General features: G+C 40.2%; 2 protein-coding genes across 2 annotated transcripts in view; one reads left to right on the top strand and one right to left on the bottom strand.

The window, feature by feature from the left end:
* LOC126365950 (signal recognition particle subunit SRP72) overlaps positions 1 to 41,112 on the bottom strand; it is a 46,382-nt gene extending 5,270 nt beyond the window's left edge. The window contains exons 1-10 of the mRNA XM_050008734.1: positions 40,720 to 41,112; positions 40,490 to 40,607; positions 23,348 to 23,485; positions 23,103 to 23,220; positions 22,792 to 22,982; positions 19,231 to 19,501; positions 18,658 to 18,861; positions 9,662 to 9,823; positions 9,095 to 9,253; positions 8,469 to 8,626 (exon numbers count right to left, since the gene is read on the bottom strand). Of these exons, the coding sequence (XP_049864691.1) occupies positions 8,469 to 8,626; positions 9,095 to 9,253; positions 9,662 to 9,823; positions 18,658 to 18,861; positions 19,231 to 19,501; positions 22,792 to 22,982; positions 23,103 to 23,220; positions 23,348 to 23,485; positions 40,490 to 40,607; positions 40,720 to 40,822 (1,622 nt within the window). The 5' untranslated portion in view covers positions 40,823 to 41,112. The remainder of the gene's footprint in view (positions 1 to 8,468; positions 8,627 to 9,094; positions 9,254 to 9,661; positions 9,824 to 18,657; positions 18,862 to 19,230; positions 19,502 to 22,791; positions 22,983 to 23,102; positions 23,221 to 23,347; positions 23,486 to 40,489; positions 40,608 to 40,719) is intronic.
* A 45,703-nt stretch (positions 41,113 to 86,815) lies between these two features.
* LOC126365949 (ribonuclease H1-like) lies at positions 86,816 to 141,844 on the top strand. The gene is made up of 4 exons (XM_050008733.1): positions 86,816 to 87,266; positions 87,356 to 87,447; positions 127,738 to 127,907; positions 141,571 to 141,844. Exons 1-4 carry the CDS (start codon positions 87,130 to 87,132, stop codon positions 141,718 to 141,720), a joined length of 549 nt encoding a protein of 182 aa, XP_049864690.1. The 5' UTR covers positions 86,816 to 87,129; the 3' UTR covers positions 141,721 to 141,844.
* Positions 141,845 to 144,179: the final 2,335 nt, after the last annotated feature.

Here is a 144,179-nt window from a genome sequence, read left to right as displayed (position 1 = left end):
ACACACAAAATTTGCAGTCGGATAAAGTAAATAAACCCTGGGAGCAAACATTCCAGTATGGCAACAGAATCCTGCTCTTCAAAAACCAACACATACTTCGTCAAATATTAGGGAGAGAAACTATATATTTCATGTTTGTAACAATTTCTCCTTCCCTTCAATAGTTGTAGGTATTTCCTTTTTATTCTTCCTACTTTCCATAGATTCCACAACAAACTTGCCAATGACTAATATCTACAGATGCAACCATGATTTTTAAGAGTGTTATTTGACCCTGCTCCAGTTGTTCCTAGCAAGTAGACTACACATTCTTTTTCAAATAGTTTTATTCTTTTTTCACTCTGAAGAGCCCCATTAGTTTATACTAATCAGTGTGTATTGAAACCTACTGCTAATGACTGTAGTTAGACTTTAAATTTGAATAATAACCAGCCAACCCCCAACCCCCCCCCCCCCCCCACTAACAAACAAAAACACACACACACACACACACACACACACACACACACACACACACACACACTTATGACCCTTACACAGCAGTAAGATTTCAGAAACCTTATGTTGTGTATTTCAGTTTTAAACACACTGTCTCCTACAAGTCCAACCCTACCTCCACGACATTGGGAGAAGAGCATTCCAGCAACCAGCAGATAAGCTTGGAATACCAGCCTTGCTCATAGAATTTCAAACAAGCTCACATTTGCAGCATTGTCTCCAACACTGACCATAGGCCCCTGATTCTGGGCCAAGTGGAAGGGTTGGAATAGATTTCAAAGTTTCTGTGACAAGTTAGGTTGTGACATTTGTACCACATGACTGAGAACTGCAGGCCCCCCTAAATTATATCAGGATATGTTACACATCAGAGGCGTCTAACCCAGGTAGCTGACCCCACATTAGGGATTTTTTTTTATTTCTAAACTCTTCAGCCACTTCAGACAATGATAGCTGTAGGAGATACCAAACTATTTCCATAGAATCCAAAGAAATGCCACATGAGGTTATTAAAATGCCAGTGACCTACAGCTGAAGTAGTCAACTTTGAAGCACTCCTAAAAACCAGAGCAGCTTACGTACTACTACGTAAAAAAACTTGGCCAAAATCGAAAATTGACACTGGTGAAATTTTTGCTGTAAAGCAAAATATATATGAAAAGAATAAGCTAATAGGAAATGGGTGTGTTTGATTTGGTGCAATAGAGAAATTCAAATCCATTGACATCTAACCCGAAGCCACATGGCAGACTGTTTGGACAATACACAGCATCAAGGATAGGCAAAAACTTAACTGAATCTTTCTGCCAATCACCAGACCAACCCCCAGATGTAACCAAAAACTCAGAGAGAGAGAGAGAGAGAGAGAGAGATACCTGGCTTCAGTATTATCTGTGATTCCCAATTATACTTTCATCTCTGAAGAAGACTTTAATCATCTAACACTCAATTGATGAAACTAGTTTTGTTAGCAGGGAACATGACAAGATACCATGTAAAACAATATTAAATGCTTTCTCTGAGAATTACATAGAACGAAATCAAACAATGGAAACTTGGGGGTAGAAATATCAAACGTGTAGGAAAAAGACAGATTGCTACTTACCATAAAAGAAGACGTGTCAAGTTGCAGACAGGCACGATGTCTTAATTGTGCGTGTCTGCAACTTGACGTGTCTTCTTTATGGTAAGTAGCAATCTGCCTTTTCTTACATTGTTAATTACAAAGAACGGATATCTTTTGTCACATTGGTTTTATGGACATCAGGCCAAGGTCTAAGGCACATTTTTATGCCTGACATTTTGTCTCTTATTGCGGCAGACACCCTCAGACTACATAAAGACATTAACTATCTACATGTTAGTAACATCTGAGGACAGTTCCTGGAGTAGAAGAAAAAACATTAACCACAAAATTATGCCTTAGCTCACAGTTTAATGCCCATACAAGAAATATACCAGTACATCAATACTGGCTGTGAGCCTGCACTGCATAATTACACCAAATAGTATGAAGCCCACTCATGTCAAAAACGTATCTATTCATCATTCACCTTTATGATGACTTGAAGTTACTCAATCACTTTCAATGAGATGCCATTGTTTGTGGAGGAATCACAGCCCATTCTTCCTCAAGAGCAGACACCGAAGAAGGCGGGCAGTGGGATATGGAGCCAAATTATTTTCTTATTCATCCCAATGGTGTTCCATTGCGTTCAGGTGAGGACTCCAGATAGGCCACTGCATTTCTGAAATGATGATGTCCACAAGCCACTGCCTCGCGGGTGCTGTTTTATGGCAGGGTACATTATGATGCCGATACAAACTATCATCATCTCCGAACTGTTCCTCTACTGTAAGCATACACAATGCTGCAAAATGTGCATATACACCTACATATTTAGCATTTTTGTAAGTGAAATAAGAGGACCACACACCGACACTGAGAAACACCCTCATGCTGTAACATCTCCCCCATACTTCAGTGCTGGCATTACATATGATGACAGGTAACTTTCTCCAGGTATCTGCAAACCCACACCCTTCCATGAGATTGCCACAGGATACAGTGTGATTCCTCACTCCGATTCACTCATTTCCTCTTCCACTGCCCAGTGGCATCATGCTATACGCCAATTAACAGTCACTGAACTGTCCTGAGTGACCCATCCTGTTACTACTTTTTTAGTGACAAAACAACACTTCCCACCTTGTTTTATACTGGTTGGTCCGCCTCTTGTGACATCTAATGGTCAGTTTTGCAGTACATAAAAGTGTGTAGATACTTTTGATCACGTAGCGTATTAATTCTAAAGGCAACAAATAGATCTGACCTGTTTGAGGATGTCCATGCTGGAGCTAAGTATGACCATAAGACATCTGTAGCAACGAATATTACCAAAGTAGAAGAAGTAATTAAAACAAGATGAAAGATTTTATATGTTCAGTACACTAGATAAAGAGGTACTACTATCATAGCTCAAGGAGGAACTTCAAACATTGAGCTCTGAACAGTAGCACATAGAGAAACTGTACCTCAATATAACAGTTCATAATAGAAAGGACCCTCCATAATATACAGGCTCTGTAAAGAAACACGGACTACTGCACAACAGATGAAAGACAAAGCATAAGCCTATGAAAGACAAAGCATAAGCCTATGAAAGACAAAGCATAAGCCTATGAAAGACAAAGCATAAGCCTATGAAAGACAAAGCATAAGCCTATGAAAGACAAAGCATAAGCCTATGAAAAACACTTGGCTGTCAAAAGAGCAAGCTTTCAATGACTATTGTAGCAGAATTCAATCACAAGGTAGCATGCTATTTTGGATGTAGAGTCACTGACAGATGCAAAAGTAAATTCAGGAGTGCCCCCGGAGAGGCATACTGGGACCCTTTCTGTTCATAATGTCTTAATCTGGCAGACAACAGCAAAGTCAGATTTTTTTGAACATGAAAAATCTGCACAAATATTCAGTCAGATCTTTATAATATTTCACAGAGGTGCAGAGACTAGCAACTTATTTTAAATGTTCAGCAATTTTAAATTGTGCACTTCACAAAGTGAAGTGAATATTAGCAATATGTTTTAATTGTTGAGAAATGTGGAACTGTACATCTAACAAACCACAGAAGCATAATACCCTATGACCACAATAGCAATAACGCACAATTGGAATTAGTCATCTCATACAAGTGCCTGGGTGTAACACTTTGTAGGTAAAGCAGGTGGCAGACTTCAATTCACTGGTAGGATAATTGGAAAATACAGTGACTCTACAAAGAAGATTGCTTAAAAATTTCTGGTACGAATCCCACAATATTGCTGAACTGTGTTGAATGTATCAATACAGGGCAGCAAAAAATGGTTACAGATTTCTTAGACCCATGGGATGGCATCACAGAAATGCTGAAAAACCTGAACTGGCAAGATTTCCGAAGCTTCAAGAACCAAAAATTACGCAAGAAACCTAGGAACATACCACAGCACTAAAGGTATTGCTCCCATAGTGAGCACAAAGATACGGTAAGACTAATTACAATGTGCACAAATGCATTAAAATAATCATTCCTCCAGCACTCATACACAAATAGAATGGGAAGAAACTGTAATAAGTGGGACTACAGAAACACACTGCTGTGAACTTATAGTGCTTTTGTGAGTGTAGATGTGGATACAGAATGATTCTGAGGGTGAAGTACAGTGGGAAATGTATATACCCTGTGACTGCTACCATAACCTGTGAACACCACACAGGATCCTGAACAAAATGTTATATCAGGAGCTCTGGTTAGGCCTAACAAACCAGCAGAAGAAAACAAAAAAAGTCCCAGAAAGAATGATTATGGAGGAAGCAGACTTGAGTGTGGAACATTGAACCTACAGATTTGACAGGAAAATAAGAAATTGTACATTTGATGGAAAGTAGGAAACTCGGCATATTACGATCAGGAGAGGCAATGTTTAGCAAATAAGAAGAACAGAGTTTAGGAGAGGTTTCCAGTATACTGCAGTCGTAATAAGGAAAATACAATAAACGAATGAGGGTGGTTCTGGGAACTGTACTTAAAGCTGAAGTGACAGAAATATGACAGGATGATGAAAGTTAAAGTATAGGTAAAGATGTAGAGTTTTGAGATGTTGCAGACTGCCAAGCAGGAAAGAAGATGATTGAGAAAAATGCCAATACAGCTAAATTGCCAAAATACGATCATTACAGGTTATCTGAATGCTCATGTCAGCACGGAAAGAAATGGATATAAGGTATTGGAAAAAGAAGGTTGGGGTAGCAGAAAGGAAGAAGGTTATTAGATTGGAGAAACAGGCTGACTATAGGAAATTCTTCATACACTGACGACTGGAAATTCTTCGTAAAAGAAATGAGACAATAGCATGAAGGCTGTTGTGGATTATATCATCTTTTACAGGGAACTGGAAGGGCATGTCACTTAGGTAAAATTTAGCACCCTAACATTCCTTACATAATGACAAAATGACAACCAGTTGCTATTGCCACATCTGAGAACCATGAAGAAATAAGGGGAACACTAAAACAGGAGAGAAAGTAAAAGTGTGGAAACAAAGCAAGGAACAAGACAAAAGCGTCAAAAAGACAAGATACCGTACGGTGAGCCCAGATCAGGGGAAGAGGAATGGCAAAAGTGTAAGACAACACCTGTTGAAACTACAGTATCAGTTTGTAAAAGAGCAAGCAACATATAAAGATTTAAGAATAAACTTGGTGTAATGTGAGAGTTAAAGCAGCTGTACAATGACTTAACAGAAAATTTGGGACGTATTTTTAGACAAGGATACAAGATGCAAGGGATGTATACAATACCAAAAAGAAGTAAGCCAAAAAGATACCTGCAGAGGAGAGGGGAGAAGATGGACTGGCAAACAGACAAAGATGGAGGAAAACAACAAATGCAGTGAGAATGAACAGTATGGGATGATGAAGGGAAAAGGAAAGGTCTAGGTAAAATCCTACTACATTAAATACGAATGGTGAAACTAAATAAGAAAAGACCTGAAAAGAGCTCACAAAGATTAGAGTTTGTCTTATTTCCTCCTGAGGCTGTATGGCTTAATTCTTTTTCCATCTTATATAGGTGGGATACCACAATCCAAAAATGCTTCTTTTAAAAGCTTACAGTTTTGAACATTGCTACTACTCAGCAGCTGTATACTAGTTTCAACATAGGATTAAACAGTTAACTGGTTGCATAAATGGTAGGTACAGTGACCTAGGTTTCGACACCTGCAGGGGTGTCTTCATCAGAATGAAATGTTGAATCCTATAAAACAGTACATAGACAATCAATTATGGCAAGAAACACATTAATCAAGATGACAAGTTTCATGATGCCCAAAGGTTACTTATGTAAAACTGCTGTTAATGCGTCAGGATTGGCCAGGAGGGGAAAACCCGTCGAGGTGAAAAAGCAAACAGTTTTTACTGTACGAACGTTTACTGCCATAAAAAAGGAAGGCAGGCCTGGAGAAGCCACCGAGACTGAATGGGCAGCCACCCAAGAGAGCAGGAGAAGAGAACGTCTCGTCGGGTCAGAAGCTGCCAGCAGAAGAGAGCGAACAGCGTGTCTGCTTCCAACAGCTGGCTGCAGTTCCACCCTCACTTGACCCTCTCCAAGCATCCCTATTGGTCGGCCAGATTGTCAGACACACAGATAGTGTTACTGTGTCAGCAACATGTGAATTTAGCTGCTGATGGTTCAACACATGAGTTTCGGAGTGGTTCTATCTAGTTCTGGGCAACATGACAGATGCTGCAACTAGCCACCAGGCAGAAGGCACCGACGAACATCAAGTGAAAAACAAAAATCAAATTGTTATATTAATAAATCCATTAATTAATGGCCCCCGCTGTACATTACATGATTTCAATGCAATAGTCAGAATTTGGAGCAGCTATGCTCAAGTCAAAAGTAAAACAAAACATTCTAGCCTTTGCCATGTGTGCTGCGCTGGCAAACTATACCACCAGCCTGACGGCCTGGCAATGGATAACCCAATGGCAGGCATCTTGGCTGATATTTTCATTAATTTTCTCGAAGAGAAATTCTTCAATATTTTTCAGTTGCTCATCTTGGTATTTTGTATTATGCTTGGTATGTAGATGACGCTTTGATCGTATACAGTGGTTCTCAGAAAGGAATTTAGCATTTATTTGAAATTTTTACAGTCTTCATTAAAAATAAAAAAATAAAAAACCTTCACTTGTGACTTAGAAAATAATGACTGTCAGCTTAATTACTTCGACCTCAGTATTGCCACTGGCAATGACAGACGTACTTCCGGTATTTTTCAGGAAGGCACTAATACAGATCAAATTGTGTCTGCTAGTTCAGTGCATCCTCATTCCCATAAACCATTTTTCCATTCAGCCATTCATCGTGTAGCCCCTGTACCTTCGTCAGCTGACAAGCTTATTGATGAGATGAACACGATAAAAACTACTGCAGTTAATAATGGCTATGATCCCATGTTAGTTGACGAGATCTTCAAAGTTAAACCGACACTAAGGTGACCACTTTGGGCAGCAGTGCTATTCCTGACAGTAACGAGTACAAAAATGTTTTCTCGATTCCATTTTTAGGCCATATTTTGTATAAAATTTGTCATCTTCTGATTAAAAAATGTGGAATCAATGTTGCCTTTTGTACAAACAATAACTTTCAACAAAATCTCATTCACAATATCAAGTCCACAGCAGCTCCGATACATAATTTAGGATGTATGAAATCACTTGTGATGTGTGTCCCATTTATTAAACAAGACAAACTGGAAGGTCTTTTAGTGTCAGGTACAAACAATATTTGTTGGGAAAAAAAGGGCACTAATGTGCACAATTCCATTTTTGCTGATCATCTGCTAATTTCCGGACACAAACTGAAACACATTGAAGAAATTTCCATTTTATATAGAGAAAGGAAAGGTCATACGCTTTATGTACTCAAGGAGCTGGAGATTTTCAGACATATTTCTAAGAATGATGGCCTCATCCTCAATGAACAGTTACAACTATGTAACAAAAATTTTTTTCAATCCACTGCTCACAAAACTTATTACGCAATTATTTACCACATTTTCCCTGCTTCTGGTTTCAAAACATTTTCTTCTAATCTCAGATATATGCTGCTGAATTTACCTTAATGCAAATATTTTCTGAATTGTACAGCAGTTTGTAACATTTTTTTCTGTCATTCTGTCCTTCATGTAATAGTAATTTCTGCAAAGCCTAACAGACACCTCAGTTATATTTAATCTGCTTGACTACTGTGTATTTTCAAAAAGGCTTTAAGTTCTTTTTATACTTTGTTTTTAAGATTAACTTATTTTCTTCAGTTATTTCTGTCATAATGTTTCAAATGGGCACATGTTACTGTCCGTGCCAGATAGACATCACAACATACTGTTTTCGTGGCAGCAATACATGGCAAAGACTTTAAGGTTGATCTTACTTTTCACTTGAGCATAGCTGCTCCAAATTCTGACTATTGCTTTTTAGCAATGTAGTTTTACGTAAGTAACCTTTGTGCATCATGAAACTTGTCATACGGGTTAATGTGTTTTTTGTCATACTTGATTTCCCATGTATTATTTTACAGGATTCAACATTTCATTCAGACGAAACCCCTAGTACGTGTCAAAACCTATGTTACTGTACCAATGCAATGCAATGCAATACAATACAATACAATACAATACAATACAATTCAATTTTCTTAAAAGCTGAAATGCATCAGTGCTGATTAATATTTAAATCTACACATGTACAAATAACAATTTATGATCAGGTGATCCATCCACAAAGAATGCTGTGGTAGTACCAATGTCAGTTGTCTAAATACAGTACACACATTTTTTAAAAATGTGGAACTCACAAATTACATGCACACAATGAACAAATACATTTTCTCTCATATCATATCAAGGGTCTTCCTTACTCTGGTTTAGGTGAGGGCTCCACCTTTGCTGCTGCTTTCTTTATCACTTTGCTGCCCATCATCCAATTGGAGGTTTCCAAGGCATCTACATCTGCTCTATTAGTGAAGTCCAGAGGTGGTAATTCCTTGCTCAGTGCCTGAGCCTTGGCTGGATCGAACTGAAATCATGTATCCTTTCAATGACAAAGACATTCGCACAACTACTGACGACAAAATGCCTGACTACCGCCACTGAACTCAAATCAGCTGTAAAAATCTGAAGAAAGATCATCATATAACGTGATTGTAGTACTACATTTTAACACCAGGCTGTAAAGGGACAGCCCTACGTCAAATATCTGTTTTATGACATCTTGTTATCATTTAAGAGTGGATTTTGGGAATTATGTAAAACTGGAATCTATTTATTACTCAAGACACTTCACCTATTAATCTCAGATGTGGAAAAATGTGAAATGGCTGACAGATACAATGAGTAACACTAATCAGAAATTATTTTACTTCCTGAAGCATTAGGAAAGACGTGACTAATTGTAACAGATATTCCAAATTTGATGTTAAAAAACAGAAAAGTTTTACTTTCTTAAAGCGCACCCCCCTGCCCCCCCAAACACAAAGTATTTTACCTGTGCATATGCAACAACTAGCTGAGCAAGTGTCTTTTTGTCTCCTGGATTCAGCCTCAGCAACTCCTCCAAGCTCTTGGCAGCAACATTTGGCTCTCCTCCTCGCAAGTGAAACTCTGCAGCTTGTCTCCAAAGGGTACTCAAGTCTCCTGTGCTGACCTGTGCATTTTTTACCCAGTTATCAGTCTAAGAGAAATATCAGTGTCAAAATTTGCAAGAATGGCTTAAGATTGTTTCACATATTTTGCACTCAAGTCAAACAGGTTTAACAATGACCCAGTCATAATTCCTGTCATGTAAAATATTTTTTTAATTCTCATTTTGCAACAGATTAGTTTATGAAGAGAAAATAAATTTTAACATTTATCACATACACCGATCAGGAAAACACCAACACAATGTTACAAATCTATAGCACACACGGAATAGTTTTATACTTCACTAATGATAAAACTGCATGCTCTCCTGTTAATCAGGGGGCGGTAGAAGATAAGGAAATACATTTATTTGGAAAAACAGGGACACATTTCACATTTATAAATTCAATAAAATACTCTCTAGTTTTACCTTATTCTTTCTATACCAGTCCACAGCATCTTTCAATACAACTGATGCTCCTTCACGATTGTTGTCAGCAAGGTACAAGGTAACCAGAGCACTTACAATTCCAGGTTTAAATGTTGCATCACCAAGTGTCTGAAGAATTTTGCAAGCTTCTTTGCGATCACCCTGAAAGCAATATTCAATGTGTAGTTTAATGATGATGTAGGAATGTATCTAAGTAACAAGAAAGCCACTTCATTGCCTAAAGAGATTTTCCCCATATTTCTAATTTGGAATACCATCTCTCTGCACAAATTTTTATTATTTGTGACAAATTTTGCTTTGAAGTGTAAGTGCAGAAGGAGGAGGTACACTTACATGGTCAGGGCTGTGTACAAGCAAATTTTGAGTTGCATCATTACTTATTAGAGACTACTCAGTGTGCAATTATGATTGAATACACAATATAATGATTCATATCATTTCCAATAAAGAAAGATATCACAGTCTTCAAGATTGTCATGTATGATGACTGATTCTTGTTTCATATTCTCAGACACACACTGTATTCACACAGAAGCCTCTCACTCCCCTCCATGTTTACATTACTGTGGCAAAAACAGAAAATCATTTTAACTCTATAATGAAATTTACAAATATCCAGAATGCCCCCCAGAAATGATATGCCACAGTAGGTTCTTAATGTGTGAATTATCTCAATTGAAAAATGTGGAAGAGCATGCTCTTCAAGCTAGTGAATCTTTGAATAGTGTGCAGAGAGCCATCAGGTACAAGACTGTACTTGGAAACATGCAGCAACAATGTCAGTAAATAAAGTTGTGTACGAAACTTCTCAAAATAATAGAAAGTGACTGCTAACTCTGCTGTAGGAAAATTTTTTGTTTCCTGCTTTTTTGCTGACCAATAAAAATCAAGGACAGAGTGAAGATTCTATAAGAGTTGGAATTTTTGAGAATGGAAGGGAATTTTGTGACTCATCATTTAGACATTGTACCAGTAGATACCAATCAATCTTTCAATTTACAGTTTAGTTTACAAATCACAGGTTAGAAGCACTTCGTTCTCCCACTGTCACAGCAAACTGCACTGTTACTGTAACCTCTCAGCATTCCATACCATTCTGGGTTAGTATGCAAAAGCATGAAACATGTGACATTCTCATGGAAAAATACTTCCACCTGGTATTATTGCAGTCCAATATGAATAAAATCTGATAGTGACAATGGAAAATGTTTCAAAATGAGGATTCATCCTGCTATGGCAAATTGTTAGACGAATCACAATGCTGTGAAAAAGTCCTCAGAGTACTAATTTTCACTAGCATTAATAAAAAAAAACTGAATATGCTATGTGAATGAACCAGATCTTTCTTTTTAATTTCCTAGGAAACCCATGTTATGACATCCTGACATCCATGTTGCGTTCACACATAAGCAATGAAAAAGTAACCTTTCAGCACAAGTCACACACGAGGTCAGTCAGCACATCCAAAGTGGACATAATGGTTTAAAAGGCATTATACAATGAAGAGCCACAGAAACTGGTGTATCTACCTAATATCGTATAGGACCCCTGCGGGCCTGCAGAAATCCACAAGACAACATGGCATATATTAAACTAATGGCTGAAATAGTACTGGAGGGAAATGACACCATGAATCCTGCAGGGCCGTCCATAAATCCACAGAGTATGAGGAGGTGGAGATATCTTCTGAAAATCACATTGCAAGGGATCTCAGATATGCTCATGTCTCAGGAGTTTGGTGACCAGCGGAAGTGTTTAAACTCTGAAGAGTGTTCCTGGAGCCACTCTGTAGCACTTCTGGATGTCTAGGAACTGAACTGCCAGAATTGCTCAAGTCCATCGGAATGCACAATGGACATGAATGGAATCACATCAGACAGGATGCTTGCTTACATACGTGTCATCTGTCAGAGTCATATGTAGACATATCAGGGGTCCCATATTACTCCAACTGCACTTGCTTCACACCATTACAGATGTTCCACCAGCTTGAACAGCCCTCTGCTGAAATGCAGCGTTCATAGATTCATGAAGTTGTCTCCATACCCATACATCTGCTCAATGCAATTTGAAACAAGACTCATCTCACCAGGCAACACGTTTCCCGTCATCAACAGTCGAGTTTTGGTGTTTACAGGCCCAGCTGAGATGTAAAGCTTTGTGTCATGCAGTTATCAATGCTCCAAAAGCCCAAAACTATCATATTTCATTGAATGGTTCTCACTCTGACACTTTTTGATGGCCCAGCACTCAAATCTGCAGCAATTTGTGGAAGGGTTGTACTTCTGTCACACTGAACAATTTTGTCGGTTGTAATTGGTCCCGATCTAGCAGGATCTTGTTCTGGCCGCAGCAATGTCGGCGATTTGATGTTTTACCAGATTCACAGTACACTCGTGAAATTCACGAGAATATGGGAAAATCCCCTTCATCGCTACCTTGGAAATGCTGTGTCCCATCACCCGTGCACTGACTATAACACAATGTTCAAACTCACTTAAATCTTGATAACCTGCCATTGTGGAAGCACGAGATGATCGAACTGGACCGGACACTTGTCTTATATAGGCGTTCCCGACTGCAGCATTGTATTCTGCCTGTTTACGTATCTCTGTAGTAGAATAAGCATGCCTATACCGGTTTCTTTGGCACTTCAGTGAAACAACTGAATGCACTGCATTGCAGTATCAGTTGCAAAGCAATTTAGAAAAGATTGCTGTATGGTGTGTCAGGTGGCAGTTGACGCTAAATAACGAAAAGTGTGAGATGATCCACATTAGTTCCAAAAGAAATCCGTTGGAATTCGATTACTCGATAAATAGTACAATTCTCAAGGCTGTCAATTCAACTAAGTACCTGGGTGTTAAAATTACGAACAACTTCAGTTGGAAGGACCACATAGATAATATTGTCGGGAAGGCGAGCCAAAGGTTGCCTTTCATTGGCAGGACACTTAGAAGATGCAACAAGTCCACTAAAGAGACAGCTTACACTACACTCGTTCGTCCTCTGTTAGAATATTGCTGCGCGGTGTGGGATCCTTACCAGGTGAGATTGACGGAGGACATCGAAAGGGTGCAAAAAAGGGCAGCTCGTTTTGTATTATCACGTTATAGGGGAGAGTGTGTGGCAGATATGATACACGAGTTGGGATGGAAGTTATTACAGCATAGACATTTTTCGTCGCGGCGAGACCTTTTTACGAAATTTCAGTCACCAACTTTCTCTTCCGAATGCGAAAATATTTTGTTGAGCCCAACCTACATAGGTAGGAATGATCATCAAAATAAAATAAGAGAAATCAGAGCTCGAACAGAAAGGTTTAGGTGTTCGTTTTTCCCGCTCGCTGTTCGGGAGTGGAATAGTAGAGAGATAGTATGATTGTGGTTCGATGAACCCTCTGCCAAGCACTTAAATGTGAATTGCAGAGTAGTCATGTAGATGTAGATGCATCACCTCCCTTAACATGAGAAATCAATGACTAAACATTTTACAAAATATTAATCTCTCAGTGATTTTTAACAACCATTCAATACATCTACCTCAGGAAGTATGTAATTAAAATTTGCATTAAGCCTTTAACTCATTGATATTTCCAGAAAAAGAATGAATTACTTTGAGAATTCAAGGTTTTTCAGAAAAACTGAACTCCTAAATAAACAGAAGCAATAATTCACAAGATGATAGTTATTTTGCAAGGTTTGAGTATCTAACTCCAAGGCAAATAACCCCCCCCCCCCCCCCCCCCCTTATAAAAAGTGATGTATTAAGTAGTCTGAACACAGAACTCAATTTTACGTAAAAAGTCTTGTATTGTTCAAAACCTTTAACGTGGTAGTTTAAGAGAGGGGGGGTTGAACTAAGACAGCACAATATACTAGTATACTGGTCAAACTTTAACTACCATGTTTATGACACTGGCAACTTCGGCAAACAATCGAGCAAGAAATTCATCTTGGTCCATTGTGGGGTTTGAGTACGATTCTCTCAACGCCAGAATGAATCAGGTCAGCTATCTTAATGATAATGAGACAGCTATGCTTTTGCAGAAGCATGAATCTCAGGTACAGATTGCCAGACTTAAGAGGCACGGTTTGATCCCCCACACAGCTCATCTCACTTCTTGAATGATCATAGTTCTTATTTGTTTATACTCTCCACTAACTCCCACATTATATTGTCTGCCATATAGCTGAAACACTTTCTGGTTTGCATTACTGTCTCTCAATGCCATCACTAGAAATAATACTTTGTCCAAGAATAATTGTGTTCTGCTTCTTGTTGCCAGCAAGTCCATTTTAATTTAATACTGTTTGCCAGTTGATAGTCCCATTGTTATAAGATGTGTTACATAACTGTGCATGTATGAATTTGATCGGTATGAACCTTACCTGCAGCAGTTTAAATGTGTGTTGTAGTACGAAGACACACACAACCTAGCTTTCAGAACTGATAGCGACTTCATTGAGAGATGGGTATATTGAGGATGATTAAAAAAGGACGGTACTCAGACTCAAAGATGATAGTGACCCACCCCACACATTTCACCCTTTTAAGGTAAGTAATGGCCAACAATTCTGTCTCATAATTTATTAATTTTATCAACTGAATTTTCCTCTGATACATGCATGTAGTCATTATAATAATGGAAAATTGTGGGTGGAATAAAAGTAATCTGATGGATTAAGACAGTCACAACATGTGAGGATTGATCGGCAGATAAACAAGAAGTACAACAATTACGAGCTGCTCCTGTTTCTTCTCCTACCATTTCTAATACATTGTTGATTGGTGAAATATAACGTACTGCTAGGAGTATCCTTAAGGACAATGACTTTCTTGTACCCATCAAATAGACTGATGAAAATCAAGTGTCCAACACAATCACAGAATGTGGCAATAGTTCTAATTTAACTCAACAATCAGGCACAGTTCAGTGATCAACTGTGTGCCACTCTCTCTACTTCCACTTCAGGCCATCTTCATCTTCTCACAGCATTACAACCTTGTATGGCTTTAGCCTCATCAACAAGTTTCCTCCATTCTGCTCTCTCCAACACAGTTCTCCACCATTTTTGGACTGAGATTTTATATCTTCTTCCACATCATCTGTCTACCATTTAATGGCCTTCCCCCCTGTCTTCTTCGGGTTGGCCTCCATACAAAAACAGTTTAGTTGTTCTTCCAGTATCCATTCTGAGGAAGTGTCTAAGCCAGGCAATTATTCTTTTAAGTCTTACAATGTCAGCTCCTGGTATGAGGCAGTCCAGCTCAGTATTCATCCTAGATCTCCAGAAACCATTATTATCCTGAACTGTCCCACAGATCTTGCACAGTACTCTCCATTCAAAAATTTCCTGAGCTGCTGCTCATCAACACTCATTAGCATCCATCTTTCACATCCGTAGGTTACAACTGGACTGATCATGACCTCATATAGGCGCAGCTTCAGTTGCCTATTTAATTACCTAGAAGCCAACAATTTCTTAAACATGTGGAAGCATCTATTACCACTTAGGACACATAGGTTCAGTTGACATGGAATTTGTGCTGTTAATATTAGAGCCCAAATAGTCAAGGTTCTGCGCATGTTCAAAATTGAAACTCGCTGCTGAAAATCCATGCAAATAATTCATTTCATTCCTGGTGAAATTATACTTCGTCTGTTTCATTTATAGAAAGGCCTCTAGGTTCTTTGGCTTCTTTCAGCTTGCATATTGTTCTCTAGTGATACCCTCCTACTAATAACTGCTACATCATCAGCATATGCACATATCTGAGTCAACTTTGTGCCTATGTAACAAGATATCTGAAGCTTCCACATGGTTGTGTTAAGAGTCAGCTTGAAATGCATTGTAGAGATTGTGTCCCCTTGTCTGACTCCTTTACTATGGCTAAAACACTTGCTCAGTTCTCCATCCACTCACACTGCAGCCTTGGAACCAGCCAATGTTGCTTGAATAGGTGAGACGTACTTTGATGGTATACCGGTACATAGAGGTTATGAAGCTCAATGTTATACTCATTTGTCTTTCATGCATTTGCCTCAACACAAATATCTGGTCTGCTTATTAGGCCAAAATCCGTACACTGATACACACCCAGAAGCACATGGTGCTAACCTGTTGTAGATAATACTAGAGAAGATCTTATAGGTTACATTCAGCAGGGAAATTTCTCAGTAATTTGAACAGCAGGTCTTATCTCCTTTCTTGTGTATTGGTTGAATTACACTAAGACCCATTCTTCTGGGATTCTTTCCTGATCCCATATCAGCTTAAGTTTGTGGATCTGCTTAAGAAGATCAGTTCCCCCCATTTTTTACAATTTCTGCAGTTACTTCCTGGTGCTTTGTAATTTTTTTTAGACAATACACTACCTTCTGTACTTCCCCTAATGTCGGTTCCTTTATTTCTAGATCTGTGGTATAATGGAGTGGCTGCTCTTTCATTATAGGATTGCCCTCCAAAATTTCCTTGAAGTATTCTTTCCGTCCATCCAGAACATCTTGTTTATCTGTTATTGAATTTCCCCCCTTTGTCCTTAGAAGCTGTTATTTCTGGTCTATCTTGCTTTCATTCCTTTGGTACAGCTCTTCCTCCATCTCCTTTATCTTTCTCTTCATGGCTTCCCTTTTTTTCCTCCTACATACCCTTGCCGCCTCTATTCTCTTTTCGTTATATAATGCCCGACTTTATCTAGTATTCTGCTGCAAGCATTTCAACCTTGCTTCCTTTTTATGTTCCACTGCCTGTCTAGATGCAACATCATACCAGTCTTCATTCCTAAGTCATCGTCTTTCTCCCAGTATTTCATGTGCTGTTGTCCTAAAGGCATCTTTACTAGAGTTCCATTCTCTGTCTATATCATCTCCACAATCTTTCGTTTGTAACTCCTGTCTCAATCTGTTCTAGTACTCCTGAATAGTAGCACTATCTTCCAGTTGTTTTATATTCCATTCCTTTACTCTGGTACTACTTCCTTTTGCAGCCATGGAAAGTTTCTGTCTCATTTTGGCTTCTACTAGGGAATGTTCAGAATCAGAATTAGCTCCTCTGGAAGTGTGCACATTCTCCATATCGGATGCCCAACTTTTGAAATCAATATATGGTTTACTCGGTTTGCTCCATTTGTTCCTGGTATTTTCCATGTCCATTTTTTCCCTTGGAAAACAGGTACTTACTGCCTTCAAATTGTTTGCAGAAGGAAACTGGGCAACCCCCATACCATTATTATTAGTTTCATCATGCAGACTTTCCTTACTAAACACACTTCTAAATGCCTCTTCCTTCCCCAGTTTTGCACTATGGTCACCAAGAACTGGTCTGGAATTATATCTGGGTATTGCATTATAAACCTCCCTTAGTTGATCATAGAAGATGTCCACAGTATCTTCATCTGATTCTTCTGTAGGTGCATATACATTCACAAAGGTCACATTGCCTTTCATATGCAGAGTACATATTCTTTCACTATGTGGGGTGAAAGCAATAACAGACATATGCATATCCTTGGAGACTATAAACCCAACTCCAAACTCCCCTTGTCTTTTGTCTTTTCCTGAATGGTACAGAGAGAATTTCTGCTTATAAACCTCTCCACTTCACTTCCACCTGAATTCCTGCAGTGCAACAACCCCCATTCCATATCTTAGCACCTCTTCTAAAGCACTATTCATCACTTCTGTTTGCAACAGTGTACACATATTCCACGTTCCAAATTTAAGCACTGATAAATCCATATTCCTGTTACCTAGCTCAGTTTGTCTTCGTAACCTTTTCTGTTTAACTGTAACAATTTGTTATTTTCTGCCTTTTCACAAGGCAAGTGGTGACCTGTAGTTCCTTCAGATGTCATACTGTCAAAGGTAGGGGATAAGAGCAGAGAACACTTATCCATGAACAGAATCACATCATGATCAGTCCAGTTATAACACACAAATGTGAAACATGGACACTAACAAGTGCTGATGCAGAGAATTGGAGAGGTGTCAGGTGTAGAGTACAATACAGACAGGCTGCTGTGTAAACAGAGTGAATGAGTGTACATAGGCATGTAATTCACTCTCATAAGCCCTTGAATCATCAGCCACACTGTTTTCTTTATCCTGTTTATCTCTGCTCCAGCTCTACCTCTTTATATGCATGTGAGCTCTCAACTACCACTGCCAGGATGAGGTACTTTGCCTCGCCCATATACCAACCCTCTTCCTCCGTAGTCCCTCAGTCTCCCTGGATCTTGTCATTCTCTATTCTTCATCACAAAGAAGTTCATTAGTCCACCCCAGTGAAGAATATTAATAACTAAGTTCAACTTCTTGTCCAAGTGCCTATCCACTGGTTAATAATTACTTTATATGGTTGCCTTTACTCTTTCTATAATTTAATCATGAAGTTACTGAAGAATGTTCAACTGATAATTTTAACACAATTATTAGCATTATTCAATGTCAATTTATCTGAAAAGTGTATGCTTGTAATGTTAGTTGATGCACAGACTAAACAGTCGCTTCTAATGCCACAGACAAGCTAAAAATCTTTCTTTCATGTGGAAGGAAAATCTATCACAGAAAATAGTGAAATGCTCAATTCACCATTCAGTAGCCAACATGCTTACTGACACAAAGTGACATTTATGCAGAAACAAGGAAACATTAGAAATACTAGACTGCTGAATTAGTCCAATTGTTTTTAAGAGGGGATGAATGAGTTGCTGAAAAATCATACATTTAGCTAGAAATATGCTTGGGAGTGAACTTCGGCATATCACAGTATTGTCTAGATTACAAGAAAAGTGATTTTGATAGACTTATCTTCACACTAAAAACAATAATTAAGAATCTAATATGCAAAAACCAATACTGAGCCATTTTAGGCACCTCACTGATTCCTACAAAATGAATGACAATAAAATAAAACTAGAACGGATGAAGTACTATTTGATTTAGTAAGTGATAAATACATTTTACGACTTACGTCTGTCAGGAGCAACTGTACAGCTGCTAATTTCAGAGCCAGCTTTCTGTCCTTGTGTTTCACAGAGCATTTGTCCAGCACAGTAGCAGCTTCTTTTGTTTTCCCATCTTTCGCCAACTGTACAGCACGAATTAGTGCTGCCTCTACACCCATATCTGGGTAATTCTGTTGTAATCGTTCACATAGTTGCTGACACTGTTCTCCCTAATCGAACAAAGAACATTGGAACATAGTTTTAAACAGTACTTAAAAGTTGCCTGATGCATAGCACAACAAAAATGAAAACTTTTGTAACTACACGTAACCTAGATAAAAGTAGTTTATTATTCTTAAAATAACACTAAAACACTTGTTTAAATGAAACTAACATAGTCTTTCTGATAAATGAAATATCAAACATCTAATGCCATTACAATCTATGTATAAGTCAGCTGAAAACATATCCACCGCCATTTGACACACTATTATTTTTCAGATAATGAAAAAATGAGGCAAAAAGTTAGAGAAGGCCACTATTAAGATTTATAGCACTATAAAACCCATAAAAAAACTTAGAACAAATTTTAGTAATACCTGATTTGTATAAAGTGCCAACAGGCAATGATTGAGAGCTATCTTTTTCCTTTGTCGTGAAGTTAGTTTGTGTTCAAGACCGTCAAGCGTGGCACTTTTTATTTTCTTTTTTGAGTCAAATACATTCTGATCTTTATTCAGAGTAATCAAGTTATTACTTATAATGGCCACTAGGCCAATATCTGCTGGTTTTTGTTTCAGAACTGCTGCATAAATAGCCTGGGCTTCTTTCTCACGACCTTGAATGTGCAAGCAATATGCCAGCTGGACCCTTGAATGAAAGCAAAATGTCTTTAGTGTTAAACAGAATTATAGCTATTAATTAACCTGAACTTTAATGATTTATGAAAGAAGATATTGACAAGTTCTTGACATCTTGTTACTAAAAGTTTACTTACAGAGCAGTGATTTGCAAGCATCACATTAAAACAATTCAGTACTGACAAAGACTAAATACATATGTACTCATAGGGTTGTATTTAGGATCTACAGACCCTTAGGCTGAATCTGGGGTGTGGAAACTACCAGAGGAAATTTTGTGACAACTAACCTGCAAAAACAGTATTTTACAGAAAATTTCCATTTAAAAGGCTATAATGAAGCATTTAAAAGTTCCTTACTTTACTGAGTAAAATTTTAGTTTACAATTTAATGACTTACCAAGACAAAAAATATGAAAGAAATTTAGACCACTGGGATGTTAATTATTAAAATTGCTATGAACAGCTACAGAAAAAGTAGTTGGATTCATGTCCATGTAGCAATAATGAGAACTTCAATTTATAAACAAGATACTGCAACTATAAGGAAACATATTTCTTATGAAAATGCAAAAAACAAACATAAAAACAACAACCAGGCAAATTTTACTTATATTTAATTCAAACACAACTACTTCCCATAAAAACTCATTAATAAATACAATTATCCAAAAATGGTTCTCTCTAACTTCAACAGCTCATGATTCCACATCTGATGACACAGTGAAAAAAAATTACAGCTTCTGGTTTGAATGAAATGAGGTAGCAGGGAAACTGACTGTTTGCAAACTCTACCTAACTTCTAAATGCCCAAATTCCATTAATCATTATTTTAAAAGTTACCAATTTTATGCAATGCAAAGTCACGTGTTTGACTGGGTGTGACTGAGAATTCAGTGCAGAAGAGCATGGGGTTTGAGAAGTGAACGAATTCGGCCCAATAAGACCACTCAAAACAATTATGTCTACATGATCTACAATTATATGAAAGCCTGCACCAAAGTATTTAAACAAAGACATATTTTAAATTTTTGTTGTGTACAGCACCTGGACATGTCCAACACACAAATGTGGCCTTGCATACACAACTTTAAATGTACTGAAATAATGGACTATACTGAACAAAAATAACACAGCTAACATTTCCTCAATACATTTCTGCAATATGAGCAACTTAACTCATGTTCCATTAATTATAGTCAGGTAACAGGAAAATGTTCTTAACCCTCAAGTAGGCAGGCCTGTGCATAAAGTGTGCCAATCGCAAACAACACTATCTTGCACCATTTCACTGTTGTTTTACAATTGCCAACCCATACCTATTTCTTGCAGTGATAAAATGTGTTGCAATACATCCAAGTGAACAGCAGCAACATAAAGTAAACAGCAAGCTAAGTGAGAAAAAATTTACTATCTGTGCAATAAAATGATCCAGATTCCATGCTAGCAGCACAATCCCATAATGAAGCAGCAACCTACAAGATAATTAGTAATCAAATAAGCAGTTTCCAGGTATCCGAGGCAACAGCGCTGTTTAATAGTGCAAGCAGGTCATTACCATGGGATAATAATTGTACTCAGCAACAGAGTTATATAATGAAACTATATTTTATTATTCTTTAAATAAACAGTGAGTTAGATCATATAATGCAAGTCAACATTTAATTAAACTAAGATTAAACTGGTTTTGCTTACACACATTTACCTTGTTAACAGAGCTATTCTTTACACATGTACAGAAAACACTGTGCGCCGCTCATATCATGAAAAACTGTGCTCCCTCTCGAGGCTTAATGGTAAATGGAATAAATTTGCATATTTTGGAGGACCAAAAATTGCTCTGACAACAGCAATGCATATGGATGAAACAAACAAAAAGTATCTACATAACCACAGGTCAAAGTAGTAACAACTATTTTCTAAAATCAAATGTATTCTGTATCTGACTGAACAGTTCACGTGTGTACTGCCAGTTAGTAGGGGCCAAGCAGCAACAGCATTTTAACGATTACACATGTCCACACTGTCAGGTGCACTGACGAACTGTCTCCTGGGTGCAAACAGATGACATATATACTCCCACCGCATGGGCTACTCTGTACATGATCCATAATGCATGTCAGCAGCCAAACAGGCATCAGCAGCTACAGCCAGCAGTGCCACACAGGTTGCACATGCTGTGGCAGAGCAAAAGTATGCACTCTGTCCACCCTGCCTGTCAGCTTGTATTTGCTGAGTGTCTTCTTGATCTGGTCCAGTGCTGGTTCCCAATCCCTGCAGGCCCAGTTGATAGGTTTGTCTCAGTTCCATTTTTTGATGGCCCCTCTAATGCTGTCCTAGTATTCCGACATTTCTGCTAAACCTCTGGTGTGCTCTTATTCCATTGCATGACTCTCAGACAAACAGACTCTACGACCATAAACCTGTTAATAATCTGTACCTATTTTCTTGAGTATTATTACAATTTACAAAATAGCAGTGTTGCTGTGATGCTATGATTAATTTGTTCTATAAATATATGAGGAATGATTTTGTTAGTTTGATAAGAACTTTAGTGTAATAAACGTTGAATGAGGAGTTATAATTCAATGACCAATAATTAGTGTCACCTGGTATTAAGCGCTTTACCAGCTGGACAAGGACAGGAAAATAAAATATCTACAGTCTTGTTCAAGCAACCATTTCAGTGTTTGCCTTAACTGACTATCACCTGGATCAGAACAAGGCAAGTGAGGGTTTTTTTTTTTTTTTTTTTTTTCAGGGCAGCTACTACGGCAGCAACCAATCACAGAATGATTTTGGATATTTCTTCTCTTATCTTTTCTTCAATTTAGTCGCATTACATTGCTACTACAGATGCAAGTTGCCACAAATAGTTGCAGATGAGAACTGCGGTCAGTAACATACCTGTTCAAATTGTTTTATATACATCCTTTTGTTTCTATGTAATGTGCATTTAAGACAACAGACTGTCTGAAGTTTGTAGCACAATTTAGCAGAGCAGTTTTAACACTATTAAAGCCCAGAAAAGTGAACTCTTAACTGTTTGTTAACAGGGAGTGTATAAGTGCATACACTATGGAGGCTCAACTATACTGCAGCAGCACCATGCAAGAGTAAAGAACTGACCCGTCACACATTTATTACATACAATCTGCACTGTTCTCAAGAATGTTAAAGTTCTCCAAGCCTTCGAACAATGCACTACTGATTACAAAAAACAGAGTTTCAAAATAAATACTTCAAATAAAAACCATTGACTTACAAAGCTTCATAACAAAAATCAATTAAAGCTACTTACTTAATAATTCCCAATTCTTCCTCAATATCTTCTTCCGATGCACCATCATCCTCTAGAGATTCCCTACAAAGTTTTTCTGCAATTTTAAGCTTCTTTTCTGCTTCCTGATATTGTCCTCTGCTAATCAGCTGGCAAGCAGCATTATATGACAGCTCATATGTATGCTCACGAAGTTGAGGTACATCTCTTTTCTGTGAATAAAGAAAACAAAAATCTCAATGCAGTCTTATTTTGGTCTCTAAATCTAATTATGTTTTATAAGTCACTGCCATTTAGAAAATAACTTAGACATAAAAGTGGCTTTTACTTACAGGATCTTCCACACACAGGTTAGAAATTACAGCTGATAAGTTAGCTTCTCTTTCATCTTCATAATCATCATTACTATTTTTGATAATATCTCGATAGACATCAAAACATTCTTCATACCTACACAGAACATTAGTGGCTCAGTATAATCCTTAATGAACTTCATGTTTGTGTTAAATACTACTTTTGAAATCATAAGTTACTTTCATTCATTATTAGAAACAAAGTCAAAACCAATTTTACTCACTTTTCAAGCCTATAGAGAATTTGAGCTTTAAGCTCTTTCAATTTAAGTGGGAGATTTGAACACGAATTAACTGTCTTCAGAGCTTCATGTGTCTGGTTTAAGCGATACTGGCAGTAAGCCTTCTCAAAAATTAAGTTCCTGCAAAGAAAAGCAATATGTTTGTTTATATTCTAGAGATGCTCTTCCAGTTTTTGGAACTACTTCGGAATAATTACAGCATAATGAAAGTCTTAAAACATTTACATTTTTACATATAGGATCACCAGTTTCATAGATAACTTCAGTTTGAAGCAGAATCCTTGAACATATTCTCAGTTTGAATATACTAAATTCTTGAGACTGAAAAGCTTATGTCCAAGAACCAGTTTGGTATTAGAAAGCATCCCTCGAATGAAATTCAGCTTGCCCTTTTCTCACATGACATACTGGGAACTATGGATGAAGGGCAACAGGCAGATTCCATATTTCTAGATTTCTGGAAAGCATTTGACATGGTGCTCCACTGCAGGCTGTTAATAAAGGTACGAGCATATGGAATGGATTCAAGACTTCGTAAGTAATAGAGCCCAGTACGTTGTCCTCAATGGTGAGTGTTCATCAGTGACAAGGGTACCATCAGGAGTGCACTGGGGAAGTGTGATAAAATTGCTGTTGTTCTCTTACACACAAATGATCTGGCACGCAGGATGGACAGTAATCTGCAGTTGTTTGTTGATGATGCTGTGGTGTACTGTAAGCTGTCAAATTTGAGTGACTGTAGGAAGATACAAGATGACTTAGACAAATTTCTAGTTGATGTGATGAATGGCACCTAGCTCTAAACTGTGAAAAATGTAAGTTAAAATGAACGAGTAGGAAAAACAGACTAATAATGTTTGTAATGTCCTGCTTGACACAGTCAACTCATTTAAATATCTGGACATAACATAACAAAGCGATAGGAAATGGTATGAGCGTGTGAGAACTGTGGTAGCGAAGGTGAATGGTCAACTTCAGTTTATTGGGGGAGTTTTAGGAAAGATTGGTTCACCTGTAAAGGAGACCACATATAGGATGGTGGAACATATTCTTGAGTACTTCTTGAATGTTTGGGATCCATACCAGGTTGGATTGAAGGAAGCCACTGAAGCAATTAAGAGGCGGACTGCTAGGTTTATTACCGATAGTTTGAAAAACACAAAAGTGTTATGGAGATGCCCTGGAAACTCAAATTGGAATCCTTGGAGGAAAGGTGACATTCTTTTCTAGGAACATTATTGAAAAAATTTAGAGAACTGGCGTTTGAAGCTGACTGCCACACAATTCTTCTGCTGCCAACATACATTGTGTTTAAGGACCACAGAGATAAGTTAGGAGAAATTAGGACTCATAGGGAGGTATATAGCCAGTCATTTTTCCCTCGTGCTGTTTGTGAGTGGAATAGGAAAGGAAATCACTAGTAATGATACAGGGTGCCCTCTGCTACAATGCAATCAATGCCTGGCAAACTTTGGATAATTTTGCCTATGAAAAGTCTTCATAAATGATCAGATGATTAAAGTCAATAGGTTGAAACACAAATATATTTTTCTTAATGGTAGACTGAAACTACCTCAGTGGCCCATAATTTTTGTCCCATTCCATCTCCATCATATGCATATCCTACCCTATTGGAGGTAGAGCCATCTGAACGCAGCCATGTCATATCAGCTCTGCTATAATTTTAGACCAGCCTTTTATGTACGCATGACCACAAACCAGGTGTCAACCCAGATGAATGGCTACCACCACAATGTGGCCAAGACCAGATTTGACCATCCAGTGGCAGAACACATTGCTGAGCACAACATGCTTAACTTCTACAGCCACTTCTCAATCCATGCCTCTGGATTCTAGCCCCTCTAAACCAGCTTCCCTGAATTAGATAACTTTGAATCATCCTTACAACACGTTGTTTAACCCAGCAACCCTCCTAACCTCAGTTTCCAATAGAAAACAGCACCTCAACTCATCTCCATGCCCCCCCTCCCCCTTTCACCCAATTAGTAACCACTCTCAAATTCACTCCATTCCTCATGTACCCCACACAAGTCTTCCTGTCAGTTACAGGGTGAGCTGACTGGTGTCACATTCCTATCTTATTTCCTAGTTACCTATCCCTCCCAAACCTCTGCCATCTCTGCTCAGCAACATGCTCAATGTGATTTATGAGCCAATAGATTGGTCAATGCATTGCCTTTGTAGTACCTTTGTGGTTACCTTTAATCCTTCAATAGCTGAACTAATTTAGTTATGCAACAAAACGTTTATACCAATTTACACACATCAAAATTAGGGCATGGGAAAATTACAAAAACCACAGAAATTAATCAAAGATATAGGTATGGAAGTGGTGTGTCATTGCTGTTATCTATGCTGTTGTCTTCAGAAGATTAGTGTGGTGTAGCTGCCTACCCTAGTCTGTATTGTGTAAGCCTCTTCATTGTTATGTACTTACTGCAACCTATAAAATCGCCCCCTCCCCTTCCACACACACACACACACACACACACACACACACACGCACGCACGCACGCACGCACGCACGCACGCACTTCCATCCATTACCAAACTGACAGTTCCTTGATGCCTCAGATGTGACCTATCAACAGATCCTTTTTTAGTCTGGTTGTGCCAGAACTTTTTTTCCCAACTCAATCCAGTACCTTCCAAATAACAGAGAAATGGAAAGATACGAACTCACCTGGTGCGACAATTGATAAAAAGGTGTTACTGTTAATATTTTTATTTGCAGAGGATCAGATACCAATGACAAAGTGTAGGTGATTTAGAAAGGTCTGCATATAAATTTCAAAACTACCCACAAAGAATAACACAAAAGTTTCAGAAACTAAACCAAAGATAATGGCTGTAAATGAAAAAATCTTTTGACAGTAAAAATTTCAGTCAATAATAAAATAACAGGTGATTTATATATTTATGTAGCCGTACTTCACAATTTGCAATCACAATAATCGTAAAGAAGAATTTAATGTAGTGTAAAAAATTAAGTGGAATATAAAAGTCTTAAGAAAACAAATGAGGAAAGAAATACAAATCAGATTTCATGATGTGATCTCAAAATCAGCACTTCTATATGGGACTGAGTCAGAATAAACAGCACATAGGTAACATGCTTAGGTTCCTTGAGCAATAAAAATATTTACACATTCTGGGTGGGATAGTTTTCTCAGCACACTATTTATAGTAAGTACAAGAGTAGTTTGAAAAGTTCTCGGAACCACCACCAGAGGTCAGCACTAGCACAACGAGGCAAGACTGTGCCTTTAGGATAGCACCCTGCAGCTGCTGTTCAGCAGCTACATTGCAAGTGGAGCTATAGTATAGGCAGAAGTCGTCAGCATACAAGGAAGATGAGACAGACATTCCCACCACCACAGCGAACCCATTAATTGCAATCAAAAAGAGGCAGACACTTAAGACAGATCCTTGCGGTACCCCATTCTCCTGAACTCGGGAGGAACTATGGGAGGCCACAACTTGCACACAGAAGGAACGAAGCGATAGAAAATTTTGTATGAAAATCGGGAGCAGACCAAGGAGATCCCAACCATGTAGTGTAGAGAGGATGTGATGTCGCCATGTCATATCGTATGCCTTCCATATGAAAAAAAAAAAAAAAAAAAAAAAAAAAAAAAAAAAAAAAGCAGTGACCAGATGCTGATGGCGGGCAAAGGCCGTATGGATGGCAGACTCCAGGTACACCAGATTATCGGTGGCAGAGCAGCCGTTACGGAACCCACCTGGAGACGGAGCCAGAAGGCCCCGAGGCTCAAGTAGCCAACTCAACCTCTGGCTCACCATGCGTTTGAGCAACTTGCAAACAACGTTTGTGAAGCTAATGGGGCGGTAGCTGTCCACCTCCAGTGGGTTCTCACCAAGTTTCAACATGGGAATTACGACGCTTTCCTGCCATTGCGACAGGGACTCACCCTCATCCCAGATACGATTGAAAAGGTCTAGGAGGCGTCACTGGCAGTCCACCGAGAGGTGCTTGAGCATCTGACAGTGGATGCGATCTGGCCCGGGAGCCGTATCAGGGCAAGCGGCTAGGGCACTTTGGAATTCCCACTCACTGAACTGAGCATTGTACAACACAAGGTGGCGTGTGTGAAATCAAAGGCTCCGAAGTTCCAACAGCTCTTACAGGGAGCTGACAGCCAGTGGGTAATTCACAGAAACGGAAATCTGAGCAAAATGCTCCGCTAAGCGGTTTGCAATTGTGTCGGAGTCAGTACAGACAGCTCTATTCAGTGAAAGCACAGGTACGCTGACGGGGGTCTGATAGTATAGCCATAGAGTCGCCTAATCTTGGCCCAAACCTGCGATGGAGAGGTATGGAGGCCGATGGTGGAGACATACCTTTCTCAGCACTCCTGTTTGCATTGGCGAATGAGGCAGCAGGCTTGCGCACGGAGCCGTTTAAAGCCGATGAGTTGTTCCAATGAGGGATGCTGCCTGTGACCTTTAATCGCCTCAGCAATCTCTGGCTACCACCAAGGCACAGTCCTCCACTGAGAGGACCCAGAAGTACAGGGAATGGCAGATTTTGCAGCAGTAACGAAGCCAGTGGTGACCGACTAAACCACCGCATCAATGGCGTCATTGGAAAGACGCTAAATAGTGACAGTGGAGGTGAACAAGTCCCAGTCAGCCTTATTCATAGCCCATCTGCAGGAGCGCCCAGGAGTGACGCTATGGCAATGATCGGAAAGTGGTCACTACCGCACAAGTCGTCATGCACACTACATTGAACAGATGGTAATAGGCTAGGGCTGCAGATCGAAAGGTCGATGGCTGAGTATGTGCCATGCACCATACTGAAAAGTGTGAAGGCACCATTATTTAACAGAGAAAGGTCAAGCTGAGCCAATACTTGCTCAACGATGCTGCCTCAGCCTGTTGCCACTGATCCACCCCACCAAGCGTTATGGGCATTGAAGTCGCCCAGTAACAGAAAAGGTGGTGGCAATTGAGCTATCAGCACAGCCAGGACATGCTGCAGGACATCACCATCCGGTGGAAGATAGAGACTGCAGAGAGTTACAGCCTGAGGCATCCATACCCGAACAGCAACAGCCTCTAAAGGTGTTTGTAGAGGAACAGACTCGCTGTAAAGAGTGAAGGACATAGATGCAGATGCCACCAGATACCCTCTCATAAGCTGCCCGGTTCCTATAATAACTCTGGTAGCCACTTTAATTAGCAATCAAAATAAACTGTAGAATTTTCAGCCTTGGGCACATTTTAGTTTATTTGAACTGATAACTATTTTGGCTTTAGGGGATCGCCACATCTTAAAGAAGCAGAGGATATGGAGTCATGAACTCAGTCAATGAGACCTCATTAAATAATTAACAGCTTTTGAATGGGGAACCACTCTGTTGTGCCCCCTTTCCCTCCCCTCCTAACTTCAGTGGACTCATTTTAGATTCAGTCAAATCGTTTTTTTTTCTTCATTTTTTCTGCAACATCAATTGTTTTTTTCTTTTTTAAGTCAATATTCTCAATCTGTGTCACACTTGACAAACTGTTTCCAAATAACATGTTTAACAACTTCTATAAAATCTCTTACTTTTAGGACTTGTTATCTGTTTGAAAATCTGTTGTATCAACAGACAGCGTCAACTTTGCATATGTTGAAGTAACAATAATAAGCCTGGCTATTCTTCCTCAAGGAAAACAATTTTGAAATTGGGATAAATTCTCTTCAAACAAAGCAACACCCATTTACTTCAATTTCTGAAACCCTCGCAAAGGAACATTTCAAATGATTTCCACCACATTAAAAAATGAAATCTTCAGTTATCAACAATGTGTGTGTGGGATTTTAGTTTATTCCATACAGCTCTTTCCACAGTGCCTCCAATGCCATCCACAGCAACTTTGTCATGTGACATGGCAAAGACATTCTATTCATTGGATAGCATTGAAAGTTCTGTGATGCAAGGCATGTTGGTGAGACTGTAGTTATCTTTAAACTGGGCACCAAACTTTTCTGAAAATGTCATTATCATGATTTAGTTAATGCACATGAATGGTGACAGTCATCAAAACAACTATCATGGAGTCACACTACATACTTTCCATGGTTTAGCTTGTCAATGAGAAATGTGAATAACGGGTCTTCATGTGTCTAAGCAAATACTGTGAACAGTTAGCAATCTGAACTGCATTTTGACACATAAGGAGTTAATTTTCACGAAGTCAATTTGCAGCATTTAGCACTTGATTCAACATACAATCATTCAATAGAACAAGGCCGTCTGTCCAAGAGGGCACTAAAATGGGAAGTGATGTAATTAAGACTGCAATATGAAATTCTATGTTCTGAAAATAAGGGAGCACAACACAGTTCCTACGAGAGAGAGAGAGATAAATGAGGCAGAATTAAATAATATACCAAATTGTCCAATAAAAAAAAAAGAAGCCTACAGACCTGACAAGATTCCCATTATATTCTATATTTAATATGTAGAGAAACTGACACTGGTGTCAGTTTACCGTAAGTCACTGGAACAACTGCATGTGCTATGTGACTTAGAAGAGGTACAGGTCATTCATATCGATAAGAACAGCCATTATTTCCAAGCAGTCATGATGATTTTTCATAGGTTTGTGGAAGACTGTGTTTTAAGTTAAGTGCTCCATATAATTACAGTAAATAGTATTGGTAAAAACTACGAAAATGTTCTAAATGTAAGGGAAAAACGTTTCTTGAGATGTTAGATGTTTTGTGTGTGTTGGGAACAGCCAGTACTCAGTGGTATAGATTGTCTTCCTGTTGATGTTCATTTCTTATTAGTTTTGTGTTTCTGTATTTAATCCTCTGGCCATGATGCAGTTGTTAGACACACAGCCTTCAACTGTCTCCTTCATCAGCCACTCCATGCATACTGTTTGAGGTTGTTCTGTCATCAGAACAAGATTAGCAATTCCATGGAGTGTGTACAAAATAAACAGTGAAATGGAGCTCTATTAGTCCACAGGGGAAATGACATAGTATTCTTCCACAGTTTAGCCAATGGCTTTAATTGGTGTTGTAACCAAGTGTATCACTGAAATAGATACAGACTTCAAGAATGTCTATATTACAGATATAAGCAGCTTGCAGCAAAGGTTCCATGCAGTCCACAGACTTCATTTAAATGCGCCAGAAAAGGCGTTACTACGCTACAATAATAATGTGGAAAATAGGATTAGTGGCAAACAAATGCAAATTACAGTGTCTAGTGTCAGTTGTAAACAATAAAATCATCAGTCTGATGCAGATTACAAAGTGGTTTAAACTGCATAGGACAGAGTTTGATGAACCACAATTTTTAACAAGCTCCACAAGTTAACTCACTCACTGATAGCAACCAGAAAATAAAAGCCCCACACAAAGTCACTGAAGATTTTTTAGGGTAAATGTGGTATTACAAATGCTGATGGACGAAGAACTAGTAATCGTTTTAACTGAAGTGTAAATGCCCAGATTTTATTGTATTACACCATGATGTTCAATCACTTAAGAACAGAACTACATCAGAAGCACTACTCCAGTATAAACTGAATATAGACATAATCTGCTTTACTGAACATTGGCTACAGGACAATGAAGTATAATTAGCTTCAATAGCAACATACATATTGGCAAGTTGTTTTAGCAGAGAGTTCTCAAAATATGGTTTTTACTGCTTTCTCAAACACTATATTAACCCAATCGCAAAAGACTAAGAACTTTACTATTAAATCACCGGAACTTAATTTCATGATTATTAAACATATGCACAGCACCCAGTGGCAATCTGCCAGTCCACACAACTCAGCAAGTTTATTTCATTTTAAGGGGCCAGATGAACTTTTTGTTGCCGCAGTTGTCACCCGCTTAAGGGAGTGCGCACCACCAGTATGTCAATTGTGTAAAATTTGTTCTCCGTGTGATCAAATTTTAAATGTGAAATTTAAAACCTTCCCTGCATATACATTGTTCCAGAAATTTTAAGGAACATATTTTAACTGTTTGGGTATTGTATTTTCTGAGAAGAGAACTGGGGAGCAACCCAGCATTTACCTAAATGAGCATGGGAAACTACATAAAAACCACACACGTCATTATTATGCAACACACATTCAATCCTGCTTTGGCTTACAGTCCTGTCTCACAAAGCTGGAGCAATGTACATTACATCATGCAAGTGGGACATTATTTCAAAAGGCAGCAGTGCTACAAATGCATTGATAAATATGACCACAACACAGTCTTCTTTTTCGTTTCCCATTTGTGCCACATCAGTGCAGGGTTGACATGGTTATTAACTGATTTGGCACAGTTAATTTAAAGGTTCCTGTCATCACCCTGTTACCCCCTGGGATGGAATACATGTATCCCAACTGCCTACATATAGCATTACTCAAGTGGAAGTGAGTGAAGGTTTTCTAAATGTTTACAAATGATGTAAACAAGGTAGGACTTTGGTACCAGTATGGTATTAACCTAGTGGGATGTGGTAAACTACCTGAAAGCCACAGCCAGGCTGGCAGGCACAACACTGACCCTCACTGTTAGGCTGCCAGGTGGATTCGATCTGAGACCAGCACACCTCCCTGTCCTGTAAGCGAAGCTTTAACATACACAGCTATGCAGGGTGCAGGGGCTCTTACACACCCTGTGGTTGTGGATTCCAAGCCAACTAAGTTACCTAAACTGCTGACTTTTGCAGGAGGGAGGGAGGGAGGGAGGGAGGGTCTATTGCATTCAATACGATACACAACACTCACTACCAACCAAATTAACAAAATGTACAAATTCCACTACTAATCAATATTCATCACAGACACAAACAACAAATTCACAAGCAGAGTACTGAGCATTTGTTACAGTGTTAAGTTTAAAGAGAACACATAGCAGCAGTTGCATAAAAGTACTTGAAAAAAGAACTTCCTCTGAAAAAAATCAGAATTATTAATTTCTTACTGGCTAGGGAAAATTGGGAAAGCATTTCCATTCATAACAATGTTGACAGCATGTACATAAAGTTTTCAGAATGTCTTCCTTCATTATTTTAATGTAACAATTCTATTCTAAGTAGGAAAACATTAGAACTTGTGGCAACACTGACATGCCATGACATCTCTGGCGTGCAAAAACTCTTTGGGCCAAGGCGACCATTATGTTCTGTCTATGATACTTTCGACGTGTAATGAGGTATATCTGAAGTGTGACAATAAATGTGCTCATTGTTTTAACAAGTGGATTGACAGATTTATAATGATTAGGACCCAAACCACCCACACTGGTGGCCCTGACGACAGTTTGTAATGCTCTTCCCGTATTCTACCCGAGTTCAATAACAATCGCCATGTGGCCTACAAAACGAGGTGTACCACCGTACGATTTCTATGGTCAGAATCTGACCATGCCACCCACCTGCACTACGCATGGACTCTATACATCTAACATTACGAGGCCCCCCCGAACTGCAAGTGGATTGCAGAACCACAACAATCACAGACAATGCATATGTACCGTCCGCCATCTTGCCTCAAGATCATTCTTTTGAACATACAGGACAAAGTGTGAAAAGAGATCCGGACATTCCACCGCTAACGTCACACGCTCACTGCGCAAACCCCCCCCCCCCCCCCTCAGAACTTTGCACCAACTTTCGGAGCAGTGCCACAACACGGCTTCTACATCATCCACACCATGAATTGGTTCCACACCTGGCTACGCATAACCTCAATTTTCTGATCGAACTGAACAGTGTATAGTGAATGTGACCTCTCCTAGTACCTTGACCACTTTTGCTAGACATCAGACAGCAATAACGACCAATGGAAGGGGTGTAACAGGGCCCATGACCTACCCCCCCCACCCCCACCCCCCCCACGGCAGACGCCATATTCACTGCTCCCACACCTGTGGCTCTTGCACACCCTGTGGTCGTGGATTCCAAGCAAACTAAATTACCTAAACTGCTGACTTTTGCAAAAATGCAGCCCAACACATGGATCGCGTTAGTCAACTCTATTTTCGCCGCCACAGGCATTGACCCAGAAGAATCACTCCCCGTGTGTGTGGTGGAACATTTGCATGACCATTTGGATTTGATGAGCGACACTGATCAGCCCGCCACCTTCACCGAAATATACGAACGCAAAGAGACTCATTTGTGAAAGACTTTCTCGAGCTCCAAACGAGATTATTCATCATATCATTCATGAGAAACACCTGCCGACCTCACCTCATCCGGACTATGGCGACGACTCTGCGCCCTCGCACCTGTGGATTTGCTACTCGATACAGAGTTATGGTCGATGTGGCTTGTCAAAATGCCGGAAGCATTACAACTACAGCTCCTGCCACTGACCAACAGCACTTTGGACGAGAAGCTTTGGGTCGCGGATCGAGCTTTCAGGATTATTAACAGGCGAGTGCACAGCCTGAAGAGTGGGGGTAACGATCTCAACAGCACGCCACTGCCCGTTCCCCCTCCAGGATTCAGGTGAGCTCATTTCCTCAGCACTCACACTACGACAGTGGTGACATCTGCCCGGAACCAGATACAGCCTCCACGACATCTGCAATGACAACTGACACCGCACTGCAGCACTCCACAATGGACACAGCCAACACCAGGACTTCTACATCACCCCCGCCTAATGCAGCCTGGCCGCTGTGTTGGTTCCATGCCAACTTTCAGACGTCTCAAAGACCGCACAATCATGGACAATTATCCAGTACTGAACATTCAGAACTTCGCTTCTCAGTTGGCAGGCGCTAAAATTTTCAGTGCGGTAGACTGTGAGAGAGTATCACCAAATACCAATGTACGAACAAGATATCCCTAAAACCGCTATCACCACACCCTTCGGCCTCTTCGAATATGTTTACATGCCTTACGGATTTGAAAACGCCGCCCAAACATGGCAGGGGTTCTTAGACACAGTGTTATGACCCCTACCTTTCTGCTACATGTACCTGGATGACATTTTGATCTTTTCTTCCTCTTGGGAAGAACATGAGCTTCACATCCGGGCACAGTTTGACACTTAACAATCCCACAATGTGATTGTCAACAAAGACAAATGCAAACTGAGACAGGATTCTGTTGTTTTTCTGGGACACATAGTTTCAGCCGATGGTATCCGGTCCACACAAGAGAAAATAGACATTATCAAACAGCTACCGATACCAGAAATGTACCATGGACTCCACCGGTTCTTAGGAATGATCAATTTTTTCCTCCGTCACGTTCCAAGAGCCGCCGAACTACAGGTCCCCTTCACAGACGCACTGCGCGGGCTGCAAACGTCAGAGGTCATGCGCGCGTCTTTCAAAAAACTGAAAACAGCACTCGCGGAAGCCATCACGCTTGCCCATCCACACCTAGACGCAACACTTTCGCTCACCACAAATGCTAGTGAAATATTTATCAGTGCAGTACTTCAACAACATAGAGGAGAGGTGGTGCAACGTCTTAATTTCTTTTCAAAAAAAACTTTCTCCCTCTCAGTGCAAATGGTCCGCTTTCAACAGAGAGCTCTTCGCAGTCTACGAAGCCACTACATATTTCCACAAAGACATCGAGGGACGCTTCCTCACGATCTTCACAGACCACAAACCTCTCGCCCAAGCACTCTCAAACCCTCCAGCCGCCCCACCTCCTAGGAGGTTCCGTTATTTTGACCTTATTTCACAATGCACAACTAATGTACAATACGTTCGAGGATCCGACAACATAGCCGCTGATTATTTCTCCCAGATCTCGGGCATATCTTCCTCAATCGACTTCGACGCTCTTGCTCGAGCGCAAACAAATGACTCCTCCTTGGCAAGCCTTTTATCTGACAATAACCACTCTCTGCACCTGGCGTGTAAGACGGTCCCCGGCACACGCTCGGAGCTATAGTGTGACACTTCCACTGGCATGCCACATCCCCTTGTCCCCTCCTCTTTGCATCGCTCGGTGTTTGACGCACTGCAAAGTCTCACGCATCCGAGCATTCGCACAACTATGCACATCGTCGCCGAGCATTTCGTATGGCCTTCGCTTCACAAAGATTGTTGCGAGTGGTGTCGCACTTATATTTAGTGCCAGTGGTCCGAAGTCTGACGCCACTGCACGCCCCCCCTCAGGCTTCTTCCACTCTCCTTCTGGCAGACTCCACCACATCCACATCGACATTGTCAGACCCCTTCCCCAGGTGGATGGTTACCGATAGGTGCTTGCTTTTATCAAAAGAACAACTAGATGAGTCGAGGCAACCCCTCTAGCCGATATTTTGGCAGAAACAGTCACCAACACTGTCCTCTCCACATGGGTCGCACGTTTCGTCTGCCCCGAAACCATTACTACAGACCAAGGCCGCCAATTCGAGGCGGTCCTCTTCACAAAAATGTGCTAACTCTTCAGCGTCAACCGCATTCGCTCGACAGCCTACCACCCCCAATCAAACGGCTCAGTGGAATGATGGCTCCGCACATTAAAGACAGCGCTAATGTGCCACGAGGAACGGTGGTTACACACTCTCCCGTGGGTACTGCTAGGCCTCTGTTCTGTATATAAAGATGACTTGCAGTGCTCGGTGGCCGAACTGCTCTATGGCGAGCCGCTGACCCTACCAGCCGAGTTTGTCGAGCTTGCACCGCTCCAAGATACCATCGAACACCTCTTGCTAATCGAGAACATACCACAGATGATATGAGCGCAGAGAGCACCCGCTCCGAAAGCACACACTCCACCTAAAACATTTGTGCACCAGCAGTTGGCCGCGTGTGAAGCTGTGATGCTTAGGGACTATACAGTGCACGCCGCCCTGCAACCCCCATACACAAGCCCTTACAGGGTACTTGGGCGCTCGTCGAATACATTCAACATCTGTATCAAAGGCAAACCCTTGACAGTGTCAGTGTCCCGACTCAAGCTGGCGTGGGTCACCGCAGACAACACCTCCAGCGACCCAACACCAACGACCACGTCAGACAACGACCTCCACACCACCGCCGCCTCAAGGGACGACATGCTGGCCACGCCTCCTTCCCCAACACCGGGACCCTCACTGGGCAGAGTCCGGGGTCCACACCCTTCACCCCCACCCTCTCCTGCTACGCCTGTCACACACTTCTCACCCGACATTCAACAACCCACTACTGTCACCATCGAAGTCTCACACTTTTCACCGTCTGACATCTTTATAACTACCACAAATAATTCTCTCTTAGTCATCCATGCCCCCGCCCCCATCCCCTCTGCCGATGATGAAACCTTCCAACTTTCCGTTCTCCACTCCTCACCAATCCCCAATTCCTTAGATCCTTCCCTCATTCAATCTTTCATTGGCGCCATGGGGACACTGTACATGTTGTACCACGTGTCTCCGTCTATTCCCCCACCCCGTCACCTCACAAACCGGTCACCGCATATTCCCATTGGTGTGGCACCGTGATTAAATTTTTCCATCCAAAAGGGCTTGAAACCCGGCCCCACTACACCCAGTTCCCACTCCGGACGAAGATGGCACGACACCTGCACCCTCCCCCCACAACAGCCAGAGCCTCATGCTCCTCCGCACTGCAGAGGGGGCGGGGGGGGGGGGGGGAGGGGGAATGGCTCTGTGGCAACATTGATGTGCCATAACATCTCCGGGCCCAAAAACTCTTTGGACCAAGGTGGCCATTACATTCTGTCTATGTGATACTTTTGATTTGTAATGACGTATATCTGAAATGTGACAATAAATGTGCTCATTACTTTAACAAGAGGATCAACGAGTTGTTATTGATAATGAGAAGGACCCAAACCACCCACAAACCGATGAAAAATAAGCAATGGGTAACTAAAGCCACAAAATTTTCAGTGTGAGAACATTTTCTACATTTTTTTAAATAAAAAATTGAGTTGCACAAGAATTTGCAGAATATTCTAAAGCCTACAAAAGAATCAGTGGTAGAGAAGTCCAGCAAGGCATTGGCTATAAATCAGCCTGTTCCACAATTCACCTGGCTGTGTCAGATATGCATGTGTTTGTACCATCTACCTATCTACTTGTAGTCAGCAAACATTACATTTTTTGAAAGTATTCCCCAATAGTGCCACCTTTTAGCTAGCATTTTTTTCTGCAGTGCTGCTGAGTCAAGTGGGCTGTTACTGCCACTTACCCATAGGTTTTACTGCAACTTTGTTCAATAGTTCCATGTTTTGGAAGGGGGATTTTTACTTTTCTTGAATTGTAATGCATAACCGACTGTTCTCATTCTTACCCTACTTTCAGCTTCGTTACATAACTGATGATGACAGTAGCCGATATACCATAATAAATGGAAATACATTATGTGATGATCTAGATCATATATTCCACAAGAAATCAAAGATTACACTCATTCATTGAATTTATTGCCTTGTATTTAATAGAATATGATGGAGAATCTTGATTAAGGAAGGAAACAATCATTCCTTGCAGAGATGCAATCCTTTAATAGAAACTACATAGATGTCTGGACCAGTACCAAAGTTAAACTCAATTTGTTCAGTAAAGCTGCAAACAAGAAAATGTACATGATGCAATTTGATACACTGACATTTCCGGTTGGTTAATTAGAATAAATGATCCGTGTGCAACAACAAGAAGGATACAATGATAACACTGGTGAAGCTGGCAGGCTGAAGTGGGAATTTGTATGGTCTCACACAAGCTCAAAGATTTTAACAAGCATTTCAGTGCTTTTCTGTTATCAGCAGTATCATGGAAACTTAACATTTTGATGATGATGTAATGAAAATAAGTCAAAGCACATGCGAAGAATTCACTGAAACATTCATTTTTGAAGAATGCAAATGATAAAAAACCACAGACTCAGAAATACAAAAGTTGGAGTTACTGCTCAGAAGCAATTGGAAATATGGTGTATATATGTGGATACCTGACCTTGTCTAAAGTGTAAACTTACTTTCAAAATCACATAACTCTGTAACCTTAAAGGATATATTATGCTGAAATGAATACGCCAATATATTGTTGGTTGTACTGACAATTTCTCTTCTAAATATGAGTAGTGGAAAATTAAAATACCAATCACAGAAAAGGAAGGCTGTGTGGAGGAAACACACAGAATCACTTTATAAAGGAAAGGTACTTAAAGAAGTTATGGAAAGGGGAGAAGTGGATAAAGAAGAGATGGAGCATGCAAGACTGCTAGTAAAATTTCACAGAATAGTAAAAATACTATGCCCAAACCATCACACTCTGAATAGATGATATTCCCTCAGAGTTATTAAGTTGTCTGGGATACCCACCAACAACAAAACTGGCCTACATTTATGAATATGTAGTCCTAGAAAAGACGTTTGTTAATGCTGACTGGCAACACTTTGAAATTATGAAACTGTCAAGGGAAATTTTGGGCAGGAGGGTGCAGCTATATACAACTTATACAGGAACTGGAGTGAACATAGTTGCATCCCATCCCCATGTTTTCAATCTCTACATACAACAACCAGTGAGGGAAACTATGTACAAAACTGGACATAGAATTAAACTACAGAGAACTTTTAGGCTTGCCAATGACACTAATTCTGTCAGACTGCAGAGGATTTAAATCATGTGAATGGAATGGATATTGCCTGGAAAGGAGGTGATAAAATGGAACAATAATATGAAAGTGCTACCAAAGAAGCGTATTTGAATGAAGACAGGTGGTGCTAAGAGAATTATGTTGGGAAATGCGATATGGGAAGTAGTTGATGGTTTTTTTATATTTAGGCACAAGAATACTGATGGCAGAAGTAAAGAGTGTATAAAATCCTGTTTAGAATAGAGGAATGTGTTAACACTGAATATAAAATTAAGTGTTAGAATGTCTTCTCTGAAGGTATTTGTCTGGGTTGTAGCCTTACATACAAGTAAAACATAGGCGACTAGAGGAGACAGAAGAGTTTTAAATATGGTGTTACAGAAGAATATTGAGGATCATATGTGTGGATTAAATAACTAATTAAGAGCTACTGAATCAGATTATGAGAAAGAGGAATTTATGGTACAACATAAGGGAAGGGACTCTTTGGTATGATACATTCTGAGGCATCAAGAAATACTCAGTTTGGTAATTTAGTAAGCAAGCAGTTTTGAGTGAGTGTAGTTGTGTAGAGATGAAGATACTTACACATGACAGATTAGCAGTGAGAGGTCCTGTATACCTGTCTTTAGACTGAAAACACCAAGACCAGTTGTTGAAATCACTCAGTGCTAGTTCAGTTATTTCAGAGTTCAGCAAAACAAAAGGCATCACTTCTATATTTAACACTGAGGCTTTAAATTATTTGTAAAGAAAAATCCTAAGGCTGAGAAACAGATGGACTACGAGAGGCAATTGATTCAATATACTTCAACCCAAGGTCAACTGGTACCCATCTTTCGGAAATCTGAGACCATCATAATTTTTAAGGCTCTTCAATGAACCACTTAGCTTCCACAGGCTCTATATATTACAGTTATTTGCTGATTTGACAAAAACTCACTGAAAAGGCTATATTGCAATACTCAGAACCTAATGGAAGTCCTGCAACTGTTTACTACATTCCCCATAAATAAATCAATACAGTACAAATACTGGGGTCATTGCTACATTCTTTCGCCGAATATAAAAGTTCAAAAAAACTAGCACTAGGAGTTTTCTGCTTATCCGTGACATAAGAATGCAAGCAAGCCTTCTATTTCTAAAGTTAATTGTGAAGTGTGCTGTGACCATACCAAAATAACAGTTTGGTATACACAAGGTTGTACCTTTAACTACATCTTGCATCTCGGTATGTAAATAACAGTAAACATTTAACTGCCAAAACTGGTAAAACTATATGCGAAGGGGGGAAAAAATTGGTCCCATGACATTACTTGATAAGACCATTTTGATAGTTCACTTTTAGGGGGAAACTATTCCGCTGGATCTGTCCCTTTCCTATACCTCCAGTAGACCTGATTAAATTTGTAAATTAATTTCTTCACTCAGAAATACAGGTACACATCGTATATACTTTCAATTTCGTTCCCCTGACACACTGCAATGCTTAACGATAACAAGAACACACTATTAGAATGGTGTCAATTAACTGAATTACTTACGAGGATAGGTTACTTTGGTTAGTGATTGCTTTCAAACCCTCTTGAAACTTGTCAAGTTTAATGAAGCACACGACCTTGCAATGAAAGGCTTTTTCTTCGCCTGGGGCGTGTTGCAAGACTGTGGAAATTAAACAACAAATGTAAGAGACACTGTACAGCGAGTCCATATGGTTATTAAGTAAAAGGTCGGCTCAAAGTAACAAAAGAGGTGGCTAATACAGGTATCTTACTTTTATTAGCAGACTTCAGAGCTCTTTCATATTCTCCATTCTGCGCAAAGCGATTCAACTCAGCATACTGAGTACTTAGATTTACTTCCTTCGCTGATGCCATTTCGGCAATGCCGCTTTCAGAGCAGACACGTACACATCTTTGCTTCTGTCACAGGAAGCAATCCACAGATCAGTGATGCAATATGACAATCCACTTTGTGGGTTCATCTTTACCGATGACTATTTTAAATCACCAATTGTACTGGAAGATAAAGCAGAAAAAGGTTTCGTTGCATGTATTGTTGATCGTCGGTGACAGCAAACTGCGATCCCAAGGAAATATACCTAACACAGATTAGACGTTAGGTGCATCTGAAGATGGGGCTGGTATTCGTGAAATCGATAGCGCAATAAAGAAATGAAAAATCATCCTTGTAGCCAGAGGTTATTTTATTTATTATTTCAAGAATTAAAACTACTGAGATCAGAAGCTCCAGCAAAAAAGAAGAACAAGCAGGGTCTCTAACAGATATATGTATATCGCACAGGAAATACAGTGAAGCTACTGAACAACGGCGAAACACACCGGAAGAAGACACGACTCAAAATGGAACAAGAAATAGAACCTGATATCCAAAACGATAGTTTCACATGGGAAACACAACAACTAGCATGAATGACAAATTTGGATGGTGACACACAGCAATGTCATTCCTAAGTACAGCAACATAGATAGATTCATATCGTTATGTCAATGATCATTATTCGAAATACTAGCACAGAGTACATGAAGAAGAAACATACTTTAGAAGAAAAGAAAGCAACTGTTTCGCATAGGTAACGAGCAATGCAGAGGATTGAGCAGACATGTCGGGAGAACACTGAAGGTTTCTACATAGGCTACAGAAGAGGGCTCCAAAAGCATGACTGTTAACAAAGACTCAGCGGAGCGAGAGATTGACAGAGCACTCAATGCGATGAGCTTAAACAACTCAGATGCAAACAGTGAGATATTTTCGCATTTCTAATATCCGTGTGCAAGTGTTCAAAATCCATGACACAATTAGATCTCGTAAAAAGCATCATCACTCAAACGAAGAAGAAACAAGTAAATAGACATAATAACTATAAAACAACGGAAACTATTTAACTATGTACTGTATCGCGAATGTTCTTTTATGTAATACAGTATCAGTAGCTATGAAGATTAGAGCATCATGTGTCATATTCAAATATACAAAATACCAGCTGAAAAATGCTCCTGTCAGAACACAAAAAAAGTCGAATATCCTTCTCCTTAAGACTCGGAAATCAGGTGCCAAAATCCTGATTCCACCTTCCTCACCAAAAATTTTGGCATATGAATCTCTGCACACTATTTTGAGACAGAACATTCTGAATTCTTTTACTCAGTTTCTCTTTGTAGTGAAACCTTCATTCTCAGCATCTCCCTCTCACTACCGCTTTCTATATATGTTCCTCTCCTACAACCTTCTTTTTCTCCCATCGGCTCTTTCTCCTGTCTGTCTCTCCCCATGTCACTGCCTACATCCCTTTCTCTCTCTCTTCCTTCCCACTTCTCCTTCTTTGACTCTTTCATTGCCTGTCACACTGCCATCTTCTTTGCCCCATTCTTTCTCTCTCCCATTGCAACTATCCTTTTCTTTCTCATTTACAGTCTGCTGTCTTTCTCTTCAGCGAGTGACTGGTGCAGTGGTTGGCACACTAGACTCGTATTTAGGAGGACAACAGTTCAAATGCGCATCTGGCCATCCCGATTAAAATTTTCCACGATTTCCCTAAATCACTTAAGCAAATACCAGGATGGTTCCTTTGAAAGGGCACTGCCGACTTCCTTTCCCATCCTTCCCTAATCTGATAGGACCGATGACCTCGCTGTTTGGTCCCCTCCCCCAAATCAACCAACCTATATCTTCAGCCACCAGACTCTTCAGCACATATGACCTTGGACATGGTTTGTCCAGGGTTTTGGCCCCTAGACTGGGAAACTTAAAAATGTGGCTATAGTGGATGTCGGGAAGTGAGCAAAGTTTATCATGTTAAAGTTCGCTGGTCTGAGAGAACCAAAACTGTCCACTCATCTCCCTTGTTCATTTCCACTGTCTCTTCTCTCTTTTGGTATCAGTGCTACTACCTGCATCTATTTCTCCTTCCCTTTTATTTCCACTGTTTCTCACTGACCATCACTATCTTCTCACTCTTTGGCTCTCACTGCTTTTGTCTTCATGTATCTCTCTTTCACTACCTCTTTCTCTCTCACACTAATAATGTCTCCTCACGCTTCCACTATCATTGTATCACTGCTACTCTCTTTCAGCACAAAAATAAAACGCCAATATGTAAGGATGCCGAAATTTTTGGTGAGGAAGGCGAAGTGAGGACAGAGGCAGCTGGTGCCCCACTTTTCTGCCAGAATCTTTTAAAGACGAGCATATTAGCCTTTTCTGTGTTCCAATAGGAGCATTTTTCTCCTGGTTCCCTGCTTTTCCATGTTATAGCAGGCTGCGTTACTTACACACTGAAGCTCCAAAGAAGCTGGTGTAAGAGGTCCATGATTAAAGAATTTGTTGCCAGCCCACTCGAGCTGATGTAATTTCGATGTATTGCTCACGCGCTGCCTGCGATATGTAAGCTAGAAGAGAATCTGAGACAAAAGAGCAGTATTGAGTGCAGTAAGAACTGTGTGTTAGTAGGAGTAAGTTGTTGGTAGCGAGCAGTCCTGTCTGGTGTATCGTGTTGGCTGGGCCGGTCGTGTGCAGCGATGGCGGAGCCTGAGCGTTGTAGGATAAGGTAAAAGCAGCCTCGCGCAAATGTGGTATTGTTACATCAAGTCCCATGTTCCATTTTTGCTTTGTCTTTGTTTGATTTTGTGCTTAACTTTGAGTTGTGAAAATGCCACGAAAAACTGCTAACAGTACATCGCGAGTCGTAATGGGTGAAAAAGCCGACTTTAATAATTTGACTGATAATACTAGCGACACTCAGTGTCTTGATGATAATCCTCCAGTTACAGACAATCAATGCGTACCGACCACCAGTAATGATTATAATCTAAATGATGAGCAAACAAATTCAATTGTGTCCAATGTAAATTTAACGACAATCGATGACGCGGTACTTTCCGTTACAACAAACACTGTCCAGTTTGAGACGGCTGATTTGCAAAATTTACGTAGCGAAGAGATAATTGTTTCTAACGAAGGTGAACAACATACACAAAGCACGTCAGATTTAGTTGATTCCGCTGTAGTGACCAACAGTGCACATCCGATTAGCGAACCTTTTCGTGAATCAGACAATGACCAAATAGTTACACAAAATGTGACACTTGCAGGTACACCATCACACAGTACAGTGAATAGAGTCGCTAATTTTGGCTGGGATCAAGTTATAGCATTATTACTACAGCTCAACGAAAAATTCGACAACCATTTCAAACAACTTAATGAAAAATACGACAACCATTTCAAACAACTTACTGAATCGTGCAAACAACTTAATGAAAGTTTCAAACAGTCGAATGAAAAACATGTCAACCTTAATGAACAGAACAAACAACTTAGTGAACAGATTACAGCCGTTACCGTGCAACGTCATGCTACTAAAGAACAATTACGTGAGGAAATTAAGGCTTGTGCTAGGAATAGTAGTGAAGAAATTAGATCCGTTGCACAAGAATTAAGTAATACACATGCAGCCACAACTAAATTACTTAGAGATGAAATTAGTGCAATCGCTATACAATGTTCTGAAAACGCAACACAGTTACGCGACGAGTTTAAATTAACGCCAGCAGAACTTTCACGCACTGTGGATGCGAAAGTAGACACGAAATTTGACCAACAGAACAACCAAATTGACGAACGTTTTAAAGTGACAGAAATGAAAAATGTTTCAGCTTCTAACACGACACAGCATACGCCACATTCCGAACATTTGCCACACTCACACAGCCAATATAACTTACATAATATACAGAGAGTACGTGATTTGGATTCCGGGCAGATACAGACAAACGGATTATCATACAATCCTGAACCACTTCACACATTCAGAGAAGATAACGTTGATTATAAACAGTTTTTATCCGTAAAAAAATCTAAGGTATTTAAAAATGACAGAACACAAATACATCCTTTGGACTGGATACGACAATTTGCTTTTGTATTTTCATCAGCTTGGCGTGCAATGCAGAAACTAGAATTGGACTGGATACAACAATTTGCTTTTGAATTTTTACCGCCATTGCCGGTAACACAGAAACTAAAATTTATTCGCAGCGCGTAAGTGACCTCAGGGGATTCATTACACTTTGATGAATATGTGCCGTAGCGTGCACAGGGCCCCAAGCCGTAGTAGTGCTATTTCATCTTTAGTTTTCTGCACTGCTGCCTTCTCTTTAAGTATCCTTTATATCTATCGAAACAGCTCTTCGACTATCGATCTATCTAGAATTAGGAATGAGTAAAGAAAACCTTTTATGGCAAGTTTTACGGAAAGTGACAATTTTTATTAGCCACTCCTGAAATAACAAGAACTACTAGCGTAATTTTAATAAGTGACAAAATTTTTAATCATCAGTATGTACAAAATTTTCAGCAATCGCAGACACATTTTGGCTACAATAGAGGGTTTTCTACGCAACAACATCAAAACCAGCCGGTTAGCATACCTAACCAACAATGCAGTCTGCAAGGTCAACCAAGCTTTAATGTTTCGCCGCCTACACGTATAGCGTCGCCTCCACCAAATAGTAGCGCACAGCAACAAGGAAATCACTACGTACAGAAAACACACCATTTCAACTCATATCGCAATGCGCCGTATAGCAACGATTATTATGACAGACGTAAAAGTAATGAGCACAGTTTTCAGCGTAACAGTCGGTCCTACCAGCAGCAGAATCATCGGCAACAACGGATTCTCATGAATGAACCAGACAGTAGATATCATCCCGAACGTAATACGTCAGGTAGAAATAACAGAACAGTACAAATAGTCGAAATACCACAGCATCCTCTCGCAAATAACAGTACGTCAGAAGGAATTTGACTAGGTACAGTACAGGTTGCATCTTCCAGCGACGTGAGCAATACTTTTGACACACAGAATCTTGTTCGCGAAAATGACGACATCCGAGACACTCTTTTGCATGAAAAACCAGTTATTCAAAAAACCATTTCCCACCCTGTCCTTGAAGTAAAGGTTGGATCATCCACATTTTCAGCAGTAATCGACTCTGGATCACCTATGTCAGTTATAAATGAGGAAACTTTCAACGAATGTAACGAAGAGAATACTTATCCTACGTTACCATTAGGCAAAACTAAAGTGAAAGGAGCAGTATCTGGTAAAGGAGTAGATGTAAAATTACAGACACACTTATCATTTTGTATTGCAGGTCATACGTTCCACTCAAATTTTTGGATTGTTCCCTTATTGACAACAGACGTTATTTTAGGTACGAATTTTTTGGTACAACACGACGCAATTATTGACTTTCAAAATTCCTATTTAATGTTAAAGGATGAAAATGTACAACTGGCATTAGATTTTCAGCACTCTTTATCTGCAGAAGAACAAACAATTAATCGGACAGAGGTCATTTCTGCATCACGTAACATATTCCACATTGGTCACAGATACGTATATTCACAACTACAATACACCAGACGAAGCCGACTATGACGTTATACAAATGATTTCGGATAAGGTTAAACAGAGCAGTGCAAATACAGACGACGAACGTACGCAACTACGCAAAATTCTTTTACAGCAAGCTCCAGTTTTTGACAACGTCCCTGGTACTATGTCCGGTTTCATGTATGAATTTCAAGGTAAACAGCACGAGACGTTTAAAGCCAAACATTATCCCATTCCATATGTTGACAGAGAACAAGTTAAGAAAGAATTGCAAGCTATGCTTGACCAAGGTATTATTGAACCGGCAGTTAGTCCTTACATAAACCCACTCCATATTGTTAAGAAAAAGGATGGATCACTTCGACTCGTACTTGATTCGCGTCGTGTCAATGACATTATTATTAATGAAACAGATCGCCGTTAAACACTAGAAGAACTTCTACAGAAATTTCATGGTACTGCTGTTTATTCCACATTAGATTTGAAATTGGGATTTTGGCAAATTCAGCTCCATCCGAACTGCAGAAAGTACACAGCATTTCTCTGTTTTGGTGACTGTTATCAATTTTGTAAATTACCGTTCGGTTTAACAATTTCTTCAGCAGCGTTTATTCGCGGTTTGAATAATATACTTCCGAGAGAACTTAAAGACAGAATCACAACGTATGTAGACGACATTCTTGTTGCAGAAGCTAACTGGTCTGAACACAATTTGATTCTGGAACAACTGTTGGAAACTTTTCGCGCACGAGGACTGACAGTTAATCTTAGCAAATCACACTTTGGCAAAACTTCTATAAAATTTCTTGGACATGTAATTTCAGCAGAAGGCATAGCGCCTGACTCGGAAAAACTTCAAGCTTTACGTGACATTACTGCTCCAACGACAAAGAAACAATTACGCAGCTTTCTGGGATTAATTAACTTTTTCTGTAAATTTATTCATTACTTTGCTTTAGACACCCCTAGATTATACCAACTGACGGGTAAAAACACTATTTGGTCCTGTGATAGCCAAGTGCAGTCAGAATTTGTCAATCTGAAACAAGCTTTGTTGAATGCACCACTTTTATCAAACCCAGATCTCACTAGAAATTTTTCCATTGCCACCGACAGTTCTAACACAGCTTTAGGCGTGCACATTTTTCAGGAAATTGAAGAAGACGGTAATATAGTAATTAAAAACATCGCCTTTGCAAGTCGCATTCTGTCACCTGCTGAACGCAATTATTCTGTTACAGAATTGAAACATTATGTGTTATATGCGCATTTAACCGATTTAGGCATTTTCTTTATGGAAGACATACTACCGTTTACACAGACCATAGAGCTATCCAGTTTTTACTTTACGCTAAATTTACACATGACAGATTAAGCAGATGGAAACTGTATTTACAGGAATTTAATTTTACAATTGTTCACATTCCCGGTACACAAAATATTGTAGCAGACGCACTATCCCGTTCTCTCTGCAACAGTCAGCAAGACATCGCAACCAACTTCTGCCAAGCAAATTCTAGCGTCATGTCTATTTAACATGTCGCATTTGAAAATTTCATTTCATCGTCATTACGAGACATAGCACAAGAGCAGAGTAAAGACAACGTATGGAAAGAAATTAAACACCTTTGGCAAGATAAGAATAACGTTACCATTAGAAACCATTACACGGTACGCAATAACATTCTGTTCCGCCGCTCTCACCCTGACGGCAACAACTGGTTATTATGTATTCCTGACGAACTTGTTAACAAGTTAATTTGGTATACTCATTTGAGTTACGCACATTACGGAGCCAGAAAATGTTTTCTTATACTGATACAGAACTGTTATTTTCCCAACATGGAGAAACGTATTCGACGAGTTTTAGCGTCATGTAAAATCTGCCAGAAAGCTAAATCAGACACAACGTCACATATTCCTCCGTTACATCCCATTGTACCTGTTAAATTGAGACACATGGCCGCTGTAGACATTTTTGGACCGATTCCCAGAACTAATAGAGGTTTTTGCAACATCTTTGTCACTGTTGAACTCACTTCGAAATTTGATACCTTCACTCCGTCGCGTAAAGCTACTGCTAAATCTATTTCGAATGTATTTGTAAAACATTTTTTATTTCGTGTAGGGCATGTATTGAAAGTAATTTCCGACAATGGACCACAATTTAGATCTGCAATATGGACACGTATGTTACGAGCTAGAAACATTTCTCCGATCTATATATCCAAGTATCACGCTTCTTCGAACCCTTGTGAACGACTGATGAAAGAAATTGGTAAATTATGTAGAATATACAGCCATTAAAGACATATTGTTTGGGATACAAACATACTCTCATTCGAGGATGTAATTAACTCCATACCAAATGAATCTACTATGCTATCTCTGACTGTTATACTGAAAAATGTTGAACCACCTAACAAAATTAAAGAATTAGTATCCTTTCCAACATCTCGTCGACTACGCCACCATGAAATAATTGAGATTGCGCTCAACAACATCAAACGTGCCGCAGAGCGCAGGAGAAGACAGCAAAAACAGGTTTGTACACGCCGTGACTTTCACATTGGACAGAAGATATTAGTACGCACACACTATTTATCCAACAGAGGAAAGAGTAGATGCAGTAAATTTGAACTTCTATACGCAGGTCCATACAGAATTCGGAGCATTCCTCATCCCAATGTGGTACATGTTGAAACTTTGAGAACCAGAAAAAAAAGGCAATCACTATGTCTCCAATAATAAACCCTTTATTGAATGAACATACTTTATGATATATCACATTGTAATGCCTTTACCAGTTATTGATATGAACACTTACTGATGATTATCATGTTTTTTCCTGGCAAGTGCCCAGCAAGATAAGGTTAGCAGGTCGCTTTTCTTGTCGTTATATATCAGACTGCACATTTTCGATTTTGTGTATGTATGATTGTTTTCCTATCGAAAGTAGAATTTTTGTCTGTATGCACTATCAAATGTTGAAGATGTAACGAACACCAGTTGAGTTTGACATTTTTCCTTATGATATCTCAATATCTTGACTATTCTACATTTTTTGCTACTACATTATGATACTGTGTGTACATTTTTTGCACTTGAAAACTGTCTATGTTTTATGCTTAATTATATTACTAGAAACAAGTTTTTATTTAATGGGTATATGAATTAAACCCAAGATATTAATCCATTTTCATCATTTTTCAGAAAGCAATACCGTGTAAAAGAAATGAATTAAACAACCACAGTGGTCTACTATGGAATGGAAATTTTACCATCAGAATGAAGGAAAGAAAATGCAATATCTTGTCATGAAGAGTAAATGGATCAGAATTGACAAGCGTTATCCAGAATATACTGTACACATCGTATGACAGCAGTCTTGACTAAGTATTTTTCTTTCAGAATACAGGGCGATTGATGCAGACTGTCAGACAGAACTACAGATGTTAATTTTAGTTTTGAAATATGCTAGAAGTAAGAAACTCTATACTATATGAAGTAATGAATGATAATGAATAGTTGTATCAAGTAAATGGTAATATGAATATGCATAATGAAATGTACTTTTTGCAGATGGTAATAAATGATGATGAATAGTTGTATGAAGAATATGGTAATATGAATAATGAAGTTTTTCTTTGCAGGTGATTATAGTGATGAGATTATGATAATATGAATAATGAAGTTTTTCTTTGCAGATGATGATAATATTTACTGTTAGTTAAGAAATGCTATGTAGTAATTTAAGTGTTTGTTGCAGTTCCTTTTGACAGTATGTCTTATGTCGCATAGTATAATGACTGAATGTTTTCGAAAAGACAGCTAGAGTACATACATATTAAGTACACTTTTCATTACCTGTTAATTCGAAGTTCACTATTTTTCAGCATAATATGCATTTCTTCTTTCAGCTTAATAATCCATTTTGTATTTTTTTCCAGGAGAAGCTTTTCGTGACATAATATGCTATAAGTAGTTAGTTATAAACCTGTTCTTGTACTTACATTTTTTTACCCATTTGTGTGTATCATTCATGAATGTAATCACATATACTGCACTTATTTCATAACCTTGCTACAGCTGACTCATGACAAATGACGTTAATAATCCTTATTTCCAGCAATAAGTCAAAAGCAAATATTTTCATGCCCCAGCAATTAATTATTGATCCCAGTGCAATGCATTGCTTAAAAAAAATTATTGCAAGTCCCAACTATTACCGGTATACAATTAAATAATGCTACCAGTTTAAGATATATTTTTAGTCCTAAAGATAATGCAAATTTTCTGTGTATTGATTCCATTATGTCTATGTATTATTGGACTACTGACCCCGAGTTATAGTTCCAATGTCTTACATTTTAAATATGTCTTATGTCACTTACATGATATCGTATATACACACCAGTAACTTGATGCTACACTCAATAACTCCTGTTTTAAATGATGACTTGTGCATAACACTGAATAGTGTTTTTTAATACTCAATACTTGCTACATGTTTAGTAACTGGCCAATGAATGCCACTGATTCAATCAGATGAGTTATGAATAGTGTTTTGTAATACTCAATACTTGCTACATGTTTAGTAACTGGCCAATGAATGCCACTGATTCAATCAGATGAGTTATGAATAGTGTTTTGTAATACTCAATACTTACTACATCTTTAGTAACTAGCCAATGAGTGCCAATAATTGTTCATATCGGTTGATACACTAATGTAATTCTATGATGACTAGCATAAGAATTAATGTCCTTCACCTTCTAACCTAATTACCAGCAATTACTGCAATATCCGTTTATCCTGTCCATCCTCATGATCATGGAGCACTATATTGGTTTTTGCACTAATTCTACGTTGCTGTAAGAGTATGGATTCTACAAGAATATGGTGTTGACATATCAAGCTGTCTACCACCTAGAACGATGGAGATGTTATTATGGTCCTACTGTTTGGTGTACCTAATGTACTACCAAAATGATAACACTGAATATTAATACAACATTTCAGTGTCTTGGCTACACTGATAAATACTTCAGGGAAGAGAACTTCAGATTGTCTCACTTGGTGTTGTGCTTCTGTAGAAAGATATGGACTTTCAGTGCAGCTACGTGCAACCTACTGTGCTACAACCATGATGCAATCCTTCCCATTCCTTTCCTAGTCCTTATAAAATGGTAAATACTTATACAGTGCGTCTAAATTCTTGTAAAATGCTAAATTTTTACAGTGCATGTGCACTTTATTTCATTTGTTAATGTATTCAGTTCATGTAAATATGCTAAGGACCTCTACAGTGCGTGTGCACTTTATGTCATTTGTTAATATATTTTGTACTCATTGCGTATATACTTTGTCATTTCTGAATATGTTTTGTACTCAGTGCATGTGCACTCTATTTAATTTCTTTATATGTTCTGCACTTATCAATGATGTATATACTCTGTGAGTGTAGACAAAGTAGGTAAATAGATTATAGAAAAATTTGTTGCTCATGGCAAGTCCAATTGACTCACCACCGCTAACAAATTTTTGCCCCCCCCCCCCCCCCCCCAGTGGAGGGTTATGTAAGAGGTCCATGATTAAAGAACTTGTTGCTAGCCCACTCGAGCTGATGTAATTTCGATGTACTCATGCGCTGCCTGTGATATGTAAGCTAGAAGAGAATCTGAGACAAAAGAGCAGTATTGAGTGCAGTAAGAACTGTGTGGTAGTAGGAGTAAGTTGTTGCTAGCGAGCAGTCCTGTCTGGTGTATCGTGTTGGCTGGGCCGGTCGTGTGCAGCGATGGCGGAGCCTGAGCGTTGTAGGATAAGGCAAAAGCAGCCTCGCGCATATGTAGTATTGTTACATCAAGTCCCATGTAAATGGTTTAAAAAAAAATCTGTTACTAATAATCTTTCTCATAAAAAGTAACTTTTGACATTCATCTCAATTTAAAGAATTCACTAATTTCTCCAATCCTTGGCCATCCCGATTATTGAGAATCAGTTCTTTCCTTTTATGTAAGACAAATCTATTGGCCAGCATTGCACTTAGCTGCGCCAGCAAAATTTCTTATAGGAGCAGATATATACGCGTTATCTGGCGATCTAATTAAGGTAAGATTTTTCAGTATATTCAGAATGAAGTATTAGGGCCATGACGCAGCATTGCTGACGTCCAAAATTTACCAGGTTAAATTGACTGTCAATTATTGAAAGGTTATAAATGACCCACATTTTTTGTTGAGAGATTAGTCACATTTTATTATTGATACGTTACGCAATTTTCCTGTTGGTAGGTTATACTGAGTGTGAACGACATAATTATATTTTTTTACTGTTGAGAGGTTTAGGAATTTTTCTGTTTTGAGGTTACACTAAATGTGAATATTATTCATATTATTTTATTTTGTTGGGAAGTTACACTAGGTATTTTGTGGGGAGGTTACACTGGCATAGGCATGCGTATTCAAATACAGAGACATGAAAACAGGAAGAATACAGCGCTGCGGTCGGCAACGCCTATACAGAGGGGTCCAAAAAAATGTATCCACTGTTTAAAAGTCCATAACTGGCAAACTAATTGACGGAGTTGTCTCATCTTTGGTCGTGTAATAGTTTGTAGTTCCGGCAATCGCCACACAAGCGTTGTATTGCGTTGTTTTGTTTTGTCAGATGACAGTCGCCAGATAGTCAGTGTTTTGTTCTTAGTTGCACCTAGTCAAGGAGGTATATTATATAGGTCGTTGCACCTAGTTACTCGAGTAAACATGGCTGGCGCAAGGCTTTCATTCGATGAAAGGAAGTCAGTTTTGAAGTGGTATTTTAAGTACGAAAACATTAATGAGGTTCAATGGCAATGGCGAAATGAGTATCCAACAGAGCCACCGACACGTTTAACGATTCGTTGCATTCGAGACAAATTTGAAGTCGGTGTTAAAGATGTACACAAACAGCGATCTGAATGACCTGTAACAGTAACAAGTCGAGCTAACTCCCATCGTGTGTTACAACAATTCACTCACTCACCACAGAAGTCTGTGAGACAGTGTGCCCGTAAAACTGGAGTGAGTCGCTCAAGTGTTCGGCGAATTTTGAAGACAGGAAAGTGGACGGTATACATCCAACGATTGCTACATGCAATGAACGAGGACCACCCAGATCGTAGAATGGAGTACTGCCAGTGGTTTACTAACATGGTGTGCAACGATGAAGAGTTTGCAGAGATGATTGCGTGGTCTAATGAGGTACAGTTCAAACTCAATGGTATAGTTTGCATCTACTGGGCCGCCGCAAATCCGAACATCCATGTAGACAAAGCTGTGAATTTGCCAGGAGTAAATGTGTGGTGTGGGTTGTCTTACCGGGCTTGATTGGGACACTCTTCTTTGACGGCACAGTTACCGGTGAGGTGTACCTTCAGAAGCTTCAGATATCCATTTTACCTGGCATCCGAGACTTGTATGGAGACGGAAGAGTTATTTTCAACAAAATGGTGCCCCAGCCCACTACCAAAATCGTGTTAGGGCGTATGTCGACGAAAATCTACCAGGAAGATGGATAGGCCATAGAGGTGCTGTGGAGTATCCACCATGTTCCCCAGACCTAACTCCTCTGGACTTTTACCCATGGGGAAAACTAAAGGACGTCGTTTATCGACAAAAGCCACGCACATTGGAGAATCCATCTATATTCATGTGCAAATATCCAAATGAACACGTTGCAGTCAGTAGTTCGTGCTACAGTTCGGCGGCATCGTTTGTGTGTGGAAGTTAATGGCGACCATTTCGAACACCTTACAGTGATATCTTAAAGTTGCACTTTAAGCTACACTTTCACCAAAAATGAGACAACTCCGTCAATTAGTTTGCAAGTTATGGACTTTTAAACAGTGGATACATTCTTTTGGACCCCTCTGTATAAGACAGTTCTCTGGTGCAGTTGTTAGATCGCTTACTGCTGCTACAGTGACAGGCAGTCAAGATGTGAGTCTGAAGTGGTGTTACAGTCGGCGCACGTGCGATGGGACACAGCGTCTCCGAGGTAGCGATGAAGTGGGGATTTTCCCGTACGACCATTTCACTAGTGTACCTTGAATATCAGGAATCCGGTAAAACATCAAATCTCCGACATCGCTGTGGCTGGAGAAAGACCCGTCAAGAACAGGACCAACGACGACTGAAGAGAATCGTTCGAAGTGTCAGAAGCAGGCCCCTTTTTCCCACTATGCATGTGCCCAGGGTCCCGCATCAAATGATAAACGATATTTATTACCGAAAAACAAATTTATTTCAAAAAAAAAAAATCGAACGATAATGACTAACTACAATACCTACTTGCTTATTAGCTTTGCGCAGTGCACAGTACTGCCCGGAGCAAATAGCTACGTAAAATTAAACGTGACCGACCGACTTAAATAAACCGACTCGACGATCGAGAATTCCTCAGTATTTGTCTGCGGTGTTGTGACGTTTGTTTTCCTTGTAGTTGTTACTGGCTGTGCTCTGAGGTATTCTTTGATTAAATCGTCGTCTGCCTGTTTTGTTTTGTGTTAAGGGGTATTTTCGATATAAAAATAAATACTGAATTATAATATGAAATGCCGAAACGGTCATATCCTAGCGGTTCTGTAAAAAGGAAAAAAGCTGTACATCAGAAGTTACCAAAATTAACAGCATATTTTACTACTACTACTGGACCAACTTCTGTAAGTAGCAATCAAATAATAAATCTTCCACATGTTGAGTCGTGTCGATCACAAGTTGTGGGACTTTCTGATTGCTCATGTTTTACACCAATTTCAAATTTCTACCAACTTAAGAAATAGATTGAATCAGAAAGCGATCGTCCATATGACGAAAGTGCAACAACTTCAGTGACTTCACCAACACTGACAGCTGGGTCAGTTGAACACCAATTTTTTTCAACCCAGGTGAAATATCACACGATTCTGCTGATTATTTCCATGAAAATTTTGCAGAAAGAAATAGCGAAATTTTAATTTGTAAGGGACCTGTATATTTTCAAAATAAAGAATCTGTCTTTTCGAGGCATCCACAGCCTACAAATATGGTAATAAATCAGTAACTAGATATTTCAACAAAGAGTTATGTATTCGCAAATGAAAGAACAATGAATGCGTCGAAAGAAAATAGTTGCTGTACTCGCCTTCCAAAAACTATGTATTTTGTTTTTCATGCTATTTATTTAACCCTTATGACATAAATCTACACTCTCCGATTAGATGTAATGATTGGAAGCACATTAATGACATAATTTTAACACATGAAAATAGCCCAGCACGTAGTCAGTCTATGATGACTTATCTGGCACGAAGTAATGCATTTGGTAGAGTAGACATGGAATTATTATCTCAACATAAAAAAGTGGATTACTAGAGAAATGTACTTACACGGACTGTAGCTGTTGTAAAATTTTTGGCATCCCAGAGGGCTTACATTTCGAGGTGACAATGAAATCCTAGGACCTCCCGACAATGGAAGTTATAGGGCATGTGTGGAATTATTGAGTGAATTCGATCCATTTCTTGTAGATCACTAACAAAAATTTGGCAGTCCTGCAAAAGGTAACACTTCACATCAGCGAATATTTAAAATGAGTTTATTAACATAATGAGAAAACAGGTCATAAAAATTATAAATGCAGTTAAATTAACAAAATATTTTTCCATTAGCGTTGACAGTATGCCTGATCTGCTTCGTGTTGAGCAGCTAACTTTTATAATTCGATATGTAAAAGATCGCGTTTCTGGGTTGAAAGGTTCCTGAAATTTATACTTATTGAAGACCATAAATCTGAGTATTTAGCGGAAACCATCTTCTGTTTTTTGGAGAATCATGATATTCTCATAAAAGATTGCAGAAGACAAAGCTATGTGAACACGTCACATATTTTGGGGAAGTATATTGGTCTACAAGCAAGAATCAGGAGAAATGTAAATTTGCTACCTTTGTACCATGTGTGGGATATTCACTATATGTAATAGGTGTCCAAGTTGCTGGATCTGTATCAGAGGCAACAAAGTTTTTGGAAAGGCTCAGAAAGATCACAATTTTTTGTGGAGCTCTACCAACTGATGGAAGATATTGAAAGAACATTTAGTTTCAGAAAACGTTGTTTAAAGTCTTTCACAAACCAGAGGGTCAGCCCGAGCTGATGCAGTAAGTGCCTTGCATGAAGGTTGCAAACAAATTATAGAAACTTTTATGCCCATCACAGAAGATACAGAACAGGCAAGAGAAACTAGAGACGAAGCCCTTAGTCTGTCCAGAAAAATGGGAAAGCTAGAATTTATTATGCTAACAGAAATTTGGAGCTCTGTATTAGAAAGCATAGACAAAACATGTAATTATCTTCAGAAAAACAATAACACTGCATGTTGCAACTAATTTGTTCACTTCACCCGATGATTTTATTGTTAACCTCAGGGTAAATTCGATGACTTCGAATCATCCACCAAAGAAAGAAACCTGGAATCTGTTTACAAGGACCTATCTCAAAGGACAAAAGGTAGAAGCTCATGCCAGAGTTTTTTGATGGCTCTGAACTGTCAGAAAAAATGAATAGAAAAGAGAAATTCAAAGTCGAAACTTTTCTCTCCATAACTGATAACCTGTTCATTCATCTAAACAGTGATCAAGTTCATATGAGAACATTAGTCGACGTTTTGGTTTATTTTTTTGCTTGAGAACTTTGAATTCCGAAGAGCTGAGGCAAAGTTACAAGGAATTTGCTGAAATTTATTATGAAGATGTTACTGAACAGAGCTGGAAACGAAATGTCTGTATTTAAAAGAATACTTCAAAATTGTTCATAGTAAAAATGGGAGAACTAATTGTAGATAGAAAATATTTCACATTTTGAAAGAAAACAAAATTGAAGACACATTTCCACATTGCAATTAACATAGATTTTTAAGCACTAACCTGTGAACGCTAAAAGAGTTACTTTTGTGAATTATATTATATTATCTATTCATTTAATGTGACTGTAAAGAAATAAAAATATATCTAGAACCTTGCTTACCTTCTTTCTAACAAAATAGTGCATAGTCAATGTCATAGGAGCCCTGTCATCCTAATGTGCCCAAGACAACGAAACATCATCGATATGGGCTTTCGGAGCCGAAGGTCCACTCGTGTACCCTTGATGACCTCACGACACAAAGCTTTACACTCTCGCCTGGGCCATTCAACATCAATATTGAACTGTTGATGACTGGAAACATGTTGCCTGGTCGGACGAGTCTTGTTTCAAATTGTATCGAGCGGATGGATGTTTACTGGAATGGAGAAAACCTCATGAATCCATGGACCCTGCATGTCAGCAGGTGGCTGTTCAAGGCAGTGCAGGCTCTGTAATAGCGTGGCGCATATGCAGTTGGAATGACATGGGACTCCTAATACATCTAAATACAACTCGGACAGGTGACACGTATATAAGCATCCTGTCTGATCGTCTGCACCCATTCTTGTCCATTGTGCATTCCGACACACTTAGGCAATTCCAGCGGGTCAATGCGACACCCCACAAGTCCAGAATTGCTACAGAGTGACTCCAGGAAAACTCTTCTGAGTTTAAACACTTCCGCTGGCTACCGAACTCTCCAGACATGAACATTATTGAGGATATCTGTGATTCCTTGCAACATGCTGTTCGGAAGAGATCTCCACCCCCTAGTACTCTTACGGATTTATGGAGCCCTGCAGGATTCATGGTGTCAATTGCCTCCATGTCACATCATGATGTGGCACTTCTGTGGGCTCGCAGGGGCCCTACTTTATATTAGTCAGGTGTACCAGTTTATTTGGCTCTTCAATGTGTGTCTACTGGCAAGCATCTGAAAGACTCTCAACTATGGTCAGGTCAAACACAGCAGTAAAAGTTAAAAAAGTGTTTTTAATCAGTATGTCCTCCATGTTTGGCTGACGCCTGGGACATTTGGACACTTGTTGGTATGTTGTTGTTGTGGTCTTCAGTCCTGAGACTGGTTTGACGCAGCTCTCCATGCTACTCTATCCTGTGCAAGCTTCTTCATCTCCCAGTACCTACTGCAACCTACATCCTTCTGAATCTGCTTAGTGTATTCATCTCTTGACTTGTTGATATACGAGATAGAAAATTAGAACTACACAGCGAGGCATGGATAGGTCATGTTGGGATTTATAAGGAAAGACAAAAAAGGGATATTACTTCAGAACACATATCAACGTCAAAGACTCCCTGGAGGGAACACCTACTATGAAATGGCAATAGGCCGACCTTGTTGCCAAAAGAAGCGATGACCAATGGACAAAGTTGGTTCTGGAATGGAGTCCAAGAGATAGAGTCAGACCATGGGGAATACCACCAGCCCAACTGGAAAAATGTCTGTGGAATATTGCTGGAGATCACTGGCTAATATTCCCCAAGAACGTTCGTCATGGGAGAAGAGTTACGGACAGCTCAATACTTGGGGAGGCCACATCAGTTAAAGACAGAACCAATACAAGAGAAACCACCCACCACGAAGGAATTATCCGATTGGTGCGGAAATTGCTAGATGTGATATACAGACAAAAAAAAAAGATTACAATTTGAGAAAAATTGGATGGTTTATTCAAGATAAATAACTTCACAAATTGAGCAAGTCAATAACACATTGGTCCCACTCTGGCCCTTATACAAGAAGCTATTCGTCTTGGCATTATGTGATAGAGCTTTTGAATGTCCTCCTGAGGGATATGATGGCACACTCTGTCAAATGGAGTGTTATATCGTCAAAATCACGATCCTGCCCCTAATGCTCCAAACGTTCTCCATTGATGAATGATCTGGCGACCTTGCTGGCCAAGGCAGGGTTTGGCAAGCATGAATACAAGCAGTAGGAACTCTCGCCGTTTGTGGGAAGGCATTTGCTTGCTGAAACGTAAGCCCAGAATAGCTTGCTATGAACGGCAACAAAACAGGCCTTAGAATGTCGTTGATGTACAGGTGTGCTTTAAGGGAGTCGCAGATGACAACCAAAGAGGCCCTGCTGAAAATGAATTGCATCCAAGAGCAGCATCACTCCAGGATGTTAGGTTGCATAGCGGCGGACAGTTTGGTATCGTACTACTGTCTGGGGCGTCTCCAGACACATTTTTACTGGTCATCTGGGCTCAATTCGAAGCAGCGACGCTTGTCACCGAAGACAATCATACTCGAGTCAATGAGATTCCAGGTTGAAGACGTGTCTGCAGACGCCTGAGACACCGGTGGGATATTGTTGTGTACATAGTTCCGTGTAGTCAGCGCGTACACAACTTTTCCACTAGAGCGCGCCCCGCTAAGCACAACAGCGCAGGCACAGCGCTCGTCCATATCCGCACTACAAGATGGCGCTGTCTTAGAGTCGGACCAAATTCTGCTTCCGCCGATGCGCGTATTAATATGTATCGCAGCCAATGAGATTGCTGCTAACGTAGAACTTTTTCTCCTAGCGGATCACACTCGCGCAGTGATACCTGAACGCGTGAGGTATTATAACGAGTGTACAGACCTCTGATTAGTCAGTCTGCATTAGTCTGCATTTGTCTGTACCAGTCTATAGTCAAGTTTCAGTCTACGCCTAATAAGATTATCTTATTCCTGTACATAGCCATGAAGAGAAATGTATAAACACTTTTGTCAAGTATCAGAGATATGTGAGAATAAGATTAATATACCTAGACCAAACGAACTTCAGATTGTCAATTGTAAACAACATCCAGAATCAAGTTAAGTAATTTCTATGCTTTTTATTATTTTAATAAATGTGTGGGAAAATTAATCAAGTTCTGCTTAAAGTTGGTCATCGTCAAACTGCTACTCTAAGCGTGCAAGTGGCATTTCTATCATATGACCTAATGGCAAAAGATAAACAAGCAACGATAAGACCACAAGACATATTGCTCACATTCACCTACTTCGTTAGAGCGACAAGTCCAATAATCTGATGGTGTGTGTACTGAAGGTCTTACAGTACGCACACCATAGATATGAATTTGACCATCGCCCACCGTATAGCCCAACAACTGGGAGTGATGGCCTGGTATGCCACTTCATTTCATAGCAGGATCCCTTTGCTTGTTGTCCGTGACACCCTTACAGCACAGCAATACGTCAATGGTAGTCTGTGTCTCGTTTTGTTGTCCTTCATGGTAAGCCATCCTAGGCTTACATTTCTGCAAAATAACGCCTGCACAGTGAGAGTGTCTACTGCTTGTCTTCATGTTTACCATACTTTACCTTGGCCAACAAAGTCACCAGATCTCTCCAACTAAGAACATTTGGAGAATTTTGGACAGGCGCCACCAACCAGCTCAGGATTTTGATGTTCTAGCGCACCAATTGGATAGAATTTGGCATGCTGTCCCTCAGGAGGACATCCAAAAACTCTATAAATCACTGCCAAGACGAATAACTGCTTGCATAAGGGCGAGATACGGGCTCTCTAACCAAAATTCGTAATGTTCCATCAGTAATTGCAGACTTACGTCTTTTAAGCCCTAGAAAATAATTTTGTTTCATGTTAGGGAGGAAATGGAATTACAGCAGGCAAAGTCTGTTGAGTGTACTGGACCACTGTCACTCTTTTTGGTGATGATTTACCTAATACTTAACACTTTATGGATGAATGTGCTGTATTTTTTAATAAGTCCAGATTTTGACGAAGCTGCTAATTTTCTTAACACTTACACACCAACAACTTTAGCTCTTCATCGTTATAATGTTGCTTCATTGTTACGTCTTATTACACAAATCCATGATGTACAATATCAATAGTTCCAGAAAAAGACAAACAATGTCCTCACCTTAGATGTCACCGACATGCTTTGTTTTGTCTGCTTGTGACTAACCAGTCTTTCAGACATCAAATTGTTGCGTGGTTTCTGATGTGGTTGAAATCACGGCAACTCATCACCTGTGGTAACTCCTGGGGAAGATTCCAGATAGATTTCTGTCATTTCTTCAGACTATGACATATTCCCAGATGATTAAGTAAGCCTTGAGTAAGACAGTGTTTCAGCAAATACTGAACAAATATTTCCTTAAGCACAGTCCCTTCATCTCCATGAATTGTTTAACTGCAGCTGTTTCTCTGCTAGATGTTGTGTCATTATTAAAAAAATTAGATTTGTCAAAAGACAGCCACTAGCATAAGAACCTACATTTAAACTAATCAAATACAAATTCATTTCAGCTGAAAGCAAGGGGAAACTACAGCCATAAATTTTCCAGAGGGCATGCAGCTTACTGTATGTTTAAATGATGATGGCGTTATCTTGGGTAAAATATTCTGGAGGTAAAATAGTCCTCCATTCGGAAATCCGGGCAGGAACTACTCAGGAGGACGTTGTTATCAGGGGAAATAAAACGGATTGGAGCATGGAATGTCAGATCCCTTAATCGGGCAGGTAGGTTAGAAAATTTAAAAATGGAAATGGATAGGTTAAAGTTAGATACAGTGGGAATTACTGAAGTTCGGTGGCAGGAGGAACAAGACTTCTGGTCAGGTGAATACAGGGTTATAAGTACAAAATCAAATAGGGGCAAGGCAGTAGTAGGTTTAATAATGAATAGGAAAATAGGAAACCGGGTAAGCTACTACAAACAGCACAGTGAACGCATTATTGTGGGCAAAATAGATACGAAGCCCACGCCTACCACAGAAGTACACGTTTATAAGCCAACTAGCTCCGCAGATGACGAAGAGATTGATCAAATGTATGATGAGATAAAAGAAATTATTCAGATAGTGAAGGGAGACGAAAATGTAATAGTCATGGGTGACTGGAATTCGATAGTAGGAAAAGGAAGAGAAGGAAACGAAGTAGGTGCGTATGGAATGGGAGTAAGGAATGAAATATGAAGCCGCCTGGTAAAATTTTGCACACAGCTAACACTTGGTTCAAGAATCATGAAAGAAGGTTGTATACAAGGAAAAAACCTGCAGATACTGAAAGGTTTCAGATAGATTATGTAATAGTAAGACAGAGATTCAGGAACCAGGTTTTAAATTGTAAGACATTTCCAGGGCAGATGTGGACTCTGACCACAATCTATTGGTTATGAAATGTAGATTAAAACTGAAGAAACTGCAAAAAGGTGGAAATTTGAGGAGATGGGACCTGGATAAACTGAAAGAACGAGAGGTTGTAGAGAGTTTCAGGGAGAGCATAAGGGAACGATTGACAAGAGTGGGGGAAAGAAATACAGTAGAAGAAGAATGGGTAGCTTTGAGAGATGAAATAGTGAAGGCAGCAGGGGATCAAGTAGGTAAAAAGACGAGGGATAGCAGAAATCCTTGGGTAACAGAAGATATATTGACTTTAATTGATGTAAGGAGAAAATACAAAAATGCAACAAATGAAGCAGGCAACAAGAAATACAAACGTCTCAAAAATGAGATCGACTTGAAGTGCAAAATGGCTAAGCAGGTATGGTTAGAGGACAAATGTAAGGATGTAACGGCGCATATCGCTAGGGGTAAGATACATACTGCCTACAAGAAAATTAAAGAGATCTTTGGAAAAAAAAGAACCACTTGCTCAGATGGAAACCCAGTTCTAAGCAAAGAAGGAAAGGCAGAAAGGTGGAAGAAGTACACTACTGGCCATTAAAATTGCTACACCACGAAGATGGCGTGCTACAGACGCGAAATTTAATCGATAGGAAGAAGATACTGTGATATGCTAATGATTAGCTTTTCAGAGCATTAACACAAAGTTTGCGCCGGTAGCGACACCTACAACTTGCTGACATGAGGAAAGTTTCCAACCGATTTCTCTTACACAAACAGCAGTTGACCGGCGTTGCCTGGTGAAACGTTGTTGTGATGCCTCGTGTAAGGAGGAGAATTGCGTACCATCACGTTTCTGACTCTGATAAAGGTCAGATTGTAGCCTATCGCGATTGCGGTTTATCGTATCGCGACATTGCTGCTCGCGTTGGTCGAGATCCAATGACTGTTAGCAGAATATGGAATCGGTGGGTTCAGGAGGGTAATACGGAACACCGTGCTGGATTCCAACGGCCTCGTATCACTAGCAGTCGAGATGATAGGCACCTTATCAGCATGACTCTAACGGATCGTGCAGCCACGTCTCGATCCCTGAGTCAACAGATGGGGGTGTTTGCAAGACAACAACCATCCGCACGAACAGTTCGACGACATTTACAGCAGTACGGACTATCAGCTCGGAGAACATGGTTGTGGTTACCCTTGACGCTGCATCACAGACAGGAGCGCCTGCGATGGTATACCCAACGACGAACCTGGGTGCACGAATGCCAAAACGTCATTTTTTCGGATGAATACAGGTTGTGTTTACATCGTCATGATGGTCGCATCCGTGTTTTTCGACATCGCGATGAACTCACATTGGAAGCGTGTATTCGTCATAGCCATACTGGCGTATCACCCGGCGTGATGGCATGGGGTGCCATTGGTTACAGATCTCGGTGCCATTGATTGCAGATCTCGGTCACCTCTTGTTTACATTGACGGCTCTTTGAACAGTGGACGTTACATTTCAGATGTGTTACGACCCATGCCTCTACCCTTCATTCTATCTCTGCGAAACCCTACATTTCAGCAGGATAATGCACGACCGCATGTTGCAGGTCCTGTACGGGCCTTTCTGTATACAGAAAATGTTCGACTGCTCCCTGGCCAGCACATTCTCCAGATCTCTCACCAATTGAAAACGTATGGCCATTGGTTTCCGAGCAACTGGCTCGTCAGAATACATCAGTCACTACTCTTGATGAACTGTGGTATCGTGTTCAAGCTGCATAGGCAGCTGTACCTGTACATGCTATCCAGGCTCTGTTTGACTCAATGCCCAGGCGTATCAAGGCCGTTATTGCGGCCAGAGGTGGTTGTTGTGGGTACTGATTTCTCAGGATCTATGCACCCAAATTGCGTGAAAATGTAATCACATGTCAATTCTAGTATAATATATTTGTCCAATGAATACCCATTTATCATCTGCATTTCTTCTTGGTGTAACAATTTTAATGGTCAGTAGTGTATGTAGAGGGTCTATACAAGGGCGATGTTCTTTAGGACAATATTACGGAAAAGGAAGAGAGTGTAGATGAAGATGAAATGGGAGATATGATACTGCGTGAAGAGTTTGACAGAGCACTGAAAGACCTGAGTCGAAACAAGGCCCCGGGAGTAGACAATATTTCATTAGAACTACTGACAGCCTTGGGAGAGCCAGGCCTAACAAAACTCTACCATCTAGTGAGCATGATGTATAAGACAGGCGAAATACCCTCAGACTTCAAATGCCGGCCGCGGTGGTCTCGCGGTTCTAGGCGCGCAGTCCGGAACCGTGCGACTGCTACGGTCGCAGGTTCAAATCCTGCCTCGGGCATGGATGTGTGTGATGTCCTTAGGTTAGTTAGGTTTAAGTAGTTCTAAGTTCTAGGGGACTAATGACCACAGCAGTTGAGTCCCATAGTGCTCAGAGCCATTTGAACCATTTGAACCCTCAGACTTCAATAAGAATATAATAATTCCAATCACAAAGAAACTGGTATTGACAGATGTGAAAATTACCAAACTATCAGTTTAAGAAGCCACGCCTGCAAAATACTAACATGGATTCTTTACAGACGAAAGGAAAAACTGGTGGAAGCCGACCTCTGGAAAGATCAGTTTGGATTCCGTAGAAATGTTGGAACACGTGAGGCAATACTGACCCTAAGACTTATCTTAGATAATAGATTAAGGAAAGGCAAACCTACGTTTCTAGCATTTGTAGACTTAGAGAAAGCTTTTGACAATGTTGACTGGAATACTTTCTTTCAAATTCTGACTGTGGAAGGGGTAAAATACAGGACGCGAAAGACTATTTACAATTTGTACAAAAACAAGATGGCAGTTAAGAGTCGATTTGCATGACAGGGAAGCAGTGGTTGGGAAGGAGTCAGACAGGGTTGTAGCCTATCCCCGATGTTATTCAATCTGTATATTGAGCAAGCAGTAAAGGAAACAAAAGAAAAATTCGGCGTAGGAATTATTATCCATGGAGAAGAAATTAAAACTCTGAAGTTCGCCGATGACATTATAATTCTGTCAGAGACAGCAAAGGACCTGGAAGAGCAGCTGAACGGAATGGAAAGTGTCTTGAAAGGAGGATTTAAGATGAACATCAACAAAAGCAAAACAAGGATAATGGAATGTATTCGAATTAAATCGAGTGGTGCTGCGGAAATTAGATTAGAAAATGAGACACTTAAAGTAGTAAAGGAGCTTTGTTATTTGGGGAGCAAAATAATTGATGATGGTCGAAGTAGAGATTTGTTAACATCGAGTATAGATTTAAGTGTCAAGAAGTCGTTTCTGAAAGTATTTGTATGGAGTGTAGCCATGTATGGAAGTGAAAAGTGGACGATAAATAGTTTAGACAAGAAGAGAATAGAAGCTTTCGAAATGTGGTGCTACAGAAGAATGCTGAAGATTAGATGGGTAGATCACATAACTAAAAAAAATGGTTCAAATGGTTCTGAGCACTATGCGACTTAACTTCTGAGGACATCAGTCGCCTAGAACTTAGAACTAATTAAACCTAACTAACCTAAGGACATTACACACATCCATGCCCAAGGCACGATTCGAACCTGCGACCGGAGCAGTCGCTCGCCTCCAGACTGTAGCGCCTAGAACCGCACGGCCACTCCGGCCAGCTCACATAACTAATGAGGAGGTATTGAATAGAATTGGAGAGAAGAGAAGTTTGTGGTACAACTTGACTTAGAAGAAGGGATCGGTTGGTAGGGCATATTCTGAGGCACCAAGGGATCACCAGTTTAGTAATGGAAGGCAGCATGGAGGGTAAAATGTGTAGAGGGTGACCAAGAGATGAATACACTGAACAGATTAAGAAGGATGTAGGTTGCAGTAAGTACTGGGAGATGAAGAAGCTTGCACAGGATAGAGTAGCATGGAGAGCTGCATCAAACAAGTCTGTGGACTGAAGACCACAACAATACCAACAACCATTGCATCGACCACCAGTTCCCCCCCCCCCCCTCCCCCCCCCCCCCCAAAAAAGAGAGAAATTAAACACCCGCAAATATAAGGTAACCGGAAACTTTAGATAAAAACTCTGTTCACTAGTAAATGTGTTCCTCAAACATTCTATCAGCATTAAAGGATAAATCGTTAAAACTGAAGAAGGCTCCAGGGTCTGATGGAACCCCTATCAGATTTTATCCTGAGTTTGCGGTTAGGTTAGTACCTCTTTTAACTACAGCCTATCGTAGATCTTTGGAACAAAAGCAATGCCCAGTAGTTGGAAGAAAGCACAGGTCATTCCTGTCTACAAGAAGAATAGCGGAAGTCATTTACAAAATTACCGTCCAGTATCCTTGACATCCATTTCTTATAGAATGTTAGAAGATATTCTGAGGTCAAACGTAATAAGGTATCTTGAATACACTCCTGGAAATTGAAATAAGAACACCGTGAATTCATTGTCCCAGGAAGGGGAAACTTTATTGACACATTGCTGGGGTCAGATACATCACATGATCACACTGACAGAACCACAGGCACATAGACACAGGCAACAGAGCATGCACAATGTCGGCACTAGTACAGTGTATATCCACCTTTCGCAGCAATGCAGGCTGCTATTCTCCCATGGAGACGATCGTAGAGATGCTGGATGTAGTCCTGTGGAACGGCTTGCCATGCCATTTCCACCTGGCGCCTCAGTTGGACCAGCATTCGTGCTGGACGTGCAGACCGCGTGAGACGACGCTTCATCCAGTCCCAAACATGCTCAATGGGGGACAGATCCGGGGATCTTGCTGGCCAGGGTAGTTGACTTACACCTTCTAGAGCACGTTGGGTGGCACGGGATACATGCGGACGTGCATTGTCCTGTTAAAACAGCAAGTTCCCTTGCCGGTCTAGGAATGGTAGAACGATGGGTTCGATGACGGTTTGGATGTACCATGAACTATTCAGTGTCCCCTCGACGATCACCAGAGGTGTACGGCCAGTGTAGGAGATCGCTCCCCACACCATGATGCCGGGTGTTGGCCCTGTGTGCCTCGGTCGTATGCAGTCCTGATTGTGGCGCTCACCTGCACGGCGCCAAACACGCATACGACCATCATTGGCACCAAGGCAGAAGCGACTCTCATCGCTGAAGACGACACGTCTCCATTCGTCCCTCCATTCACGCCTGTCGCGACACCACTGGAGGTGGGCTGCACGATGTTGGGGAGTGAGCGGAAGACGGCCTAACGGTGTGCGGGATCGTAGTCCAGCTTCATGGAGACGGTTGCGAATGGTCCTTGCCGATACCCCAGGAGCAACAGTGTCCCTAATTTGCTGGGAAGTGGCGGTGTGGTCCCCTACGGCACTGCGTAGGATCCTACGGTCTTGGCGTGCATCCGTGCGTCGCTGCGGTCCGGTCCCAGGTCGACGGGCACGTGCACCTTCTGCCGACCACTGGCGACAACGTCGATGTACTGTGGAGACCTCACGCCCCACGTGTTGAGCAATTCGGCGGTACGTCCACCCGGCCTCCCGCATGCCCACTATACGCCCTCGCTCAAAGTCCGTCAACTGCACATACGGTTCACGTCCACGCTGTCGCGGCATGCTACCAGTGTTAAAGACTGCGATGGAGCTCCGTATGCCACGGCAAACTGGCTGACACTGACGGCGGCGGTGCACAAATGCTGCGCAGCTAGCGCCATTCGACGGCCAACACCGCGGTTCGTGGTGTGTCCGCTGTGCCGTGCGTGTGATCATTGCTTGTACAGCCCTCTCGCAGTGTCCGGAGCAAGTATGGTGGGTCTGACACACCGGTGTCAATGTGTTCTTTTTTCCATTTCCAGGAGTGTAGTAGTACCTTTTCCATGCCAACCAGTACAGATTCCAGGAATATATGAAATTCAACTCGCACTTTTCTCACATGACACACTGAACTCAGAGATCGAGGCAGTCAGGTGGATGCAGTATTCCTCGGTTTCCTAAAGGCATTTGACTAAGGATCACATCTGCGCTTATTTCCAAAAGTACGTTAGTATGGGGTATCAAGTGATATGTGTGGCTGGACTGAGGCTTTTTTGGTAGAGAGGATGCAGCGTGTTTATCTTGGATGGAGAATCATTGACAGAGGGAAAAGTAAATTCGAGTGTCAACCAAGGAACTGTGTTGGATTCGTTCCGTTCATATTGTATGAGGGTTGACTGAAAAGTAATGCCGCCACTTTCGTAAGTCTTCAACAGTTGGCAGCACTGGTGTGTGGAAGGTACTGGCTTCTTCCGTATCCTCTTCTCTACAGCTCCAGTTGGCGGGAAGCCTTAGCATTGGACGGTTGTGTTGTCACAGGGAAAGAATGGAACCCAGCGGGGACAGTCGGCCAATGCGATTTAAGCAACGTGCAACCATTGAATTCTTGACAGCAGAAGGTGTCACCCCAAAGGAGATTCATCTGAGAATGAAAGCAGTTTATGGTATTAGTGTTGATGTGAGTACTGTGTTTCTTTGGGAAGTAAGTTTAAATATGTTGAGGCGGGAATATCTGTCCTGCGTGACAAACAAAGAGTTGGACGTCCTGTGACACCAACTACTGAATTTCAAGAGCAAAATGTTGACAGATTGATTCAGGACGATCGTCGTATCACTCAGAGAGAAATTGCAAGCACGATCGGCATTTCACAAACGTGTGGGTCACGTTATTGGTTTGCTTGGCTATCGGAATATCTGTGTAAGTTGGGTACCACGGATGCTGACTCCTGAAATGAAAGTGCACAGACTTGAAATTTGCCACGAACTCCTCTCGTGTTACGAGGATGAAGGTGACGCCATTTTCCATTCCATTGTGACAGGAGACGAAACGTGGGTACACCACTATGATCCGGAGACGAAACGTCAGTCTATGGAATATCGACATAAAGACTCGTCCCAGAAAAAGAAATTCAAGACGCACCCATCAGCTGGAAAAATCATGGCCACAGTGGTGTTATCGAAGTTGATTTCCTTGATCGTGGAACAACAATTAATTCAGAGCGTTACATCACAACACTGCGAACTCTGAAACGATGGCTAACAAGATGTCTGAAATGAATAGGGAAATGTTTTCCTGCAGCATCACAATGCCAAACCACACACTTCACGTGCCACCACAGCAGAACTTCAGAGACTGAACCTCACCACTGTAGGACATCCTCCATACAGTCCAGATTTGGCACCATCTGACTTCCATCTGTTCCCAGTAATGAAAGACGATCTGCGGGGACGTCATTATTCTTCTGATGAAGACTCCGAGAGAACTGTGAGACTGTGGTTGCGGAAACAGAGTGACGACTTCTTCCGAGACGGCTTCAGGAAACTTGTTCATCGTTGGCAGAAGTGTATCCAATTGGCTGTTGATTATGTGGAAAAGTGAATTTTGGTAATTAAAGATCACATTCGAAGGATTGTTTCTGCGTATGATTTATTAAAATATTCCCATCCAAGCCCAGTTAACGAAGGTGGAGGAGGCATTACCTTTCATTAAACATTCGTATGTTAATGGCCTTGAAGACAATATTAACAGTAACCTCAGACTCTTTGCAGACGATGCAGTTACCTGTAATGAAGCACTTTTTGAGGAAGATACACATATATTCAGTCAGATCTTGATAAGATTCGAAAGAGATGCATACTTGAGCAATTTGCTGTAAATGTACAGAAATGGAAAACAGTGCACTTCATAATGCGAGAATAACGTAGTGTCTTATGATTATAATATCAAACAGTCACAGTCGGTCAACTCACACTAATACCTGGGTGTAATAATTTGTAGTGATATGAAATGGTACAATCACTTAGTCTCATAGCCGAGGAGTTCTAGGTGCTTCAGTCCGGAACCGCGTGAGTGCTACGGTCGCAGGCTCGAATCCTACCTCGGGCATGGATGTGTGTGATGTTCTTAGGTTAGATAGGTTTAAGTAGTTCTAAGTTCTAGAGGACTGATGACCTCAGATTTTAAGTCCCATAGTGCTCAGAGCCATTTGAACCATTAGTCTTAGTCATAGGTAAAGCAGGCGGCGAACTGCGGTTCATTGGTAGGACGCTACCGAAATGCAACCAGTCTACAAAGGAGACTGCATCCAAAACACTCGTGTGGCTCATCCTGGAACAAGCCTAGCCAAGATTTGCGCTCCCAAAGCAGCCGAATCTCCTTAGCTCTCCGGCTTCCCCCACTATGCCCTATACCGAGAAGGTGTGTAAACGAGACGGCTGTGTATCGAAAGTTGCAAACGCAGGCAAATTAGGACGACGTGTTTGCAGCCCAGCGCAACTACTTCTAAGAGCAGATACTGCATCATACTTTTGTAAGCAGGAGTTTATCACGTGTGCTTATTTTCAACTTTTGTCTTTCTGTCAAAGCAATAACTTTTATTTCTTGATGAAACAAGTGCACTGGAATGTGGCTAATAGGTGAACGGAGATACGAAAACCTTTATAAAGAGACATTTAAGTTGTGATATTTAAACACTTATAAACAGTTCGATTTTAGAATATGTTACACGTCTGGAACTGTGTGGTTCTTGATACAGTCAAACGCATCGAGTTACATAGATTAAAATCTGTGAAACGGAAATGTTGTCTGAACTTTTTTAATTTCATAACAGAAAAAACCCTTCGACATATGAGTTTAACAAAGCACCGAAATAATTTTAGCGGCTTGTGTGTACAATCGATGATATTGCTCTTGGGGTAACATTTCATAAAAGTCTTGTAAATACCTGGATGGGACAAACAGTTCGCTAGGTTATGTGCTTCGCTGTAAGACTGTCAGCACAAGCTGGGGACCGAGCGAAGTGGCGCAGTGGTAGCACACTGGACTCGCATTCGGGAGGACGACGGTTCAATCCCGCGTCCGGCCATCCTGATTTAGGTTTTCCGTGATTTCCCTAAATCACTCCAGGCAAATGCCGGGATGGTTCCTCTGAAAGGGCACGGCCGACTTCCTTCCCCATCCTTCCCTAATCCGATGAGACCGATGACCACGCTGTCTGGTCTCCTTCCTTAAATCAACCAACCAACCACAAGCTGGGAGTAATGAGCTACATTAGTAGCCAAAAGAGGGAATGGTCTGACAAATAAATCGATATCGATCTTCAGTCGTGCAATGTCTTGGACTCTCTTTGGGAACTCATATTGAAATGTTTCAGTTACTGATACATTATACGAGGGTCACTCCAAAAGAAATGCACACTATTTTTGTAAAAATACAGCTTTCATTCTGCATGTGTGAAAGTTTTACAGTGTGTAGATACATCCTTCCTGCTTGTTTTCAAACTTAGTTCAACCTGTACCCGTGAGCGGTGCCGTCACGGCATGTCTTCAAGGTGGTTACTACACTTAACGTTCGTCAGAAGCAATGTGCTGTCATAGAATTCCTGTGCTGTGAAAACGAGACAGTGGGAAGCATCCACAATAGTTTGAATAAGGTGTATGGAGATGTTGCTGTCGATCGCAGTTCAGTTAGTCGGTGGGCAAGCAGGTTACGTGATGAAAGCGGGCACGGCAATATTGAGGATTGTCCTCGCCTCGGCGGGCCTCGTGCTACACACACTCCAGTGCTACACACACTCCAGACAATGTGCAGAGAGTTAAAGAATTGGTGACTGCTGACAGACGCATCACAGTGAACGAATTGTCACAATACGTTGGGATAGGGGAAGGAAGTGTTTGCAGAATACTGAAAGTGGTAGCGCTAAAAATGGTTTGTGCCAGGTGGGTTCCCAGGATGTTGACAGTGGCTCACAAAGAAACAAGAAAAACGGTATGCAGCGAACTTTTAGAACAGTACGAGAATGGTGGGGATGAATTTCTTGGAAGAAGTGTGACAGGTGGTGAAACATGGCTCCTTCATTTTTCACCAGAGACGAAGAGGCAATCAATGGAGTGGCATCATGCAAATTCACCCAAGGAAAAAAAATTCAAAACCACACCTTCTGCTGGAAAAGTTATGGCTACAGTGTTTTTCGATTCCGAAGGACTCTTGCTTGTGGATATCATGCCAAGTGGAAGCAACATAAATTCTGATGCATATGTGACGACACTGAAGAAACTTCAAGCTCGACTGAGTCGTGTTCGACCACATCGGCAAAAGCAGGATGTTTTGCTGTTGCACGACAATGCACGGCCACACGTCAGTCAAAAAACCATGGAAGCGACCACAAAACTCAGATGGACAACACTTAAACACTCGCCTTACAGTCCTGACGTGGCTCCATGTGACCATCATCTCTTTGAGAAACTGAAAGACTCTCTTCGTGGAACAAGGTTTGAAGATGATGACTCCCTTGTGTACACTGCCAAATAGTGGCTCCAACAGGTTGGTCCAGAATTTTACCGTTCGGGTGTACAGGCGCTGGTTCCAAGATGGCGTAAGGCAGTTGAGAGGGATAGAAATTATGTGGAGAAATGAAAATATTGTTCCTAAAGGATGTATCTACACACTGTAAAACTTTCAAACATGTAGAATAAAAGATGGATTTTAAACAAAATAGTGTGAATTTCTTTTGGAGTGACCATCGTATGTTCTACATGATGAAACTGAAGCTGGCTTTTTCCATAGGATTACTTCTTGTTTGTTATGGTCAACCTTGTGTGCCATATGTGTTACGAAAAGATTCTTTCCTTGCATTCAGGCGCTAAACGAATTCAGGTAATTGGTGATGTCGAGCTTAATAGATTATGTCAACCTTAGCTCAATTTTTTCCCTAATGGTCGCCTTCATTTCAGTCAGCAGTTACTCTCGTTCGTCAGAAACAAGTGCATTATGTCATCTTCGTGGTTGGTGCTGTAATGACGTTCCAGGGCCTTCAAACAATGCAATAAAAGTAAGGGAAATGCCATTTGGCACTGAACGATGTGGGTTCTCCACTGTTTCTTTTTGGGCAAGTGCGTAGACGCTATAGTACTCATAATGCAGAAAGTAAATCTAAAAAACTAGCGTTGCTGCCAAACTGGTTGGCGTGTGACAAGAGGACTGCGCTGCCTTCCGAGCCCTACCGCACAGGACGCCACGGCAGGTCTGCTCTGCGCTCTGCCTGTCCTTTCTTAAACGACAGCCCTTTCTGTCTGTGTTTGTGCAGGCTAAGTTTTTTCAACTGTTGCTGCGTTTCCTCCATGTGCGTGTTTCCTCTATGAGTAATAGCGTTGACGCGTTTCTGTTACCGCCTAACTGCCGGCATGTTAACTCAGCGGATTCGGTCAGAGGTTTAGCTGCCCGCTGTAACTAAAAAAAAACCTGAGTTAATGGATCAACGACGAACTGAAACGGGTGTCTTGCGACGTTCGCCACAAGCCGATACAACGAACGAAAACGATCAAAATGAGATTTGCCTGCACGGTAGCTCGGCGTGTTCGGTCAGAGGGTTAGCTGCGCTCTGCAATTAAAAAAAATAAAAAAAACTAAGTTCACGATCAACAACGAACAAAAAGAGATTAAAAAAACCCTCATCGCCGAAGCAGGTGGCCACTCAGCTGGCAGCGCTCTGGTATGGCAGTACGGGACGCCAGCAGAGACGCCAGCGGAAAGCCTTCAGTCTTCGCTCCGTAGAAGAGCTAAAAGCTTTTTGAGCAAGTTCGGAGTAAAAAGGGAATGCAGAAAACGAAGTTCTGGGCACATTCTTTCATTGCTGACCGTGACATTATCGGGATATTTGACACAATTTATAATGATTTAAGAAATTACACTGCTAAATTTTCCAGTATCCTGAGAATGTCATTCTGTTTATTTGATGAGGTAGTGCAGATCTCCCTAGTTTAACTGACGAAAAAGGCCACTGTTTTAGGAAAAGTAATCTCACCTATTAAAAACATGTTCGTGACCTGTGTACGTGGTAACCAATTACACTACTGGCCATTAAAATTTCGACACCACGAAGATGACGTGCTACATACGCGAAATTTAACCGACAGGAAGACGATGCTGTGATATGCAAATGATTAGCTTTTCAGAGCATTCACACAAGGTTGGCGCCGGTGGCGACACCTTCAACGTGCTGACATGAGGAAAGTTTCCAACCGATTTATCGTACACAAACAGCAGTTGACCGGCGTTGCCTGGTGAAACGTTGTTGTGATGCCTCGTGTAAGGAGGAGAAATGCGTACCATCACGTTTCCGACTTTGATAAAGATCGGATTGTAGCCTATCGCGATTGCGGTTATCGTGTCGCGACATTGCTGCTCACATTGGTCGAGATCCAATGACTGTTAGCAGAATATGGAACAGTTGCGTTCAGGAGGGTAATACGGAACGCCGTGCTGGATCCCAACGGCCTCGTATCACTAGCAGTCGAGATGACAGGCATCTTATCCGCATGGCTGTAACGGATCGTGCAGCCACGTCTCGATCCCTGAATCAACAGATGGGGACGTTTGCAAGACAACAACCATCTGCACGAACAGTTCGACGACGTTTGCAGCAGCATGGACTATCAGCTCGGAGACCGTGGCTGCGGCTACCCTTGACGCTGCATCACAGACAGGAACGCCTGCGATGGTGTGCTCAACGACGAACCTGGGTGCACGAATGGCAAAACTTCATTTTTTCGGATGAATCCAGGTTCTGTTTACAGCATCATGATGGTGGCAACCGTATTTGGCGACATCGCGGTGAACGCACATTGGAAGCGTGTATTCGTCATCGCCATACTGTCGTATCACCCGGCGTGATGGTAATAGGGTGCCATTGGTTACACGTCTCGGTCACCTCTTGTTCGCATTGACGGCACTTTGAACAGTGGACGTTACATTTCAGATGTGTTACGACCTGTGGCTCCACCCTTCACTCGATCCCTTTCGAAACCCTACATTTCAGCAGGATAATGCACGACCGCATGTTGCAGGTCCTGTACGGGCCTTTCTGGATACAGAAAATGTTCGACTGCTGCCCTGGTCAGCACATTCTCCAGATCTCTCACCAACTGAAAACGTCTGGTCAATGGTGGCCGAGCAACTGGCTTGTCATAATACGTCAGTCACTACTCTTGATGAAGTGCGGTATCGTATTGAAGCTGCATGGGCATCCAATGAATAACCGTTTATCATCTGCATTTCTTCTTGGTGCAGGAATTTTAATGGCCAGTAATGTATTTGTTGTCTGTAGTGATGTTTACAGTTTTAGTTGTAACCGTAAAGTATACATTGAAGTGCTTTCAGTTTTTACTTGAAAAGTATGTTATTATAAACTGGAATCAAATTTACAAATCTTTTAAACAAGAAGTCGGAATACTGTCTCCTTTGTTTACATATATTTTTTCTTAAAATTGTTCTAGCACGACTCATGAATAGGCGCATTGTGTTGCCACCTACTGCCAGGTACTCCACATCAGCGATCTCAGTAGTCGTTAGATATCGTGATAGAGCAGAATGGGGCGCTCCGCGTAACTCAGACTTCGAACGTGGTCAGGTGATTGGGTGTCATTCGTGTCATACGTCTGTACGCAAGAGTTCCACACTCCTAAACATCCCTAGGTCCACTGTTTCCGATGTGATGGCGAAGTGGAAACGTGAATAGACTCGTACAGCACAAAAGCGTACAGGCCGACCTCGTCTGTTAACTGAAGGAGACCGTCGACAGTTGAACGGCGTCGTAATGTGTAATAGGCAGACATATATCCAGACTATCACACAGAAACTCCAAACTGCGTCAGGATCCGCTGCAAGTACTATGACAGTTAGGCGGGAGGTGAGAAAACTTGGATTTCGTGGTCGAGCAACTGCTCATAAGGCATACATCATGCCAGTAAATGCCAAAGACGCCTCGCTTGGTGTAAGGAGCATAAACATTGGACGTTTGAACAGTGGAAAAACGTTGTGTGGAGCGACGAATCACGGTACACAATGTGGCGATCCGATGGCAGGGTGTGAGTATGGCGAACGCCTGGTGAACGTCATCAGGCCAGCTTGTGTAATGCCAACAGTAAAATTCGGAGGCAGTGGTGTTATAGTGTGGTCGTGTTTTTCATGAACGGGGCTTGCACCCCTTGTTGTTTTGTGTGGAACTATCACAGCACAGGCCTACATTGATGTTTTAAGCACATTCTTGCATCCCACTGTTGAAAAGCGATTCGGGGATGGCGATTGCATTTTTTCAACACGGTCGATCACCTGTTCATTTGAAATTTGTGGTAAGGTCTTACGGGCCCAAGCTGCTGAGGTCATCGTTCCCTAAGCTAAGGCACTACTTAATCTAACTCAAACTAACTTACGCTACGGACAACACACACACCCATGCCCGAGGGAGGACTCGAAACTCCGACGGGGGGAGCTGCGCGGAAAGTGACAAGTGCCTGAAACCGCGCGGCTACCCCACGCGGCGCAGCTGTTCATAATGCACGGCCTGTCGCGGAGTGGTTTCACGATAATAACCTCCCTGTAATGAACTGACCTGCACAGAGTTCTGACCTGCATCCTATAGAACACCTGTGGGATGTTTTGGAACACCGACTTCGTGCCAGACCTCACCGACCGACATCGATACGTCTCCTCAGTGCAGCACTCCGTGAAGAATGGGTTGCCATTCCCCAAGATACGTTCCAGCACCTGATTGGACGTGTGCCTGTGAGAGTAGAAGTTGTGATCAAGGCTAAAGGTGGGCCAACACCATATTGAATTCCAGCATTACCGAAGGAGTGCGCCACGAGCTTGTAAGTCATTTCCAGTCAGGTGCGCGGATACTTTCGCTCACATAGTGTATCTGGATTATTAGCATCACTTGCTGCAGCAGGAGATGCAGCTGAGCTATTTCCGTCTGGAAGCAGATTTCCAGGAAAACTTACAAAGCGCGGTTAGTAAACATGCTTTGTCTGTGGTGTAAGGCTCCTTGTGGTTGCAGTGGGGCATCAGGAGCTGGCTGTGAGGAAAATGAAGACCGATGAATTCCACGATCTCCTGTCAATCAGAGTCCAGAAAGTGCGTTATTGTAAATAGTTTGAACGTGCGTGTAATGTGGAGAGGCTTAGTCTTAGAACTAGGCTTCATTTATGACCCTGGTATTTGCCAACACTTTTTTTCCAGTCCGCGCTTTGAATAGTTGTGAGCTGGAATGTTCCAAGTTACTGCTTTCATCTGACTCTCGCAAATAAAAGATTCGGTGTCAAAACTATCCACAGCGCTTGCATGAGCGGATGGAACGGTTACGGGTACGGGTACGGGTGAGCGGCAGGTAGTCCTCGACAGGTGTGGGAGCGGTCACAGGCCGTCGTCTGTTCCACTGGGAGCCCCGCCAGCAGAACCTCGCGGCGGCCGCTCTGCCGGCAGAGCTGCCAGCTGCGGCAGGTCCCATTGCTTCTGTGTGGCGTCCCTGCCAGCAGACCTGCCATGGCATCCCATTCTGGTAGGGCCCGACCTCTTCCGTTTCCTCCTCAGCCCTCAAGCCCTCTGTCACTGTGCTTGGAGTGCTCGCGTTCGCAGAGTGCTGTCTGGCCAGGCCAGGCCTTGAATATCGCTCAAGTGTGTGTAACTCGTACCAGATAGGCCAAATAGGACTATCTGGGGATAGAAGTCCGATACAATGAAGGGCAAACACGAATGGTCACAGGTTTGTTCGACCCATGGGGGAGTGTGACAGAGATGCTGAGAGAACTGAACTGGCAGATAGACGTGCAAACGGTACCTGTGCAAACGATAAATGATTAATCTAGGAATTTTTTACGACCCAACATGAATCGCTCCCATAGCGATTGTGAAGACAATTTCAGGCTAATTACAATACACATACAGAGGCATTTAAGCAATCACTCTTCCTGCTATCCATACACAAATGGAACGAGAGAAAGTCATGATAACAGGTACAATGGTACCCATCCTCAGTCATGCACTCCACAGTGGTTTGCAGATTACAGATGTAGATGTAGATGTAAATTCAGACTACAGATATCCATCGAACCATTGGGATGATTACAGTGTTGTAACATGTGTAAGTAGGCTGTTTAGGTTTTTTTATTGGTAACGCCGCTGCCACGTAGCGCTAGTTTTGAAATTTGTAAGACTGGATTCATGAACTGATATAAATGTTATGACTTTTGATGATATTAAGGTAAATACATTGTTTGTTCTCTATTAAAATCTTTCATTTGCTAACTATACTTATCAGTAATTAGTGCCTTCCGTAGTTTGAATCTTTTATTTAGTGGCAGTAGTGGCGCTCGCTGTATTGCAGTAGTTCGAGTAACGAAGATTTTTGGTGAGGTAAGTGATATGTGAAACGTATAGGTTGATGTTAGTCAGGGCCATTCTGTTGTAGGGATTTTTGAAAGTCAGATTGCGTTGCGCTAAAAATATTGTGTGTCAGTTTAAGCACAGTCGTGTATAATTTTTCTAAGGGGACGTTTCACATGTGGGCATGACTAGACATCCCGTGAAATGTCAGTAAATGCGTTGTTTGAAAACTGCCCAGATCAGATACCTTCATGATGAAAATGTGTTATATCTAATAGCGACATACAGGCTTGACCTCTTTGACGATGTCTCTGTTGAATATGGCGTCAGTGACCATGAGGCTGTAGTAATAAATGAAGTGAAAACGGAAGCTAAATCAAGCATAAATATTGACAAGTTCAGCAAGCTATATAAAGATGCAGCCATATCCTGTTTCTATGAAAAAATCAATTCATTTACCTGTGGGCAGAAAGATATAGAGGAAATGTGGCTCAGGCTTTGCAGAATAGTTGACCATGCACTGGATAGATATGTACCTAGTACAACAGTTATACTGGATGATCCCATGCATGGTACAGTCACTGTAAAGAAACGGCGACTACTGCACAATAGGTGTAAAACAAACAGGAAGACCTGAGACAGCATTTTGCTGTCGGGATGAATTGCGTGAAGCCTTCACAGTGACTACCATAACAGAGTGATTTTGAAAGCTGTCTCAAACACCCCAAAGAAAATAATGTCGTATGCAATGACTGTCATTGGCAACGAAGTTATTATCCAGAAAATGAGGGTCACAAATAAAAAAAATAGAAATGCTGATCTCAGTGTTCATGTATTGACGAAGACACAGAAATATCGCACAAGTTTGCTCCTCGCTCCGCTGCACGGATGACTGATATAGATATTAGTGTCAGGAAAAGGGCCTTTTCTACCATTATCGAACGTAGAATACGAATAACGTACTATCATTCAGAATATTACTTCTAATAATTATTAAATGTTACTCATAGAGACAGCACATAAAAACAAAGCTACATATTGGTCCTAGTGAAATTACTTCGTGAAAAAAAAACTTAACCCGAAGATTTACAGTACTGGAGAAGTAATATTCCAAGCCAAATATATTTTCTTGAACAAACAGTTTAATGAAAAAAATGTACATAAGTCTTTTTTTCAGTGAGGAAAACAACGGCCTTTAGACAAACGTAATACCATACCTTACCAGGTTTCTAAACTGGACCCATCTCGGACGAATGATCAGGCCAATTGCTTAGACTACTGCGCCATCGGAGCGGTTAATAAAAGTTGTAGAACTCTTAATAGAAAATGCAAAAAAGGCGTCATTTATTTATTTAATCGCAAGATAGTGCATGCTGAAAAAGATGGGATTTATTCCTCGTTCTAAAATATTTCAAACAAATCAGAAACGAATTATCCAGTCACCTAGTTTGATTCTTCGGCATGTCTCCCGTCAGTATAGCCTAATTTCTAAATTGAAGGAAAAATTCATTCGCACCACAGCATAATCCACACCTTTATTAGTCCATTTTCTTGCAACTGGATAATGTTACTCATAAGTAATTGATGCCAAATTTGGTTGCACAGATATATTCATTTGAGATCTAGTTTAAAATAATCAGCACATTTCTCGTATTCCAATTGTTTTAGGAAATATGAAAAAGTGGGGACAAAAATTAAGATAATGAAGACAGTAAGAAATTGAAGACAAATCACGAATGAGAACGTCTGGTCACTTTAATGATTAAAAGTATAATAAGATATTTGCATTGTTGTGCCGTTGGTTGTTGGTGGTATTGGAGGGGGTGGGGGGATATCGGGGAGACCGATGGTAATAAAAAAGAAGGGGCGTTATTTTTCAGTTCTCGCCTAGGGTGGCGAAATGCATAGCAACGGCCCTGGTCAGTGGAAATGAGAATCAGTTAAAATCGCTAAAATTAAAGGAGGGTCTAGATTCTAGATAGAATTTGCAACTGTCTTGGATCCCATTTTACTCGTGATTTGCCACAGACCCTTTGAACAACAAATGGTACCAGTGACGGAAAGAAAAAAAAAGTGAGTCGATCGATGATTTCCTTGGAGGGAGGACGCAGCATGGTATCTTGGCTGGAGAGTCACCGGCACACGTAGAAGTAACTTTGGGTGTGCTGAAGGAAAGTGTGCTACGACCATTATTGTTCATATGATAGGTTAAGGACCTGACAGACATTATTAATAGCAACCTCAGACTTTTTCACGTGACACAGTTATCTCTAATGAAGTACTACGTGAAAAAGTTCCTCAAGTTTCCATTCAGATTGTTATAAGTATTCAGAGCTGGGGAAAGGATAGCTAACTTGTTATTAATGGTCAGAAATTTAAAATTATACACTTCATAAAGCACAAAAGAGTAGACTAGTGCACAAAACTTAAGGACGAAAGTAGCTTTCCCATGACGTGTCACTACCAAGCAAACATAGCTCGATGAAACTTGGACCACACATACAAAGAACTGTCATAGTACAGTCTAGAAAGTAACTGAAAGAAATATGCAATGAGACGAACAAAAATGATGCTTCCATTCAAAGACAACAATTGCACTGATGTCACCGCGATTCCTGGTGGTCCCCTGGACATGATCCTTAATAGGACGTCTGATCATCACGCTCTGCAGCGTGCTCTCATGCTAGCCACAAGGCTGGTAAGGACTTCTTGTAATAAGACGTTCAACTCCTCCACAAATGTTCGAACACAGTATATGATCCAAAATTAGTGATATGGGCCTATAATTCAGCGGGTTACCCCTAATGCCCTTTTTGGGTATCGGTGTTACTTGAGCAATTTTCCAGTCTTTAGGTATGGATCTTTCTGTGAGCGAGTGGTTGCATATAATTACTAAGTATGGAGCTTTTGTATCGGCATACTCTGAAAGGAACCTGATATACAATCTGGACGGAGGCCTTGCCTATATTAAGTGATTTAAACTGCTTTGCTACACTGAGGATATCTATTTCCATGTTTCTTATCTTGGCAGCAGTTCTTGATTGGAATTCGGGAATATTTACTTCATCTTGGTGAAGGAGTTTCGGAAAACCGCGTTTAATAACTCTGTTTTAGTAGCATTGTCATCAGTGACTTCACTGTTGTCATCGCGCAGGGAAGGTATTGATTGCGTCGTACCACTGGTGTACTTCTCTTTGGATTTCCTGCCAGATTTCGAGACAGAGTTTCATTGTGGAAATTATTAAACTCACCTCACATAGAAGTACACGCTATATTTTGAACTTCTGCAAAACTTTGCCAGTCTTGGGGATTTTGTGTCCTTTTAAATTTGGCATGGTTTTTTTTACTGCTTCTGCAACAGCGACCTGACCCCTTTTTATGCACCATGGGGGATCAGTACCATCACTTATTAATTTATGTGGTATATATCTTTCAACTGCCGTCGATAGTATCTCTTTGAAATCATTCCCTATCTCTTCTACGCTTACATAATCAGATCGGAAGGAGTGGAGACTGACTCTTAAAGAGGCGTTAAGAGCATTTTTATCAGCTTTCTTCAAATAGATGTACTTTGTGTTTCTTTTTGATGGTTGTGGGTGTTACGGTATTCAGCCTAGCAGCAACTGCCTTGTGGTCGCTAATCCCTGTATTCGTCATGATACTCCCTACTTGTCCAGGATTATTTATTGCTAAGAGGCCAAGTATGCTTTCGCAACCACTTATGCTTCCAGTGGGCTCATGAACTAATTGTTCAAAATAATTTTCTGAGAAAGCATTCAGTGCAATTTCGGATGACGTTTTATGCCTGCCGTCGGCTTTAAAAGTATAATTTTTCCAGCATATCGAGGGTAGATTGAAGTCACCACCGACTATAGTTGTATGAGTGGGGTACCTATTTGAAATGAGACTCATGTTTTCTCTGAACTGTTCAGCAATTATATCTTCTGAGTCGTGGAGGGTCGGTAAAACAATCGAATTAATAGTTTAGTCCGATTGTCAAGTATAACCTCTACCCATACTATTTCGCAGGAACTATCTACTTCAATTTCACTACCAGATTAACTACTTCTGACAGCAATAAATACACCACCATCGACTGTATTTCATATATCCTTTCTGAGCACTGTTAGGTCGTTTGAAAAAAATTCGGCTAAACATATTTCTGTCTGTAGCCAGCTTTCCTACCTATAACTATTTGAGCTTCAATGCTTTCTACTAGGGCTTGGAGCACTGGTTCTTTCCCAACACATCTACGACAATTTAAAACTGCAACACCAATCGTTTCTACAACTACCTTACTGTGATTTAGCTACCCCTTTCACACGGACGCTCTTTCTGTGGTTTCCTCAGACCCTCTAACCTAAAAAAAAAAAAAAAAAAACTTGCAGTCCCTTCCACACAGCCCCCGCCAAAGAAATTCTGGTTGTATGCACAGTCTGTTAGTGGCACCAAAGTTAGTGTCCAGTCCCTGGCGAATGAGGCAGGGACTGACATTGAGAGTAGAAAAGCAAATGCCGAAATGCTTAACTCCGTTTTCAAATCTTCCTTTATACAGGAAAACCAGGAGAACTGCCCCAGTTTAATCCTCGTACCACTGAAAAGATGAGTGAAGTAAGTATTAGTGTCAGCGGTGTTGAGAAACAGCTGAAATAGTTAAAATTCATCAAAGCTCCAGGCCCCAAATGAAATCCCTGTCAGATTATATACTGATTTTGTGGCTGAGTTAGCCCCTCTTCTCACTATAATCTATCGTAGATACGTCAAACAAAAAACCGTTTCCAGTTGTTGACAAAGACTCTGGTCACATCCGTCTACAAGAAGGATAGTAGAAGCGATCCACAAAATTGCCGTCCAATATCCTTGTCATCGATTTGTTATAGAATCTTAGAACATACTCTGAGCTCAAATATAATGAGGTATCTTGAACAGAATAACCTCCTCAATGCCAATCAGCGAGGTTTTCGAAAAAGTCGATCATGTGAAACCAATTCGCACTTTTCTCACACGAGATACTGAAAGCTTAGGATCAAGGCAACCAGGTAGATGCAGTGTTTCTTGATTTCCGAAAAGCATTTGACTCGGTACCGCACCCACGCTTATTGTCAAAAGTACAATCATATGGGCTATCAGTATCAAGTGAAATCTGTGACTGGATTGAGGACTTTTTGGTAGGGAGGACACGGCATGTTATCTTGGATGGAGGGTTATCGTCAGATGTAGAAGTAACTTTGGGTGTGCCCCAGGGAAGTGTGATGGGACCCTTGCTGTTCATGTTGTATATTAATGACCTTGCACACAATATTAATAGTAGAATCAGGCTTTTGCAGATGATGTAGTTGTCTATAATGAAGTACTATCCGAAACAAGATGCGTAAATATTCAGTCAGATCTTGATAAGATTTCATCATTGTGCAGAGATTGACAACTTGCTCTAAATGTTCAGAAATGTAAAATTGTGCACTCCACAAAACGAAAAAACGTAGTATCCTGTGACTATAATATCGACGAGTCACTGTTGGAATTGGCCAACTCATACAAATACCTGGGTAGAACGCTTTGTGGGGATATGAAATGGAACGATCATATATTTTCAGTCGTGAGTAAAGCAAGTGGTAGACTTCGGTCTTTTGGCAGAATACTGGGGAAGCGCAATCAGTCTACTAAAGAGATTGCTTACAAATCACTCGTGCGACTCATCCTAGAATATTGCTCAAATGTGTGGGACCAGGTAGGACTAAACGGGATTTTGAACGTATACAGAGAACGGCTGCACGAATGATCACAGATTTGTTTAATCCATGGGAGAGTGACACAGAGATACTGACGGAACTGAAATGCCAGACCCTTGAAGACAGACCTAAACTATACCAAGAATGTCTATTAACAAGGTTTCAAGAGCCGGCTTTAAGTGATTACTCTAGGGATATACTAGGAAACCGTAGGTATCATTCACACTGGGATTGTGAGGATAAGATTAGAATAATTACTTCACGCACAGGGGCATTCAGTCATTCTCGACGCGCTCCATATTGAAAGGAACAGGAAAAAATCCTAATAACTCGTACAATGGGACGTACCTCTGCCAAGCACCTCACGGTGTTTTACAAAGTATAGAAGTATATGTAGATAGATTTCTTTCAGTTACCTTCTGGGCTACGCTGTAGCAGCTCTTTCTATGTATGACCCACGTTTCAACGAGCTATGTTACTTGGCAGCGACGCATCAACCGTAAGTTACTTTCGTCCTTAAGTTTTGCACGCGAGTGTAATATTCTATGACTACAACACCAATGAGTCACGACTGGAATCAGTCAACTTACACAAATAGCACTGCGTGCAATTTTGTAGTGACATGAAATGGAATAGTCATATAGGCACCGTCGTAAGTAAAGTAAGTGACAGATTTCGTTTCATTGCCAGGATACTTGGAAAATCTTATAAATCACTTCTGTGTCCCATCTTACAAGATTGCTGAAGTATGTGGAACCCATGCCAAACAGGAGTAACAGTGGACGTATACAAAGAATGGTGACACGAACTGTCACAGTTCTAATGACTCACGGGAGAGCCACAAAATTTCTGAAAAATCTGAACTAAAATACGCTTGAAGGTAGACGACGATTATCCTGCAGAAGCGAACTTAACAAAGATTCAAAGACCAATTGTAAGATAAGTATATAGAGACGCTACATATCGCTCCCGTAGGGACCACGAAAATAAGATTAAATCAATTAAAGCGTGCAAAGAAACGTATGTAGTCATTTCTTCTACTGTACATTGTCCACAGCATACGATTGGAACGGGTAAAAAGCCTAAGATGCGGTACCATGCTAAGTACCCTCTCTCAAGCACTTCACTGTGGTTTGTCTACCACGTATATAGACGTAGATTTATATGTCAGAAGTATATTACAAAAATGTATAAATTCCAAAGGGACCAAATTGCTGAGGTCATCGGTCCCTAGACTTATACACTACTCAAACTAACTTATGCTCAGAACAACACACACAGGCATGCCCAAGGGAGGACTCGAACCTCAGGCGGGAGCGGCCGCACAATCCATGACATGGCGCCTTCAACCGCACGGCCACTACACGCTGCAGTACATTGCAAATAGGTTTATGAAGTGTGTTCGGAAACTCCAATTACAAGCTTCTAGAAGTTGTAGAGGGTATTGAGTACATAATATTTTGAATAGGAACCCCTGTCCGGAAATGTACAGATTCCGTTCTACGAAGGTTTCAATTCAGATGTGTAACGCGTCCACGTATGCTGAGGGAAAGAGAAAATACACAAAGCTGCTTGCCCTGGAATGAAACAGGGTAGACAGGATGGCGTGTACTACGTCAGACGGTCATCTGATGTCACTTAACGTCTGCCTTGTGAAGTTTAATTTACGAGACTCCTGTGGAGACAGATTAGTATCTGCAGCCACGAGTTCTGGCCGCTGCCCTAAAAAGTGAAGAGCAGTAGGTGGGATGGAGAGTGTGTACCAAAAAGGTACAATGTCTGTAACAATATTGATAGCCGCCACGCCGAGCCGCTGTTGTTAGTGCATCAGTACTGTTCTGTATGTACGGTATACTGAGTTCTTTTCTGTTTTGGAATAACGTAAAGCCGGCGCGGTGGCCGAGCGGTTCTAGGCGCTTCAGTCCGGAACCGCACGACTGCTACGGTCGCAGGTTCGAATCCTGCCTCGGGCATGGATATGTGTGATGTCCTTAGGTTAGTTAGATTTAAGTAGTTCTAAGTTCTAGGGGACTGATGACCTCAGAAGTTTAGTCCCATAGTGCTCAGAGCCATTTGAACCATTTTTGAATAACGTTTAGTCTGGTTGTTAATGTGCTCAAATTATAAATGGATGTTTCGTTATGTCTCCTTCCGAATTGTTACCTTATAACTGTAATGCGTCGCACCTCATTCAGTTCCTCAAACAGAAGTGGATGAGTCAAACATCTGAATTGAAACGTCGTAGAACGGAAACGGTGCGTTTTCGAACATGGATTCCTGTTCAAAATATTATGAGCTCACTCCCCTCTATAAGCCCCAGAAGTCTGTAACGGGAATTTCCGAAAACCCTGTATATTCGCTGCGCATGTTATTATTTCGTAGTCCTTGTAAAACTGTATTCGTTGTAACAGTAGAGTAGAAACATTAAGAATTACGGATTTTTTTTCGGTTGGTTTTATCTTATTTGAAAGGAACATGGCAGTAAAACATAGAAGCTTGCATTTGGTATACGAAAATCTCTGTGTGAGCTAAAGCTTGCTCTTCGTATGTGAAATTTGTGTGTAAGGCTGGGAACATAAAATATTGTAAAACGGAAATTGTGGCTTAGCACACTATGTCTAATTATGAAACAACAAGGGACATTCGTTTTTGGTTTAAAGTATGGACCCAACAGAATTTGTACTGTTGTGCTACGTGTAAACTACAAGAAGTAGCGGTTATTCTTTGACATGGCGTGTCAACGGAAAATAATGAAACTCTGTACAATTTCGCTGAGTTAGTTTCCGAATATCGTACCTCATACAGCTGCCAGCATGAGTGAGATACTAAAATCATTCTCACCTCAAGACGATGACACAGTAACAGCGTTTGTGTATGGAGTTTATGAAAGAGATGGTCGTCGCGGTAGCAGAGGTGGAGTTGGAGTCTGGTTCGGAGAAAATCACACTCTGTAATTTCTTCTCTTTATGTTGAAAGACCTTTATATTTTAATTATAATGTTGTAGCGGCCTCGTACATTTTATGTGGTTGTCTTTTCAGAAACATTTCAGAGTCACTGGAGTCCTGTTATTCAAAGAGCAATGCAGAAATTAAAGCAGCAGCTCGTGCAATAGAACACGCCAAGGCCGCAGGTAATTATGCAAAGCAACAGTGAGAGCTTATTTAAATCATTCTAGAGAAAAGCGAACGTTCTTCTTTGATTTAAAAGCTGGTGATTTTATTATATTCTAATTGGTATTGCAGGATTATAACTGTGAATCTCAAACATGTGGTACGATCTCAAACATGTGGCACGAAATAGCAAACTTTCACTTACACTCGTATTTTAATTCTAAGGCAAATGACAAAGAAAAATCACTGAAAACCCGGTGTTACGCGTCTAGAGCGAATAATTCGGGAACTTTAGAATAACGTTCGAAATAATTTGTTTCACATTTTTGTTCGTTATCTCTTGTCTGCGGTATTACGCCACAGAAGCAGATGTTACTGAAAGTATATGGTACGTTTCCTATATCAATAACAGTTAATGTATTTAGTTATTTAAAAAATACGCAGACACAATGTGAATGTGTCGTAGACATAGAAATCCATTGCTCTGTCAGTTCAAGGAGTAACGATGTTTAAGAAGATTATTACCGCCACTAGTATAGAAGAATACTACGAAACATTTATTGTAGCTGTTTCTACTTTTACCTCCGCAGCATAAACATTTGGGTGCTGACTGATAAATACAACTCGTGGTAACAGCAAAGAAAGTAAATTTTAGGTTCATCTTATAATGGCCAGTTTGCAATTAAGACAGGATTAGCAGTTCAGATTATCTCGACATTGAACTTACACTGGTACATGTTACTGCATTTGTACAATTTATTGCGGGTGTACTACTGAATTTGAGAGGTAGGAATTTCGTATGAGTATCTCTCTGCCAGAGCTCCTCGACAACATAACTACTGATTAAGTTGCCGAAATCTACAGCAAGAAACGAAAGTTCTAGTACACTCCCAAATACAGTAACGGTTGAAGGCACTAGGAAGAGGTTATCCTGAATGGTTGGACTTGGCAGTCAGTCTTTTGCTGATTTTTGTCAACGAAATATTTTCTTTTCTAACTCGATCTTCTACAATAATTTAATATATCGTCAGAGTTCGAATTTATTGGCGTGAATACAATAATTATGCCACGGCAACCTCATCGTTTAACCCGGCGAATTATTAAATCTATTCCATCTTTTATACGTTGTAATGGCTCATCAAAAGGTTCAATACATATTCTAGGGGAACTGAAAAAAAAAGTGTCTATGTGATTACGCAAGCAGCAGATCATATAAAACGAATCTTTTGTGGTGCATATACTATCGTCGACTTTCTTTTTGCGTTTTACAACGACGTACAAGATGGAACAACAGAGCTACTACCTCCTCAGGTTTCAACTCTGACGGCATTCAAGTAGTGCGTAGCCGGATGCAAAAAGCAATGAGTATAAATGTCTATGGAGTGAGCATTCGGATGCACAGATCGAGAATTCAGTCCGCAACAACCCCTGCAACGTTGTAGCCTAAATATCAGTTATCGAAATGGTTCCCAACATTCTGAGACATTACCCCTTAGTGTAATCAGATATTAGCTAGCACCTGCCCTCCGACAACCAACACTAGCTCCTAGCTGAACTTTGAAGAAAAAAACAGAATTTTCTTTGAACTCTTTTAATTTTAAGATGACGGAAGATAAATGATGTTTAGTGTTTCTAGATGTTTTTTAAGCTATCGACTAATAAGTCAGAGACAATCGGTATTGCTTACTTCTAGCAACCTTTTCTTATAGAATGGTGATGCAGTACTCAGGGCATCGCGACTGCTATCTATAACTCCTCCTCAGGAAAGGATGTTGCTGTCCACGTGGAGGGTAATACTTTTACGAAACATGCTTCTTTTGCACCATTTCTCTCTTTAGCGACCATTGCTTCACTAATAGCCGGCATCCCCCTCCCCTCCCCATTTAAAATTAATCAAGTTAATTTACCATTGTAAATCACTTGGTTCCTTGTCTCCTTACTTCTGAACTGACGGAGGTTGGAAAACTTTAGGCTTCCGATGCTTTGTGTCCAACCAATGCCATTAATAGTAATAATAATTATTATAATAATAAAGTGTAGGCTCTACTAAAATGCAGTAGCTATTACATAGTTACTGTTGTGTTGTTGTCCCGTCAATAGTGAAGTAACTTCTTGTGCATTGCAGGAACTACCTGTAACTTCGGAAAGTCATTTTCGTGAGATGATTATGCACGTGTGATGTATATATCTTAGTTTTTCACGGTACAAAGTATTTGTCACACTTGCTGAGAAGCGAGCGTGACGACGGAATGCCAGGAGATGGCATGAGGATTGTACTATTGCAAAAACCGATAGGCAGTAGGCAAAATAAAAAATTGCGATACAGACTAAAACGTATGGTATTTCTAAAGTTTCTTGGTCGCTGTTCCGACCTACATAATGTCGAGAATATGCAAAGTATTAGTGGAATAGAATCACTATGTGAAGCAGGTGATGTTTATACATTCGTTTCATAAGTTGTAATCTTCACCACGTTGGGTCATGCGTGTATACTAGGATTTGAAAAAAAAAAATGTAATTGGTGATTACTTACGTACTCAGTATTACAGTCTTATAAAACAGTGATAATAGTAGTGTTATTTTAAAAATAATTGCGTTTCGTCACCGAAAAAATTACATTTTGCATCTCAGGGAATAATTACTCCCAGATTGGGAATCACTGGCTTAGCGTATTTTGAGTGTTATTACTTCGCTGCTGCAGACAGATCACTTTAGAAGTACCGTGAAACTTTGTACACGCGTTTTACACACATCATAAAAATATGACACCAGGAACTGAAGTTTTGCTTTTAACATATGAGGAGCAATGATATTATGCTTTTTCGCCACTGTACCATAACTCAGATGTTTTTCAGGTAACGAAATAAGAAGTGACAGCCAATAACATTGTGTACCTTTTCCATTGCACTTATTCATATTGTCGAATCATTTTTCTAATTAATTACGTTACAGTGACACTGTAGATGGCGCCGAAGTGTCATGAAATAATTACAATAAATACGGTTAGCGATTTGCACCTCCTTCTTGTCCATTATTATTTTAAATTTTTTCTATACAAGATCCGTGCGCGGATTTTGGAGTAATAGAAGAAGTGACAGCCAACAATATTTTTTTCAGGTTTTCTGTTGCATTGATTCATACTCTCGAATCTGTTCTAATTACTTACGCAAGGACACTGTATGGAAAATGTTTCATGCAGAAATACTTAGAAACACACAAGGGTTTGAGAAACATTGCATAAATTGGAGGAAATAAATCAGATTGTCATGTATAAATTTCATCTCGACATGAACTTAGCACCAGTATGTATACATTGCTGGAAGTTTTCTTATACACAGTTGCAAATTTATCTAGCACCGTTCACGTAAACACTAGACCATAAAATAGCGGAAATTCTTTCTACAACTGTAGACTTTATAATACCGCGTCTCGATATTTTTCGACATATAAAGTGCTTCAAATCAATGCGACATTTACAGTTATACATACTTTATGCGAACCTACGAAAAGTAACTGGTCCTTCTTTAACATACTTCTCTTTAAATCCGTAGCAACGACAATACCGCATATAGCTGTTAATAAAACTCAAACGTGCAGAAACTTGTATAAAACAAGGTGAAAACGAGTAGTATTCAAGTTTCGCTGTCACCGCAAAATGTGGGCAAGCAGCGTCGTCCCAAAAACACGTGAATAGCACGGTTTGATAGTGAGAACATGCTCAGTAGGTTATGCTCACCTCGTAGCTGTACCTACTCTATGGCAAAAAGTTGCGCATCGCAAAACGCACGCGACAGGCAGCGCCTAACTGTTGGTGCCACTATGAGCGCAGATTTTGATTTCTGAAAAGATTGTTTGTATTCTGAAATCCATTTCAAAGGTACCATTTAACGTCTGAGGAGATGAAACAATACCGAAATTTTAGCTGCGTTCGCGATAAACCTTATGTATTAATAATCTTCCCACGAACTGCTTGTGATTCCCGAAATTTTTGGGAGAATATATAGCCTCTAAATGTCTGGCAGTGGGAATGAAAGTACCACTATTGAGCATTTACAATGGCTCTGAAATGTCTAATTATCGTATTTGCTTTCCTGGTGATGACCTGAGGAGATGGCCATTTATATGCTAAGAAACGATTACGTGAAATTATAAATGTGGAAGTGGAGACCCAGGTTGAGTGGTTACGTTTACATTGGACGGAAGACGCAGGGTTATTAAGGGAGGCTGAACAGTTATGTTAAATTGGTGGAGATCGATGCAGGACTGGATACAATCCTCCATCAACCTCCACCATTTAAACGTAACAGGCTACGCTCCCTAAATAATGACCCTCTTTTCCCCACCCAATGTAAATGCAACCACTCGATCCAATCCTCCACTTCCACACTTGCAATTTTATGTAACGGTTTCAGCTAATATTGGTTCCAAGACGCCAGTTTGTTCCAGTCGTACCTGTTCAGTAGCTCTATCGTTTCCAGTAGCACGTGATACTGGTCATGCTGCGTAAGATTTAGGTATGGCACTGCCTGTAAGTGAAATATGCGCTTTGAAATCCTTCGTGTTGGTATTTTTATCATAATTATTTGATGCTCTTGAGTGAAATCTGAGTAATGTCTGGACGTGCACTATCTTGAATTCCCAAATCAAATGAATCGAATGTAACCAATCCATATGTGTTTGGACTGTTGCTGGAGTGCACTACAGTGAATGCCTCTGTGTTTGTCATATTTTGTTCTTAGCGTACGCTCGTCGAGAACAAATCCTTTCACCATTGTAAGTTGTGAAATACAGATTTGGTTGCTGAAGGTGTGGGAGCCCTAATTTCTCATATGTTAGCTGATTACGCAAAGTAACTGAAGCACCAGTATCCAGCGGAAGTTTCACATTTTCATTGACATTTCGTAAATTAATGAACAATTTATGGTTGTTCCTTCGAATTTTGAGTGTCGGTACTCTTCCCTGGAAGACGATTACATTTTGATTCCTGGTAGGGTGCACAATTGTTTTGTGAGAGCTGAAGCGACTTCTCAACAGCGAAGTTCTGCTGCGTGCTTTTAAGTTTACGATTCGCGCGATTTCGCTACCGCTTCGATCGAGTTCTGCTAGGATGAGTCTTTTTGAACTCCGATTGTGAAATAATGTTTATTTCCATTTTGTGTAATTGAGGACTGCGAGGAACTGGATTCACTTTATGTATCTTCTGTAAGAAAACTTCCTGAGTGTATCCGATTTTATGATAATGCCAGCATTCCGCTTGATGGAAAAGCAATGTTTACGGCTGTGTTATGAAGCATTTAGTACATGACATTGATGCGCAAGTGCAGTCGTGCAGCCTCGCGGACTGGCCACGCGGTTTGAGGCGCCTTGTCGCGGATTGCGCGGTCTCTCCCGCCGGAAGTTCGGCATGGGTGTGCGTGTTATCCTTAGCATGAATTTAATTTAGTTTATGTAGTGTGTCAGTCTAGGGACCGATGACCTCAGCAGTTTAGTCCCTTAGGAATTCACTCATTTTTTGCAGTCGTGCCGGAGGGGCCCCGCTTCGAATTACGGGCAGTCGCGGTCCTGAGCAACATGAACTGTTTCCGAGTTGCGGGCCAGTGTAGAACACTTACAAAGGGAGGATCTGACATCTGTGTCATCGATTTTGATCAAGTATTGCAAGGACGTTCTACTTTCCAAATAAAGAGACACGTGTTTCGGCTTTTTGCTAGACACACCCTACACTCACTAGTTTTTTTAAAAAAAATCGATGTCAAAGCTGATGAAATGGTATTATAAATGCTATACATCGAAAGATCGTCTAAAAACAAACATTTTTATTAACATAATCTTCTTCTTCTGCGGATCTACAACTCATGGCGAGTTTTGGCCTCATCAAAAATCTAGTATTTTCCAGATCCTGTACCCATCTTCCGAAAGTCGTCTATGACTCCGTCTACCCATCTAGCTTTTGGTCGACCACGTTCTCTCTGTCCACCTGGCTTTTCTTGTAAAACTTTTTTTGGTATTTCTGTATGATACATCCGTGCCGCGTGTCCAGCCATCTCAGCCTAGATGACTTCACAATTCTTCTAACAGGCTGGTCTTTGTAGATGGCGTACAAGTATTTATATAATATGGGGTCCAAAGTTAATAATGTTCGAGTTATTAACGATTTTGTGTTTTCGTGATGTAGGTAGTGTTCCCGTCATTGTAGGGTATGTAACAGAGCGAAGTCGGTGATCGAGCAGTGTACTCATTTCGGGGGTATTCATACTAAAATGGAACGATACAGAGAAGATTAGCAAGCAGGAACCACGGCTCAGCGTGTTCTGTCAGAGGGCTGGCTGCCGTCTATAATTCAACGCTGAACTTGCTTTTTTCGGTGTTTCTAATAGTATTCTGATACTGGCAATAATTATCTTTCCCTTTTTTAAAAGTAACATCGGGAGATGTGAATAATAATCAAATAACTATATATATATGTAATACACTCCTGGAAATTGAAATAAGAACACCGTGAATTCATTGTCCCAGGAAGGGGAAACTTTATTGACACATTGCTGGGGTCAGATACATCACATGATCACACTGACAGAACCACAGGCACATAGACACAGGCAACAGAGCTGCACAATGTCGGCACTAGTACAGTGTATATCCACCTTTCGCAGCAATGCAGGCTGCTATTCTCCCATGGAGACGATCGTAGAGATGCTGGATGTAGTCCTGTGGAACGGCTTGCCATGCCATTTCCACCTGGCGCCTCAGTTGGACCAGCGTTTGTGCTGGACGTGCAGACCGCGTGAGACGACGCTTCATCCAGTCCCAAACATGCTCAATGGGGGACAGATCCGGGGATCTTGCTGGCCAGGGTAGTTGACTTACACCTTCTAGAGCACGTTGGGTGGCACGGGATACATGCGGACTTGCATTGTCCTGTTGGAACAGCAAGTTCCCTTGCCGGTCTAGGAATGGTAGAACGATGGGTTCGATGACGGTTTGGATGTACCGTGCACTATTCAGTGTCCCCTCGACGATCACCAGAGGTGTACGGCCAGTGTAGGAGATCGCTCCCCACACCATGATGCCGGGTGTTGGCCCTGTGTGCCTCGGTTGTATGCAGTCCTGATTGTGGCGCTCACCTGCACGGCGCCAAACACGCATACGACCATCATTGGCACCAAGACAGAAGCGACTCTCATCGCTGAAGACGACACGTCTCCATTCGTCCCTCCATTCATGCCTGTCGCGACACCACTGGAGGCGGGCTGCACGATGTTGGGGCGTGAGCGGAAGACGGCCTAACGGTGTGCGGGACAGTAGCCCAGCTTCATGGAGACGGTTGCAAATGGTCCTCGCCGATACCCCAGGAGCAACAGTGTCCCTAATTTGCTGGGAAGTGGCGGTGCAGTCCCCTACGGCACTGCGTAGGATCCTTCGGTCTTGGCGTGCATCCGTGCGTCGCTGCGGTCCGGTCCCAGGTCGACGGGCACGTGCACCTTCCGCCGACCACTGGCGACAACATCGATGTACTGTGGAGACCTCACGCTCCACGTGTTGAGCAATTCGGCGGTACGTCCACCCCGCCTCCCGCATGCCCACTATAAGCCCTCGCTCAAAGTCCGTCAACTGCACATACGGTTCACGTCCACGCTGTCGCGGCATGCTACCAGTGTTAAAGACTGCGATGGAGCTCCGTATGCCACGGCAAACTGGTTGACACTGACGGCGGCGGTGCACAAATGCTGCGCAGCTAGCCACCCAGATCACTCGACATGAATCCCACCGCACATTTATGGGAGATAATCGAGAGATCGGTTCGTGCACAACGTCCTGCATCGGAAACACTTTCGCAATTATGGACAGCTATACAGACAGCATGGCTCCATAATTCTGCAAGGGACTTCTACAGAGTTGTTGAGTCCATGCCATGTCGCGTTGTTGCAGTACGCCGAGCAAAAGATCAGACACGATATTAAGAGGTATCCCATGACTTTTGTCTCATCAGTGAAGAATGTGCAATATAGCTGCAGTATTTGTGGGTCAAATTCGCCTCAAAACGTGGACAAAAGAATCTTTTTTTTACTCCTTCAAATAAGACGCTCCAATCCGAAAATATAAGAAAATTACACTGTTAGCAATTGCTATAATTAATTACTGCCGACAGCTTTCGGAAAAATTTCTTGATTAGTTCTGGACTCGTGTCCTATAAAGGTAGTTTGGATTAATTTCATTTCTGCTAGGTATCTCTCAATCCCATCGATAATCCATTCCGATCCACGTTGTCAGATGTCTGTTGCGTCTGCAGTTCTAAGCGATAGATGTGAGGTTAATATTTATACTAAAACACATAGTCATACAGCCGAATGGGTAAAATTCGTACTCTTTCACTTGCACATAGCCTAAGTTGGCAAAGACAAGTAGCAGATACTTAGCGTCTTCCGTTGAGTTTATAATTGTTTGTTCCGCTGACTCCTGTCCTTGGGGCTGAGTAATTCTTCTAGTAACTGATGACTGTGGCTCAGGCACGTATGCCAGTGTCCAAGGCTGGACGTACACTATGTGATCAAAAGTATCTCGACCCCCCCCCCCCCCAAAAAAAAAGCATGCGTTTTTCATATAAGGTGCACTGTTCTGCCACCTACTGCCAGGTACTCCGCATCAGCGACTTCAGTAGTCATTAGACATCGTGAGAGAGCGGAATGGGGCGCTCCGCGGAACTCATGGACTTTGAATGTGATCAGGTGATTAGGTATCACTTGTGTTACACGTCTGTATGCGAGATTTCCACACTCCTTAACATCTCTAGATCCTCTGTTTCCGATGTGATAGTGAAGAGGAAACGTGAAGAGACACGTACAGCACGAAAGTTTTAAGGTGGCTATAATTTCGCACCTTACAAGCACTCATCCACATACTTTGCCATGACCTACAAACACAATTAGGTATCATGTGATAGGTTGTACATAGTATATATGAATATATAAAGGAGACAGACATTGTCACGTACGTTTTGTAAATAATTGTTAACGCTTATGGTATGAAAGGTGACGGAGTGTCTTTATTATTAAAACGGCGTAATGAATGGTAGCCTATACTAGTAGAGGTTGGAACGCCAGTGGAAATGAAACGGCTGGCGGAACTGAAGCCCTGGGTGGAAGGCCCACACAGGTGTACTGGTCCTAGTTAAACACAGGAAATACCAAGACGGACGTTGTAGCACCTAAGCGCTGGTACACAATAGAGTCACGACCGGCCTGTGTTGTAGGCGAACGGGAACGATTATACTTCGAAAACGCTGAAAATCTTGGACGCAGGTAAGAGGAACGAAGAAACGGCACTTCGAAATCACGCAGGTTGGGTTATTTCCGAGGATTTTTACTGAGGAGCGTACCATTGTAGGAGTATAGGTTTTTCCTCGCAAACTTTCCGCGCTGGGCGACAAAAGACTAAAATATGGTTGGTCGGCGATCGGAAGAATCTGTAGAGAGGGAGAATATTCCGTGGTTTCGGGAACATGATTCGTTTTCGGATTTACGATGGTGGGGAGCCAAGCCTTGCTGGGAAGCCAGCGCTGGAGAGACGTGCTCTTCCGTTTTGAGCTCCCGTATGTGTATCAGCTTCTTGTTGGCACGGCTGCTCTCACGAGATTTTATAGTTAGAACGGTTAGGCACTGTACTGTTGTGAACTTATACGATTCTGGACTTTGCCTCCGGGTTGGAAGTCGTCGTTTGAGTACACAGCATTCAGTGATTGAGAGCACTTCTTCTGTCTATACTTATGTTGAGGCGTTATCTGAACTTCGTCCTTGTGGCTGGGAGTTAGCGTTTCTCGTCTGTAGGACACAGGAGAGGACGTTACTAGAGTATAGTAGTCAGAGGACCGCCTTCAGCCCTCCTACTCTTTGAAAGAGTTTTGTGGCTGGAGTCTTATTTCAGTCGACGCCACATTGGTCGACTCGCGCTCCGGTGATGAGGATGAAATGATGATGACAACACAACACCCAGTCCCTGAGCGGTGAAAATCTCCAACCTGGCCGGGAATCGAACGCGGGCCCGCTTGCATGGAAGGCGAGCACGTGAACCATACAGCTGAGCAGGCGGACAGTGTGTTAAAAAGTAGTACAAATTGATTTATTGTTTGGTGAGACCCTTAATTCTTCATCTGAAACTAAGCAAATGGATGGAAATTTTACAATCAGTTACAAGCTTGTAGAGTGGACCAACTCCCATGGTCCAGAAAAACAAAATACCTTAAGAATGCAGAATAGAAATACAGATCCTCCAGATCTCAGACTCAGCTTTAATTACATATTATCGAAATATTCAGTCAATAAATAACAAATAGTTGCAAGTTGAAGTCTACTTGTCAGACAGCAGTATCACGGTTGATGTTACCTGTTCTTCCTCAAAAAATTGTAACGTTTTGTCTACATACTCATTTTTATAGGCAACAATAACTATATTGCCTTTACCAGCATTAATTATTGAAGCTTCATTATTTTTCAATTTGAGATTAATATTGTTATTCACTTTCGTTTCTTTACTGCAAATGCTACTCATAGCTGCCATTTCTTTTTCTATGATGTTGTTACATTCATGAACTAACTTGTTGCAACCTATCTTTCTTCTTGTGCAGCTTTACTGTTCTGTCAGCTAAAACTTGTTGCACTAATTTCTTGTTTATTGAAGGCGTGTGCTCATACTGCTTAACGCCAATGAACACTTTCACATAATCTGACATTAGGTTAGCTTAGCACTGCCTAGACCAATTTGTAGGTGAAGCACAAAATCATTTATTACTGTAGAATCACTAAGCCTGGTTGCTTCATTTTACTTTCACATTCACGATTTTTTCAATGCTTATTAAAACCAATGACCAAATCTGTTTTTAAAAAATTTTAAGTCAATGTCCATATACTTGGTGACAGTCTTTCACACCTTGACAGGCACATATTTCTAAATCTTAAAGCAATTAACACTATTAATCGTAAATTGAAAAATAGAGAAGTTTTAATAACTAAAGCCGATAAAGGCAGTACAGTTGTCGTTGCCTACAAAAGTGAGTATGCAGACGAAATGTTACAATTTTTTAAGGAAAACGGCATCACTGAAATTAGTACAGATCTCGCCATTAACCTGCAAAAAGAAGTCGGAACTGTTTAAACAATACTGAAAGCTTGTTCGGGAAATTTCAGAAAAATCGTTAGTTAGACGTTTTCAAAGTGAACTCAAGGTATCTTTTATTTTGGCAGTAAATTTTCCGTTAAAAATAGGCAATATCTGACTAGTCAATCAATGGCTCTGAACACGACTTAACGTCTCAGGTCATCAGTCCCCTAGAACTTGGAACTACTTAAACCTAACTAACCTAAGGACATCACACCCATCCATGCCCGAAGCAGGATTCGAACCTGCCACCGTAGCAGTCGCGCGGTTCCAGACTGAAGCGCCTAGAACCGCATGGCCACTATGGCCGGCTATCTGACTAGTAACATGCTCCTAATACCAGGTAGTTTGATATTACAAGCATGTATACGAACGTTCCGATTGACGTGACACTTGAAACCGTTGAAAAGAACCCTGCATAAAAAGTTAGCTGTGATGCAAATTACAGAACTGATGAGGTTGTTAAAGGTAGCGCTCAAATATAGTTATTTTTCTTTAATGGTAAATTGTATGTTCAGTCCCTTAGCATCCTAGCTCACATTCTCATTACCTCACTTGAAGATAGCTTCCTCATTACCGAGTCAGAATTTGAGAGTAAATCGATTTTATGCGCGTTATTTTTACATTTGATGGAACTCGTCAAGAATTAGATACATTATTTAACACCTTCAACGGCTTCCACGAGAAACATACATTTAAATTAAAAGTAAGAACAGCGACCTAAATTTCCCTGATCTGAAATTACGAATTAATGTATCGTTATATTTGTAAAAATAAATTTTGTAACTGGCTTATACATTTCTAAGGCCTACTCCTTACGAAGAAAATATTTTTTAGAAGTACTGAAACCTAGGGCTAATAAACCTTTGTTTTGTAATTGGTTGGCTGGTTTCTCAACCTCTTCAGATTTACACAGTTGCTGATTCACAGCCTTTTATAAGGCTTTCAATGTTACCGATATTTTCGCCGCACGCGACAACGGTCGTATTATCATTTAAATCCGTCTCGTAGATGAGAAAGTCTGAACTCCGGCATCGCACACAATAGTAACAATTCTGAGTTCCCCCTTCTGATTATTGGAAATTATGTTTATGGTGACAGAGACAGACGTTAAATCGTGTGGGTCAAATGTGTGATGAAGTATCAGGTTCTTATAAGCTAGAACAAAAAAAGGAAGTCATTGCGGTTTGGGATGTTATCTCTGACTGACGAAGCGAACTTGATCCGAAATGAGTCGATTCATTGTAATTACGCCAACAGGGGACAACTGGAGACAATATTTTTACTTTTTAGATTTCTAATTTGTTAGGTGGTTAATCTGCATTTGATTCAATAAAGCAGACGGTGTTACAAAAAGCAGGCCGGCCACTGTGGAAGAGCGGTTCTAGGCGCTTCAGTCCGGTACCGCGCTGCTGCTGCGGTCGCAGGTTCGAATCCTGCCCCGGGCATGGATGTGTGTGATATCCTTAGGTTAGTTATATTTAAGTTGTGCTAAGTCTAGGGGACTGATGACCTCAGATGTTAAGACCCATAGTGCTTAGGGGCCTTTGAATCATTTGAATAAAAAGCAGCAGCGTGATTTTTCATTATGAGACCGACAAAAGTTTGTACAGGGTGTTTCAAAAATGACCGGTATATTTGAAACGGCAATACAAATTAAACGAGCAGCGATAGAAATACACCGTTTGTTGCAATATGCTTGGGACAACAGTACATTTTCAGGCAGACAAACTTTCGAAATTACAGTAGTTACAATTGTCAACAACAGATGGCGCTGCGGTCTGGGAAACTCTATAGTACCATATTTTCCACATATCCACCATGCGTAGCAATAATATGGCGTAGTCTCTGAATGAAATTACCCGAAACCTTTGACAACGTGTCTGCCGGAATGGCTTCACATGCAGATGAGATGTACTGCTTCAGCAGTTCAATTGTTTCTGGATTCTGGCGGTACACCTGGTCTTTCAAGTGTCCCCACAGAAAGAAGTCACAGGGGTTCATGTCTGGCGAATAGGGAGGCCAATCCACGCCACCTCCTGTATGTTTCGGATAGCCCAAAGCAATCACACGATCATCGAAATATTCATTCAGGAAATTAAAGACGTCGGCCGTGCGATGTGGCCGGGCACCATCTTGCATAAACCACGAGGTGTTCGCAGTGTCGTCTAAGGCAGTTTGTACTGCCACAAATTCACGAAGTATGTCCAGATAGCGTGATGCAGTAATCGTTTCGGATCTGAAAAATGGGCCAATGATTCCTTTGGAAGAAATGGCGGCCCAGACGAGTTCTTTTTGAGGATGCAGGGACAATGGGACTGCAACATGGGACTTTTCGGTTCTGCATATGCGCCAGTTCTGTTTATTGACAAAGCCGTCCAGTTAAAAATAAGCTTCGTCAGTAAACCAAATGCTGCCCACATGCATATCGCTGTCATCAATCCTGTATACTATATCGTTAGCGAATGTCTCTTGTGCAGCAATGGTAGCGGCGCTGAGGCGTTGCCGCGTTTGAATTTTGTATGGATAGAGGTGTAAACTCTAGCGCATGAGACGATACGTGGACGTTGGCGTCATTTGGACCGCAGCTGCAACACGGCGAATGGAAACCCGAGGCCGCTGTTGGATCACCTGCTGCACTACCTGCGCGTTGCCCTCTGTGGTTGCCGTACGCGGTCGCCCTACCTTTCCAGCACGTTCATCTGTCACGTTCCCAGTCCGTTGAAATTTTTCAAACAGATCCTTTATTGTATCGCTTTTCGGTCCTTTGGTTACATTAAACCTCCGTTGAAAACTTCGTCTTGTTGCAACAACACTGTGTTCTAGGCGGTGGAATTCCAACACCAGAAAAATCCTCTGTTCTAAGGAATAAACCATGTTGTCCACAGCACACTTGCACATTGTGAACAGCACACGCTTACAGCAGAAAGACATCATACAGAATGGCGCACCCACAGAATGCGTTGTCTTCTATATCTTTCACATCCCTTGCAGCGCCATCTGTTGTTGAAAATTGTAACTACAGTAATTTCGAAAGTTTGTCCGCCTCAAAATGTACTGTTGTCCTAAGCATATTGCAACAAACGGTGTATTTCTATCGCTGCTCGTTTAGTTTTTATTGCCATTTCAAATATACCGGTCATTTTTGAAACACCCTGTAGAAACATAATTTTCCTGTGAAAGTCCAAATTGTTTCAAAAATTTCTTTATTGCATAAAGCAAGCTGCTTTCTCTTATGGATCACAATGATGTCATGATTAGAAACTGCCACGCCGGAGTATATGTCTACGGTCAAAACAGACTGATCTGAGTAAAAACACTGACAACAGCACCTCTGCGAGCGCGCCAGACCGTCCCGGCCTCTGCCCCCCTCCCCCTCGAGCACCACATTCGAGCTTAGAGCGTTCGTACTCTGGGAAGCCACGACATAGAGCGGCGCGCTCGAGTGAGGTCGAGCGAGTGAAACCCCCAATTTGCAGACCTCTACTTTGCAGTAAAACAAATCAAAGTGGAACATTTAACCAGGAAAACTGACAATATATGGACATCAAGAGCCCACTATGAGCAAAGTATAAAAACAGATGATCCAAATTTCCACCCTTATTTCAAATTCCCCCCCCCCCCATCCCCTTGAACCATGGACCTTGCCGTTGGTGGGGAGGCTTGCGTGACTCAACGATACATATTGCCGTACCGTAGGTGCAACCACAATGGAGGGGTATCTGTTGAGAGGCCAGACAAACGTGTGGTTCCTGAAGAGGGGCAGCAGCCTTTTCAGTAGTTGCAGGGGCAACAGTCTGGATGATTGACTGATCTGGCCTTGTAACACTAACCAAAACGGCCTAGCCGTGCTGGTATGGGGAACGGCTGAAAGCAAGGGGAAATTACACCCGTAATTTTTCCCGCTGGCATGCAGCTTTACTGTATGGTTAAATGATGATGGCGTCCTCTTGGGTAAAATATTCTGGAGGTAAAATAGTCCCGCATTCGGATCTCCAGGTGGGGACTACTCAAGAGGACGTCGTTATCAGGAGAAAGAAAACTAGCGTTCTAAGGATCGGAGCGTGAAATGTCAGATCCCTTAATTGGGCAGGTAGGTTAGAATATTTAAAAAGGGAAATGCTTAGGTTAAAGTTAGATATAGTGGGAATTAGTGAAGTACGGTGGCAGGAGGACCAAGACTTTTGGTCAGGTGAATACAAGGTTATAAATACAAAATCAAATAGGGGTAATGCTGGAACAGGTTTAATAATGAATAAAAAAGTAGGAGTACGGGTAAGCTACTACAAACAGCACAGTGAACGCATTATTGTGGCCAAGATAAGACACGAAACCCACGCCTACTACAGTATTACAAGTTTGTATGCCAACTAGCTCTGCAGATGACGAAGAAAGTGATGTAATGTATGATGAGATAAAAGAAATTATTCAGGTAGTGAAAGGAGACGAAAATTTAATAGTCATGGGTGACAGGAATTCGAGAGTAGGAAAAGGGAGAGAAGGGAACATAGTAGGTGAATGTGGATTGGGGCTAAGAAATGAAAGAGGAATTTTGCACAGAGCATAACTTAATCATAGCTAACACTTGGTTCAGGTTCAAGAATCATGAAAGAAGGTTGTATACATGGAAGAACCTTGAAGATACTAAAAGGTATCAGATAGATTATATAATGGTAAGACAGAGATTTAGGAACCAGGTTTTAAATTGTAAGACATTTCCCGGGGCGTATGTGGACTCTGAACCACAATTTACTGGTGAATGAACTTCAGATTAAAACTGATGAAACTGCAAAAAGGTGGGAATTTAAGGAGATGAGCCCTGGATCAACAGGTAGAACCAGGGGTTGTACAGAGTTTCAGGGAGAGCATAATGGAACAATTGACAGCAATGGGGGAAAGAAATACAGTAGAAGAAGAATGGGTAGCTTTGAGGGATGAAACAGTGAAGGCAGCAGAGGATCAAATAGGTAAAAAGACGAGGGCTAGTAGAAACCCCATGGGTAACAGAAGAAATATTGAATTTAATTGATGAAAGCAGAAAATATAAAAATGCAGTAAATGAAGCAGGCAAAAAGGAATACAAACGTCTCAAAAATGACATCGACAGGAAGTGCAAAATGGCTAAGCAGGGATGGCTAGAGGACAAATGTAAGGATGTAGAGGCTTATCTCACTAGGGGTAAGATAGATACCACCTACGGGAAAATTAGAGAGACTTTTGGAGAAAGGAGAACCACTTGCATGAATATCAAGAGCTTTGATGGAAACTCAGTAAGCAAAGAAGGGAAAGCAGAAATGTGGAAGGAGTATATAGAGGGTCTATACAAGGGCGACGTACTTGAGGACAATATTATGGAAATGGAAGAGGATGTAGATGAAGATGAAATGGGAGATACGATACTGTGTGAAGAGTTTGACAGAGCGCTGAAAGACCAGAGTCGAAACAAGGGCCCCGAAGTAGACAACATTCCGTTAGAACTACTGACGGCCTTGGGAGAGCCAGTCCTGACAAAAGTATACCATCTGGTGAGCAAGATGTATGAGACAGGCGAAATACCCTCAGACTTCAAGAAGAATATAATAATTACAATCCCAAAGAAAGCAGGCGTTGACAGATGTGAAAATTACCGAGCTATAAGTTTAAGTCACAGGTGCAAAATACTAAGGCGAATTCTTTACAAATGGAAAAACTGATAGAAGCCGACCTCGGGGAAGATCAGTTTGGATTCCATAGAAATGTTGGAACACATGAGGCAATACTGACCCTATGACTTATCTTAGAAGAAAGATTAAGGAAAGGCAAACCTACGTTTCTAGCATTTGTAGACTTAGAGAAAGCTTTTGACAATGTTGATTGGAATACACTCTTTCAAATTCTGAAGGTGGCAGGTGTAAAATACAGGGAGCGAAAGGCTATTTACAATTTGTACAGAAAGAAGATGGCAGCTATAAAAGTCGAGGGACATGAAAGGGAAGCAGTGGTTGGGAAGGGAGTGAGACAGGGTTGTAGCCTCTCCCAGATGTTATTCAAACTGTATATTGAGCAAGCAATAAAGGAAACAAAAGAAAAGTTCTGAGTAGGTATTAAAATCTATCGAGAAGAAAGAAAAACTTTGAAGTTCGCCGATGACATTGTGATTCTGTCAGAGACAGCAAAGGACTTGGAAGAGCAGTTGAATGCAATGGATGGTGTCTTGAAAGGAGGGTATAAGATGGACATCAAAAAAAGCAAAACGAGGATAATGGAATGTAGTCGAATTAAGTCAGGTGATGCTGAGGGAATTAGATTGGGAAATGAGACACTTAAATTAGTAGATGAGTTTTGCTATTTGGGGAGCAAAGTAACTGATGATGGTCGAAGTAGAGAGGATATAAAATGTAAACTGGCAATGGGAAGAAAAGCGTTTCTGAAGAAGAGGAATTTGTTAACATCGAGTATAGATTTAAGTGTCAGGAAGTCATTTCTGAAAGTATTTGTATGGAATGTAACCATTTATGGAAGTGAAACGTGGACGATAAATAGTTTGGACAAGAAGAGAACAGAAGCTTTCGAAATGTGGTGCTGCAAAAGAATGCTGAAGATTAGATGGGCAGATCACATAACTAATGATGAGGTATTGAACAGAACTGGGGAGAAGAGGAGTTTGTGGCGCAACTTGACGAGAAGAAGGGATCGGTTGGTAGGACATGTTCTGAGGCATCGAGGGATCACCAATTTAGTATTGGAGGGCAGCGTGGAGGGTAAAAATCGTAGAGGGAGACCAAGAGATGAATACACGAAGCAGATTCAGAAGGATGCAGGCTGCAGTAGGTATTGGGAGAAGAAGAAGTTTGCACAGGATAGAGTAGCATGGAGAGCTGCATCAAACCAGTCTCAGGATTGAAGACCACAACAACAACAACATTTCAAATTGTACAAGAAGATCCTTCATAAAGTAATATGCCATACGATAAAAAATCTCCATGGATTTATTTTCATAATATTCGAACATGCCACGAATAAATGCAATAAATCCTACAAGAGAGTCATACAATTCATGCACTATTTTAGTATTAATATTTACTCTTTGTACACTATTAAATGTCTGGAGTGTGTCCTTTCAAACTGTCATCATGAATACAGTTTCTAGTCTGCTAAGCTGATTGAATAAAGTTGAAGCCTCATTTTCCACAAGTGGTTTTTCAAGCGTATGATTGGAAATATGTGTGAGGGCATTGATAACGCGCTCCCAGTTTTCATATAGACTTACACGCGCTTCCTCTCTCGCTGACGAAAGTGTTTTTGATGAACTATTTACCGTTATGCTTCCTCGATTCATGGAAGAAATAAGTTTTCCCCAGTGCTGTGTAGAAGCAGAGAAAAAATTATAAGTGTTTTGCACTACATTGAAAAATGAACATGTTTCCTAACAACAGCTTGCAGCACTAGTGCCGACTAAATTCAAAGAATGTGTTGCACACGCACATAATGCGCTTTCGGATTTCGTTCTTTAATGCTTGCTTGCAAACCGGTGTAGGTTCCTGACTTATTGCTTGCATTGTCATATGACTGGCCTCTACAATTAGTAATATCAATGGAATTTCTAGACAGGACTTTTAGCACGGCCTCAGCTAAGTTTTCGGACTTGTTACGGGTTTGGTAAAAACAGAAAGAAACATTCAACAGGTTCACCATCCTCCTTCACATATTTTAATATGAACGATAATTAATACGGGAAATGTCAGCAGTAGAATCTAGTATTACAGACAAATATTTGTCCTGTTTTATTTCAATTACGATAATTCCTTTTATTCGTTCAGAAAGAAGCTCTATTATGTCATCACAGATTGTTGAAGGAAGATAACACATAGGTATGTCCCCGCCCTGGATTTCCGTGTCTTTCAATGTGATCTGCGAGAAAAGGATCAAACTCGGCTGTAAGTTCAAGAGACATCATTAGTTGACCATTACGTAATTAATGGGATCTTTCAACATGTCTACGTAGGGGAAGTCCACGACTTGTTAGCTTCTTCACTACTGCAAACACCCTTTTCAATCCACTGCGCCAGTACATTTTTTCTGTCACAAAATATTACTCGAAATGGTTATCTATTGTTCCAAGTGACTTTTTTCTTGTTAAGAGTGATAGCTGAGAATTCTTGTGTTCAAGTGAATTCTCTTGATGACATAAAATGTTATAAATATTTTTTCAATCTGCAATGCCATTAGTAGCAATCGCGGCCTTACCTCCGAACAACTTAACATGGTGCATAAAAGAGAGCACCGGTGTTTCACGAGTATACTAGAAAATCATGCAAATTGGTTCACCATTTAAAATACATTTTTGTTCAAATATCTGGTTTTGTCGCCTATTGATCTTCTTGAATTAAAAAAATCACCGTTACAGTTTTGATCAATGCCACGTTGTAAGAGAATGTCGATTGTTTTCGTGGAACTCGAAATCATGAACAGTTGCTTTTCATTTTTTTACTTTTGCTATATGAAAACAAGATTTTTGGCAAATAATAGCACACAAAGAGAAGAGTACGGTATTTTTCCATATGATTAATACGTGAAACTTTCATAGCTACCGCGACATTCAAGCAACTACAGATTTTTTTAAAGAAATAATGTAGTTTTTTTAAGTCCAGCGATAGCAGGTGAAACGAGAATTGCTGTGGGTTTTGCAACAATATAAGTGATTGAAGTAACATGTTCATTTTTATACTTAGACTGATCTTTTCCGTTAACTATTCACGTTTCTTCCCACTGTCGCTAGTTTAATAATACACTGTTTCAGGATTCTTTCGCAATATCAACTGCATTAGAATGTTAGTGAGATGAATATTTCTAAACTTTGACGTGTTTTGGCGAAAGAAACATATTTTAACATAGCAACAAGAGAAGTTAGTAGTCCTTATAACTCGTCAGTTCTTCATGAATCAACGTCTCCTCAACTACTTAAGTGGTATAGCAGACAACTTTAGGCTACTTCTGTGGTGTAACATTTGCAATGGTTTCTTTTTCAGCATTTCGACCTCAGTGTGGGTAAACATTCTGTTGTTCCCTGCCACATTACTTTTTACCTAGGTCCACATTTTCTGTCGGAATTAAATGAACATGATACAGAGGTATAATAATGGCATCCGTCCATCCTTGAAGGAAGATAGTGTAGCATAGTTGATTCGGACTCTGCTAGGGCTGAAAAGTCACACTCAAGAGTGGCAGTCTCTCCTGCAGTTTGGGCACTTGAAATGTGAAGGCCACTCTCTCCTTTGGTCTTTCCCTCTTCCTGATGTCTTCTGGCATGCATTCATTCTCTGCAACCTCAACCCCATTGCACACAGCTTGTTACCACTTGACATGGTCACCAGCTGTATTTTCCCGCTGACTTGGATCGATGCTGGCCCTGATCAGATCTCTGTTGCAGATATCCTTGAAGCGAAGGTGCGGTCTTACTACTGGCCTACTTTTTTCAGTATTCGCTAAGGATCAATGTGCGTGATATGTCCCAGCCACCTTAGACATCAGTGGCTCAGGAGTGCATGAATGCTGGTTGTGATTGCGAACCATAATACTTTGGTGTTGGGTACTCTATCCTTCCAAGAGATCTGATCCTCTGGAGACAACGGAGATGGAAGCTGTTCAGTCGGGGCTCTGTTTAGATTAGATTAGATTTACTTTCATTCCAATAGATCTGTTGTGAGGAGGTACTCCAGGATGTAGAATGTGTCAGAAAAACAATAATACATGACAAATATTTACAACTAAAACAAATAAGCTAATGTACCTTCCACTCATTTATTAAGATCACAGTGAACTGAAAATTTTAAAAAAATTAAAAAAATGTTTTTATTTATTTATAAGGTAATAAACTGATAATAGAACTACCACAATACTTATTTACAATGAACACAGAATATTTTGCTGCACTGAAATGCAGAAGGGTTAGATCGTACTTCCGGGTTACAGGACTGGTGTAGGTGGTGGTGGGAGGGTGCATGGGACAGGTTTTACACCGGGGGCAGTTACAAGGGTAGGAGCCAGAGAGTAGGGAAGGTGGTTTGGTGATTTCATAGGGATGAATCAAGAGGCTACAAAGGTTAGGTGGATGACGGAAAGACACTCTTGGTGGAGTGGGAAGGATTTCATGAAGGATGGATCTCATTTCAGGGCAGGATTTGAGGAAGTTGTATCCCTGCTGGAGAGCCACATTCAGAGTCTGATCCAGTCCCGGAAAGTATCCTGTCACAAGTGGGGCACTTTTGGTGTTCTTCTGTGGGAGGTTCTGAGTTTGAGGGGATGTGGAAGTGGCTCTGGTTATTTGCTTCCGTAACAGGTCTGGAGGGTAGTTGCGGGATGAGAAGGCTGTTTTCAGGTTATTGGTATAATGGTTCAGGGAGTCAGAATTGGAGCAGATTCATTTGCCATGAAGACCTAAGCTGTAGGGAAGGGACTGTTTGATATGGAATGGGTGGCAGCTGTCATAATGGAGGTAATGTTGCTTGTTGGCGGGTTTGATGTGGACGGTTGTGTGAAGCTGGCCATTGGACAGATGGAGGTCAACATCGAGTAAAGTGGCATGGGATTTGGAGTAGGACCAGGTGAATCTGATGGAACCAAAGGAGTTGAGGTTGGAGAGAAAATTCTGGAGTTCTTCTTCACTGAGAGTCCAAATCGTGAAGATGTCTTCAATAAATCTGTACTAAACTTTGGGTTGGCAGGCCTGGGTAACCAAGAAGGCTTCCTCTAAGGGACCCATAAATAGGTTGGTGTACGAGGGGGCCATCCTTGTACCCATGGCTGTTCCCTTTAATTGTTGGTATGTCTGGCCTTCAAAAGTGAAGAAGTTGTGAGTTAGGGTGAAGCTGGCTAAGGTAATGAGGAAAGAGGTTTTAGGTAGGGTGGCAGGTGATCGGCATGAAAGGAAGTGCTCCATCGCAACAAGGCCCTGGACGTGCGGGAAATTTGTGTATAAGGAAGTGGCATCAATGGTAACAAGGTTGGTTTCCAGGGGTAACAGATTGGACAGTTAGTCGGTGGGCAAGCAGGTTACTTGATGAAAGCAGGCATGGCAATATTGAGGATTGTCCTCGCAGCAGCAGGCCTTGTACTGTACACACTCCAGACAATGTGCAGAGAGTTAACGAATTGGTAACTGCTGACAGACGCATCACAGTGAACAAATTTTTACGCTGTGTTGGGATAGGGGAAGGAAGTGTTTGCAGAATACTGTAAGTGTTGGCGTTAAAAAAGGTTTGTGCCAGGTGGGTTCCCAGGATGTTGACATTGGCTCACAAAGAAACAAGAAAAACGGTATGCAGCGAACTTTTGGAACAGATGAGATGAATTTCTTCTAAGAATTATGACAGGTGATGAAACATGGCTCCATCATTTTTCACCAGAGACGAAGAGGCAATCAGTGGAGTGGCATCATGCAAATTCACCCAAGAAAAAAAAGAATTCAAAATCACACCTTTTGCTGGAAAAGTTATGGCTACGGTGTTTTTCAGTTCCGAAGGACTCTTGCTTGTGGACATCATACCAAGTGGAACCACCTTAAATTCGGATGCATATGTGACGACACTGAAGAAACTTTAAGATCGTGTTTGACCACATTGGCAAAAGCAGGATGTTTTGCTGTTGCACGAAATGTACGGCCACATGTCAGTCAAAACACCATGGAAGCAATCACAAAACTCGGATGGACAACACTGAAATACCTACCATACAGTCCTGACGTGGCTCCATGTGACTATCATCTCTTTGGGAAACTGAAAGACTCTCTTCATGGAACAAGGTTTGTAGATGATGTCTCCCTTGTGCACGTTGCCAAACAGTGGCTCTAACAGGTTGGTCCAGAATTTTACCGTGCGGGTATATGTGTGTTCCTGAAAAATGCATGACCTTTTGTAAAAGAGTGACTTTAAATCCTTGTGAAGATTATTCTTATTTCTAACATTGATTCCATGAACTGAGCTGTTGTTTTCAAAAAGTAATATATTTTTAATGAAAAATTTCATTAAGGAATAAATATATTAGGAAGCAGTAGTTAGTATCCCTAGTTCCCTAAACAGGCCTCTGCAGGATGTTCTTGAGTTCACACCACATATAACTCTTATTGCACATTTTTGTGCTCCGAAAGCTTTAGCTGGCTTGATGAATTACACCAATAATAAATCCCATATGACACTGTGGAGTGAAAGTAAGCATAGTATGCCAGCTTTTTCATTTTTATATCCCCTATGTGTGATAGAATTCACCTTTCAAATAGAGATTTGCTTAGACACTTCAACAATTGAATTTATTGTCAAGCTGTAATCCTAAGAATTTAACACTGTCCACTTCTTTTATCTGCTTGTCATCATATGTTAAGCATATACTCGTGGGACACCCCTTAAAGTTCTGAACTGCATGTAGTGTGTTTTTTCAAAGCTTAGTGACAAAGAATTGGCTAGGAACCAGTGATTAATGCCAACAAATATTTTATTAGATGATCTTTCTAACACTATACTTGATTTGCTATTTATTGCAATGTTTGTATCATTGGCAAACAAAACAAACTTGGCATCTGGTAATGTTACTGATGAAAGGTCATTTATATACACAATAAAAAGTAAGTGCCCTAAGATGGAACCTTGTGGGATCCCACATGTAATTAATCCTAGTTGGATGATGCCTGATAGCTTAATACATGTCTGCTTCCTAATAACACCCTTTGTTTCCTGCCAGATATATAAGATTTGAACCATTTTGCAGAATTTCCTGTTACACCATAATATTTTAATTTACTTAAAAGGATATTGTGATTTACGCAGTCAAATACCTTTGCTAGATCACAAAATATACCAGTTGCTGCAATTTTTTGTCTAATGGATTAAGTACATTTTCACTGTAAGTGTAGTTATCCTTCTCAATAATAGAACCCTTTAGAAATCCAAACTGCGACTCTGACAGTATGTTATTTTAGATAAGATTGTTATAAAGCTGATTGTATATTACATTTTCTGAAATTTTTGAGAATGCTGGAAAAGTGAAATTGGATGGAAATTTGGCTCTATTTCTTCATCTCCTTTCTTAAACAGTGGCTTAACTTCAGCATATTTCAACCATTCAGGAAATATTCCACTGATACATGACTGGTTACACAGATATGAATATAATAGAGGGAAACATTCCACGTGGGAAAATATATATAAAAAACAAAGATGCTTTAACTTACAAAACAAAGTGCTGGTATAGTGATAGAATAAAAACACACAAACACACATACAAATATTCAAGCTTTCGCAACACATGGTTGCTTCGTCAGGAAAGAGGGAAGGAGAAGGAAAGATGAAAGGATGTGGGTTTTAAGGGAGAGGGTAAAGAAAACCAACACAGTCACAAACTATGACAATCTATTCATCAGCATGACACACGTATAAAACAGCAAATTGACATCCCTGTTGCTAGACTAAAGAAAACTCAAGATAGTTACAGGTACATGTGAGTAAAACTATTTAACATGTTGCCAATAGAGGCACATGTTGTGGCACTGAATGAGTTTAAAAGTGTCACAAAGAAATGGCTTAGAGAAAAAGCTTTTTATACAATATAAGAGTTTATAATGTGCACTAAAGATGATCTTAAGTACCGGTACTAATATAGTTTCACTTAGAATAAACGTATACCTGTAAATATAATGCAAATACCTTGTGCATCATCAAGGACAAATTTTTGTATCTTATTAGAAAATAATGATCTACAATATATTACACAATTTGTTAGTTATGTAAACTGTATATGTACACAAATGACGCCATCAGTTGCATTTTTAATGCCTAAAGATGGATAATAAAATAAATAAATAAATAAATAAAGGAGTCATTCCAATCCTGGGAGTGGAAAGACTTAGCCCCTAAGGTAAGTCTTTCCACTCCCGGGATTGGAATGACTGTGTGTTTTTTATTCTATCAACATACCAGTGCTTTCTCGTTTGGTAAGTTAAAGCATCTTTGTTTTTTATACATATGGTTACACAGATAGTTTAATATGTTACTTAAGTCAGAATCGCATTCTATAATTAACTTTTTAGATTTTTATCATACCCATTAGATGTTTTTGATTTTAAAGATTTTATGATGGACATTACTTCTGTTGGAGAAGTAAGAGTCAAATTCATATTATGAAAGTTACTTGAAATGTCTGGTCTGAGGTATCCCATGGCAGCATCTACAGAACCTGACAACCTCATCTTTTCAGTAACAGTTATAAAATGTTTGTTAAAATGTTCTGCAACACTATACTTATCTGTCACCAATGTATCATTCACTCATAATGCTATAATGCTATTTGTCCCTCTTCATGTCTGGTTCCACCAGTCTCCTGCTATATCCCATATTGCCTTTATTGTGTTATCTGATATGACTATCTTTTCCTTGTAATATATTTGCATTGATGTCCATATTACAGTCTTTAATATTTTGCAGTATTTCTTGTAATGTGCTACAGCATGAACATCCGAACTGTTTCTGATTGACAGGTACATTTTCTTTTAGTTCAATGAGAACTTCTATTCCTTGAGTATTCCATGGCTTCTTTGTAGACTTTGCTCTAACCTTGGTTAGTTTTGGGGGAAAACAGTGTTCGAATAAGGTAAGCACTTTATTAGCAAAAGTGTTATATTTTTCATTCATGCCATGAGCACTGTAAACATTACTCCAGTGAATGTCCCTGAGGAGTGTCCTAAAATAATCAATTTTTGGCTTATTGTTCATCCTCTTGAGTTCTGATTTGACAGATGTTATGTCCTGTTCGGTATTAACATTTAACAGAAGGAACTGCATGTCATAGTCTGAGAGGGCATTGACTATTGCTTTTGTAATATAATTTTGTGCATAAGACTTTTCTATAAAGATATTAGCAATGGCTGTTTGTGAGCAATTGGCTACCCTAGATGGGAATTTTACAATGGGAATTAAACTGAATGATAGTGTTACTAACTCAAATAAATTCCCAGTCTTTGGAAGGAGTAACACCCATCAAATATCTGAGTGTGACTATTCGAAATGATCTCAAATGGAATGATCAGACTACACAAGTAACGGGCAAGGAAAACTCTAGATTGCAGTTTATTGGTAGAATCCTGAAGTGATGTAGTCCTTCAACAAAGGAAATAGCTTACAATATGTTAGTTCACCCAGTATTACAAGTATTATTCATCTGTATGGGACCCTTACCATTTGGGTCTGATTCCAGATATTGAGAAGGTCCAAAGAAGAGAGGCAAGATTCGTAACTGGTACATTTAACTATCGCGAGAGTGTTACAAATGTCATAGAAAGTTCGAAGTGGGGCACACTTGCAGATAGATAATGCGCTAAAGGGAAGGGGCTGCTCACTAAATTCTGAAATCTGATCGTCGTCGAGTCGAGTATGTAGAGCGTATATTATTACCACTAACTTTCAAATCGCGCAATGATCACTATTCAAAGATAAGGGAAATTAGAGCTCGTACTGAGGCGTTCAGACAGTGGTTTTTCCCTCGCGTACCGCAAGTGGAACAGAGGGGGGGGGGGGGGGGGGGGGGGAGTATGACTTTGGCGCGAGTTGTGCCCTCCGCCACACACCGCTTGGTGGCTAGTGGAGTATATATGTGGATATGTAGAATAAGTTATTATTGGGAAAGTGTTAAAGGAAATCTACATTCTAATCACCAGCAACCACTATTTATTTGTTTTTGGTTGCTAAATAAGCCAGTACAGCTTCAAGGTGGTTTATGAACAGGTTAAAGTTACCTGCAGGTGCTTGATATACACTTAATATTATGAAGTATTTTTATGAAATTCTACTTCTGTTGCACATGCTACCATATGCTGTTCTAGGCAAAATTTATGAATGTTTAGCAAGAGTTGTCCGTGTCTCACAGCTATACAAAAGGGTGCTAATGACACAAGAGTTATATATTGGCAATTTAGTTTTTAATGTGAGGAGTCCATTCTTCCATACTCTGATTTTCAATCTACTCATGACAGACAATGTTTTTGAAATTCTGTTGGTAATCTGTGTACGCAGGTGCTACATATTGTAGATCCCAGGTAGGTAAAATCAACTACCAGGAGAGGATTGCCGTCAATGCTAATGGATGGAAGGTTGGTGGTTCCCTTGCGCCATGATCTTAGTCTTTTGGAGGCTGATGGCAAGATCAAATTTTCCACATGCATGTGATAACTTGGTGATTAGATACTGCTGCTCATTCTCTGAGTTTGCTAGCGGAGCTGCATCGTCTGCATACAACAACTTGCAAATAACAATTTTATTGACTTTGGTCTTGGCCTTGAGACAGACAGTACTGAAGAGATTTCCATCAGACCTTGTGTGTAAATACACTCCCTCCTCACAGTCTTCAAAAGCAAATCTCAGCAGAATGGAAAAGAATATGCCAAACAGATTAGGAGCTAACATACACCCCTGCTGTACACCGCTGAGACAGTTATTCGTAGTAGTTTAGGTGGGCATCCAGTCTTCTGCAGCAACTTGAAGAGTCCAATTCTGCTCACTAAATAAAATGATTTGACAAGGTCAACAAAAGCAATATACAGTGGTCTCTGCTGCTCACGGCAATTCTCTTGCAGTTGTAGAGAAAAAATCCTGTCCATGGTTGATCAGCCAGGTCTGAAGCCACATTGAGATTCTGGGTAGATTTCTAGATGCTAGGAATTGCAATCACATTAGGATGACTCTTGCATAAGCCTGCCCAGCTACACCCTACAGTGAAATGCTCGTTAATTGTTGCAATCTCTTCTGTCTCCTTTCTGTTTATACAAAGTAACAATCTTTGAATTTCATATACTTAGTGGGACATAGCCTTCTTCCCAGATGATTGTGAGAAGTGAATGTAGGTGCTATAGAAGGACAGGAGGAAGCCTGATTAAACTATACCCTTTAGCATTTGCCTGTTCGTCGATTTGGTAGTGTGGAGTTTTGGCTTGTGCACCACTAAAAGTTCCACTAACTTCACCCTATACATGCTACATTCAACTTTATCTGAACGTACATTTATTTTTAGCCAGAGGAAACAATCTGCATTCTTCTACTGCATTGTTGGAGCTTTATTCATCACAACAGAGCGGCATGGCACATTGACCATTACTATTGCTGAATCGGCAGGAATATTTTGCAGCAGAACATTATCTTCACAGCTGGTGAATGTGTTCTTGGATGACAATTTTCTTGTGAATCTCATATTCAGATGTACTGCTCAGTCATTATCAGTGCAACACCTACACAAAACACTTGCTTACAATAGCTGCAGAACACTTAAACGCCAAAAAATGCTATTTCACAATGAGAGCTGAAGAATGCAGGTGCACCTAATGCATGACATGACATTATACTGTTTATCCATGGCATGGCAACAGGGGTGCTTTACCAACTGAACCTTTCGCGGCACGGTAAGGAAAGCCTTCTTGCCATTGGTGTTACCTGGACAATGGCGTCATGTCCCCTCTGGTGAGCCAAACGTCAAAAGTCACAACTAATTTTAAATGCACTATAGCTCTGCAATAAAACAGGCTGTTGAAGGAATAGTACATGTGGTACTGGCATTTTATTTCAACCAGTGAAAACCTCCAAGACAGTTCCATTACACAAGAAAGGGGACAAGCATGAGGTGAACAACTACTGACCTATATCCCTCCTCTTCCAGTTGTGTCCAGTAGAAAAAACTGTACTCATTCAATCAATGTCCTTTCTTGAAAGCAGTTCCCTACTAGCGGCACAACAGTTTGTCTTTCATAAAAATAAATCCAGCAGTGAGGCTCTCGTTTCATTTACTGACAAGATAATACATAAATATGATCTGGCAAAGGAGTTTGATCTAGTGAATCACACACTGCTTCTATATAAACTGGATGCTTACAGTGCCACAGTACCTGTGGCGGACATGGAAGACTGTGAGGACAAGGCTCTAGACTCAGCACCATTAAAACTAACAGTTTTTTTACAGATGTGTTGACAGTACGTTCATCATTTGGTTTCACAGAAAAGTTGAGCTTCAAGTTTTCTTGTGACGTCTGAACTCTATCCACAACCAAATTCAGTTCACCAAGGATGCTGAGACACTTAGATTAAAAGGAAACAATTTCCTCGCACTTAAAGCTGCGAAAACCTGCCCTGGTATAGGGAGTCTATTGTTGAAGGGGAAAGGTTGGTTGGTGAGGAGGATAGGAATGTGGTGGTATAAGGATGAAGGATTGGGGCACGGTATCAATGGGGTAGGAGACAGAGGAGGGGGTGGAGTAGAGGGTAGTACTAGGTAGGCTAAAAGTTGATGGGGGTAGGGAAAGAAAGGCAAGAAAACAGGGAGGGAGAAAGGATAGGGAACCTTTATGAGGTGCAATGGATGGAGTGGACTTAGAGTTGGTAAGATGGATGACAGTCAACTGTCATTCTTGGATGTTCTGGTACAGAGAAAACAGGATGGAACACTGGGACACAGCATCTATAGGAAGAAAACCCACACAGACCAGTGCCTCCATGCTTCTGTCATCATCTGTCGCAAAGAGAAGTGCTAATGTTGGTCCACAGAGCTTGTGTGATCTCCAATGAAGAAAGTCTAAAACCAGGACTGGACCACCTCAGGGACGTGTTCCAGAAAAAATGTTTATATTGACTGCCAAATTCGACATGCCTTTAAGCAAAAGACCACACCACAGCCAACACCCAATGAAAACCAGCCAAAAAAGATAGACTACATTCCATATTTGGGTAACATATCTGAAAAAATTGGTCGAATTTTATGTAGATGTGCATACCATACACCGGCAGAGACCAAGTCCCTTTTAAGGATAGTAAAAATGACCTGGGATTCTGGAAATCTATAGTGTATTACAAACTGTGCAAGTGTGGTAATGTATATATCGAACAAAACATTTGCACAATTGGAGAAAAGTGCACAGAACAGAAATGGTACATTAACCTCCAGCAGCCTATATAATCAGCAATTGCTGAACATTGCCTAGAAACAAACCACAAAATGAAATACAAAAGTACAAAGATTCTGCTCAACACTATTGGGACTATTTATACAAGGACACTATTGAAAAACGGCTACATGACAACCTCATCAACAAAGACCATGTAGTTCAACTTAGTCAGGCATGGGCTCCAGCACTGAAAATTCTCCAAATACAGTGGAAATGGAACAGTGAGCACGGTGAAGGCAGAGCATAGACTGACGACCACAACTTGACTCCCGAGCATGAGTTACCCACACGATCATTGCTGCCACATCAAGTGATCCATTAACAGGATCAGTGGGGGTGGGAGATGACCAAAATATGTGTCACATCCATTGGTCCAGGACGTCAGTCAGCAGGAGTAACATGATGAAGACATGTTACACCATCATAAATTTGTTCTGCAATGATCAGTCAGTCCAGTTGCATGCCTGAGAGACTTTCAAGCATAGACAAGAAAATTATCGAACAGGTCAATGAGACTAAATTCTTGGGACTCTGGGTAGACAACACACTACAATGGAATATCCACAGAGATAAACTACTGTATTAACTGAGTAGCCTTTGCTATGCCTTTAGAGTTCTCTGTCAAGGGTGTGACTTGAGAACCATTACAAATGTGTACTTTCCACTAGTTAACTCAGTCATCTCATGTGGCATTCCTTTCTGGGTGTCAATACACAAGTAAATATTTATTATGCACAACAAATTGTCAAGATCATGATTCCAGTACCACTACAAATATCTACCAATCCAATCTTTAAAGAACTGGGAATACTGCCCTTCCATGCATATACATCATGAGACTTTTTCATTGATAAAAAAAAACCTCCATATCTCTACAACAAATACTGATGTGCATGATTATCATACCCGTGGTAGAGGTAACATTCATTTGATAAATCGGAGAATGAGTGAATGCCATGACAGTGTGAGGCATAAAGGCTCTACACTAAATTACCTTGCTCTGTCAAAAACAATAAAAACTTTTTCAGGAAGTGTTACCAATATAATGCCCCAGAATTGATTTTATTCTGTTTGTGTATTTATGAAGACCAACTTACGTCACATTTATCTTTAATTTTGTCGAAAATGTATTATTGGTGAATGTGTTAGTAGTTAAATAACAATTGTTCTTATGTTGATTACAAAAGTGCAGTGGTAATTAAATAGCAATTATTCTTCTGCTGAATGTACACACACACACACACACACACACACACACACACACACACACACACACACACACACACACACACATATTCTCTCTCTCTCTCTCTCTCTCTCTCTCTCTCTCTCTCTTTCTTTCCCTCTCTCTCTTTCTCTCTCTCTCTCTCTCTCTCTCTCTCTCTCTCTCTCTCTCGGCCCTGATGTTGGAAAGCTGACAAAATCTTCCTGATGATTCCTCAGAGTGATCATACAAGACTATGTTCTTAGTAGACCTGGTACATAGTCTGATGGTAGTCCAACACTATCTGAATAACAGTTAAGGAAAGCATGGAGGAAGTAAGTGAAATAAGACAAATTGAAGAAACAAGAAGAGTGTCAAGAATTAAGTGGAAAAATGCTGCTATCCCATTTAAACTAAATGTATTAAATAAAAAATAAAAAGTGACCAAACTGAAAGGCTCCTAGCTTTTTTTGTTATGTAATTGCATGACTATACTTCCATATGTTTTTCTCAACAATATTGTACATTTTAAATATAATTTGTGGCCAAACTAAGTACTTTTTCATACTGTGATCTAAAAATCAGCTTCATTGCACAAAGCAGTGCTTGTGCTAGAAGCTTCAAATTCATTGAAGAAATGCCTCAATAGTGAGGTAAATGTATTCTTGTGTTTTCAGTTTATATAATTTGTTGAAGTCTACTATTTATTAACTTGCAGCTGTTTCACTTATTAAATGTTTTTTACCTCACTGTGTATACAGGGAAACAGGGACTCTATAGAAACTTTTTACATTTTTAAGCACCTTAAAAACTTATTAATTTTTTTTCTAAGGAAAAAGTACAAATCACGATAAACATGGGTGTTCAAGGGGGGCATTTTTAGCACTCAGTACCACAGTCATAGTAACAGACGCACAAACCACACCTGAGCTACGTGTCTGCTTACATTTTGTACAGTGGGACAGACATTTGTGTAAATTCCTCTCCTGATGGCGACACAGTGATCTGCAGTGATGTTATCTTGTTGTTATTTGATCAAGTTCCACACATTGTTAGTCACTGAAGTTCTCTTCATAGGTATTTTCGATTGCCACAGAAAGAGTATAGGATAAAATAAAAATGAAGTTGAAAATTACTTCAATGCTAGAAACTTTGTTACATTGTACTGCATAATTTAACATAAATCATACCTTGACCTTGATGTTTTTACTCTATCAGGACATATTTTGTGTATTCTGTCTTAACTGTCTCGCACTTCTATTCAGTTTTAGTATATTAATGGCAGTAAAGATTTACTTAATAGTATTCGATAAGTTATTCTTTTGCATACATCTGTAGACAGGTCGTTGGTTAATGCTGTTACAAAAAATTTGAAAAGTACTTGATCGATTTACTTCAAGTTTTACACAATACTCTCATGAACATTTGGGCAGACATAGGTTGTAAATTTTTTAAATGTATATATTATATAAATATCTGTTTAATGTAGAAAGGGGAAACGTTAACAAAAATCTCGAAGTACTTGGCCAATTTTCTTCATATTTTCACGCAGTACTCTAATAAACATTCAGACGGACATGAGCTATATATGTCTTTAAACATATTCAGGGCCATTGCTACATCTACATCTGCATCTACATACATACTCTGCAAGCCACCTGACGGTGCATGGCAGAGGATACTTTCAGTACCTCTATTGGTTCTCCCTTCTATTCCAGTCTCGTATTGTTCGTGGAAAGAAAGATTATCGGTAGGCCTCCGTGTGGGCTGTAATCTCTCTGATTTTATCCTCATGGTCTCTTCGCGAGATATACGTTGGAGGGAGCAATATACTGCTTGACTCCTCGGTAAAGGTATCTTCCCGAACTTCAACAAAAGCTCGTACTGAGCTACTGAGCGTCTCTCCTGCAAAGTCTTCCACTGGAGTTTATCTATCATCTCCATAATGCTTTCGCAATTACTAAATGATCCTGTAATGAAGCGTGCTGCTCTCCATTGGATCTTCTCTATCTCTTCTACCAACCCTATCTGGTACAGATCCCACACTGCTGAGCAATATTCAAGCAGTGGGCGAACAAGTGTACTGTAACCTAGTTCCTTTGTTTTCAGATTGCATTTCCTTAGGATTCCTCCAATGAATCTCAGTCTGGCATTTGCTTTACCGACAATCAGCTTTATATGGTCATTCCATTTTAAATCACTCCTAATGCCTACTCTCAGATAATTTATGGAATTAACTGCTTCCAGTTGCTGACCTGCTATATTGTAACTAAATGATAAAGGATCTTTCTTTCTATGTAATCACAGCACATTACACTTGTCTACATTGAGATTGAATTGCCATTCCCTGCACCATGCATCAATTTGTTGCAGATCCTCCTGCATTTCAGTACAATTTTCCATTGTTACAACCTCTCGATATACTACAGCATCATCCACAAAAAGCCTCATTGAACTTCCTATGTTATCCACAAGGTCATTTATGTATATTGTGAATAGCAAAGGTCCTACAACACTCCCCTGCAGCACACCTGAAATCACTCTTACTTTGGAAGACTACTCTCCATTGAGAATGACATGCTGTATTCTTTGGAAGACTTCTCTTCATTGAGAATGACATGCTGTGTTCTGTTATCTAGGAACTCTTCAATCCAATCACACAATTGGTATGATAGTCCATATGCTCTTACTTTATTCATTAAACGACTGTGGGGAACTGTATCGAACACCTTGCGGAAGTCAAGAAACTCGGCATCTACCTGGGAACCCATGTCTATGGCCCTCTGAGTCACGTGGACGAATCGTCTATTTCGAAACCCATGCTGATTCCTACAGAATAAATTTCTAGTCTCCAGAAAAGTCATTATACTCAAACATAATATGTGTTCCAAAATTCTACAACTGATTGACGTTAGAGGTATAGGTCTATAGTTTTGCACATCTGTTCGACGTCCCTTCTTGAAAACAGGGATGACCTGTGCCCTTTTCAAATCCTTTGGAACACTACACTCTTCTAGAGACCTACAGTGCACCGCTGCAAAATGGGGGGGGAGTTCCTTTGCGTACTCTGTGTAAAATCAAACTGGCATCCCATCAGATCCAGCGGCCTTTCCTCTTTTGAGCGATTTTAATTGTTTCTCTATTCCTCTGTCGTCTATTTCAATATCTACCATTTTGTCATCTGTGCGACAATCTAGAGAGGGAACTGCAGTGCAGTCTTCCTCTGTGAAACAGCTTTGGAAAAAGACATTTTGTATTTCGGCCTTTAGTCTGTCATCCTCTGTTTCAGTACCATTTTGGTCACAGAGTGTCTGGACATTTTGTTTTGATCCACCTACTGCTTTGACATAAGACCAAAATGTCTTAGGATTTTCTGCCAAGTCAGTACACAGAACTTTACTTTTGATTTCTTGCATAGCCCTCCTCACACTACAATTCGCTTCACGTAATTTTTGTTTGTCTGCAAGGCTTTGGCTATGTTTATGTTTGCTGTGAAGTTCCCTTTGCTTCCACAGCAGTTTGCTAACTTGGTTGTTGTACCATGGTGGCTCTTTTCCACCTCTTATGATCTTGCTTGGCACATACGCATCTAATGCATACTGTATGATGGTTTTGATCCTATGTTACACATTGTTGATTGAAAGAGGTATGTTGCCCATTTTTTTGATGACTGTCTTCTCCAAAAACAATTCTGGTTGCTTTAAGAATAGAATATTTGATTAATTTCTCATTAGCAGGTTTTATGTTTTGCTGTTGAGAGAGAAATTTCATACAATGCTTCGATAGCTTTCTCATTTTCCTGCTGAAAGATACCAACAGATTTAAAGGATATCTTCTTCTAACAAAAACGTTTTTTGTTTATTTTCCAACACCATGTAAGCTGTTATTAGATGACATTCCAGATGCACAGGCTACAATGACACTGTGGTGGTTGGACATTGTCTTTTTCAATAATATTTGATGTATGCTTCATTTTACAATTTTCTTCTAGCAGAAAGTTTCACTCATTGTACAAAACCAATAAGACTACTGTTTACTTCTACAGACTACAACAGGCATAATACTGAGTTGAGAATGCACAGTGCAGACTAAAGAATATGTTGTGTCAACAATTACTCGCTGACATATGAAGCAAAATTGATGTTGTCAACTCTACATAAATGCATTCACTAACTGTTATAAGACAATAAAATTTTTGATTTGGGGAACTGCATGTTTCTGCTTTATTCTGAGCTGGCTGTGCATCACCCCCCCCCCCCCCCCCCTCACCCTCCCGGCCCTGTCCATAAATATCAGTATCCCCTCCCACGAGGTTTGCATGGCCCCCCAGGTTGGGAATCACTGTTGGAATTCATTATTTTTGTTCACAGGACTCTTAGCACTTATTTTGTAGTTGATAATTATTTGGCTCAGTATTGTATATTACAAATCTTTACCTTTTGTGTGTGTAACAATCCTCTCCAGTCACATTTGACCAGAAGTGTGGCATGCTGTATATTCCGCTTATTATGTCAACAGTATTTGTAGTTATAACTTTAGGTTTGTCAGACCTATATCTGTCACTCTGTAACTTCATTACACTGAAGTAACAACACAAAATATTAACACATGCAGAAAACTGAAATACTTAAGCATTCAGAGCCTAGGTTTTGTTTATTTGGCACAGTCCCACTTTCTTCTCTCACCCTGTTCCTTCTTGTTGACAAAAATTTTACATTTGCTGTGTGACTATCACTCTGTTCCACTCAGTTAGTAGATTTTTTGACTCATTAGTCTCTGGTTTATTTTCATGTCAAATCATTCTGTCCTATGATGCTATTAGGTCACTAAATATATTCAACTATTTGATGTCCTCTGGTTTTAATAAGATATTTATTTTTTCATGGCACACACACTTTAATTGCAGATTAATGTCAGGAATTCTTAACTTGAGGTAACTTTTTTCATTTATTTCTTAATTGACTGTTGACATTTAATATATGTTTATAGTAGAGTTGGGGAGTAATGTGTTACTTCTAACAGCATTACTAGTAACAGTTACTTTTCATTGGTAACAGTCAGTAACAGCATTATTACTTCCATAAAGGATGTAACCTTAATTTAACTAAATTGTTTTTATCAGTAATGATGTAACGAAAGTGTCATTACCTTTTTTTATAGTATGTAACATATTTCGTTACGGGAATCTCAAGACAGCATAATGCCGACCAAATTTTTTTTTTTTAATCTTTTCACGAATGAGCGCATCATACTTGTTGGAAACCTTTTGCTGCAGCTGCTGATGACACATTTTCTTCCCGCAGCCCAGCAGAACACCATACTTTATTGGCATTTTGTTTCTGTATGTTTCTCCATCTTCCTGTTTGTCACATCACTTAGTCAACGATATGGCTACAATTAATAATTATCATGTGTGCATAATATTATAAAATTCACATAGAAAAGTCTGCTGTCTGAATTATAATTTGTGGTGCCATTACTGCATTTAATTCTTATTCATTCATTCATAACATTTTTATTTGGAAATTATATATGCAACAATGAGTATACTGCAGGCAAATGACACATCACTTGTGAATAACATGCACTCTCTAATGTTAACATTCATTTCATCATGTTTTTATGTGGTTCCAACTAAAGTTCAAAACCAACTGGATGGGTCAGCCACATGCCTGTGTAGCTAGGGCTTATATGGTGGAAGCCATGCTGCTAACAAACAGCAGTTACAGACATTGCCAGAGAAGAAGAAGGAGTACTTGATTATGAGGAGGTAGATTTTTTTTCTTCTTTGAGAGACAAAATGAGTAGACCATTTGCAAAACCATCTTGTGAGCTTGAGAACTTTAAGCTGCAATTGTAATTCATGTCTGTCTGAAGGCATCTTCTTGGCTTCAATTCTATTCTTAGTGGATGAGCACGTGGAACATTTTATGTATATAGATTGAAGTGGTGAGTGAAAATAACCCAGGTCTCCTACCTATGGGGCAGGTGTATTGGCCACTAAGCCACCTTGGCACAGCGGTTCACACAACTGCACAGATTACCCTGACATGCATCTCTCCTTGATCCAAATTCTCGCTGCCACCCCAGACTACTTTAAATTCCCCCTCACACATGAACAGAATTGTCAAGGCTCTATGTTCTGTAATAGCAACTCAGCATGGAACGTAAATGGGGAATACAGCCTGAAACCCAGGTGCAAGTACTTGTATAAATGAAATAATGCAATTTCAGAGACTTTCCTGGTCTCATACAGACAGCCTGAAGCAGCAAGTGAAAATTTGTACCAAGGCTAGGAATCGAAACCGGATCTTTCCTGCTTACTTGGCAAGTGTGTTAACCACTTACACACCTCGGCACAGCAGTTCACACAACTGCATAGATTACCCTGGCAAGCCTCTCTCTTCAATCCAAATCCTCACCCCCCCCCCCCCCTCCCCACCCCAAGTCTACTTTAAATTCCCCCTTACACATGAACAGAATTGCCAGGACTCTCCATGTTTTTTGATAGCACCTCAGCTTTGAATGTGACTGGGGGATTGCCGGCTGGGGTGGCCGAGCGGTTCTAGGTGCTACAGTCTGGAACTGCGCGACCACTACGGTCGCAGGTTTGAATCCTGCCTCAGGCATGGATGTGTGTGATGTCCTGAGGTTAGTTAGGTTTAAGTAGTTCTAAGTTCTAGGGGCTTGGTGACCTCAGAAGTTAAGTCCCATAGTGCTCAGAGCCATTTGACTGGGGGATTCAGCCTGAAATCCAGGTGCAAGTACTTATACAAATGAAATAACACAATTTCATAGGCTCAGGGGCTAATGCACCTGTCTAGTATGCAGAAGACCTAGGTTTGATTCTTTGCCTGGGTATAAATGTTCACTCGCTGCTACAATCTATGTACAAGAAATCATTTCATTTCTATAAGTACCTGCACATGGGTTTCACCCTGGATCCCCCATTTACATTCAATGCCGAGGTGCTATTACAGAACATAGAGAGCCTTGGCAATTCTGCTCATCTGTAAGGGGGAATTTTAAGTAGACTGGGCAGTAGTGAGAATTTGGATCGAGAAGCGAGGCATGCCAGGGTAATCTGTCCATTTGTATAAACCACTGTGTCAAGGCGGCTTAGTAGCCAATGCACCTTCCTAGTAAGCAGGAGACCTGGGTTCAATTCTCAGTCTTGGTACAAATTTTCACTCACTGCTTCAATCTATATAATTAAATCGTATATGTATGGAACCAGTAAAGTCTCTGAAACTTGTCATTTCATGTTGAACATTTGTATACACATGGGATTCCAAAGCCAATATTAAAATTGTTATTGAATACCATTCTGTAATAGCCATATATGACATGGAGCTACTCTGAGTTTTCTTCATTGCACAGAGACTAAATTTTGTGTACACTGAGCTCGCTATGAATATACTGTCGGTTGCAGTTCTTGCTCCTGGAATCGTGGCTTTGAAGTGATTTCAACTCTTTGATGTACTGAATTACAGCCTCTTTCTTCATTTCATATTTGTGTGTTCACCTGTCACCTACCCTTGATTCAGTGGGAGTCTCAAAATACTTTTGACACAGTCTGCGTTATCTGCCTCTATCAATCTGAATAATACCCGCAAATGCTGCTCTGCAGTCCCTCACATTTTTTACTGCATTTTCTCTTCTCTTGGTAAAACAAAGTAAATATCCATTTTGTTGAAAACAAATCTATACTAACAGATCAGTGTTAAACCAATGCATTACTATCTCCGAATTAAATAATCATTAGATTGTCATCAATAAGTTCATAGGAGCCTTTACATTCTTAATCTCATCTTGCTCTCTTATTTTCTGTCCTTTTACAGTGCCCTGTAAATCTCTCTCTTTCCAGACGTCACAAGTTTGTCTCAAAAATCACAACTTCTTTTTCACTGAAACCATTCTCTGGATTAATTTTATCTCCTTCCTCAACACTGTAGTTATGCAGACTTGATGCACCATATCCAGTCTCATATATTTTTGTAAAATTCACAAAAACTGAAGGAGGAACACCCATTTTGACATCAGCACACACAACCTAAAAAGTCAGAATTCCTTCATAATTAATGGGAAAAATCGTGCAGCTCATTTGTCAAGGAAAGCAGTATGGCCAAATTAACTCTGAAAGTAAATACAATCTTCATAACTACGTGCAACAATATACCATTTTTTCATGCTCTTTGTAATCCTTATGGAGCTTGAAATAACAGCTCTTGCATCCGCAACTGTAATGATGGACATCATGTTTCAATGGTTTTAGCATGTATTGCAAAAGTAAACATGACATCATACACTTAGCAGGTCTTGCATCCTCATCCAACTCACATTAACAATTTTTGCAACAGTCTACAAATTTCTGCTCTAATTTCAAAGGTGTTATAGCTGGTTTCAGAAATGAAAGTGTTATTCTTCTTGCAGCTAATGGTAAATTGAAGACCACTATCTCATTTTTTCAATTTTTTGACAGTTATTGTGTTTTGCAACACTCAAATACACTAGCCTCATGTCTCAACAGAATCTTTAACAATTTTTACCAAACTCTTCAACAGATGTACAGGTGATCAATGTTTTTTCCTGTAATCAAGACACTCATAACTGAATATAATACAGGCAAATTCAGTAGTACATCTGTAGAGTGAGTTTTCAGTATAGGAGGTATAGTGATGAGTGCAATGAGGGGCAAATTGGGAGATGAAACATTCGAAATACAACTTCTGTTGAAAACGAACAAGCAGTTTGACTGAAATGCATTGAGATAAAAAAGGCTGTAGACTAGACAAAATGTTTAATTATTGATTGACATTTATGGAGGTTTCCTTTCTATGTGAACAGGGTTAATCATTTGTTTACAGACGAGCTACAATTACCTGATATAGTTACGTTTGATGTGTAGTAACTATAACTATAACTAACATAAATTACTTTTCCTGGAAAGTAACAATAACTACAACTTAGTTACTTCCAAAAAGTAACTTTCCCATCTCTGATTTACAGGTATAAAAAAGCTATGCATAAAAACAGATTCTGAATTTTTGGTAAAGAGTGCATCTCACTGGAGCAAGGCTGGCTGTACTTTAGAGGCAGGTGGTAGCTGGGCCCAGAATCAAGAAGATTACAAAGTACTATATGATGCAATAACGGACAGTGGAATGGAAATCAGATGGGTAAATAGAATCTGCCTTATGTCTTATTGTAGCTATAGTTTCTAAGGTAGCTGTACTTTCTAAGGCATTGTAAGAGATGCAATTGGAAATTAAATAGTCAATGATTATGCAGGGATAAGTATTGAAATTTCTGTCTTACTTTCCTCTTCTCTCTTACCCAAACATAAATTCAGGTTCTAAAAGCTTGTGAGTCATCCACCTTTAGTAAATAAAAAGATATGTTTTGTATGATTAAACTTTCAGGTAGAAGATTAGGAATGGAGTGTTACAAAATAACAAATCAATTTTTACCAATGGGAAAGAAACCTTTGCAATTTTCTCCAGCACTTCAAATATATTCCCAGATACACTTAATTTGAACATTATAAATGTAAAGTGTTACCTAGCAAACTGTGTTACATGATATATATTTGAACCCTTAATAAGTTGTTCATCTGACCATTACAGTCAAATGGCAGCAATAAAGAATACCCATCAATCAGTTTTAGCTAAGAAAAGAAAAGTATAATTGCACAAAATTATAAACAATGATTCAGTCAGGCTATTCAGAGAGAAATTAATGAATGGACATTAGGAAGTAGGCTACCAAGGGTGCACAGTAGATGGGTAACTGATTATTTTCTAAAAATATTATTAGATCCCACTGAATTCCAGTTTTCTGTCACAAAACATGAACAATTACAGTGAAAACCAAGGTGAAGGGTGGCTAACATCTGGGCTCAAAGTATCATATGCTAAGAAGAGATTGTTTAATTTAACATTGATGAAATAAAAGGTATAAGACTAAATTCAGAGTGGAGAAACACTAACTATAGTGTTCTGCCAGTATTGGACCTTGGCTCACTACTGTTCTTGATCTGCATAAATGATTTACCTGGGAGGTCTCTTCAAAAGTGTTTACTGGTGACATTCACATGAGACACAGTAAATATTATGATTGAACAGGAATAATAATAATAATAATAATAATATAATAGATATAGAAGAAAAATTTCAGCTGACACATATAGAATACAAAGACACAAATACACACATTAGACCATTCTTGCATGGACCCTCAAATAACCCACAAGTCAAAACAACAATAACAACTATCAACACAGTCATACACAACAAAATAAATGAAAATACAACTATGGAAGAGTTACAACTACTGGTTTATATAGGAGCACTCACTACACTAAATATACACACTAGGCAGAGATCAGAAACAACCAACACACAGAAGAAACCCACAAAACCAGCATGGCAACATAGGCTACAGATCAGAATAGAAAAACCGAGAAAAGACATCAGACAGCTAACACAATTTATAAGAAATGAAATATCAGACAAAAAACGAAAAAGGTTAGGTAAAATCTCACAACAAGAAGCGACAGAGCAATTAGATGAAAGGAAGCAGAAATTACAAGCGTTTGCCAAACGACTTGAAAGATACAAAAAAAAGTGAAAATATAAGGAAACAAAACCAAAAATTTAACACAGACCAAAAGAAATTTTATCAGACAATAGATAACACACAAATTAAAATAGACAATCCACCAAACATAACAGACACGGAACACTTCTGGAGCAACATATGGTCAAACCAGGTACAACATAACAGACATGCACAGTGGATACAAGCAGAAACAGGCACATACAAGATGTTACCACAAATGCCTGAAGTGGTAACCTTGCAACATGAAGTCACCCGAGAAATTAATTCTATGCACAATTGGAAAGCCCCTGGAAAAGATAAAATAGCAAATTTCTGGCTAAAGAAGTTCACTTCAACACATTTACATCTAACTAAATTATTTAACAGTTACATTGCAGACCCATACACAGTCCCTGATACACTTACACAAGGAATAACTTATATGAAACCTAAAGATCAAGCAGACACAGCAAACCCAGCAAAATATTGACCCATAACATGCCTACCAACAGTATACAAAATATTAACTTCAGTCGTTACACAGAAATTAATGACACATACAACACAGAACAAAATTATAAATGAAGAACAAAAAGGCTGCTGCAAAGGAGCACGAGGATGTAAAGAGTAACTGATAATAGATGCAGAGGTGACATATCAAGCTAAAACTAAACAAAGGTCACTACACTACGCATACATTGATTACCAAAAAGCTTTTGATAGTGTACCCCACTCATAGTTACTACAGATATTGGAAATATACAAAGTAGATCCTAAATTGATACAGTTCCTAAAAATAGTAATGAAAAATTGGAAAACCACACTTAATATCCAAACAAATTCAAATAATATCACATCACAGCCAATACAGATTAAGCGTGGAATATACCAAGGAGACTCATTAAGTCCTTTCTGGTTCTGCCTTGCTCTGACCCCACTATCCAACATGCTAAATAATACAAATTATGGATATAATATTACTGGAACATACCAACACAAAATCACACCTTTGCTATACATGTATGATCTAAAACTACTGGCAGCAACAAATCAACAACTCAACCAATTACTAAAGATAACAGAAGTATTCAGCAATGATATAAATATGGCTTTTGGAACAGACAAATGTAAGAAAAATAGCATAGTCAAGGGAAAACACACTAAACAAGAAGATTACTTATTGGATAGCCACAGCGACTGCATAGAAGCAATGGAAAAAACAGATGCCTATAAATATCTAGGATACAGGCAAAAAATAGGGATAGATAATACAAGTATTAAAGAAGAACTAAAAGAAAAATATAGACGAAGACTAACAAAAATACTGAAAACAGAATTGACAGCAAGAAACAAGACAAAAGCTATAAATACTTATGCTATACCAAGATTGACCTATTCATTTGGAGTAGTGAAAAAGGGAGGAGGAAGGGGATTTATTGACATAAAAAACCTTCATTATGGACAGGTAGAAAATTTAAGAAAATTCTTTATAGAACGAGCAGAAACTAGCAAAATACACAAAGCAGTCAGTCATTTAAGTACATCAGCTACACCATTGCAATTTCATAACCACTTCTACAACCCTTTAGATCACATAACATCAAAAGATACAAAGAAAGTAAATTGAAAAAAGAAAGCACTACATGGCAAGCACCCGTATCATCTAACACAGCCACACATCGATCAAGATGCATCCAACAGATGGCTACGAAAAGGCAATATATACAGTAAGACGGAAGGATTCATGATTGCAATACAGGATCAAACAATAAAGACCAGATATTACAGTAAGCATATTATTAAAAATCCCAATACCACAACAGATAAATGCAGACTTTGCAAACAACAAATAGGAACAGCAGATCACATCACAAGCTGATGTACAATACTAGCAAATACAGAATACACCAGAAAACATGACAATGTAGCAAAAATAATACATCAACAACTTGCCACACAACATAAACTAATAAAACAACACGTTCCCACATACAAGTATGCATCACAAAATGTACTGGAGAACGACAAATACAAATTATACTGGAACAGAACCATTATAACAGATAAAACAACACCACATAACAAACCTGACATCATACTCACCAAAAAAAGAAGAAATTAACACAACTAATCGAAACCTCCATACCCAATACAACAAATATACAGAAGACAGCAGGAGAAAAAACTGAAAAATATATCCAACTGGCTGAGGAAGTCAAGGACATGTGGCATCAGTATAAAGTTGACATTATACCAAGTATACTATCAACTACAGGAGTCATACCACACAATATCCACCAGTACATCAACGCAATATAGCTACATCCAAACTTGTATATACAACTACAGAAATCTGTAATTATTGATACATGTTCAATTACCCGAAAGGTCCTAAACACAATGTAACATATACCCTACAGTTAAAAGGAAGTCATGCTTGATCAAGATCCGCGTCACTTTCCATTTTTGACCAGACATAACGTCTGAGAAAGGAAAGAAATAATAATACTTACTGTCACTGGGCCATTGCAGCAACAGACATCACATACATAGTGCAACACAATTAATAAGGTTAGTTATTAATGTTATAATATATTAAAATTAATAAATTCCTTTATACCGTAGAGTAGGTGGGAAACTAATCAGTTTGTTTGGATGATTGTTCAGTAGAGCTAGTACAGTTTGTGAAAGCTCATTAAATAATATATACTACATGAATTCATAACAGTTAACTGATTTTGACAGTCTGTGAGATGGAGTACAAATGCAAATATTGCATTTAAGGTGTAACAATGTATATTTTCTCCACATTTTGCACATGCAACTTCTTCTTTGTATAAATTAAAACTTCTGCAGTATTTACATGTCATGCACTCAACTAGACATTCCCCACAAAATTTTGTAGATATTACGAAAAATAAAAAAAGAGAACATTATAATATATATTTCACATATGAAATTCATAAATTATCCAAACGAATAAATTTCTATAGACCAGTGTTTCTTAACCACCATGTTGTGGCACATTGGTATGTCATGAATATTTGTCAGATGAGCTGTGAGATTTTTTAATGTAGTTTAGTCTAATATCTAGAATAATAATAATAATAATAATAATAATCTAACATGTAGAACATAAATTTTTTTTGCTAAGTCATTTTTGGAGTAATAAATTTGTAAAATTGTATCTCATAGTCGTTCCATGACAAAAAAATGTACGCACTACGTGTGTTTGCTTTCTCGTATCTATGGAAAGGATCACATGTAGAAGTGTTGCAAAGTTTCAAAATACTTTGCTGCCCCAAAGGAAAGAAAAAAGTTGAGAAAAGTGCCTGTAGTCATCATACCATTAATTATTTTACTTGTTGGCCCCAAGACAATTTATCATCTAAATTTTACCTCCAAAAACTTTAATTGGATCATCTGAGGGAAGATTGTCTTTTAGAGTAACAACCATGTGCTGAGTTTAGTTCTCATTCAACAGGAAACCATTTGCTCAAAACCAGTAGGATGCTTGAGTAATTGCTTTTTCAACACAAGTTTTAAAGCGATGTCAGATAAGAAAAATAGTATCATCTCCATATAGTACTGTACTTGATGAAGTAAATAATGGTAGGTCATTAATCTTAATTAGGAACACAAAAGGGCCATCATATATCTCTGTGTAACTTCTACATTAACTTATTCTCTATTGGACACTTTCTTGCCAACACAGACAACTTTCTTACAGTTCTGTAGATAGGATTTTAATAGCTTAAGGCTGTTATCTCTTATGCTATAGAAATCTATTTTTTCTAGAAATGTTGTTCATTGCACACAGTCTGAAGGTCATGCTTTGACTGCAAAAGGTCACTTGAGCAAATCCCTTAGCCTCAAACACCAGAAGGAGATATTTTCTACAGATCCTATGACATTGACTGTTGACAGGGTTTTCATAATACTAAAATTATTCCTAGATTTTTCAAATTAAACAGATAAATGGTTGATAAATTATACATTCCAACACTGTAAAAAAATCTGTGGCTATGGAAATTGGTCTGAAACCTGTTATACTGGAACTACCCCAGACTGATTATGTTCATAAGGAAACTATTCCTCACCTGTAAACTTGTTCACACAGTAAGCCAATGGCCCACAGTACAGCCTATACTTCCTTTCTACTACTTTCAATAAATAGCATATAAATCTCCACTGTGAACATAACACTTTGTATAGTGGCATCCACAGTCAAAAAATTCCATGTCGTGGTCCTTCTTATTCAACATACATCTACATTGTATGATGATTTCATCTGTTTTTCTTAGGATAAAACCAGTATTTTTTGATGATCTATAAATCTCTCTCTCTGTCTCACCCAACCCCAATGTCAGGTTCCTTGAATCTCATTAAGAGGAAAGAGAAAAAATTACTACGCCCTCACAGAATCCAATTCACTCAAGATTTATTGGTCCAACAATGCATGTGGAGTACATAAAATATTTACATTTGCAGATCAACAGCACACGCTGTTCTGAGGTACCAGGTGCAACCCATGCTAAACATATATATTAGCCTGTGGTGTAGACTCCATATGTGGCAATGCAGGTGCTGACTCTGGCATCCAGTCAATCGTACAGACGGCAAATACTGTCCTGGGATACATTATGCCACACCTGCTCGACTAGCTCATGTCATTAAGAAAGAGTTGCTGGTTGACGGAACATTCGTGTCCCATCATAGCCCACACATTCTCAATTGGAGACAAGTCTGGAGATTTTGCTCACTAGGGAAGCTACTGCATGTCTACCAGAGCACATTGAGTTCATGGGCAGTGTGTGGGTTAGCATTACTCAGTTGGAACAACACCTCACTTTCCTGTTACAAGATATGCAAAAGAATGTGACTAACAACATTCTGCATGTACCGAGCACTGGTTAGTATCTTCTCCAGAAACAACAAGGATACACAAAAATTGTAGCTTATTGCACCCCAGATCATAAGGCATGGAGTGGGGCAAGTGTGTCTTGGATGAATGCATTCTGTGAGACAGTGCTCACTAGGTCTACATTGTACAGGCAAACAACAATCACTTTCATGTGGCCAGAATCTGCTTTTATTGCTGAAGGCATGGCATGGCATTCCATCTCCCAAATGATCCTCTGATCGCATCAGTTGAAGCCGTGCACATTGATACTGTGGCATGAGTGGAACACAGGTTAGCTGTGCGAGTGCTAGTTCCCACTGCCAATAACCAGTTCACAACAGCTCGTGTTGGCATGTCTGGGCTCACAAGTCCTCTTACCTGTGCCGTGGTGCATCTACATCTAGATCTACATCTGTACTCTGCAAACCACTGTCAGGTACATGGTAGAGGGTACATCCCAGTTATTAGAATTTCTTCCCATTCCATTCCTCTATGGAGCACAGGGAGAATAATTGTTTGAATGCCTCTGTGCTTGCAGTTACTATTCTAATTATATCCTCAAGATCCATATGTGAACAATACATAGGGAGATCGTAGCATATTCCTAGAGTCATCATTTACAGCTGGTTCTTGAAATTTTGTTGATAGACTCACTAGGGATAATTTATGTCTATCTTCAAGATCTTACAGTCCAGTTCCTTCAGTATCTCTGTGACACACTCCCATGGACCACACGAAACTGTGACCATTTGTGCTGCCCTGCTCTGTATATGTTCAATATCCACTGTTCGTCCTATTTAGTCTGGGTCCCACACACTTGAGCAATATTCTAAAGCCAGTTGCATGAGTGATTTGTAAGCAATCTCCTTTGTAGAATGATTGCATGTCCCCAGTATTCAAGCAAAAAACCAAAGTATACCACCTTCTGTACCCATCACTAAGCCTTAATGATCATTCCATTTCATATACCTACAAAGTGTTACACCTATGTATTTGTATGAGTTCGCTAACTCCAATAGCGACTCCTTGACAGTCATTGGATACTAAGTTTCTTCATTTTGTGAGGTGCAAAATTTTACATTTCTGAGCACTTAAAGCAAGTTGCCAATCTTTGCACCACATTGAAATCCTATCAAGATTTCCTCATAGATATGAATATAATAGAGGGAAACATTCCACGTGGGAAAAATATATCTAAAAACAAAGATGATGTGACGTACCAATGGAAAGTGCTGGCAGGTTGATAGACACACAAACATACACACAAAATTCAAGCTTTCGCAACCAATGGTTGCTTTGTCAGGAAAGAGGGAAGGAGATGGAAAGACGAAAGGATGTGGGTTTTAAGGGAAAGGGTAAGGAGTCATTCGAATCCCGGGAGCGGAAAGACTTACCTTAGGGGGAAAAAAGGACAGGTATATAATCGCGCGCGCGCGCGCGCACACACACACACACACACACACACACACACACACACACACATATCCATCCACACATACACAGACACAAGCAGACATTTGTAAAGGCAAAGAGTTTGGGCAGAGATGTCAGTCGAGGTGGAAGTACAGAGGCAAAGATGTTATTGAATGACAGGTGAGGTATGAGCAGCGGCCACTTGAAATTAGTGGAGGTTGAGGCCTGGCGGGTAACGAGAAGAGAGGATATACTGAAGGGCAAGTTCCCATCTCTGGAGTTCTGACAGGTTGGTGTTAGTGGGAAGTATCCAGATAACCCGGACGGTGTAACAGTGTGCCAAGATGTGCTGGCCGTGCACCCAGGCATGCTTAGCCACAGGGTGATCCTCATTACCAACAAACACTGTCTGCCTGTGTCCATTCATGCGAATGGACCGTTTGTTGCTGGCCATTCCCACATAGAAAGCTTCACAGTGTAGGCAGGTCAGTTGGTAAATCATGTGGGTGTTTTCATACGTGGCTCTGCCTTTGATCGTGGACACCTTCCGGGTTACAGGACTGAGTAGGTGGTGGTGGGAGGGTACATGGAACAAGTTTTACACTGGGGGTGGTTACAAGGGTAGGAGCCAGAGGGTAGGGAAGGTGGTTTGGGGATTTCATTGGGATGAACTAAGAGGTTACGAAGGTTAGGTGGATGGCGGAAAGACAACTCTTGGTGGAGTGGGGAGGATTTCATGCAGGATGGATCTCATTTCAGGGCAGGATTTGAGGAAGTCGTATCCCTGCTGGAGAGCCACATTCAGAGTCTGATCCAGTCCCGGAAAGTATCCTGTTACAAGTTGGGCACTTTTGGGGTTCTTCTGTGGGAGGTTCTGGGTTTGAGGGGATGAGGAAGTGGCTCTGGTTATTTGCTTCTCTACCAGGTCAGGAGGGTAGTTGCAAGATGCGAAAGCTGTTTTCAGGTTGTTGGTGTAATGGTTCAGGAATTCTGGACTGGAGCAGATTCGTTTGCCACTAAGACCTAGGCTGTAGGGAAGGGACTGTTTGATGTGGAATGGGTGGCAGCTGTCATAATGGAGGTACTGTTGCTTGTTGGTGGGTTTGATGTGGATGGATGTGTGAAGCTGGCCATTGGACAGATGGAGGTCAATGTCGAGGAAAGTGGCATGGGATTTGGAGTAGGACCAGGTGAATCTGATGGAACCAAAGGAGTTGAGGTTGGAGAGGAAATTCTGGAGTTCTTCTTCACTGTGAGTCCAGATCATGAAGATGTCTTCAATAAATCTGTACCAAACTTTGGGTTGGCAGGCCTGGGTGACCAACAAGGCTTCCTCTAAGCAACCCACGAATAGGTTGGCATACGAGGGGGCCATCCTGGTACCCATGGCTGTTCGCTTTAATTGTTGGTATGTCTGGCCTTCGAAAGTGAAGAAGTTGTGGGTCAGGATGAAGCTGGCTAAGATAATGATGAAAGAAGTTTTAGGTAGGGTGGCAGGTGATCGGCATGAAAGGAAGTGCTCCATTGCAGCGTGGCCCTGGACATGCGGAATATTTGTGTATAAGGAAGTGGCATCAATGGTTACAAGGATGGTTTCCGGGGGTAACAGATTGCGTAAGGATTCAAGGCGTTCGAGAAAGTTGTTGGTGTCTTTGATGAAGGATGGGAGACTGCATGTAATGGGTTGATATATAGATAACTGCATCATCTGCAGAAAGTGTGATGTTACTATTCATATTGTCTGCAAGTTCATTAATATACAACATGAACAGCAAAGGTTCCACCACACTTCCCTCTGGTACACCTGAAATTACTTATACATTTGAAGATGACTCTCCATCCAAGATGATGTGATGCATCCTCTCTTCCAAAAAGTCTTCAATCCCATCACAAATTTCACTTGACATGCTGTATGATCATGCTTTGGTAATAAGAACGGGTGTGGTACTGGTCAAATGCTTTTCAGACATTAAGAAGTATGGCATCTACCTCACTGTCTTGATCTAAAGCTTTCAGTATGTCACATAAGAAATGTGCGAGTTGGGTTTCACATGTTCCATGTTTTTGGAATCCAAGCTGGTTGGCATTGAGACCATTTTGTTCAAGAAACCTCATTAAGTTTGAGCTCAGAATACATTCTAAGATTCTACAACAAATTGATGTCACAGATACTGAATGGTAGTTTTGTGGATTGCTTCTTCTACTGATCTTGTAGATGGGTATGACCTGCACTTTTTTCAAGAACTGAGCACAGTTTTTTGTTTGAGGGATCAGTGATAGATTATAGATAGAAGTGGTGCTAACTCAGCTGCAAATTCAGTATAGTCTCTGACAGGGATTCCACTGGACCCTAGTGCTTTGTTCAATTTCAGCAATATCAGCTGTTTCTTAACGCAACTGAAGCTAATACTTATTTCATTCCACTTTTCAATGATACGAGATTTAAATTGGGGCAATTTGTCTAAGGTTCTCCTTTGTTAAGAAACATTTGAAAACAGAGTGAAGCATTTCAGGTTTTGTTTTTCCACCTCCAATTTCAGATCCTGTCTTATTTGCTAGGAAATGGACACTAACATTGGTAACATGAATGTTTATGAAAAGGATTTCTTTGGGTTCTATGAAAGATCATTTAACAACATTCTGCTACAGGAGCCATTTGAAGGCATCACACATCACTCTCTTGACAGCCAAACATGTTTCATGCAGCATCTCTCTATAAATAGGCTTACGCTTTGTTTTACACCTATTATGCAGTAGTCTCTGTTTCTTTTGAAATTTCTTTACAGTGACTGTATACCATTGAGGCTCCCTCCAATTATGAACTGGTCTACTGGGTACATATCACCCAGTGCATTGTCAAGTATTCCTTTAAACTTGAGCCATAGTTCCTCTATATGCTCCTACCCTGTACTGAAAGTTTCAAGTTCCTCATTGAGATATGACGCAATTGATTTTTTATCTAGTTTACTGAATATCTTTCTGCTTGTTTTAGTTGTCCTTTATACTTTGGTAATCATTGTTGCCACAACTGCGTCATGGTCACTGATAACAGTTCAATGAGGGCATCTGCGGACAGGTCAGGTCTATTTGTTGCCATTAGACCCAATATATTTCCATCATGGGAGGGGTTCAAAACTATCTATTCCAGGTAGTTTTCAGAGAAAATATTTTGTAATGTTTGACAGTACATCTTATCACACATGCCACTAACAAAATTTTAATTTTCCTACTTAATTGTTCGATGATGACTGTTTCTACCAGTGGTTACAGTATGATTGGAGATATTATGTACAAGTGAACTGAGGTCTTGTCTCATATTTTCAATTACACCAGGAGATGAGTCTGGTGGGCAATAGATGGATCATTTTATGCACACCCTTGATACTGAGCCTTGCTCTAACAATCTCACATGCAGCTTCAATTTCTATCTCAAATGATTCCAGTTTCTTGTCTACTGTGACTAATACACCACCACATTTCCGATTTGCCTATCCTTTCAATATACACTCAAATTTTCCCCAAAAATCTCACTGCTGTCAATTTAAGGTATTATGTGAGCTTCACAGCTTTTTATGAGTGCCTAAGCTTCTAGCATTTTGCTGTGAATGCTTTGGCAGTTTACCACAAGGATTTTAATACTCTGTCACCTGCATCCCATCTTCCCATATAAAGGACGGAAATCAGGTCCATCACCTTGCACACACTGCCACCCCTTTACAATATCACCCTGTAATCTCTCTCTCCCACAATTTGTCATTATTGTCACTACTATTTTCGGTGCTGAAGCCTTTTTCCCCCAAAAAATACAAGAGGAGTAAGAGTTACAATAAACATTTTACTTTTCTTCTTTTCTCATAGTTGGCTCTGGTTCTTCGTGTCTACAGGCTGATTCTTGATGCTGAAATTTTTGGCATTTTAGGTTCTCATAGTTAAACCAACTTAAATTTTGTTTTCACTGTAGGTTATTCTCTCATATTTTTTTCTATATCATACTTGTCTTTTGCATTTTCACATTAACACAGCTGAAATTACATTGTTCATCCAAAATACAAAAACATATCCAATCACAACTGAGGCATGCCCACTACTACTTCACTCTGCAGTAATAACAATATTCCAAAGGGTTTACAAATTTTCTTGACAAATGAATTTCTATTAATTTATATAACTATTTTTAAATGAATCCAGAAATAACATAATAAATTGTACCAAATTCCATAATGAATAATATAAATTTTAAATGTGCCAGATATCTCATAATTTCAATTGTTTCTAAAAAAAATAACTTTAATTGTACGTTCAAAGCTAGTACATATTGATTGTAACAAAGAGAATAAAGTAATTTCTTTTTATAGATTTTAAACATGCACATATTCATTGTCTATCAAAGCAAAGTTTATAGTAGGTTTCGTTGAGTAGATGAAGGTAAATGTATCCCTTCGAACAGTCACAAACTGTACAATGACCTATTTCACCATTTAGTTTGTAAACTTCAATTTCATTCTCAACATTGTTTTCATCTGTCGGTGGATAAGGAGATACATAATTGTTGACAATTTGTTCTACGAAACTGTCTGTCCTAATTTATGATGTTACCTGGAGTAGACAAAAGCTCAGGAAACAACAGGACATAATCGTCATTGTTGTCATCATTATCATCATCATTGTCATCATCACCAGCTTAAACATCTGACTCTTCTGAATTATCTCACAGTGGAAATAAAAGAAATTCAGTATTACACCATCTCTCAGCATAAAAACTTAAATTACAGTTAATAATTGTAAACCACATACTGTGCAATTGTTAGCACAAAAAGTTCCAGCAGAAGGCTGTAATTGCCTGAGATAGTGGTCCTGCAGTATTTTTGTATAGTGACAATGTAGCAACATGGAATAGTTGCTGGGATACGGGTCTTACTAATTGTGATTACACTTGATGAAATCTGTGTAAGTAATAAGTAACAGCCTTCACAGATAGGAAGAATCATGCAAAACATGTCTGAAAACAGATCTCCTGCACCACATCTACATAATGTTATTAATTTTCTGACTAGATTGAGAATCTGTGGTCTAAGAACTAGTTGCAGATGATGTGTATCAACTCATTACCCAATATCACCCTGGACTATGAAACACAATCAAATTGTGAATAGTTACCTTCACTCCTTCCATTAAATGGCAGAAAAAAACTAATATAAATATTTAGTAGATATGTTTATCATTGAATTCTCTGCAAAAGAAATGTGTTATACCTCAGAAAAAATTAAAATGCACTTACATACTTACACGCCAATGACAGGAAACAATGACTTGCTCAAAATAGATTATGCAAATGTTCTCATATTTGATTAACAGAATTCATTACAAAATCAGATATCATGCACATTAATTGTAGTGTGATAAATGTCCTCTATTTTTACTTTCTGTTATTTCTACTACACTTTATGTTTGGTGTAATACAAATAATGAATTAATGATGTTAACCACTCAACATTTAGGTAGGCAGTGGAATGGCACATAAAACAAATTTTAACATTGCAGGTAAGTTTTACAACTTGATTCCTTCTACATGTTGCGATGGTATGGTGCACAATACTGACAGTGCAAGTTTTTGAGTAAGAATGTATTGATTGAGGTATCCACCTAGCAAATTGCATCTATTGTTACTGGTTCCTTTGCAATAGCTGTGCTTACTTGTTTGTCCCCATATTATATATTATCCCCAAAAATATACAAAAGAAGCTCAATTTTCTGTTGAGTTTTATTTATCTTAATTGGTTGACTGGAGAGAGTTCCATTACCAACATCCTGAAACTATAGATGGCACTTGACTCGCAAGTACTGAGTTCTGTGTAGGACAAGCAATTGGAATGCTTAATTGGAATATTTTGTTTGAGGAGGTTCACTATAATGTTCTTTGCTTACAGCATTATGTTCCTGGACACAGTGGTATTGAAGGCAACCAGAAGGCAGATGCACTCGCAAGATTGGGAGCCCAGATGAGTGCAAACGATGCTGGTGATGCTACACTCTCTGAGAATTTGAAATCCAAAGAGAATTACAGTAGATATTACTGATGCTTACCTTCTTACAGTTGCTTTATTCTGAAAGTAAGTTTTGCAGCATGAATCTAAATTAAAGACTTGAATAATATCATTTCCTGTATTTGTCGAACAAATAAATCACTTTAAAAACTACAAATTGTGGAATATTGGACTATTCATTCCTCAGGCATTCTAACTTCAGTAGTTCGTTGCAGGGGTTCTCTCATACACATATCATTCAAAAACAAAAATGCATGGCTATAATAATACTTTGACATTTACTTATCAACAATAAAAAAAGCTAACGTAAGTACAGTCAGTCTCGTCGTCTTACACATTATGACATATGCTGCTGCTTCTGGTGATAGTTCAACAACACTTGTTACATTTACATTCCTCCTACATTTCAAACCCCTCACGTACTGTACAGTGTACTTGGCTGAACTTCAAGTACTGGTTACTTTCAGAATTAGTCTTCCCCTGTGTGGCATAGGTTCTAGTACCATTGTGTCATCCTCAGCCTTGAATGCAGGTATGGAGGGGCATGTGGTCAGCACACTGCTCTCTCAGCTGTTGTCAGTTTTTTGACTGGTGTTGCTACTTCTCAATCAAGTAGCTCCCCAATTGGCCTCACAAGGACTGAGTGCATCCCTCTTGCCAACAGCACTCTGCAGACCCTCTAGCCAAGCCCAACACAGCACTTAACTTTAGTGATATGACAGGAACCAGTGTTACCACTGTAACAAGGCTATTGGAAACATATAAGGGACAGTCAAATGAAAACAAGAATTTGTTTGTCGTTTCATAAGTAATCACCATAATTGTTAATATGTGTATCTCACTATGAGACAAGGTGGTCAGTGCCTTCGTGGGAAAAGTGTTTGCTGTTGCCTGCAGAACCAGTTGTGGATCTCTTCATCCAAAGAAAATCAACAGCCATGAACGTCTTTCTTCATGACTCCAAAAATATGGAAACCAGATGAGGAGAGATTGGGACTGTATGGAGGCCTTGTAATATCTTCCTAGTGAAAATTCTGCAGCATGCTTAAAACAGCCTTGGCAACACGTGGTCTGTTCCCCATGTTGCCAAGTTTGTTGTGAGTACACTTTAGAAATTTTGCATTGCATTGTGACCTTTAATAATCTGTGGTTTCATAATGATACTTCAGAGAACAGTGAAATTAGTATGCTGTTAGTAAGTAAACCTACTTTGTATTTTCATATACAAAGGTTGTGACAGTCATAAATGAAATACATGATAGTTCAAAGATGTAGAGATCAATGGGATAACCAATCACATCTAATAGTTGAACACAAATTCGAGCGTGTCGAACAGTTCAAAATTCTGGAATCAGTGATAGATTAACAAAATGAGGGACAGATAGACATAAGAGCGGGACTGCAAAATGCTAACCGAACGTATTATGCAATACAAAATCTCTTAGGGTCCAACCTACTGACTAAGAAAACTAAAATAAAGTTATATAATACAATCATCAGACCAGTTATAATCTATGGGGCAGAAATATGGAGCCTAACAAAAACAGAACACCACCATTTACAAGTGTCTGAGAATAAAGTTTATAGAAAAATCTTTGGTCCATATTATGACAATGAATCACAACAATGAGCTATCACAACAATGAATGACAGTAAACATAATAAATGCTAGAGCACTGCAATCGGCTGGACATCTGATGAGGATGAAAGGAGGCCAAATTGTGTTAAGAATATTTAGGGAGAAGCCTATGGCAAAAGGCTAAGGGAGAGACCCAGGAGTACATGGCGCAATGAAACTGATTGCGCATGTGAAAGATTGGGAATAAATAACTGGCAAGAGGCATCACAAGACAGAATCTGAAGGAATCATGTGAAATCGGTGCAGGAGCTTCCGAGTCCCTTAGAAGCCTACTACTACTACTACTACTACTACTACTGCTAAGGATGTGACATTCAGTACCTTCCTTCACAACAGAAAAATGATGAACTCAGAATACTACTGCAAGCTGGTAGACATCATGAAAATTGCTTATAACAACAAACTGTTGATTGGTGCAGGTTTAGTGATGGATGTTTCACAGTCAGGCGCATGGCGTTAGGCATGAGGCTTCGCTGTGTGCTGTGGCCGCCACAGGAACAAGGTGTCAGACATGCAGTTCTGCTGTACCTGCAACTGGCCACATGGTTTTCTTCTCCATGACAATGTGTAGCTGCTTGTAGCAGTCATAATAACAATACCATGCTATTTTCCATCAAAGGAACAAAATCGAGCATTAGGTTGGCCAGGAAAGGTTACTGGCCTACATAAAACAGATTTCTCTACAAAGGACACTAAAATAAACCTGTCAAATAAAACTTCCTGCCGAATAAAATTATATTAACACAGAGTAAAAGCTAGGAATAAATATAAATGAATATTAAGTAAAATGAATAATACTAATCTTTTCCTCTATTGAGTTCAGTATCTCAGTCATTATGGAGAGATGGTAAAT

This window comes from Schistocerca gregaria, chromosome 4, assembly GCF_023897955.1.
Source record: "Schistocerca gregaria isolate iqSchGreg1 chromosome 4, iqSchGreg1.2, whole genome shotgun sequence".
NCBI classification, from domain to species: Eukaryota; Metazoa; Arthropoda; class Insecta; order Orthoptera; family Acrididae; genus Schistocerca; species Schistocerca gregaria.
Note: the sequence above shows the minus strand (reverse complement) of the source record. Positions and strands in the feature narration are given on the sequence as shown.

Excerpts from the sequence above, each read along its gene's own strand:
- LOC126365949 (XM_050008733.1), top strand. The coding sequence starts at position 87,130 with ATGAGTGAGATACTAAAATCATTCTCACCTCAAGACGATGACACAGTA. Across the intron at positions 87,448-127,737 it reads AGAACACGCCAAGGCCGCAG|GTATAAAAAAGCTATGCATA; the intron begins GTAATTATGCAA and ends TCTGATTTACAG. Across the intron at positions 127,908-141,570 it reads GTGGAATGGAAATCAGATGG|CATTATGTTCCTGGACACAG; the intron begins GTAAATAGAATC and ends CTTTGCTTACAG.